Source organism: Parasteatoda tepidariorum, chromosome 1 (assembly GCF_043381705.1).
Source record: "Parasteatoda tepidariorum isolate YZ-2023 chromosome 1, CAS_Ptep_4.0, whole genome shotgun sequence".
In the NCBI taxonomy this organism is placed as follows: Eukaryota; Metazoa; Arthropoda; class Arachnida; order Araneae; family Theridiidae; genus Parasteatoda; species Parasteatoda tepidariorum.
In genome coordinates, this window is record NC_092204.1 from 35148078 (window position 1) to 35275293 (window position 127216).

The following is a 127216-nucleotide window of genomic DNA, read 5'->3' on the forward strand; positions in this document are numbered from 1 at the left end:
TTTTTTAAATTTTAATTTTATTTTACTTTGTATGTCTTTTTTCTCTTCATTTTCATGTATTGTCATCCAATTCTGAACTATGTGCCAAATTTGAAGTTTGCAGCTAGTCGGGAAGTTAGCTTAAAATCGATTACAAAATTCCACCCGGACAGACATACACGAAGGCAAGTTTATATAAACGTGGTAAAAAAAGTAAATATACAAGAAGGAAATTAAAGTTTTGAATGACTTCGAATAATATAATGCTGGCAACAGCATTATATTATTCGTAGTTGAAATTAAGCTTTCATGAATTAAATTTAGCTATTAAAAGTAAATAATTACGAATATTTATAATGTTTTTTTTATGGTAGACGAGCAAATTTGTATATATGTTACAGTTTCCTTAGAATTTATCGTGTTTAAGTATGTTTTCACTATCTCAGTTGATTTTAAATTTGGTCATGTTTACTTGGTCTTGGTCGAACGAAAATTGTTACAAGCTATGTTAGTTTAATGTTATCACTATTTTAAACTATTCTTAAGATACAGAATTGTTTCTGACATTATTTTGCTCGTAGAGATATTCGGTTCATTTTATTAATTACCGTATAGTTTACAGAAAATATGTCTATTTGTGCCTATAAATATGTAGTTACGAAACAATTTGCAACAGTAAGAAAAATAAAATAGTTTTTCAAATGATATATTCAAGAGAACAAGAAGAATTATTTTCATACAAAATTTCCCCCACGTAAAATACCCTTTCTTATTTTTTACAACATGAGTATTTAGATTTCGTTTTTCGTTTAAGTGGAAGCAATTTAAAAATTAAGCACCAAATAATGACTACGTGGATCGATCATTAATTTCTGGTGTGAATTTAAAAAAAATAATTTTACATTTTCTGAGTGATGTTGAAATTAAATAAATGTCATCCTTTAGGTAGTACAAGCAAAAGGTGGTCGCTTTGAAACCAATTAAACTTATTTAGTAGCAAAAGTTTACTCTTATTGTTATTCATTATATTCATTTATTTTTAACAAACTTAAGTTAAAAATTGTTTAATCCTTTTTTTTGACGTTGCCTGTAGATTGATTCTGTTCAACAGTTAAATTATTCATGTCACAGCGCTAGTTTTCTTTTCCTCATTAAATTAGAGTTTTTTACTATGCAATTCTAAAATACTTTCGTTCAATATAAATGATGTAGACTCTACAGTTTTAAAAATATTGAAATCTAAACTGAACTGTAAAGCACATTATAAAATCTTTATTATATAGTTTTATTAAAAGATTAGTAAAACAATAAGTATCAAAAGAGTTTTTTCTTATTACATTCGGCAGTTTAAATTGCATAATTTTTTCAAAGCGTAATGAATAAAATGATGCATTTTTATGCCATTTCAGAAATAGTTTTATTTGTTTTTCATAAATTGATAGTTCAGCCTCTTTTACGTCCTTTTTAACGAACAAAGACACACGGAGGATAAGATGATTGTGGTAAATTTACCACACTGTAAAATAATGACATTCATCATAAATTAGCCCATAACTCTGATTTTAAAAACTGAAATATACGGCATTTAAACCATTCAATTGGTAGTTTTTCGTTCATATGATAATGGTCTATTGGTAATTCTGGTTTTAAAAAAAATCGTTTTCATTGACACACATTTAGTAAAAAATACAAAACTGAAAAGTAAATTTTACCGAATAAATGGTTTTTATGACATGCTCTAAGGTATCATGTTAAAATTACTAACTTTTAGTACATCTACCAAGTTTTAACACACATTATGAAGTCATGTTTTATTGTTAATTTTGCTAATATCATTACCAAACAGTTCGGTAAAATTTACTGAGCTTTTTGGTGCTCCCATTGAGCTAGTAAAAAAGTTTTCCTTAGAGACTTTTTTCTCAGTGCAGAAACAGGAAAAACAACTACATAGTTAAGAAGGAGAGTGTAATAAGGTATCAATTAAAAATATTATCTGGCACAAATATTAAACTAGTTTTAATAGAAAAATTCTGTTTTTAGAAAAATGCTGGGAAATTAAAAAATACATAGTGAAAAAACATAGTCTTATTAAATATCTTTTCTTTTGAGTAGTTTGATTTAAATAATTTTAATATACTTATTCACGTGTTCATTATGTTCACGTGTTAAATAGATATATTTATTTATCATATAATAATTTGTCATTCTGCATCAATTGATGTATTGTAAACAGAGAAACATTTCAAGTTCATGAAATTAGTTTAAAAAGATTGATATTAGTTGTTGGTTTGTCGTCGGACTTCTGAGCCCAAGTCTGCGGGTTCGATCCCCGGTCCAGACACCGGATTTTCGGGATGCAGAAAATCCTCAGGGGCCATGTCGTATGATTATGCGACATGTAAAAGATCCCTGGAGTGCCTTATTGTCTCCTGGCATTTCCGGCAAAATTAAAATTCCTTGTGCACTTTATCATCCAAATAGAGTTTCGGTGCTGCCATCTAGTGTGGCAGAAACTAGACTTCCAAATTAACATGGACAACGGTATCTCACCCATTGTGGTTGTCCTGAAAGAGTGGATACCACTTCTGGAGAACTCACTAGGTCTGCTCATCGGGAAGACTGATTGTGCAGCTCATAGGAAATAAAAAAAATAAAAAAAGTCTAAAAAGATTATTTAGAACTTTAATTTTTTAATTAAGCATTCGATATTTTATTTAACTCAAGAGAAGTTTTTAAAAGTAAAATTCAACATGCACATACTTCGGAATTTTTTTATTTGAAGGAAAACAAAGTGGCTGCATTCTAACCGGCGACGTTGCCAATTAAGAAGTGGTAGATAAAAGAAACTGACTAATTCTTGACTCCTTAACTATTATGTCTTGCTTACACTAACCTAAAGTAACACTTTGATATAAATAAATTATAAGAGATGCTATTGTATTAAGGATTGATTTGAATAATTAGCGTATAATGAGATATGAGCTGCACATAAATTTAAAATTATCTATATTATGGTTGGAGTTTAAAACTTGTATGCATTGCTTTATGTTTTTAAACATTTCGAGAACAAGAAACGTATTTCTTTTATGTTTTATCTTTTCCATTTTGAATGCTTTAAAAACATGATTGTGGGATAAGTGAAAACCAAAATTGAAAAATCAGATTTACATTTATCATATTATTTATTTCAACATCCCTAGTTATCAAAATTATTCGCATAAAGTAAATAGACTGCTTCTTTTGCATGATGATCTGAATGAATTTTTTATGAAAAATTTTTTTTAGTTGACAATTTGCTTGTACATATCTGAAACTGCCATGTTTTTCAGGAATAATTTTGACTGAAATCATACTATCATAAAATTTTTAAAACTCACATATTTTTCAGGTCTTTTCACTAAGTTTTCCTCTAAGAGATTCTTCTTTTAAAATAAAAATTAATAAAGGCCAACAACAAAAACAAACCATTCTAAAAATTGTGAAAATCATTGATATATACTACAAATCCCATTTTATAGCTGTCAATATACAGGTATTCACGTTCTGATTAACTATATTCTTTGAATATTAAATTTTATTATTAAAATCAAATATACCGCGAAAAAAATGAAAATTTGTATTTTTTCTGCTGGCTAAACAAATAAAAGTTATTTTGAGCAATTAATAATATTAGATAGTATACCCAATTCATTAAAAAGTACTTTAAATTAAAATTCTTTATTTTTTTCACTCTCTTGATTGAGTATTGAACCGTATTTCCTTATATTCAGTTTATTAATGAGTTGCTTCAAGCAATTTTCTATAACGAAAAGTTCTGGTGAAGTTTTAATTAAGAATATGAGCGAAGGAATTCATTATTTTAATTACTTATTTTACAATATTTTTCAGGATTAAGGAAGCAATATCTGGAGATGTTGTACCTTCTAATATATTTAAATTTAATGTTATATTATTTTTACATGTCTTTATATATATATATATATATATATATATATATATATATATATATATATATATATATATATATATATATATATATATATATATATATATATATATATATATATATATATATATATATATATATATATATATATATATATATATATATATATATATATATATATATATATATATATATATATATATATATATATATATATATATATATATATATATATATATATATATATATATATATATATATATATATATATATATATATATATATATATATATATATATATATATATATATATATATATATATATATATATATATATATATATATATATATATATATATATATATATATATATATATATATATATATATATATATATATATATATATATATATATATATATATATATATATATATATATATATATATATATATATATATATATATATATATATATATATATATATATATATATATATATATATATATATATATATATATATATATATATATATATATATATATATATATATATATATATATATATATATATATATATATATATATATATATATATATATATATATATATATATATATATATATATATATATATATATATATATATATATATATATATATATATATATATATATATATATATATATATATATATATATATATATATATATATATATATATATATATATATATATATATATATATATATATATATATATATATATATATATATATATATATATATATATATATATATATATATATATATATATATATATATATATATATATATATATATATATATATATATATATATATATATATATATATATATATATATATATATATATATATATATATATATATATATATATATATATATATATATATATATATATATATATATATATATATATATATATATATATATATATATATANTGACGCCCGGTGGCTGAGCGGTAGCGCTTCGCGCTGTCGTGCCACAGGTCCTTGGTTCGATCCTTGGGCCGGGCAAGGCCGACTCAGCCTTTCATCCCTTCAGTGGGTCGATAAAATGAGTACCAAGCATGCTTGGGAACTAACACTGGGGGTTCCGCGTTCGGCTGACCACCTGACCGGAACATATGCTCTTGCACCCCAGAGCCCAAGGTCAAGAAAACTGAGATGGGCACAGTCGGCCTTGGCCCTCTTAATGGGCTGTCGCGCCACTGAGTTAGTTAGTTAGTTATCTTACTGTAATTATAAATTTATTAAAACTGAATAACAAAGATGGTGGCTGCTAATTTTCACCAAATAGTGCAAAAGAACATTCTAGGCGTTTCGCTACATCTGAAACTCTCCTTTGTTTTGGTGTATTGGGACACTTAATGAAGCATCATTTTAATGTAAAATAGGTGCCACTATTTTTGTGTACAGAATCACTAAATTGTTTTACAGAGTACAATTTAAAGCGCAGTGTAAAATTTGAACTATTGACAAATTAGAAAACTTAACTTCAGTCTAGAACAGAATGGCATGGCATGGAATTCAGAAGAAACATTGGAATTGTTCGGAGCTGTCAAGCCAGTGAAGAAAAGAAAATGCACTTTAGAGATATTTTTTGTAAATTTTGAAAAAAAAAAGAAATGGGAAAAATATTTAAATACTCCCAATTAAGAAAAAGCTATGATTTTTTTCGTTTTTTATCATTTTTTGTTACATACTTTAAATGAATGATTCTATTGTGGATAGTGCTTATGACATATTTTTCAAATGAAGAAACCTCATTATTGGAAATATTATTGCTAGCATTTCAAGTATGGTATTCGTCTCTAACATAATTTCATAGAACCCATCTGCATCGCTTTGGAATTACTGCTATTTGAGATAAGGAAGCCGAGTTCTAACTTTGAATTTCAAGCAACTGAACTATGCATGTAATCAAAGCGTTAAATTAAGACTAATAGTCTCTCATAACTGAGCAAATGAAACTTTGAGATAGAAACATGCAAGTAATGTTTAGACAAAGGTGTAAATATTGAAATGTTTGTAACTGTGCTAATGAACTACTTTTTTTTGATACAAGTAACAATCGCTGAAAATTTGCAGCTAATTATCATCATTATACTATCATTTTTATTTATATATTTTAATAACGAAAGTACTTTACTCATAATTTAAGAATAATGTTACCATATTGTAATAATTTTTATATTCTATTATCTTTTACATAGTAGTTAGCAATGATTTGCTTTAATGTAGTTATAAAATTTTTGTTTGGTTTAATGTAGAGATGTTTGTGGCAAATTTTATGATATGCTGTAGTTTCCTCCCCTCCCCTATTTTTTGCAATCTCAAAGTTTTGATAAATAGTACATTAGAACAATGTACTTAAAAATATGTAAAAAATTTTTTTAGGGAGATCAAGGAGATTAAAAAAAAATTATTGGAAATAGAATGTGTATTTAGAAATGAATTTAAAAACCATGATAGAGATTAAGAGATTAAGATAAGAGAACAAAAGATAATAAGAGATAATTATGATAAGAAATCATAAGAGATTAAGGTCATGAACCATGATAACTTTAAGAACAATAAACGTCGAGAGTCATAGATTGCATAAATTAGGGAAATCGAATTCAAAGTGTAGTAAAGGCATTACTTGTATACTAAAATTTAGAATATTATGCAAAAATTTTAGTATCATTTAGTTTTATTTGTGCACTCAATATTTGTGTATAAAAAATAAATCCTAAATTCCCATTAAAATCTAATGATTTACGCTAAGCTGTTACCTTAGGGATGTGAAAGTCCTATACATATAGTGAACAAAAGCACAAGGCACTCAACTCATATTTCAACTCTCAAAATCTAGTGAGAAATTCACAGGATGGGCAAAATATGTTTAGATTCAGATTTTGACCACATTTAAAGATTACGACAAGTTTTATTAAAAACCTGAATATACTAAAAAAATGGAATTCTCAATTAGCATTGACCAACTGGCTTATTTAAATAAGACCCCAGAAAAAAATGGAAATTGTAATTTTATGCATGAATTCACTCTTGAACCATTTTATTTTTTTAAAGTTATCAATAGTTTACTCTTTTAAATTAAAATGTTATTCATTTTCAATTTTTAGCATATTTTAATTATAACATCGGTAATACTTCAATAAAAAATAAACAAAATAAATAAATGAAATAAAATAAAATAACAACAATAATAAAAACTCACTGTACGAGCTAAAAGTTCCCAGCATGGAGGAAAAAAGGTTTGAAAGAAATGACACGATTTATCTATCAAAGTGTTTCCACTACCCCAATGTTTTGGACAATTTTTCAGCTATTGAAATAACTCTCTAACTAAAATTAGATATTAGGAACACAAGGTTATGTTAGGCTTTTTAGTAGGTTTAGTAGGATATTGAAGTTAAGTTGCATATTGTCTAACGAACCATGGAGTGCGGCTTATCTTGTGGAATGCGGCTTATCTGGCTTAACAGTTTATCTGGTGGTGCCATCTACCGTGAGAAATGGTAGATACTAGATGGTTTTGGTCCAGCCATCCATGCATGAATGCGATCTTATTTCAATAGTCCAGGGTCATCGATTGGGGAGTAAAGGAACGAAAGAAATATTCTGGTGTCAACGCTGGGATGAGAAATGCCGTTCAGTGATTGACAGATAAGTCCTCTATGCTATAGTACGCACCCACCTAGCCTTCATATGCTGGGTCATGTTGGAGAGGATGAAATTCTGGTTGCTTTATCTTACTTGGTGAAAACAGTCAATAAATGATTTTTCTCACACTTAGTAGTTTTTGAACCATCTTTTTACGATTGTTTTACTGTTTCGGTTGAACGCGGAGAAATAACAATGAAATAAATTATTATTTAGCCTCCTTCTTTTAAAAATTTTTAATATTGTTGAGAAGTAATAAAAAAATTTTTTCTCGAAAAGAAAAAGAAAAAAAAAGTATTTGTATGTGTGAGTTTTTACAAACCTTCACAGAATTTCCGATGACTTATGATACAAAATAACAAACGCTAACTTGTATAATATCAAATAATATGCTATCAAATATATAGTATTAAAACCAAATATACGATATCAATACAAATTAAACGATATCAAAATACTGTTTAAATTTCTCTTGGAGAGTATCATTTCGAATTCCTTTATAAGTCAGATTACTATGCTATTTTAAAAAAACAAAGATAAAAATAAAATATTGCTATTTATTTTATGTACATCCTTGAACTTTAAAGGAAATTAAATTTTAGCTAATTAATCTTACTTAAGAGATGGCATTTTATTTCTGATTTTGATTCTCTAAAAACTATGGCTATAATTTATAAAGAAATTTTGTTTATCGAATTAAGCATGTATAGCAATGCGTTATTTAAGATGTTATGTGTGTGTGCGTCATTTAAAATATGTTGAAATCATTTAAAATATAAATTTTTTAAATTATTTTTTATCTAGCCACACTAGGGATAGAGAGTTAATGAGGCCTCTTAATGAGGTGACTATGATTTTTATAAGGTGATGTTCAAATTCCTCTTCGACTCGCCATGACCACAGTGCTAACATAAAATATCTTTAGTGGTAGACGGACCATAGGTTACAATCCCCTTGCTGTCGGTTTTTGTGGTTTACCTTTCTATGTAACACAAATGCGGGTTAGTCGCATTAAAATGACCTTTTCAAAGGCTAGTTTGTTGCTAATACTTGATCTCGAAGTCTCATTGTCTTCTGGTTTCTTTAAAATTACATGGCCTCTGGGTTGAACATTAGCAGTAGTAAACTCAAAATTGAGTCGGCTGTTGAACCCGATTAAATACCAAAAATATACGTGGAAAGATAATATGTCCATTGTCTTGATCTCACGTGGGCAACATTTTATTTTATATCTAACGTGAGTATTTTTATTTCATATTTAATACTTTATAACCGTCGTTGAAAAACCTACCCAATTTTTGTGTTTACGACTACTAATGTTCAACTCCGTAGCCTTATTATTTTGAAACCAATCCAGAGGACAGGGAATTCCTGGATCAAGTATTGGGAAAAAATTTGCCTTCGTAGAGGACATTTTGATGGAACTAACCCACATTTACGTTGCATGGAGAGAAAAACCACGAAACCACCCATGGTTAGCCTGACTGCCAGGGGACTCTAACTTATCCGTCTATCACTAAGGATATTTTAAGTCAGAACTGTTGTTCGTGCTAGCCGGGTGCGGAATTCGTATTGACCAGCCATAGCTGAGATTCGAACCCGGTTCAATTCATTGGTAGGTAAACGCTCTATCCCATGAGCCACCATGGCTCAAGCAACTCATATGGCTCAAATGAGAGAGGATTTAATTTTTGTATCTAGCATCTTCGCATTGTGAAATTTTTATTTAAATATTTAGTGCCGCATACGATTATCAATGTTAATAAAATTATTTTTCATCACTTTGGGGATCGGAAACAAAAATAAAAAGCAAAGTAATATAATTTTCAGTATTATGCAAGCAAAAACTAGCTAAAGAAAGCCATTAAAATACCCCCCCCCCAAAAAAAAAAGCACTTAAAATAATAAGTCTTAATTAACTTCTGTGCAAATCCATAAACCTTTCCTCAATATCCTCACAAGTACCCGTATTTTATTTCAAATTAAATTTCAACTGATATAGGTAGCAACATTCTTGGTTTGATAGGAAACGAAATCTGGTCGATCGTTGAAATTTTCTTTCACATGTTATCGACTGTTGAGTCGAATTTCTTATTCTGTAGTTTTTTCTTCTTTTTTTGTCGCTTCTTATTTTCAAGTTCTCTTTCCCCGAGCAGGAAAAAAAAAAACGTATTACTTTGGAAAGAGGGGGATTTACGATTGCCTGAGACTCAAAACGTTGAGTTTTAAGGGCTCTTTTTCGGGTAGTAAAAGAGCCATATTGATAGGACTCGAAGAACGTCCGTCGATATTATTATCAGCATCAGCTATGGAGGAAAAAAAATTCTCCTTTAGTGATATTTGAACAAGAAAAAAAGTAGAAGATATTAAAAGAAAGCTTGGTTCGAAGACTTTTTAGCATCTACTTATTTAGAAATGCTTTTCTTCATTGTTTGTTTTTAATAATTTGGATAACAGTGCTGGAAGAAGCAATCTAATTATATGTAAGAGTAACATTGAGTATACTTTTTTTTTGTAAAAAATTAATTAAGTTTCGTTAATTGATGCCTCTTTTGGGAAAAAAAATGTTTTATAAATATGATTTAGAGGTATCTTAATTTTTATGAGATTATTTTGGTTCCTAAGCTATGTTGAAATAAATTTCAAAATATTTGTTAGTCTTTGCTATGATATAAATTTTTGTTTTATTCATGAAGGCCATAACATATTTACAGTTTTAAATATTTAAAGCTACATTAAACCATTTGTGAAGTATTTTGGTATAACGCTGTGATATTTTTAAAATTTTCTCTTAATTTGCTGTTTTGGAATGGTAATTTTTTTTCGAGGGACCAAAACTGTTTTCAACTCAGGGCTTTTTTTCAGTTTTTAAAGGAGAATAGAAGTTGATCAACATTTGTCGATAATATTACTTTATTCAACTATAGAGGGAAAAAATAAGTCAGGGCTATTCAAATTCAAGAAGTATTAGTAGTACTTAATTTATGTCACCCTAGAACTGTACATTAGGCAGTTAGCAACGATCTGGGAAACATCCCAGACAATGATACGATAACATGCCATCATAATTTTCATCCTTTATTCAGGGGATTGCTAGTCTTTTTCACTGGTGCATTTTTAAAAAAAATATATTTCATAAGTTTGCTTTTGGTATTTTTAAACTTTTATGAGTTTATTTTATTTATATTATACGTAGTGTTTAAAAAGGTTTTAGAAAATGTAACAATAATTTTATTGAGGCGTGATTTCTTTAAAATAAGTGCTATACCATAATATTAATTTGGTTATTTAATTATGAGTGAATCCCCCTTTTTTAAGTATTTTTCTACCCTTTCTGATGTATATATTTTTTAATTTATTGAATTTGTTAATAATTAGAAATTTTGTGACGTAAAATTTTTTTTTTTTGATTGCATATTATTTTAATTCTTTAAAGTTCTTTTACATAAGAGATTATTTTTTTAAAAAGAAAAATACATTAGTTTAAGACGTATTTATGCTTTGAAAGAAGTTTTATGTATAGTAACATTTGCCCTAGTTCCATCAAAGGTCAAGTTTTAGATTTTTTCTACATTAGGTAACGAAATTGTTTTTTTGGGTGTTTTTTATGTGACAGCTTTGTATCATTGATTTCTGTTGAAGATGGTACAGCAATTATACAAGAGGACATAACAGAAAGAATGAGAGATTTGTCTTCATGAAATGAAAGTATATTTTATCAAAAAAAATTGGTGTTTTTCAGAATGGCAGTGAAATTTTTCAGATTGATAACTAAGGCCTGGTTTCTTAGGGCAGGTCGGCATTACAAAAACTCAGCTTAAAATGAGCGCTAACCCATGATTGGTCAATTTGTGAGTTAAACAGCATGCGTCATCGAGCGCTCAGATTGAACGTCAGACTGACGTCCGAATCAACTGCAGTTGGATTACAACGTAACGTTAACGACAGAAGCAATGGCAGACATCATCCAACAGAGCATTGAAATCAGCCAAGATTTTTATTTTAACATTAAACGTAGCTTCTTCCTCTTCATTTAGCTCAGCTAATGTGTTTTTTCTTGGACAAAGTCATTATTTGTTCTCTAAAGCACTGGTCGACAATAACATAATCAATACAAATTCAAAATAAATATTTGTTTACGTTATTAACGCATGCGCAATGCAAGATAATGTCTGCGTTGGACAGACTGCTCACGCTGAGCTAACAAAACAGTATTTTGTTGGCGGCAGAAGAACGCCAACTTAACGCTGACGCCCAGATAACGCACTTGTCCTAAGAAACCAGGCTTTGAACTAACAAACCAGTATTTTGTTGGCGTCAGAATAACGCCAACTTAACGCTGACGCCCAGATAAGGCGCTTGTCCTAAAGGCCTGGTTTCTTAGGACAGGACGCCGTCAGCTGGAAATCAGCGCTAACCTTTGATTGGTCCATTCGTGAGCTTGATAGTATACGTCATCGAACGCTCATCTTGAACTACAATTGCCGTCCAACTCAACTGCAGTTGGATTACAACGTGACGTTAACCACAGAAGCAATGGCGGACAACATCCAACAGCACATTGAAATCAGCCAAGATTTTGATTTTGACATTAAACATAGCTTCTTCATTAAACATAGCACTCTTCATTTAGCTCAGCTATAATGTGTTTTTTCTTGGACAAAGTCATTATTTGTTCTCTAAAACACTGGTCGACAATAACAAAATCAATACAAATTCAAAATAAATATTTGTTTACGTTATTAACGCATGCGCAATGAGAGATAATGTCTGCGTTGGGCCGACTGCTCACGCTGAGCTAACAAAAAAGTATTTTTTTGGCGTCAGCTCTACGTCAACTTTCCGCTGACGCCCAGATAAGGCGCTAGTTCTAAGAAACCAGGCCTTGAGCTAACAAACCAGTATTTTGTTGGCGTCAGCGGGACGTTGACGTCACGCTGACGCCCAGATAAGGCGCTTGTCCTAACAAACCAGACCTTAAGTCAACAATTGGGAATTAATTGAATTAAGAGTAAATATATCAATTTTTCAAACTAAAGAAAAGTTATTGTTGCGTGCTTTTCCTATGATAGTGTTATCACTTATTCTCGTTAAAGATATGCTTAACAGAGATCACTACAAGAAAATGTATCAGAAAGAATACGAGATTTCTGCTTGCCATTATTCTAAATTTATATTTCTGAAATATCCTTCCAGAAATAAAGTGATTATTTTCGAATGTCTAGGAGACGCTTCAGATATAAATTCCTTTGAGAAATAAATACTACTTGCAAGCAAAGACACGCTAAAATTGATTTAAAAACGAAAAATAGCCTTATTTGATTATTGATTAAAATATGCTGTAGAGACGCGAAGAATCCCAGAATCTATACCAAAATGTGTGAAATGGAAATCAAAGAGAGGAATCGATGAGAGGAAAATACGAACAGAAATGTATTAATATTTTCACAAAAATTTTTCTCTCTAAAATATGCGTTTGATTCAATTGATGCGCATTTTTTGAAACGATGAAATTGCTACTTTCTGCGTTAGGAGGAGGTACAAAAAAATTTAAGTACACGACCTTACTACATAAAGCTAACGGGAAAAGAAATAGTATGCACTGTAAAAAAATGCGGATCAAATTACGGCATCAAGTACCGGCATTTTATTCGATTCGACTTTATTCGGTATTTATTCACTTTGATTTCATCGTAAAATCCATTTTTACCTTAAAATACTATACTGTAATTTTTACAGCAATATTTATTCAATTAGAGAGTAATGGGAATTTTATGGTAATCATCACTGTAAAAATTACAGTATATAAAATTTTCTGTTCCGTAACATGTTCCTGTAAAAATGGATTTTTCGGTATAAAGTATCGGCATGCTGAGTCCAGGTACTTTTGACTGTTATTTGATTCTGAATTTTTTATCGTGTATTTTTTGTTCAATAAAATTCATTTTGAAATAATTTTTAATTTGGCATTAATAAAAGCAGTTTGATTCATAAGTTTAGAAAAGGAACAGATTATTTCGCGAAATAATTCATTTCTTGATTCAATTAAACTAAATAATTCATTTCTTGATTCAATTAAACAAAACTATTTATTTCCTGAAATCATGCATTTAACAAGAAATAATTACAAAAATTCATCCTTTATAGAATGTGCAAAATAAGTATTATAATTTACATTAGAATTTTTTTTTTCATAGACAAAACATGACACAAATTTACAAGTCTTAAAACTATGTAATGTATAGCGCATAGCTTATTTCTCGCCTTAGAAATCAATAATAAATATTGATTACCCGCATCAAATTTTACACTAGCTATATTCGATTAAATTGTTCGGAATTGAGACTATAATCGCACATGAGAAATATATTAAATTAAGTTAGGTAAAGATTACTGCGAGAGTCAGAGATAAAAATTCGATAAAACTTTTCCGAAAATTTGCCTAACATGAAAAAACTCAATATTTCTAATGTTATATTAGAATTTAGACATATTTATACTTTGCTTTTGAAGAAATAATAAAATTTTATTCTTAACTTTATTGATGGTATTCGAAATTGTTTCTTTAAACTTTTTTCCTTCGACTAATTTATTTTAATGTTTCTAAAATTATTGATCGTCTTATTTAGATAAAAAGCAAACTTAATTTAACTCTCTAATGTGATTATTTAATAATACTTTTTGAAATAAAGAGTTTTAATGATAAAAATCTTTACAATTAATAAAGTTTTTAATCTTCTGAATATAAAGTATAATTGAAAGTTACGTAGAAAAAAGTCTAAGGAAAAAATTAGAAAAAAAAACTTTATTTACGAAAAAAGATCTTTTTTTTTAAAATCATAATCAACAAAAAAATTGTTTCATTTAGATTTCAAATATTCAGATTCATTATTACAGATTTCAGAGTAAGAAGGAGCTAACTATACATGTTCTTGCTATTTTGTTTAATAAACATGAAATGAGATTTTTTTAGGCATATATTTTTGTTTGGCACTCCGCATTGTATGCAATGGTTAAGAGTAAGAAAAGCTTGCAAAGCTGCTTTAAGTCAAATACGTGCTTTTGCAACTTTTCCTTCCATAATATATAAATTAAATAAATTAAAACAATAAAATAGAGATTAATGAGTGCTAAAAATAATAAAATTGTTTTTTAATTTTTCCTAAAGTAAGCTCTGAATCTCTGAATCATGAATCGCACATTACTATTTTTTTAATATTTCTCTTCTAGCTTACGTTTAATTAAGCAGCTTCAATAAGCCTTAACGAGCGTACCTTAGAGAAGCTATAAAAATAATTATACCGTTTTCTTTTCAAAGGAGATAAAAAAATCAGTATTTGTAAAGCAGCAATTTAGTTTCAAACTTACAAATATACTACAACTAATTACAATAACAAAGGAATTAGAAGAGTAAAGCGCAACCTTTCTGTACGCACATTTTAATTTAAAAATACACGTATTTAAATGACTGAAGAAATACTTAGGCATAGCTTTATATATATTTTTTTCGTTGATGCGCTATTTTCATTTCAACAATCATTAAACAAAAGGCTTTTGTGACTATGTCGTCATTAATTCATCATTAGCAGAGGATATTGCGGAAGAATGTTTTTCTCATTTTCAAATGTTTAAAGCTTATGTGCTTTCAAAAAGAATGTCTAGACAAACAGATTTTTCTGTAGAATATCTCAAGGATGACTTTCCTAGTTAAAAAAAGAAATAAAAAAATAAACTCTAAAATAAAGTAACAAAGGAATTAAACGAGATTTTATTTTACATTACAATATGGTTTAATTTCAAAATTCATATTCCTGTGTTATTCAATGTTTATTTTAATGTAATTTTTAATAAAAAATTATGTTAAGTAAAAAAAATCATTTAAATTTCATGTAGCTGAGTAATTAATATTGGGAGTAATTATTTAATTTCGGAGAAGAAATTAATTTTTCCTATTAAATTAAAGATTTAGTTTATTTTTTAAATCATTTTAATTATGGATAAAATTTGACCATTAAAAAAGGAGTTTTTATTTAGTTGTAATAGTTTAATTTAGATTTTCATTAAATTTGAACTAGATATAACAGTATTTTTGAACACAATACGTCTTTAGAATGTTTGCAAACGTATTAAAGAAGACAATTTAATCTATGAAGAATTTTAATCATAAATTCAAATTATGAAATTTAAATGAAAAAATTGATTTAATAAATTAAGATCAATAATTTTGACTAATTTATTTTGTTTTCGAAAAAGTTACTATAATGAGTAAAAAGTGTTTAAAATCAAATTAGATAGGCATTACATTAACTGAAGATTAGAATTATCCTTCTCTAGAAATAAGAATAGTGGTTTATATAAGATTTACATCAAAATATTTGTCCCTACTTTAAAAATTTGATTTTTGTGAGCAGATTTTTATGTAATATTATGCTTATTAATTTTAAAGCAAAATTTATTATTTTTGAAAAAAGAAATAAACGAGCATTGTAATATCGTTTTCTTTTTTTGAGTATGAATGAATTAAATTTCTGTTTGAATTTTGTAAAATAGAAACGTCTTAGGAATTTAAAAATCTGAAAAAAGGCATATAAATTTTTTTATAGTTATTTTCTATTTAGATTTAGTTTGCGTTACTGCTCTAATTGCTCAAAAATGAAAGCTAATGAACAACTAGCTTATCAAAAAGTTAATAAGAAAAAGTTTATGATCATCTTGTCCAAGACATTTTTCAGGGATGTAAATCCAGTGATTACAGTTGGAAATAATTTTGTTTTTGTTTTCTGTTGCATGAAAACTTTTTAACAGATCATAGATACTTTCGTGTCACTTATTTGAAATCTGTAATCAGTTTCATTTCTCTCTTCAAGCTACAGTTTTTAACTGAAATTTTTAGTGTAGTTTTGTCGAAATGTACAAGTTTAAAAACGTTATAATTAACAAGAAATCATGTAAAGTTTGCGACAAACCTCTAGGAGAGTTAAGGCAGATCATCAAGATTAAAATTGGATAGGAATCCATGCCTGAAATTTTTTTTGTTGACATATGCGTCTAGGACGCTTCTTCTATTATGAACTGTTCAGAAACACACGAAATAGCTATTCCTAATGAGAAAGCGACCACAGTGGTGTACGAGGAGATTTTCCGGCATGGGTTCCTATACAATTTTAATCCTGATAATGCGCCTCAACTGCCCCAGAAGTTTGTCGCTACATTCATGAGACCGTCTGTTGAATATAAATTTCTTAAACTTGTACATTTCCCCTAAAAATTGACAAAAAAGTCATTGAAAAAATCTGTAGTTTTAGAAGGAAAACTAGTTTCAGGTTTGAAAACCCTACTCCCGATCAGACAAGATTTGTATAAATACAACAAGTAGTTGTATAAATGCAGCAAGAAATTTGTTACCTAGTATGAAGGTGGTTAGTCCAATTTTATAGTGTAGGTAACATCATTGTAGAATTTGAACTTATTTTGGCCGCAGCAGGTACACTTGCTTTTCTTATGAGTGAGTAATATTTCATGTGAGAGAACTGAAAAAAAAATTATTTAAAGAAAAATGATTGTTTTATTTTGTAAATATTATTCGAAACATTATGGCCCTATAGTAATTAAAATGATTAAATAAAAATAAAAAAAGATGAAGAGATCCATCTTTCTTCTATCAAGAATTTAGTAAAGTTAATTAATTGTCTGGCTGAAGGGCGAATCCCCTCCCTACAATCCTAACATCGAGAATTCAAGATTAATAGTAAAGTGAATTGTTCCCAACGGATGATTAGGAGCACAAGAAGAGATCCATGGTTGGCGATTTATAGAAAGATAAAATGACCAAAATCAAAACCAACCCCCGTAAAAATCATTAAATTTGAAATAATTTGGTTATAGCTAATCATCAAAAAGATCATGAGAATTAATATAACCCTGCAACTGAAACATTTTTGTGGTAAGAAAAATGCAGAATAAAGAGTTATGAATAGATTTTGATGTTCGATTTAGTCGATATAGTGAAATAATTAGCTTTGCATTTGTATTGAATTAAAAAGTTATCTATTATATTGATTGTTGAGAAGAGAATAAAATTTTTATTGACGTTTTTCATAAAATGGAATAAAAATTGGTTTAATGAAATTAAAATTTGATTAAGAATGATTAAAAGAATTAAATTTACGTAATGAAAGAAATCTTAAAAGCTAGGAAATATGTAAAGCCTATTATGGCATCAAATCCAGTGTTATCAGTGCTTCAAAAAAATTTAAATACTTAAGGCGTAAAGCACAAAAAGTAAGGATTAAAAACATAATAAATGATTGAGAGATGATACAAAACTCAACTTCATTTTTTCCGAAAACTTACATTACTTATTATTGCTAAACTTTCGAGTGTTCAACGTAGTTTTAGACCTAAATATTTGAAATTTAAACTGACAACTTTTTGTAAGATTAGTTTTCATTCATATCTAAGAAACTATTTGGATACATATAAGTTTGTTCCGTAACAAACCGCGATAAATTCCTGATTCTACAATTATTATTTTTCTAGATTAAGTATCTGACAATGAAAAACTTAGTCTGTGGCCTGAGTATGGTTCAATATAGATTTTTCTTCTAAGAATTAATAACATAGACAAAAGTCAATTTTGTTTTACCTATTTTAAAAATTCAGAACATATCCTTTCATTGTATGGCGAAATTTGGAAAACTTTCAAGAATTAATCTCCGTAACTCGTAAGTCAAAAGAGAATTTTTTTTAAAAAAAAAAACTCTTTCTTGAAAAACTTTGACTCTATTTTTTTACCCTTGAAGCTTGTGTATAGAGATTTTGGCACCTAATATAAAAACCTCATCTTTGGAGAGATTGGGGTATATTTTTCATTTTGACAGGTTGGGTTATATTTGCTTTTTATATTTTCATCTCCTCCCTTCATCGGGGCGAAGGCTCCATCCTTTTTAGTAGTGTTAAGGAACTTTTTTTCTTGTATATTTGGGAATGTTCTGAGCTACAAGAGGCCATTTATTAAGAGCAGGTTAAAGAAGAAGGAATGCTTTAGTGTGATATTGGGCGTCAGACAAGTGAATGTCAACCCTATATTGGTGGAGATGCTTTGCTTGACGCAAATGCAAAGTAATGTAAAAAATATTTTCTTTTTTAGAACATTGTGTCACACGTATATTTATTGCAAAACGTTTTAAGTTACAAAGATTTTTTAAGGCTTTGTACAGCTTAGTTCACAACGAAATTACTTTGTAGCCAAAATTTGATATTGCCATCATTTTTAGTAGATTGACGAAATGCTTTCTTCTAGTATAAACGTGCATAAATTTTTTTCTTAGAAAAGGTCTATATAATGTTATTATGTTTATAGACATATGCAGCTTTACTGATAATGTTTAAAAAATTTTTTTTTTAAAATTTGTTATTGAATAAATTCTGACAGGGCCTTATTTTGGGCAGTTTCGGCTTAAATTACGCATTAAGAAAAAGGCATTGCTTGATATGTGCATTTGAAAAAAAAATAGCTCAAAATGTGCATTTAACCACATGTAAGATATAGCTTGAACCATGTGTTTGAAAAAGTGTACATAGCTCAAAATGCATAATCAAAAAAATAGGCAAAGCTTGAGCCACATGTTTGAAAAAAATGGACGTAGCTCAAAATACATAATGAAGAAAATATACCAAACTTGAACTTAGTGTTTGCAAAGATAAACATAACTTGAAATGCATATTGAAGAACATAAACGTAACCAGAACAATGCGTTTGAAAGAATAAACACAGCTCGATATATTTACTGAAGAAATCAGATATAGTTTGAAATGCGTGTTATTATTTTGAATGAACATAACTATTTTAAAAATTGGTTTTAACATCTTACTTTTTTTTAAAAAATTTACTTTTATGATTATTTTTTGAGTGTTTTAAGATATTTAACTGGAGAAAATAATTATTCGTCGGTTTAAAATACTAAATAATTTTCATGCTGATTTGGTACGCGTCCCTTATGTGTTGAAAGTATAGGTTTAGAGTTAAATTGTGTGTCAAAAGGGACTAGAGGACATAGAATAAAAGGTTAAACGTGCGCATTCAGTCCATTTCAATGAATTCACATGTTGAGTCCATTTTTGCATACATGCAATTCAAGTTGTTATCGTTTTTCGAAACACGAACTCAGAGCTATGTCCAAAATAAAAAGTTAAACAATGATAACAATTTGGAAATTTCTCAACGTAATTACCTATTTAGTACCAAACAAGTTATAATTACCACTAAGTAGCAGTTTTAGCAGTAAATCATTAACAGTAGTTAATAGCAGTAAGGTTTTTTCAAGAAGTTTCAGTAATGTTTTAAGTTTTTAATACTTTTATTATTTTCATGGCCAATAGCATATTTATCTGAATGTCTGCATATTATTGATACCCGATGAAGTCTCCCTCATTTATCGACAGATGAGATTTAACATTAAATAAATTTAATATTATATTCCTAATATTTATGTTCCCGTCATATCAGATCAAATAGAATTTAGAAATTTAACTTCAAGTAGAAACTATTTTTTACTTATTAAAATTCTACGAAACTAAAAAGTCAAAATGTTATTTTTCCTGAAAAATTGAAAACTTAAAACTTATGAACTTTAACCAATGTATATTTTGATTGCAATATAGGGGCTAACACTAAATACTGGTTTTTTAGCCATTGAAATCATTTGTCACGAAAAAAGGAAAATATTAAATTTTTTTAAAGCTTACTGGCAATTTTTGATTTGAAATATCAGATTCAGATTGATTTGAAATATCAGATTCTCCTTTCAGATTTGAAATATCCAAACTCGAACTAGGCAATATCAAGTATTTGTGTAAATGAAACAAAAAATTGTTCTCCGGTGCTATCATTATGGACTATACTCCCGATATTATCGTTTCCGTTTTTTACGCTTGTTGATAAGGATCGCAATATTCGAGACTAACCCAAAAATCGGTACAATTGAATAACATGGTAATTCACGATATATCGTAGTAATCCATTTTAAAATACAGTTAATATGATATTGAAAATATTGGTGCTTATGATATATTGAATAATCACCCTGTCCTAGTCTTGAATTAGTTATCTTTATTAAAATTTTTTTTAACAGAATATAATGAATAAGAAACTTAAAAATTCATATCCATTTTCTAAAAATCTTTCTAGAACTGCAGGAAGTCTTAATTATTGGTGCAGAACTAATAGAATAAGGAAATCCTCGATGAATGGGAAACTTAATTTAAAGCCACATTTCCTTACGTTGAGTCAAAACTAGATATTCTCTTTGGAACTCTTCCGGAAGGCCAGTCATTCCATCGCTGAATGAAATTCACAGTTTACTTCACTAGCGTCGAGACGAATTTTAAAGATGGTTATTGATCTCAGCTACTAGAAGCCATTTAAATGCAAGAATTGAATGCATTATTTCAATTGGTATGCTCTTTTGTTAGAAAAGAATGCCTTGAGTTTGCCAACTATTGGCAAATTTCTTCCTATAAACTGTTGTGGCTTCATTTTTAATTTTTGGAAGTGCTTTTTGGGAAATGAAAGCTTCAGTTGGTTTTTGAGTTTCAGTGAATTATAAAAAAAGTATTAGAAATATTTTTTAGAAAACTGATTTTGGATAATAAAAATAGTGAGAAAAAAGGAGAGAAAAAAATGTTGAATTGTAATTCAAATAAAAATAAAGTATTAATAAAAATAAAATACTATTAAAAATACGAATAAAAAGTACTGAGATAAATAATAATGCTAACAAAAATAATTTTATGATTATAATAATATTATCAAAAATACTTATATAAATAATAATATTAATATAAATAAAAATACTAATAAAAATACGAATAAAAATATTTGAATAAATAATAATAATAAAAATGCTAATTTCAAGAATATTCTGATACATTATCAAATTTCTTGCCATGACCTGTTATGACTTTTTTTCAATTTTCTGGAAGTGAATTTAAGAATAATTATTCTCGGCATGTACTACGGATCATGAATTATTAATACTAACATGATGAAGTTATTGTTGTTTTCGTGTGCAAATATAAATCATAATGCAAATAAGAATAAGAATAATGTAAAGAATTACCAAGCTAATTTTTATTTTTAATTACAATACTCACGCGGGAAAAAAAGTCTGATGTAATTACTGTCCTGTATGGTAATGACATTTCCGGATGAAAAAACGTAATTCTAGTAATTTTTCCGGTTATATAGTATGAATAAAAAAATACTAATATAAATAATAATACTAAGATGAATAATAACACCAATAATTTTTTTATAAATAATTGTATAAATAAACAATAATATTAAATAAAAAAAATTTAAACAAATAATAATATTAGTATAAATAAAAATGCTTATAAAAATACTAAAATAAATAATAATAATAAAAATGCTAAATTCAAAAATTTTCTTATATTTTATCACGTTTCTTCTATTGAACTGTTAGGGCTATATTTCTAATTTTTGGAAGTGTATTTAAGTGAAATTAAACGTCAATGAATTTGAGAAAGACTACTTTAAGTAATTGCTGTTGACATAATATAGGTTATACACACGGGTAAAAATTCTGATGTAATTACTGTACTGTGATAACATTTCTGGTTGAGAAAACATAAGTTTGGATGATGAAACTAAAATATACAGTATTTAAAACCATTCATATGGTAATTTTTCCGCTTATATAGTAATGGTTCACCGGAAATTCCAGTTTTCAAAGTATAGCTGTTATAACCACATATGTAGTAAAAAATATAAAACTCAAAAGTAAATTTTATTGAAGAAATGGTTTATATGCCATGCTCTAAGTTACCATAGCAAAATTATTCAAATGTGACCACGTTTTTTGAATTTCATCACATATTAAAAAACAATATTTTCTTATTAACTTTACCAAAATGATTACCAAAGCTTGGCAGGAAAATTACCGAGCTTTTTGGTGCTTACATAGAGATAGAAACCAATAAATTTTACTAAATTTTGGTCGTTTTTTCTCATGCACATTGTTATATATTTCGGTGAGAGTAGAACAACAATATTTTTTATATTTTATTTTATAACCATCGTTGAACAGTCGACCAAAATTTTTAGGTTTACGANGAAACCAATAAATTTTACTAAATTTTGGTCGTTTTTTCTCATGCACATTGTTATATATTTCGGTGAGAGTAGAACAACAATATTTTTTATATTTTATTTTATAACCGTCGTTGAACAGTCAACCAAAATTTTTAGGTTTACGACTACCAATGTTCAACTCCGTAACCTTGCAATTTTGAACCCAATCCAGAAGACAAGGGAACTCCTGGATCAAGTATTGGGAAAAATTTGCCTCCGTGGAGGACTTTTTTGATGGAACTAACCCGCATTTGCATTACATGGAGAGGAAGACCACAAGAACCTCACACGGTTAGCCTGACGGCAAGGGGACTCTAACTTATGATCCGTCGACAACTGAGGATATTTCACGTCAGCACTGTGGTCGGTGCAAGCCGGATTCGGAATTCGCATCGACCAGCCATCACCGGGATCGAACTTCGGTTCACCTCATTGAAATACAAACGCTCGAACCCCTGAGCCACCACGGCTCAGAACAACAATATTGTTTGAATTGAGTATGGTGCCTAATTAATCCAAATAATTGAACTTCTTATACTTGATTACATAATTACACATTACTTTATACCATACAAAAGTATTTTTAATTTCAATTAATTTAATTTCATAATAGTGCTAGTTAAATTTCAATGCATCCCTGTTTTTATATTACCTGATTAAAAAGTTCATTCACTTCAAATATATATAAAGAAATAACAGTCGACATGTTCCAAGGTGCCCATTTACAGGACCATAACTTCCTGTTTTTATATTATTTTTTGTAACAAAATTATGTGAAATACGGTTCTCAAGTTTATTACTCATAAAGTTGTTGCTAGTAAAATTGCTTCCATTCACTTCTGTTTTAAAAATTGTTCGTAAAAAAGGCTAAAGACATATTTTTAGAATATTGTTCAAAAAACCGAAACTTCAGAGCGAAGCTTTTATCTTTTCATCATATTATGCGTAATTAAGAAGAGTGATTCTTAAAAATATTCAAAAGAAATTTCTGATTTAAAATTAATATAATAAATTTAATTCTGCAATTAATATAATATTACGTAATTAAATTATACATAAAAATTACAAAACTCATACTTTTTAATATTAATGCAATGGGTATCTAAAAACCTACTTTATTATACATTTTTTATGTTAAAGCAAATGATAACTAAAATGACAGCTAAATTATTATATATTTTCATATCAATGTAATTGGTAATCACAATAAAGCCTAAGCCATTGAAAGGACTTTATCCCACATTTTTAATGTCAATTGAAACCAACATTAAATTTAATTCTACATTATATAATTATTATAATAAATTTAATTCAGCAATTAATATAATATTACGTAATTAAATTATACATAAAAATTACAAAACTCATGCGTTTTAATATTAATGCAATGGGTATCTAAAAACCTACTTTATTATACATTTTTATGCTAAAGCAAATGATAACTAAAATGACAGCCAAATTATTATATATTTTTATATCAATGCAATTGGTAATCATAATAACGCCTAAGCTATTGAAAGGACTTTATCACACATTTTTAATGTCAATTGAAACGAACATCAACTCGAGTATATAATTCGATTAATTTCCTTGGGGGATTTGAATTATTTACACCAAGTCCCTAAAAATAAATACTACGCCACCACACTAAGACGTTGTTTGCTTTGTTCTAGTATTCTTGTGATTCAATTATCAAGGGAATAAACAATGCTGGCAACTAACACATTTCCTACGTTTTTTGAGATTCGTAACACGTTTATTTGTTCAAGAGCCAGCATAAAATGGGAAATCAATTTCCTTCATTTTTACCACAGCGATTATAGAAAGCTCAAATTGTCGTTTTTATAGTTCTCTAAGTTTATGAGTCTCGGTGACGCGAAAAATGCTGTACGCCACTCTGGCTTTATATTTCCGAATGAAGGAAGTTATTGCGTGTACAAAAAAGACCGATAGAACAATTTTTTTTCTTATTTGATAAGAATGTTATATGATCGTGTTGTGGTTTCGAAACTCCTGTTTATAAGTCTTTTGTTTCATAACCATAGTTTGTAGTTTTGTTTTGTGTTCGTAAAATAGGAGTTGTAAGAATTTAAATGTAAAACATTGATGGAATTTTAGTTTATGCATTCAATAGGTTTACATCAGTGATTTTTGGGAATAACTTTAATTTGCTTACTGTTAGTTTTTATTTTTTCTCACTTCTGAAGCAATAAAATTTTCATTTAATTTTTTAAAAAAAATTAGAATAAATAAATGAACTTTAAATTCTTTAATAAGTCATAATTTTTATCAATAACTAGCACTGGTTATCATAATTACTTTTGATATCAGATATAACAATTAATAAAGTTACTTTTTTTCTAGTACTTACTACTGATAGTTAAGATTATTTGTATGGTAAAAAATACCTGTTCAGTTTAAAATCCTTTTTTCGCGAAGAATATTGTGGAACAAGAAACCTGATGTACCTAAATTTTTCAGTAATAATTACTGGAATCACTCCAATTGAATAAATATTACTGCAAAAACTACACTGCTATATTTTACCGTAAAATATGATTTTGCACCCACTTTATAACGTAATTTAATCCCTAACTGTTTTCAGTGTATTTAGAAGTTATTTTTTCATTTCAGATATATTAAAATTTTCGGCCATATTATTATATTTCATTGTATTATGAATTTGATCTTGATTATTTGAAAGAAACTAAGAAAAATTTCGTAACAAGAAATGTACGTAAAAGCTAGAGTATTCAACTTATGGTTATGTTTATGAAATGTTCACATTTGTGTAATTATGTGTATGATTATAAAATATTATGTAAATGAAATGGTCATGTTCTGTTTTTATGGAAGCTTGTAAAGCTTTGTTTAAAATGTGTTTCTGCAGAAACAATAAAATCAGTTTGAGTGGTACATTGATAGTAATGGAAATATTGAATTATTTTGAAAATTAATAATTGATGGTCAAAAAATAGTTTCATAGCAAAAACTGGTTAAGGTTAACGAAAAATATTCTCAATAAATTTATGTTTGATCTGGTCACTTTTTTGTGTAAAATATGTCAAAACATCAAATAATCAAAAACATATAATATTTTCTCTCATAAGAGATATTTGCTATGGTAGTCCCGCATGTAATTTAGAGAAATTAGCGTACCAATTATTACATATTGTTTATTTAGGTGCATAAGTCAACTTTTCAAACCCATTGAATTTGTCAAAAATCTGGTGGTCGACTAATACACCGGTAATAAAGGTGGACATTCTTTGATCCTGAAATAACACTGCATTATGAACACAGAGATATGTGTAACTGTTAATTAATTTACCCGTTTAAAAAATAATTGAATGATGAATTTTCTTTATTAAGTTTAATTGTCAATTAACTTTTTCCTTTCTCTAAATTTCTTTAACATGCATTAAGTAGCAACGAAGTAGTTTATATTGCACTGTAAGAAAATCCCGTAAAATTTACCGTTTTAAACCGGCGACTGGGTTGGTTGTGCAAAACCGTAAAGTTTACGAAAAAAATTTGTCGCTTCTACGGCTTTTTACTATACAGGGAACAAGTTTTTTCCATAAAAATTACGAAAAAAATTCCGAAACCAGGTCAGTTTTTTACAGTAGCAAAACAAGTAACAAAAAATAAGTCTGTGGTAACAACTGACTTTCACTTTGAGAGTTACAAAAAGAATCTGTACTCTCATCAGTGAATGATTCACATGTGAATGATTCTCTAGTGAATAATTCATATAGGAAGAATTTGCATCGATCAATCACCGTTGGAATTGGTCACTTTATTTGGAGGTGCACGATCTGCCCGAATGTTTTATTATAAAGAAATAGTGATAGTGAGAATTTCACTTCAATATTGTTGAATCTCAATTTTATTTGTACAATGTTAAAAACCATAAAGTGATTGATAATAAATAAAAGCAAGTATAGGAAATTATCTTAAAATGATTAGAGAAGAAGTTTTTATATTACCGGAACGCAAAACTGAATGGCAAAAACTAGAATTTCAACTGACGGTTTTAAGCAGTTAGTGATTAGGGAAAAGATTGAAAAAATAATTTCGGTTTAAAGCCAAACTGTTTTAAATGGTGTTAAAGCCAAAACTGCTTTAAGCCGTTAAATATATGAAGACATTTTGAAAAAGCAATGGGTATTTTTTGCAGTGTGTTTGGCTTAAACCTTTTAAATAGATGAATACTTGTAACATCCATTTTAGTGGATCATTGTCATGGATGGATAGAAAGAAATAGATAAAATAAGACATTTAATTCTTTAGATCACATCAGTTGATAAATTTGTGAAGGAAATTGCTGTAAATAACTTACACGTGCCAGATTTTTTGTCAGTGCTGAAAACAAGTAGGGGAGGGTGGCCTGAAGCGGGTAGGTTAACAATAAACTCTCAAAAGTTGTAGTTTTTGGACTTTTATCGCAGCGTTTTTGATTTTATTTCTTAAGAGAGATCTTGAACTTTAAAATAAGAAATGATTATTGTGTTATTTTAAATTTTATGATTATTTATTATCAAAAATAAAAAAACTCTGAAAAAACCCGCTTTGCCCTACAAGGGGCCTAAAGCGGGTAAGTCGTTCGGGCAAAGCGGGTAAACACCATAGATTTTACAAATACAAACGCATACTAATTTTCTTAAACATTAATACTGAGACCTTAATCACACGTATAATAAACGTTAAAAATAACATTTAAATAACAATTTTAGACTTATTTTATCAGTCTCAAATTATGGTTTGTTATTCTTGGCATAGTTCGCAAAAATAAGACCCTCTTCCTGAATAAGTTGTGCAGGCTTCATGAGCCCAGTTTTTGCAATCTCCACATTAAATCCAATCTTCTAGCGTAACTAAGCAGCATTGTTACTAAGACGTTTCTTCTTCTCTTCCTTTTCTATTTGCATATTTTTAAATGGTGAACTTGTTAAGACTTCAGTTCTTTGAGTTTTTTGTTTACAACTAGTTTTGTTAGGAGTAGGTTTTGGTAGCGGTCTAATATCCAAAGGCTTCACATGAGGTGTCAATGGCTCTTCTACTGGTTGAAATGAATTGTCACTAGTTGTCGTAGAACATGAAGGATCATCTTCAAGTTTCTCCGTTTGTGCATCGTAGCGAAATCCTTGAAGCTTGAGAATAATTGTGATCCACGTTTTCAAATACAGATGTAGAAGTAGAGCAATCAGAATTATTAGAAAGACACAAAGAATTGGAAAGATGTATCTACCCGTTTTGCCCCACCCGCCATGCCTAAAAGCAAATTTTTTACTAAAAAAATTATAACCTTTAATAAAAAATAAATATAAAACAACAACATCGTAGTTTATAGGTGAATAGCGTTAGAATAATATAATAATATTGACAAGAAAAAAAATATGCCGGCTTTCGACTAGCCACAAGTTACATACCTTGAGATTTTTTAATAAACTTATTATTTTTTTTTATTCTGTGCTTGGTTACGCAATGTCGCTTTACTTCTGCTCTGCTGGGACTGATTGAAACTCGTGATTATTCGGGTAATCACAGCATACTCAGATATCGGCGCTTGCGCGCCATGCGGCGGTATACGAATGCTTACCCGCTTTAGGCTACCCTCCCCTACGAGGTTTTCTGTTTCTCTCCAAGTACTTTCTTCCGTAGTTTAGTTTGGGATCTTAACACTTTTTAACAGCTTATTAATTAGCTTTTTGTCACCGGTGCTTACCTTCTGATTGCCTATTAATAAGCTAATGGACGAATGCTAAATTTTATTTATTTATAATGAAATTAAAATAAATTGTTTTGTCAAATCTACAATGTTAGGATCCGTAACAAAAAGGGGACAATTTCATATGAGAAAACGAAAAGCGATTGTCTAAACCGAAACAGGGCCAGTGCCTGATTGGTCAAACGCGCACATGCTGTTGAAGTGATGCCAGTCAGTAAAACAAATTATTAAGATCATTTAAGGTATTATACCATAAGGAATTTTTAAAAAAAGCATCCATTCCATAATATAAGTTCAATCCAAACCTTAAACCATATTGCCAAACCTTTTCTGTTCATGTTCAAACATACAGTTAGTGTTTCTATACTCTCTATAATGAAACTCTTGACACAATTTTTCACACTATGAACACTACTTATATGGTCACTTACATTAAATATTTAGCAGTTTTCAGTTATAAAAAGTTCAAGGGAAATGATTGCATATCTATATTTGTTTTGACACGCTTTTCTCTTTCATTATTGTTAACGTAACTATTTAGTTAAAGAAGTAATGAGACTGAAAAACATCAAAAGTAAAAGAGGTAATAATAAAAATTAATTACCACCATTAATCTTAAATCAATTACTATCTAATTTATTGATTTTCCTCTATACACTTAGTCGATTGTTTTTATTTTTAATTTAGTTTGAACTTTTCTTTTAAAATAGTGGAATGCTACTCATTAAGTAGAAGAATGTTATTTACCTAAGTTCTTAAAGATTGTTGAGTTATGCTTTCGATTGTCCATGATTTTCAGTTTTATTTAATAAATAAAAAAAATTCTGCTTGTTAAAAGTTTAAAATAGCAGTAACTTCATTTATAGCTGTCAAATGTGGTAATAATTAAAAATATCACCCATATATGAAAAAATAAATAAAAAGTTTTACAAGAATTTTATTTTATCGTTGCGTTAATGTACGATAATCAAGTAGCCATATTACATCATTTTATTTTGTTTTCCTAGCTCTAAGCAAGTGTTGATATTGACGGGATGTCTTTAAATGTAAATCATTTATGGAATTTGTATATCTCATTACTGCTAAAAGTACTCAAGTAAATAGTATTAGCAGAAAAATTATGTTAAATTGCCTGTAATTGCCTTCTTAGAAGCAATTTTTCAGCATCTATAACCAAAGTATTTTAATCTAATTGATTAACTCACAACTTTCGCTTAATTGGTTATATATAACATACACACAATTAACATACTTACAAAATGCAATTTTAGTAGAAAATATTACAAATGTTAAGAATAAACATCATTATCAGTTTTAATTAACATTTTGCATACAAGTAACATACACCGTAAGCATAATAATTTCTCAATAATTCATTCTTATAATATGTTAATTGTAGCTGTGATGGTAATGTGGTTAAATAACTAATTTATCATGGTAAATGACCGAGTTCTTTCTCTGGAGGTGGTTTGAAGTATACCCAGCGATCGATACCAGCTTATCCTGGTAGAGGAGGACTTTTGAGCAAGTTGCTGATCACTATCATCTAGCCTCGGTCAGGGTGTTGGTCTCATCATTGGGAATCTTTAATTTTATAATTCTCTTTGCCATTAATGAACTGTTTTGGGGGTACTTTATTTTCTATATTATTTATAGACTGAATGAAAGAGATTTTTTTAATTATTTTGTAAAAAAAAAAAGAATACAATCTTCAATTGAAATTCGCTTGTAGTAAAATACATGCTAATCAATTACTATATTCGTAATGCACTAAGCATTTTTATTATACGACAATAATTTTGCTCATCATAAAAGTGATTAAAATAGCAAAATATATAAGCTTTTAATACAAGATTTATTTCCAACATTATTTTCCTTAAAGTACCAATTACCAATTATGCGATGGCGAAATGTCGCAGCAAATCAAAATGCATTGCATAGATAAAATTTCAGAAGTTTTAAAACTTAACCTATTTCCTTGAAAAGTTGGCAAACTATTTTTCTCTTAAAGCTGCAAAAGAGGGCGTTCTGATAAACCGACACTTTGGCAAAACTTCTATTTTGCAGATAAGGGGATTAAGGATGCTTCGGAGGGTAATAATTAATAAAGCAAACAGCTTGAAGTTGTTATTTACGAGTAACATAATCATATTAGCTACGATCATTAAATTTAGCCAATCAGGATGGCGTTGGAATCACGACATTTGTTGGAGAAACAATTATGGAATTTATTTGGTGTTTTGATAGGAAAATATTTAATAATAGTTAATTGTGTATTATGGGAAGTCTTTCTTCTATTTTTTTTAATACAATATTGATTTTATTCTATAATTAGCTAGGATTTCGACATACTTATCTCGATAAATTAAATTTTGGCCTTTCCAATTTTTTAAATATTTTAACAGATGCTCATAATAATTTAAGTTATAATAAAACAATTAAAACATTTATTTTACTTCATTTTATTTTAATCTAACAAGGCAGTATTAAACGAATAAGCCCAAGAAACTTAAGTGGTAAGATGTTATTTGATTAAAAACTTCATTCGCGCCACTTTTTTTCTTATCACTTGCATCTGGAAAGTCTGGAGAATGGGTGCCTGTTTTTGAGCGATTGAAGCATGTCAACTGTTATTTCTATTTTGCATGTTTTGAAGTTAATGAAGTTTTAAATCAAGTAATTAGGTTGAATTAATTAAAAGAGAGTAAAAACAATCAAACTTATGCAAGTTTACTTAATTATTTTACTTATTTGTACTTGCATATCTTTTTCTTGAACATATAATTCTGAGATGTTCAGACCAAAATATTAAATTATAATGCTAGTTCAATCATATTTTAAACAGTACCAGTTATAATTAATTTCTAGTCAATAAATTTTTAAGATTAGTAAGTAATGAAACATTATGTAATATCTAAATCCAAAAATGTCGCATCAATTAAGAGAAAAAAATAATGAATATTTTTTAATAACTTGTATTTGTGCAATTTTTTTTAATAAAATTATAAAAATTGGTATGAGTTTTGGTATTAGAACATAAATAAGAAAGCGTACATATTTTCACTAAATTTTTCTGTTAGTATTTACGTATCTTGCCTCAGAGAGCGATTAAGCTGCACAAAAGAGCCCATATACTTTCAAAGTAAATTTCTCAAGAAGATTAATGATTATACCAAAGAATAAAATTTTATTCTAAGTGAAAAATAATAAAGCTTTTTGATAATATAACTTTTAGAAAATTTTTCTACACATGCAGAAACACAAAATTTTTTTTATTTAATAAAATATTGTATTATTATAAATTTTACAATTTTTTTTTATTATGAAACATAAAAACCTTACATTTCAAATTTTGGTTTATTTTAAAAGTTCTTTTTTTATCTAAGAAAGTATTTTCCTACCCTCTCAATACAATAATGTTGTCGTTCTGACTTTTTCTTGTTTAAATGTATTTCAGTGCATTGTAATGATAAAAATCTATTAAATAAGAATAGAAAACAAGAAGAGAATGTTTATTTATACCAATCTGTCAAATTATAGGTTTATAAACTTTCTTGTAAATTGCAAAATGACTCGGCCATTCAAGGTTTTGAAAATTTAATGATTCACCAAATAGTAGTTTTTAAATTAATTATTTTACTTATTCACAATCTTTTATTAAATGAATGCTACTTTAATAATGACAGGCTACTACAAATTAAAAGCTAATTGATATTAAATAAAGATTATTAACGCACAGAAGAGCCGATATCGCTCCTAACTACGTTTTTAATTATGTTAGATTAACATATGCTTCTAAACTTATCAACAATAATAAGTTTTTTCTAATTTTCTAATTATTTATAAAACTAACTTGTGTTTCTAAGCCAATCAACAATTATGCTACATTTTCTTTCAAAATTAGGAACTCGTAAAAGGCATATTGATTATTTTCTTATGTAATGCACTAAGAAAATGAAGTATGGTAAAAACAAGCAAACAATTTATTGTGTTTTTGGTTCGTTGGGAACTTTCAAAAACTCCGTCATTTTAAGCTAAGCTCTTTGGCAATGATTTAACAATAAAATATGGTTTAATAATATGTGATTAAATTTGGTAAAATTCGCTACTTTTATCACGAAACCTTAAAGCATGGGAAAAAAATCCCCATTCATTTCGGTAAATTTGATTTTCAGTTTTGTAATTTTTACTAAATGTGTGGTAATACGAATTACAATTTATAAAACCATAATTTCCGGAAAACCGTTACAATATGAATGGAAACATTACAAAATGAATGGTTTAAATACAGTATACTTTGGCTTAATTAACCAGAATTAAGTTTGCTTTCCTTACCAGAAATGCAATCACCACACAATACGGTAATTTAACCAGAATTTTTTTCTGCACAACTCTTTTCTATACAAATTGGATTTTTAACCATTAAATATACAAAAAAAAATTAAATAAAGAAAAGAGAGCCATAATGTGCTTTGCTGTAATCATTGCACGGATATTGCAAATTGGAGATAATTTGAGGAACTTTCTTGTTATTTTTTCCTCAGAGCTGAATATGCTCGCTTTATATTTCGTATCAATCTGAAATGCGAATGATCAAAGCCACCGTATATGATAAATCGTCGTAAATGACCTAAGTATGTTCTCGTATCATCCGAAAGCCAATAAAATTGAGGATTGATATTAAAAATGAAATCATTCTAAAAAATAAAAGTTGTACCAGTGCGTTGGAAGCATTTATGTCTATTAATACACCTGGATTTCCCATAAAACGGTGCGGAGATAGAATCTTATTGCTGCTGTATATGGAACTTAAAAATTGAAAAGATTAAAATACAACTAAAATATGACGAAATTAATCGTTTTGTTTATCATTGGTCAATTATTCGGTGAGTAGATTTCAGAACTTATAAATTATTCATGTTTTCATATTAGAATTTATAAATGATTTGTTTACAAATCTACGTGTAGAATTCAAATAAAACAGTTTGTTTAAAAAAATTATTGCAAAAATATAAAATGTTATAACCAGGCAAAGTTCCATTTTTTGCATTATAAATGTATTAGTGTTATTAGAAATTTTTGTGTCCTTGACTTATTTTTATTGAATAACATTAATAAAATTATCAGATTGATTTAAAAATGATGCAATTTTGCCTAAAATTCTGCGCCTTTAAATTCTTTTAGCATCAAGTGTTAGAATTAATAAACAGTAATATTGTATTTTTTAAATAAATATTTTCTTTTGCAGTTTTCATAAAAGCTAGACGTAAGATATGTTTTTTCAAGACATTATTTATTAAGATGTATTTTTGTAAATGTTTGTTCTTATTTATGCGTCAAACTAACATTTTTGCACTGCTTTTATAAAAGCTATATTTAATATTCATTTTTCTTTAAGATTTTTTCCTTTGGAAAGTTAATTTGTATTTAATAAAAATCAATTAAAATTAAATTATTATATATATTTAAAAAAATATTTAATTATAACCTGTTTTAAATATATTGATTGACATTTTTTAAATAAGGATATTTTATAAAATTAAAAATAATGTTCACACTTTTCGAATTTGAGCAGATTTCTTTTGTTTGTATAATTTATTAACTTCTTGATTATATGCCTTTACTTTCTCGCACTTGTAATAACTTTTCTTTTTTCATGCTTAAATTACAAAAATTATAATAATATTTTAATTTTAAGATCAAGAAAAGCTGAATTTAAAGGCTTTTTACCCGTAAAATACGATAAACAATACATGTACATGAAATTAAGATCAAATATGAAAAATGATTTCAATTATTTTTTTAGTCTAATAATGGTAGAAAAAAGTCTTCAGGATAACGTTTTCAATTATTTCCTTGATTACTTGCTTATATATTTCCTTATATAATTACCGCCAAACTTCTATTCACTGATTGTCCGAGGAATTCATCATGCTTGAAAATTTTATAAGTTAAATCGAAGTTATACGTTATACCGGGGATGATAATAATAATAAATTTCGTAATTTATTTGTGGAGGGGTTTTAATTTGTAGCAGACAGAAATATCCATGACCGAATTGTGCAATTTTTATGCAGCAGCAAAAAATCAATGAATTTAGCTGCTGCATAAAAATAACGAAATAATTAATTTCACTTGTGTATCTGAAAAATTTGATTGAAATTTCGATTGTATTCTTAGAAATTTGGTGCCAAAATTGTTTTATAGAATATATAGAGCATCAAAAAAGTTAGCTGTGCAGTTTTTCGCCGTATGTTATCTCAGATTTCTGTTATTAATATTTACAGAGGTATATATTTTCTTAAGTACATTTGTGCAGTGTGAAAATATTATGATTTTAAACTGCAAAGTGGGTGACGGACTGGTCATTCTTAAATAAACTAAAAATATTTTCCCCTTTTCTATTTTTATAAGCTTATCTGAGATTTTAAAAATGTTAATAATTTTTTTTTTGTTTAAAAAAATAGTATATTTTGGTTAGCCAGGCGAAAAGATATTTATTTTTTATTTTTAATTTTATTTAATCTTTATGCATTTAAAGAAATAAAAATATAAATGTTGGCGAAGGTCAAAATTTTTTGACGATTTTTTGGAAATTACAAATAAAAATAACATAAAAACAAAATAAAATAAATATTATAATGATAAAAAAAAATTATAAGGATAAAATAACTGGGTGATGGCTCTCCAATCTTGCTAATACGGGGTTTTTGTTTGATGAGATATTTATCTTCCTTTTAATTGGGAAAAAAGAAAAAAAAATCGTTAATTTAGAAATTGTGGTCAATAGAAATTTGTTAAATAGGAGTCTCAATGCATATTTTCTAATTTTTTGAATAACGGGTTGTTTAATAAATAAATATTTATGACAATCAGATATATTTTTGCTATTAATAATTTGTAAACATTCGACTTATTTTATCTCTGATTCGTACAGCTGCACCTGAAGGTAAGCATTAATTATTAATCGAGATTATTATTACCTTTAAAAATAATTGTCTCTCCGGATAAGTCTCTCATAATTGGTACATATTATTCGAAAAACCAAAAAAATTATATTTTTTAATCATATATTTTGTGTTTTTTGTTTACGTTATTTAAAAATCTTTAAGATTAATGCAAACCCATGTTTTTACTTTTGAAGAGTTTATGATAACTTTTCAAAATTTGAAATAGCATTTTAATTTTTTTTAAATTTCGAAAATAAAATAAAAAGTTCATTAAAACATTAGCTAAAAATTGTAGAATAATGATCTATTAAGGATTGCATTTTCAAATTCATTCGCCAGTTATGCATGCCAGTTACGTTCGTCAGTTATGTAGTTATGTCAGTTTCCTTTTGTAGATATTATAATATATACAAAAGGAAAATAGATATACAAAATAAAATAAAATATATTTTAAATTTAAGCTAGAAAATAATATATACAAAAGAAAATTCATCGTGTTCAGTCTCAGGTGAAAATACATTTCAAAACCTATCGATTAAAATTAATACACTAAGTGTAATTTTAAATCATTGCTTATAATAAGATATAAATTGGTAATATGATAAAAAGAAATAGTAATGTAAACCTTGAATAATAAGATAAAACTAGATAATAATATAGAAAATATATAATAAAATGAAAATAATAAGATATAAATAGGAAAACTGTAAATACATTAATGACCTACAGATAAGATGGATTTTTTGTTTTTGTTTTCAGAGTTATAATTTTATTAGCTATTTAATTAACTTTAACAATCTAAGATTTTTCAATACCTAAATTTTATGATTTACCTATAAATTGATTTAATTACTAAGGCATGCATCAGAGATTTTTTATGTTAAGTATAAATTTCATTAGGAACTGTAATATTACTTTAAAATAGGAAATGGATTTTGCTTTCTAAATAATAGAGTTTCTAACAAATTAATACAATCTAAAAAGACATAGATAGAATTTTTGATTTGTGACTTGAAAAAGGTTTACATACAAATAACATATTATACTAATAAAAACTTGCCTTTTTGTAAAAAAAATAACGATGGAGTCAGTTTTTTTGAACAAAAATAGGAAATGAAACTTTTATTTTATGTTAATAACACAGAGAATAGTATTACGCTCTTAAAATTTCTTTATCTAATGATATTTATGGCATTAATCAAACTAAAATTTTAAAAAGATACAAAATTCATTCGTCTGTGTTGATATTTTTGTTAGTAATAGGAAGTCACTAGCTGTTAATAATATTTTTTGTTTCATTTCAGCATTAGTTCCTGGTATGTTAACATTTCTCTAAAAGGCATTAGAAATATATAAATAAATGGATCTATGTTTTTCCCTTCATTTCAAATTATCATATTAATTCAAAAATTTCATGTATTTTGGAATTATTATTATAATAATAGCTTAGGATTAACTGCTATATATACTCTTGGTAATATGTAAGTAATCCCAATTGCTACCGTGATGATTTTCTACATTGTTTTTTCTTTATCCGTCTTTTATATTGTGTTTGATTTCTTTAGTAACCTCTTAGCTTTTTAACTGCTTTTACGTGTTTAATTCACAAGCGTTAGTGAAAATTGACAGGTAAATTTTCTATCATATTGCATTTTTTACACATTATTCTTTTTACTGTAAATTTATGTATTCAATTACTGAATATAAGGAAAAAAAAGTAAAAAAATAAAGTTTCGGGGTCCAAACTAGGTTTATACATTAAATATTACGTAATTTCTAAAAATGCTATTTATTGCAAAGGTTATTCACACAGTTATAGATTGAAGTTTCATTTATTTTAACAACGCATTGCTTTGCAGATGGACTGAACGGTAAGTTTCATTCATTCTGAACAAAAATAATGTTCTCCAGAAAACAATTTCATTACGTAGAATTTTAAACTTTAAATAATTTGCAATTTAGTTCAAAAAAGATAAATTTCAAATGTTTTTAAGTTGATCAGGGGTTGTTTTCAAATTTCTTCGTCTTTAAAACTCTTTAGAATAAGCTTATACTCCCTAAAGCTGACCGATATAATAGAGAAAAAGTGGAAAAATAATAAAATAAAGAATTACAATCATGTTTTGAAGTGGGAAATTTCAAAAAAAGAAACATTATCAAACTAGGCATAATAATTTTAAGAAATATTAATATCTATAAAGTTACTTTTCTGATTAAAAGAACTCTATTTCAAGCTAACGTTTTTCATTTTGAGTTAAGTACATATATACTGAATGATAACGAAAATTAAAAGTAGAGAAACATAAATTGTTATAAATTACACATGGTTCATGGATTTAATATTATGTAGTTGCTAAAACTTCCTTTCATTATATATGAGATTTGTGAACAGTCAGTGGTGATGTTTTTTCTCATTTCAATATTTATTGTTCAACAGATGTAGTAAAGGGTAAGTTTTTTTCATTCTGAATGAAAGTTGTTTTAAAAAAAATATTTTGTTTCACATAATTTTAGAAACAAGAGTAGAACAAGTAGAGTTAGTAATTGTTAGAACATAGAACAAGAATACACGGAGCATAAATTTAAAATACGTTTCCTACGGACCATTATTAGAAAACATTTTAAATTATTTCACTCTTTTAGAGCTAAATTATATAAGTACACGCACCGTAATAATATTAGGAAGAAAATTATTCAAGAATGAAGTAAAAAAATGGTATTATAGTTTCTTTTATATTTTTTTAAAAAGAATAAAGAGAATGAAATAAAATTAATTAGGAAACTTTTTTGTAAGTGGTAAACTAAGCATGGTAATAGTAAAAAATACTAATACCTCTTCTCTAAATATATTTTTCTTCTCAAAACACATTATTTATTGTTTATCTTTTTCTTGTTTTAAGTTATGCATGTATTAACTAAGAGCATGTATTAATTTTATTACTCTATTCATAACATCAATGGTCTTTTACATAGTTATACAGTGATGTTTTTATTTCTATATTTATTATTTGGCAGGTGGACTAAGTGGTAATTATTGCTTATTCTCCTCACTCCAGTATGGCGACATCGCGACAATTATCGTAAAATGTTTTCCGCATGGCAACAATATTGTCTCCTCAAAATATGTTTGGAAGTTATAAAAATGTATTAAAGAAGTTTTTTTCGAGAAATCCATGCATTTAAAAAATTGCTGTTCAAATTTTATTCTGTGCGTAGGTTAAGTTTTAGTTTTAAGATGTTTCAAATGGAATAACGGTTATTTTTAAACTCTTATTATTTCGCTTATCGATATTTGTGAGAATAACAATTATAATGCATATACAAATTTTTATGTGGGCCCATGAACTCTGGTATTTTTTCATGTACTGAAGGTGTAATTGTCATCTATAAGACATAATTTTTGCACTTTTGAAGTTAACTTAATTTTTAGTAAATGTAGCATAATTGTAATGTTTTGTTAGTTCTTACTTTTTCTGTTTTCTTCCCTTACTTATTTGGTCTCAGTACTTTAATCTATGTATTAAATCTATTTACCAATATTATTTTAGCTTTTTTTAAAATAAATTTTAATAAATTCTAATGTCCAATCATTATGGGATAAGGAACCTGATTAGTTTTAGGGTGCAATAAGATAGTAATTCATGACCATTGAAGTGTACCATAACATGAATCATGCAATCATGCAATAGAAAAGTTCGATCTCTCTTGTTCGATATTGTAAAGTTCAATATTTCTCAAATTTGTCAAAGATATTAATTTTTTGGACCACCAATGAATACCAAGGTGGTCGCATAGGATCACTATATTTCTATTGCTGGAGTGAACCAATTCTGAATAAAAAGGAATTTTTTTAGTGAAATACTAGACTTCATTTAATTTCAAATTCATTTAAAACTTAGAAAGTATGTGATAACATTACACAGAAATGATGCATATATACTATAATAAATGTACATGATAATAATATATAATGAAAGTAATACACTGAAAATAAATTTCTAATACTTAAGTGATTCACTCCTTGATTCAAAATCAGAATTTTATTTACTCAGAAAAATTCATTTCCTCTAACGCTAAAGTATATATAAATACATATGTAATAATAATACACGAAAAAAATAGTTGTACAAGTAGGAATGAAATTAGCAAATTACAAAATTTGCAGGAATTAAACTAAACAGTAGTTTAAAACATTAATAATACATCTTCTTTAAAGATATTCCTCTTTTTAAATCATATTATCAACTAGCCATAATGCTTCGTTTTGAATTATTTTTTTTACTTTCTGAAAGCTAGTAAAAATAAAAATAGAGAATGATAAATTTTTAACATTCAAACTGGACGGACTTAACGGAATTAGCTCACAAAAAATATTATCATTATATCAATTATTTCTTCTACAGTTATAAAGAGATGTTATATTTATTTTAATATCGATCACTTTTCAGCTGGAAATGGTATGTTTTGCTCATTTTGTTCAAAAAATAACGTTTTATAATAGAAGTATTCTGTTTAATTATATATAAAAAACAAAATCATTTATAGTTAGACATAGATGACGAATTTCAAATACTTTTTCTGTGAATTAAACTTTGAGGCAAAATTAGCCTTTAAAATTCTTTCATCTTTTAAAGCTGAGTTACATAAGTAAATATGTGATGAAAATTTTAAAAAGAAAATAGTTCAAAAATGAAGTAATCAATTGAAATACTGTGCTGAAGTGAAAGATCTGTAGCTGTTAAACTAAACAAAAACTAAATATTACCTTCTCTCAAAACTAATAATGAATATATATATATAAATCATTCATTCCTGAATAATGTGCTGTTACTTTTATTACTATTCANCAATGTATTGCGAAGTTTCTATTCATTATATGCGTAATTTTTATTCCGTCTTGTTGTGTTTTCTTTTTATTCAAATACTGACGATTTTTCAGCTGGACTAAATGGTCTAATATTTTTTAACAAAACTGGACTAATATTTTTTAACAAAAATATTCTATATCACTTTAAATAAAACACGAAATAAATTGCAATTTCGCAACATGCAAAGAATATCGATTTCAAATAGTCTTAAAAGCAGATCAGTGTTAATTACAAAACTTGCCCTTAAGAAATTTCAGAAAAGTTTTACCTGCTTTGACGATGATTTATATAAATAAATATGCCATAACAATGTTTGGAAGAAAGTGGTTTCAGGAAAGAAGTAATGTATTACAACTATGATATGAATGAAATATGTAAATGCAAGCATAGTAATTCTAAAAGAAGTATTACTATCTCAAAAAAATAACAATGAATTCAATGTTCTCATCATTCAAAATCATTGATTCCTGAATAATATGCTGTTACGTTTGTTACTGTTCGACCTAGGTATAACGAATTTTAGAATACAAATCAGATTCATACGTTAAATATAATGTAATTTGTAAAACTTTCAGTCATTATTTGCATAATTTTTATATAATTTTGTTATGTTGCTTTTTATTTTAATGCTTACTATTTTCCAGCTGAACCAAAGGGTAAGTTTTGTTAATACTCGGTAAATGTTTATTTTTTTCACAAAAATATTCGATATCATTTAAAATAAAACACAAAATAATTTGGGATTTAGTAACTCGAAATATTGTCGATTTCAAATATTTTTAAAAGCAGATCAGTGTTAAACACAGAATTAGCTCATAAAAGCATTTAGAAAAACTTTGACTATGAGTTGTATTAAAAAATTATCATAACAGTGTTTAGAAAGAAATTAGTTTAAAATTGAAATAGAAAATTAAAATCAAGTTTTGAAGTGCAAAATCATTACTGACTAAACTAAACATAGCAGTTCTAGAAAATATTACTATCTTTCGAAAATAATATGAATATAATAAATAAATCATTATTTCTTGACAAATGTGCCATTATGTTTACCACAATTCTACCAGCGTATGGTTAAATTAGATATCATGTAACTTGGAATGTTACTATTTATATATTTAGAATTTTTATACCGTTTTGTAGTGCGGTTTTTTTATTACAACATTTATTGTTTTGCAGATGGATTTTCATTTAAAAAATTAGACACAAAACATTTTTTCTCTCAATAAACATACTTTTTTTTCGACGGACTTGAATTTTTTTACTGTCAAAATAAGGGAGGTAACCACACTCTGTGAAATATGGTCCCAATAATTAAATCAGGAGAGACGTTTAAAGTTTTGATTCCGTAATTTAAATTTTTTGAGTATTTTGCCACATTTTGGAAACTTCTTAAGCAAAGAGAGGATTTTTTGCTCACAATTATAAAATTTGTTTGTTTAACCATAACTCCAAAAGAAATATTTCTTAAAAATTTCTTCTTCTTTCAATTTTTATATTTAGTAATAATGAAACATATTTTATATTACATTATTTAAGGAATGTCATTTTATTTGACAAAGTTTGAACGAAATGGTTCTGGAATGGAGCGGATAAATGGTTCTTGAGAAATCCGATTTTTAAAAACTCGAATATTTAAAATTCAAGATATGACTAACTACGCAAAAAGTAAAATTACTTTTAAAGGGCAGGAGGATACTTTCAAATTTTCAAATGCTTTTCTAACCAAACGCTTGGGATCAGATTTCCCAAATTGCAGCTATTCTTCATATGTTGAGGCTGAGAAATCCAAAGCAGTCGAGCGAAATGCATGTTTAAGTAGAGAAAATACGTTTCTGTGTCTGATTTCGTAACTTAAAATATCGCCGTCCCTAAATAATTAATGACTTTTAGGTCATCTCTTTAAACCATTAAGATTGAATTTTAGTACCTTAGAACCTCATCCATGGATTGAAAATCTTTCATGGTGCTCCGTGTTTTCTGCACTGTGTGTTAGGAAAAATATAAATAGTATAAGTGATTAGCAATTCATTTATCTTCAGGATTGAAGCCATGGAAGCTGCTGAATAAGCTAAATTATTTATTTCCCTACTCACTTGTTTAACGTTAAAAAAAATTAATAGCGTAAATGTTTGGCAATTCAGTAATCTTCATTATTGAAACCAGAGAACCTTCTGAATCAGCTAAAGCATTTATTTCCTTACCTAATCGTCAAACGTTCGAAAAAATATAAATAGTATAAATGTTTGGCAATTCTGTCATCGCCAGGATTGAAACTAGTGAACCTGCTGAATCAGCTGAAGCATTTATTTCCTTACCTAACAGTGAAACGCTCAAAAAAATATATTATATATATTTTATTACACCAGCTTTAAAAATAATTTTTATGAATCCAATCAATTTTGGTGATTCTAATTTATATATAAACGCAATACGCAATATTGTATGCATTCTTAAAGATGTTAAGTTTACAATTCATAGTTTTCTTAAGTCAAAATAATGGAGTAGTTATAGTTTCATTTCTTCACTTTCTTATGAATCATAGTTTTTATTTTCCTATTTAGGTGATAAGCTTGTCCCTCGTGAGTATAAAACATCAAACTCTGATGCATTGCACATTGTTTAAATTGATACAATTTTTCATGAAACACTTTGTTGAGTATCACACACTAGATAATTTTCTAATTGTGTAATACGCTTATTAAAAATGTCTTTGAGCTAGTTTGAACACCAAATACATTAACATAACGTATTCTATAGGAAACGTTTTTAAATATTAAGTAAGCTGACTAATTTAAATTACGAAATGAAAATTAAATTAAATTTGCTTATTAATAACTTACATATTAATGCTAAACCAAAATTTAATCAATAAAAGTTAGATAAAATTTAATACTGAGAAGATTTTTTAAGATAAATTTTCTAGATAAAAGATTCTTCGTAGATAAAATTTTTTAATGTTGTATGGAGATTATGTGTTGTATTAGTAGTTTTGATTTTGACTTTAGATAAAATAATTCTTTTCTGTTTCGTTTCAGCTCAATTACCTGGTATATAATTACTTATTGTAATTTTTTTAAGACATTTTAATGAGATACAAATAAGTTTCAGTCATTTTTGATTTATTATTTTTGATTGAAATTGTTTAACTTATTGGAAATTATTTTTTAAATAAAATAATAACTCTGTAAATACCAAAAATACTTTTCATATTTTAGCTTAATTTATAATATTCTTTTTTTATGTTCTTATAAATAAGAGGAATTTTTTATAATATTCCTTTAAATAAAAAAAATGGAAATAGCTATTCACAGCTATCATTAAATTTTCGAAAAAGAGTAATGAAATATTTCAAATATTAAACGAGAAATTATAAAAAATTAAAGTGCTTTACCATTGCTGTAAGACCGTCCTATTTTAAATATTTTAAGAATTTAAGCTATCATCATTTTTTTGACAACCTATCATATCTTTTTGAGCTCAAAAAATCTATATTACATAAAAGTTTCAATATTTAAGTGACTGTTTTTCTTATACAGATTTAAAAAAGAATAAATTTGATGCTTGTAAGTAGAATAACATTGTGTTTGTTTTAATGTGTGAAAAAACATATGTATTAAAAATATGTTGATTAAATATATATTAAATGAGTTTCTTGTGCATATTGTTACTTTTTTTCCATAAAATACATTTAGCTTAATAAAACTTGTTTGATTCATGTTTAATTATAAAAAATAGATATATTGATTTAGTTGCTCAGAATGATATATTTTAATAGTGGTAGTATATTTTATTTATACTTTTTGAAATAACTTATTTCATTTTTATATGAGCTTATTATATATGCATGCATAAAGTGACAAGTGAAAAACAAAAGCATTTTTTTAAAATTTATTTTTATTATTCAAAATAAATTTATAAATTGTGTGATATATAATTTATAAAAATTATATTTAATATTTCTAATGCTATTTTTATTATTGCTTCGTAATTGAAATTAATATATTACTTATGTATTGTTATACAGTTGGAGCAATTGGTAAGTCTTTTTTACGAATAAGATAATTGGATTCAGATCAAGTTTAGCTTCATTCCCAATTTCCAGGCAAAATAAAATAAAAATACTTTAAAGTCAATTCAATAAAAATGGATTGGAATATGTGTTGTGTTAATTTTGTTAGTACTTAAAATGAATTTTACTGAATTTAACAATAAACTGAAATTGAAAATTTAGCATTTCAAGAAGTGTAAAAAAATAATATTTATTGCAAAAAAAAGTTGGCATTAATGATATATCATTTTGGTGTGCATTCCAAAATATTATAAATTTATGTTTTGGGACAAATTTTTTCCCCCGATGAAATAAAATGGATGCATTTTTTTTTAAAAAACTGAAGTATTTTTGAAGTATATTTTATGATTTTTAAGCACAGTTTTCAACCGTCAAGTGGTTCTCATTCTAACTGTAATCGATCACTTACGACCACGATTGTTTGAAAGATTTAGCTCAGAGTTTTCTGATATTTATTTATGTAGTATGCCCTAAAAAATTTGAATTTGTTTCAAATAGTAGAGGAGGGTGATATTATAACTCGATAAAAAAAGAATTTTTTGAAATGAAAAAAAAAAACATAAATTGGTAACACATTAATATTTATTTGAAATTTCTTTCCTTTTCATCCTTGTGAATAGGGAAAAGTAATAGACCTTTTATTAAAGCAAACAAAAAGGCGAATGAAGCACAAATGAATGTACATAAATGTGCATTTATCTTTACTCCTGTTGTTTTTTGTTTTAGTCTCCATTGTCCAAAATATTACCTTTTCCTTTGTTGGATAGGCATTTTTTGATTGTAACCATTTTAAATAAATGACGGCTAATAGTGAAATGCATTTACAAAAAAACCCCAAAATAAATAATTTTTTTATTTGAGTGTAAAGAATAAAGTTATAGCTATATCTTTTCCGTGTTCAGCTTATTTCCTAAATACAGACCTTGAGCACCTTAATGAAATATTTTAAGAATCAAACAGAAGGCACGTACAGAGTATAAGAAGTCTCATTTGGAAGTAAATGAAAAAAGTTCGTCTTCAGGCATAATAAATGTTTTCAGGCTTCTGAAATTTTATGTTTATGATTCGCAATAGAAATGAAATATTTATATCTGTTTACAGAATTTCTTTAACTGCTAAACTAATATAGTTTCATTTTTAGATAATGGACTTGACCCTTGTGAGTAAAAAGCAACAAACTATAAAAAATAAATTATGCAAAACATGTGTTATACATTTTGAATACTTTATATTTCATATGTGATTTCTTTATTTTAATATTTTTGCTTTACAGTTGGACCAATAGGTAAGTTATTCTAATTCGCGGTAGAGTTAATAGGTTTCATTTTATTTAAAATGAAAATTAATTTATAATTCGATACTAGTGCATCTGAAGCATGTGTTACTACGATATATAACTAGTATGTGAGCAAGGATATTTGCTAGGTGATTGGAAAAAGGGAGAGTTTGAAATTTAAAATGTCAGCAAATATGTAATATATATTAATTAATATATAATAATTAATATATATTATATTAATTACAATATTAGGAGGGTTAAAATTTGCAATATACTGCGCAAATTATGTTACAGAATTACGAAATCAATATTTTTTTTATTTACTTGAAATCGAAAATACTTTTTTTCTATCAGGAGTCTCTTATTAAGGTGTCCTTTTGGACTTCTGAACTCTTAATTTAGCCCTGAGGGCAGGAAAATCTAGTTTTGTAAAAACTGTTACCCTGAACAGGAAACAACAATGAATTAAAGAAATATAAAAAATCGCTATGGTAATTTAATCACTGAAGTAAATCGATGATAAAATGATCGATTAGGACCATATTTAAAAATTGTTATAGGGCGTAAGACGCAAAATCACGAGTTTAGGGACTTAATTTGATGTAGAATTATCTGAAAACATATGTTGAAACTTTTATTATACACTTACTTTTAAAAGACACATAAAACTAAAATATGTGATTCAAAATCTTCAATAAAATAAGAAATTTATGCAATGAAAATTAGCATTTAAACTGAAAACCATATTGTTAAAATCAGCGCCCAAAATGTACTCAGAAAAAGTAGTGTAAGTTATCTTGTGGCCAAAGTATACCACTTTTGTGTAGCCCGTGACAGACCGCACAGTTCGTATCAAAACTTTATGAATCAATCTCGTTGGCCTGATTTGTTGGCCTCGTAGCCTGGTTGACCTGATTCTGACAGAACAAATATTACCATTTGTATTTCAATTTCATACGCAGTTTCAAAACATACAAACTTGCTTACGTATTTAAAAGATGTAAGGTTAATAAATAGGGTAGGTTATATAAATTTTTAGGTTAATAAATTCTATATAGGTTAAGATTATATTAGGTTAATAAATTCTCTGAATAAATAGGGTAGTTATACTTTTTATTTTAATTTGTATTGTGTGCATCATAACTTTTGTTTTCTTATTTAGAATATAAGACCATTAATCCTTGTGAGTATGAAATATAAAATATTGCTTTTTTAATGCAAATTTTTTATTTTTGTATAGTGTTATGTACGGTTTCAAAATCTTGCCAAATTTTACTTTTCATAATTATAGTTTTATAAAATTCTTTTCTAAAGTCTTAAGAAATATTTCAAAAAAGGAAGCTTTTTTTTAACTTCTATGAATTAATAATTTTTATAATTATTTTTCAAAAATTCTTTAATTTTTATAGTTTTAAATACTCTGTTATGTTAGTGATAAACGAAAATTTTGTATGGCATTGTTATTTCGTAAATGCAAAGCATGCTTAAATAAATCATTGTAAAAATCACAATTTCTGTAACTTGGATGCATGATTATATTAAATATGATTTCAATAATTGAGTAAAATTAAAGTATATACATTTATCTACTTTTATTAATCAAAACGCGAAAATTTTTTGAAAATATGCGTAAACTTAATACAACTATTTAAAATTGTTCTCAAATAAAGGAAGTATTTTTTGTAAAAATTTGGAGTTAGAGAAAGAATGAAAGGTTTAAAAACATTTAATTATCAGCTGCATGCTTAAAGCTTTTTTTTTTTATCAAGAGTCAAGAGATATTAAGAAGATATCGGTGTTTCAAAAAAAAACTTGTTTTGTGAAACTTTTCTTTTAATATTTCTTATGGTTGCTTTTCCAGGTTTTCCTAAAATATCACCTATTTGTTTTTATGTATTGGAGTATGTATGTGTGTGTCGAAGCCGTATTTTTCTTAAATATGATTTTTAAAAATTATATTAATTAACCCAAATGAATTAATTTTTTTAAAATACAGATTTAAGACATAGCAGATTTGATGCTTGTAAGTAGAAAAACTTTTATTTTAAGCTGTGAATAAAAATAAATGTTTGAATCATGTTGAATCAAAAATTAAATTGAAGGCTTTCAAGTTCACTAAATTCTGTTTACTTCATTTTTATAGAGATATTTAACGTAAAATAAAACTTTTATCTATGACCAGTTAAGGGAAATTATTCTTATTTATACTTTTGATATAAAAAATCTGATTCTAATTAATTCTCTAAACTACGCTATTTTTAAACTTATTTTCACATTTAAGCTCTTCATTTACTTCGTATTCATTCGTATCTAATTAATGATAGTAATCATACTATTTTATTGAGGGAGATACAATTTATTTATTTTATATTTCAAAGTTAGATAAATTTAAGAACATAATTTAGCTTGAAACTGAATTCACATTAAAAAATTATGGATCTTGCAGATAAAAGAAGTCAAAAATTCAATGTTAAAAGTGAAGTTTTCTATTTTTTGATTTTTGCACGGATTTTTGCAAAGGAAAACTTCAAACAAAAGATATTTATAATGCACCTTTATGCTAGATCAATCAATTAACTTTAAAAAAAATCTTTAAATATATTGAACAAATTATAAAAAAGCAAATGTTTTATTCAAACGTTGGAATTATCGCATTAGCGAATAACTAACTAATTAACGAATCATCTAATTAACGAATAACTAACAGCAACAGCGGTAACTTCCGGACATGTTTCTTATTTTAGTGTGTATTTTTTGTACGCGTAAACAGTAGGATATATAATATCGATTGTCATTGGAGTTTAGTGTAAGCGTAACGCTTTGAGGATTAAGTGCAAAAATGTTGAAACCACTTTAATATTATATAAAATCTCATACAAAGGGGAAAAGTCTTATCATTAATTTAATCAAATAAAATACTTTTTTTGTAAGAATAAAATGATTTTCTATGTAATATTTCTCTTCTATCACGTATTCTAATTCTAGAATCTTTCAAAACTTCTAAAACGCTCTAAAGTAAAGGAATGTTGTTTTGAGTGTTTTTAACAATATTTTAATCGACTTAGATAATATAGATGACAGAGACAGATACACAATAAAATAAATTTCTCTGTAAATAAAAATAATTTTATTTTTATAAATTCTTTCGGAATCAGTATAAATTAATTTGAATAATAAGCATTTCTTTTCAAAGTTTGTTTAAAACTTTGTTTAAAACTTTGTTAATATCTGAATGATAATATTTTTGCCTCAAATGCAAAGAATAAGCTTTTTTTATTGTAAAATTTATTGCTTTTTCTCTTTGAAATGTGCTTCTATATCCATATCTATTCACAAATATATCTCTCAAAACACAGTTAAATAAATATCTCAAAGATAATTAGTGTGTTAAATTTACTCCTTGAATTTTTCAATACAGTATTAAATGTAACCCATTACATATAATATTTAATTATATCATAATTAAATTTTTTAATATGTTCACGCCAGTACTCGTAAAAAAAAGAGAAATAGTTTTCAGAAAAATACAAAAAAAAGTATTTACCTTTTAAACTAAATTTTATAAAAACATATATTTTGTAATATTTGAAACATTTATTCTACGCAATTAAATTTTATGTAGTTCATTTTATGTTTTCTTTAAAATTAAAATATTTCTTGTTTCACAGTTGGAGCAATGGGTAAGTATTTTAATTCCTTACAAATTAGCACAATAAGTATTTGATTATTTAGAAAATATATATAGTTATAATTAACTTGAAACACAAAATCTTTAGATGAAAATTCTGAACTAAAGGTGTTAAGTTCATATTTCCTAATTCTGTTGATTTAAATGAAGAAGTTATAGTTTTTCATTTTATTATTTAGATGATGGATTTGACCCCTGTAAGTATTAAATAACAAATTATTGGCGAATTAAATAATTCAAAAATGATATTTTTTCATGTTTTATATCTTTACATTTTGTTTGTTTGCTTTATTTTAATATTCATTGTTTCACAGATGGACCCATAGGTAAGTGATGCTTATTTTGATCAAAAAAAGTTTTCAACTGAAATATATTCTTTAATTTATTTCAAAAAACAAAACCATTTATGATTCAATAACATGCATAAAATATGAATTTAAAATATGTAATCATAGAATCAAAATTATTGTGTAGACATAGATTTTCTTTTGGATGAGTAATAGTGGAAAATATGTAATAACTATTTTATTTATAAGCTGAATAACTATAACTATTAATAATCAGACTAACTATTTTATTAATAATTTAATAACTATTATAATAACGATTATTAATAAATATTATAATAACCATTGTTGATAGCTATTGCACTTAATTATAATAACTATTTTATCAATAATCAGAAAATTCCAAGATATAAAATGGAAAAATCTGTAAATAGTAAGACGCACATAATAATTCTAAAACAGATATTATAAATTTGCTAAAGATTATTACATTGTTGGTTTATAAGCTTAATTTGTATGAACGTAATATTTTTATTTCAATTAGAAAGTTAACTTAATAATGCGAAAGTATGTTTTAAAAGAATTAAAAACCATAACTTGTGCAGAAATCTACAGTAGAAGAAATACATTACAATGAAATAAGATTGAATAAGTTAATCAAATTAATCAAATAAAAAGTAGAAAAAATAAACTTTCAAGAAGAATTAATGACTTTCAGAAAGACAAATCATATATATTTTACTATGCCCCATCATTCATGGTTAACTATTCCACTTTAAAATGTAAGGCATCTACCAATTTAAGAACTATTATTTTAGAGTTTAAATTTTTATAAAACTTAGGTATCTACATTCACTCTTTTTCTACTTGCTGAATATTTTCTTAAATGAGTAAAAAATAAGCTAGGGGGATTTAAGTTGCCCCTCAATACTCGGCTTATGATCATTGATGAAATTGTAACAAATGTCTAAAATAAATGTATATAAACTGATCAAAACATTTAGTATTAAAAATAGTGTAAGTAGTATTTTCTTTACAATTTTGTTTCAGAGAGTTTATATTTTAAGCAAAATTAAAAAAGAAATACGATATATTAATCCTTAAAACTTATGTGATTACAATAGTTTAATCTATGAATAACGTTGTTAGTATTGAAATATGTATTATTTGTTTGAAATAAATTAATTTATCTCCTAAAATGCATTTTTACAGATAACAATATTGCGTACAAACAAAAGTAAACACGTATTTCAAATATTATAGAATGCCATGAAAACCCTTCAAATCTAAAATAGAATATAGATTAGGTCAATTAAAAGAAAAAAATCCTTTAATGTAATAAAATATGCTCCGAAATTTTACAAAAACAAGAAACTCTGACATGAAAATTCAAAATCAGACTCAATATATTCCTACTATAAGCAATAGCCCTAACTGATTAAGCAATAATCGTTCTAAGTAATCTCTATGCCTTTAACCCTAAATGACAGAATAATTCATATCTGAGTTTTCTGTCATATTTTTCTCTAGTTTTTAAAAGAACTTTTCCGCATTATTGAAGTTGCGTTCTGTGTTTTTTCCGCACACATGTCAAAAAATACATGCTGGTATATCTATTCTTAATGTTGTGTTAAGTATATGCATTAAGGTAATGTTATGTTCTTAATGTTATGTTATTCTTATTGATATGTTTGGTACATAAATCATTGTTTTTCTGAGCTAACTTTTGTTTTTAACAGTTTTTTTCACACTTAAATTTATTTTCCTACTTAGATAATAAACTCATTGACCCTTGTGAGTATAAAGTGTCACATGTTGTCTGTTTTGTTACATAAGATTATAATTGTTCCATTAAATTTCCTTCGGAAAAAGGAAGTTTTTTTTATCTAATGTTTCTTTATTTAACATCTTATTTAATTCCTAAGTGATATTCTAAATTATTAAATTATGTTGGGTTTTATATAAAAAAAGTAATGCTAACATACTTTAAGTTTTAAATATTACTTTAACACTCCTTTAATAGACAACAGAAAATTATTTTTTCGTAAAGAAACAAACATATTTTAATTGTAACATTATATTTAAATGCTGTTTCATTATGTCTAGCTCAGAAACAACCAGTTTATATTGATACAAAGTTTCATTGAATACTGTTGAACAAATGGAGAAACAAGTGATAAGAAAGAGTTCATTTCACTTGTCCTAAATCTGATATAATTGATATTTAGCTACGTAATATGTAACTGAAATTAAAGTAGTAAGTGCTTAAAATTAAAAACTGATCCATACGATTTAGACGCAGGTGATAAATATTCCTGTAATATTAGATCTCAATAGTACACGTAAGCTTACGAAATATATTTACATAGAATATGTTTGTAAATATATTCTTATGACTATAAACTACTTAATGTTTCATACTATAAAAGGCTTCAGTTATTTTATTACACATTCATAAAATTTTTTCGGTAACATTTTGATTAATTAAGAGATAATGTAATGATTTTTCATTTAGTTTTTATTTTTATGAGTCAAAAAATAAAATAGAATATGAGAAAATTAGACTATAAGGTTTGTTAGCATTTAATTTTCAGGGACTTTAGTTATAAAATCCGAAAGTCATTAAAATGATTTTCTTGATTACTGATCATTGCATCCAGTTTAAATTTTAAAAAAATCAGTTTTTTTTTTATTTTTTAATATACTTTTAAAAACGTGAACAAAATTTAAAAAATAAACATTTCTGATGAAAATGTTTAATTTAAAAAAACATTAATCTGTAATTTTTGAATTTATTCTCAGATTAAGGAAGTCTTGTGTAAAGTGTAAAATGTGGAAAGTTTAGGGAAATAAAAATTCTGTAAAAGTATTATATAGTCAGCCGTATGCATAAAACTAAATTTTCTTTTGAAAAGACCAGTATATAAAAAGGATGGTAAGTATTTGAAAACATGTTTTGTGAATAGCTTTGTGCGACATAATATATATAAATATATATACATATATAGAGTGAGGCTATTTACGAAACATATTTTTCATAGACTAATTTAATAGAAGACTAATTTACTTTCCAGAAAATAATTGTACAATGTTTTTATATTTCCTAAGACTGATTTCCTATAACGTATTAAAATGTCATTTAGTATCATCTTCCACTACTTTTTTTAATATAGCTATATTCCAGTTTCTTTTCCACCAAATATTCTTTTCTAGCTGAATTTCCCCCCAAAAATTTTACAGGAATATTCCAATATGACGTAGTATTTATTGTAATGTAAACACATCTGGGTAAATTTTGTTATTTGTGCATGTACTTGTATAGAAACCAGTGTTTTACTTAAATCACTAGCTAAAATACTATATGAATATTAGCTAAAAGTCATTATTTATCTAGATTTTAGAAACACCAGATTCGATGCATGTAAGTAAAAAGAAACATTATTAGTAGTTGTTATAAGCTGCTATCAAAAATATATTTTTGAATCGTATTGAATCTTTTTAAAAACCGATATGTATTATCACAATACCATTTGTTTAATTCGTTTCTATATGTTACTGGCAAAGTATGAAACGACGCCATTATATAGAATGTCTAGGCATTCTATATAATGCTGGACGTTTTTAGGGAAAGTATGAAATATGAGAAGTATTACACACTTTCCCTAGGCATTGTATATAATGCCTAGGCATTCAATAGAATGACAAATGCTATTTAGGCAAAGTATGAAATAAACGTTCTGATGAGGTTATTATGCAAATGATGTAATGTTACTGTGAATGACCGAAATCGGTGGTTGTTGACTTTCACTGGTGAATGTTAACAATCACAAAGTCGCTTTGGTGAATGTCAGAAATATTTATTACATCCGTTTTGATATAAATTTATTCGTGGGTATAATTACATTTATTCGATACTTTAACACTTAATGACGATAGATTAGAAGAAACATTAGTGTTTGGAGTATCGAGCAAATATATACCGGGCAAAGGCACTTGACCTTAAAAAAACATCAGTGTAGGATATACCGGACAAATGTATACCGGGCAGTGGCACTGAACCTTAAAAAACATCAGTGAAGGATATACCAGGCAAATATATACCTGGCAATGGCACTTGACCTTAAAAAACATCAGTGTCGGGTATACCGGGCAAATGTATACTGGGCAATGGCACTTTACCTTAAAAAATATCAGTGTTGGTATATCGGGCAAATGTATACCGGGCAGTGGCACTGAACCTTAAAAAACATCAGTGTAGGATATACCGGGCAGTAGCACTAAACCTTAAAAAAACATCATTGTAGGATATACCGGGCAAATGTATACCGGGCGGTGGCACTTAACTAGACCTAGTATGACTAGACCTTTGGTAAATGTCCGAAATCTATACTAGGTCTAGTTTGCCATTGCCCGGTATACATTTGCCCGGTAAACCCTACACTGATGTTTTTTAAGGTCAAGTGCCGTTGCCCGGTAAACATTTGCCTAGTTTTAGGCAAGGCATTCTATATAATTCCGGATTTCATACTTTGCCGGTAACATGTACATTATTTAGTTTATATGTTTTAAACTATTATCATTATTGTGAAGTTATTTGTAAATATTTTTATTTTATGTAGGAAAAATTAGAATTTCATTAAATACATTTTTTAAATTATTTCCTCGTGTTAAATTTTTTTTATACATTATTGGATTCTTATTCTTAATGAGTTTATTTTACAATCAAAACATTGTTTTGAAATACGACTCTATTTTAAGCGTAAAACTTTATTCTTCAGAGTGAAGAGAAGCGTTTTGTTCAAAATTTCTTTTCTCATTTTAATGTAATTAATTGAAATTGTAGATGAAATACCAGTTCTCTAAATATCAAGCAATTAGAATATTTTTTATTTTGTTCAGATTTCAAAATTTTCAGATTGTTGAATCACATATCCCACCAAACACATGCAAACCAAAACTCAACCAAAAACATAAACAAATCATAATTTTATTTCTTCACATCTGACAAAAAATGATGTACTAATAAAAAATAAATAACTTGTAAATAATGATAATAATATGAATATAGATCAATTGAATTTCTTATAATAAGCTTTATAAATAAACTTTATGTTAATCTTTTAATTTTATTCAAAATTCGAATTAGTTCATTTTCGAAGCTCAAACAAGGTTTTACGAATAATGCTCTCAAGAGTAAAATAAAGGAAAAAATATTATAAAAAAAATTTTATGTTACATATTTTCTTTATAATTGTTGTTCGAAGAGTGGCCAAAGAGTAAGATAGCGTTAGAAATACTGAAACGATACCAGCGGCATCACTTAAGATTATACGGCAGCAAAGTGGAGCATAACGATTACTGATACCAGTTGTCAAAAAATATTTATATTGAAAGTAAAGTTGTGTTAAGAAGAATATGCTCAAAATAGAATAGTACTAAGCTATGCTGATATAAATTGCATGGGAGTGATTACATTGCTTCTTTCATCAGAAAAAATAATGTACGGTGCTTAAAAAAAAGAAAACGAATCATTCTGAATAACTGAAGATCAAATGATCGGATCTGCACGTTCTAGGTCTCAATTTTAATGGCTGGAGGGGCTTACCTCAAATATGCTGACTAATAAGTCCAGACGATATTTTAAGTTACGAAAATCAGACACAAAATTATACATTCTTGGAATGACCTTACCTTTCTTCAATGGATTTGGTTCTTTGACCCCCAAAATATAGGGGTTGCTGTAATCTGGGAAATATGGTCCCATAGTGTTGTCAGGAGAGCGATCACCATTTTGGACCCCTTAATGATAATTTTACATTTTGCGTATTTGCGTATTCAACTATACAATTTGTTTGTTTAAGGATAATTCCTTGCAAAAAATGAATTCCAGTAGATATTTATTATTATTTTATTTATAATAGTCGAAAAAAATTTGAATTGTAAGTTATACAAATTTTACATCATTTTAAAGTATGCAATTTTATGCGGCAAAATACAAAATTTGAGCGAAGTCAGTTGAATAGTTTCTGAGAAATTCAATTTTAAATGTCTGACTTTTTTGAAGTTCAATTTCTCAGGAAGTATTTAACCGATTTTGCTAAATTTTGTATTTGTCAGGTAAAATTATATTTCTTAAAATTATACAAAAAAAATGTATTTTTTACAATTCAGAATTTTTTTGATCATTCCTAAATACAATAATAAAAAATAATCAATATTTACTAAAAGTTATTTTCTTTTCTAGAATTATCTTTGGATAAACGGATTTTATAATTGCGCTGAAAACTTTTTTATACGCTTGAAAAGTTCTCGAGATATAGCGAAATACGCAAAAAGTAAAATTAACATTAAGGGGTCAAACTTTTGAGAACTCTCCTGACGGAACTACTGGGGCCATATTTCCCAGATCCCAGCCAGCTACCCCCTTTATTTTTGGGATTAGAATTCATCGAAAACAGGCATATTTATGTATTGAAAGTAGGTTCTTTTTGCCTGATATCTTAAATTAAAATATCGGCTGTACTTTTTAATTATCATATTTGTAGACATCCCCTCGAGTCATTAAGAAAAAGTCCTAGAACGTAAAGATCCAATCATTAGATCAAAAGTTAATCAGTTTTTTTAGCACTGTACAAAGTGCTGTCACAAGATTTGAACATTCAATTACCACTAATCCCTAAATTTGCAGCAACAGTAATTTTACTTTTTTTTTGAAAACTATTGAGGTAGTTTAGCTTAGATCTCAATAGATCCGATATTCATGATAATTGTGGGCAGAAAAAGAATGAACAGCATAATAACTTTTAATGTAATAATCGGATTTTCACTTACTTATCTTTAAATTGCTTCTGATTTTAATTTTAATTGTGAAAACCAATTTGTTCAGGTGATATTTTAATTAAAAGATCCGTCGCAAATTCGTATTTTTTATGAATTAGCATGAATCCTTCGTAATAAAATTAGATTCTTTAAACTTTGAATATGAAAGGTGACGGATTCGGGAAAATATGGTCCTAATTGTTAAGCCAAGCGAGGGGTCAAAACTGAACACCCTTCAACGTTAATTGCATTTTTCGTTATTTTAATTTTTTTATATTAGTTATTTGGTGTTTAATTGTCTAAAATTAAAAAAATATTGCATTATAAGTCATAAAAGGTTTTACCAAGTTTTAAGCAACATAATCCAAATAGTACTTGAGAAACTAGTAAATAAGAAAAATAAATGGTTTAAGGAAAAGAAGCAACATATCAATTCAATTGGATACCATTATAAATCAGAAAATTCTATAATTCTTCACATCTATGAATATTATTCTTCATTTATGTTATATTTTGCAAAATATACCTCTTTTTTTAAACTCAAATATTTATTGTTTCACAGTTGGACCAGTTGGTAAGATTTTAAATTCTTTACAAAAGAGCAATTTAAAGATCTAGTTTCTTTCGTACAGATATGTAAATCCCGTTAACTTGAAGCACTAGTTAACTTTGAAATGACATATTACTATAAAAAATCCCGTTAACTTTAAAATTAAATATTTTAGAACAGAGAGGTCAAATAGATTTTTAGAATTTCATTTTTAGACTCATAATCAGCCTTTCTATTTCTTTAAAGAAGTTTAAAATTTAAAAAAAAATTCAACTTCGACAACTAAATTGTATTAAAAAACGTGCTTCTAGTACAAATAGTGGATTTAATTAGGAAGAAATAGATCATAGAATCGAATTTTTGCAATTGTTTAGTCAATGATGACCAATTTAAAAGGAATTTCGCACTCTTTAACCATTTTTTATATATAGTATAAAATAATTATTTTGATAATTTTTAATAAATTTGAGATAACATCATAAGCAACATTATTATGCACTGTTGGAATAAACAATATTGTAATATTTTTAATAACATGCACATGCATATATTTTTTAATTCAATTTAGCTACCTTAAAATTGGTTATAAAGTATCGTAAAAAAGTATTATTAAGTATAATTTTTATCTTGCACCTATAAATGAAGATATTCAGAAAATTATAAAATAATTAATAGGAATAAAAAAATATATTACGTCAGCTATAGATTTTGGTATAAAGTTGGTATTTTATACCAAACATTTTAAACTTGTCACTATCAAAAATTTTTTTTTTCTCGAAGAAGAAGTGTACTTCTGTTTTTAAAAGAACAATGAACTATTTTTACAATATATATAGTTGTGTTGCAATATTTCTATGCACTTCTTAAATTTATAAGTTTTTTCGATATTAATAAAGTAGTTTCTCGGTGAAACTCTTATATTAGTCTTTAGCTCAAAATGGACGTTTGTCAAAAAGGACATATCTTGTGATGAGCTTTTCAAAAAGATATTATGATATAATATATCATAATTTGCGTTTTGTCACAAAGTATATCATAATAGCTAAAAATTTGAGTTTAATTAGGATTGCATGTGTGTTTAAAAAACTAGACAAAAATTGATTTACGTTTTTTTAGAATGGATTTTATTTAATATGGCATCTTAAAAAATGGGACATCTAAAAATGTGGGTTTAAGGAAAATACAGATTACAGATCAAGCGTTTATTCAGTTATTTAAGTTACTGTTATGGCCATAGTATTTTTAAAAAAAATATTTAGTGAATCAAAATAAGTTTTCAATATGGAAACGTCTTTAGGCATACCCTTAAGGTTAGTTTTAAAGGCAAGAATGTTAGATTTATTTTTTGATCATCTACCATGAGCAAGTTTTCTTAAATTAAGTTTCTTAAGTTTTGTAATTTTTAAGCAATCTTTACCATACGCAATCTTTATCTTACGCAATCTTTACTTTACCTATCCTTTTTTCTTCCTACTTAGCAATTTAATAGAGGGCGTTGTTTTCTTTTATTCCAAATGTTTCTTTTACATTGAGTTAATTTCATGAAATTGCTGTTTGACCAGTTTACTGTGAGTTTTTGTATTTTCATTTTTGTATTATATTCTCAAGATTTTGTATGAAATTTCTCATCTAAATTGATTTCATGTATTTCTTGTATTTTTCCTGGACTTTGGCAAAACCTGAGGGATACTGAGGGAGTAAAGTTTGACATTTGTCTGGCTCTATCAATAGAAAAGATTTTGTTCTATGGCTTCTGGAGCTGGTACCCCCTGAAGACGTTGGCTTCGGTGGCCATATTTTTTCCCCATTGTTTTCTTTTTTCTTTATTGCTTCAATTAAAGGCAAGAATTTTAGATTTATTTTTTGATCGTCGACCGTGAGCAAGTTTTTCTTAAATTTCATGTTTTGTAATGATTTGATACACATCTTTTTAAAGAGTAATGCCTGCCATAAAAATTTGAATGCATCATTTAACACCATAAATAAACCTTTTATATTTTATCCAGTTTCTATAACTCGTATTTTAGCTGTGATTAAAAAACATTACCAACGATTTATAGTTTTTACCTTAAACTATCTTGTCAACTAAATAATTCTTTTCTCTTCATTCAGATGAAGCAATTGATCCATGTGAGTATAAAACTATTGTCAACTGAATACTGTAAAGACTATTGTATTAAGTATTCTCTACGGCTATTTGAAATCATTTCCATATTACTTTAATGTAAGCATATGTTAAGATTAAGAAATATTTTAAAATATGAATAATTTTTATAGCTAATTTGAAATTTAAAATTTGTTTTTCAAAATAGTCCGTTGAGAACATTTGAACTGAATTTTAATTTTTCAAATACAATATTTTTATATATATTTATAATTAAGATGTGCATTTTCTTTACAATCAACTTAGAAATATGGAAATTATATCATTTATATTAAAAATATCGAAAGCAAATTAGTTAAACAAGGAAGTTTATTAGTTAAACAAGAAGTATCCGGTCTGACTCGTAATGGAGCTATTGTTAACAGAGTCATATGATTTTTGGATAGTAGAAACTTTCAAATGATAATTGTCAAAATTTCATGACATTCTGATTATTAGTGTAGAGATTTCAAGAGGTTTTAGTGACCACAGTTTCGTAATTTTTGAAACATTGGTTGAAAAGAATTTCGTGTATTGATTAAGTATCAATGTTTTTTGATGAGGAAACGATCTATTGAAGTGAAACAGTGGTTTGATAAGCATTATGGAAACTCTGCACCAAGGAAGTCAACTATGATTGACTGGTATGCTGAATTTAAAAGTGTTCGTGATGAAACTGAAGATACTAAACGCTCTGGTCATCTGAAATCAACAGTTGTTCCAGAAAACATCAAGAAAGTTCATAAAATAGCGAGTTGCTTTTGAAATTGACTCCGTGTTCACTCACATCGGACCAAAAAAGGAACGTGTTGAAATTTCAGAACACGTTTTGGAACTGTTAATGTGGGATAAAAAAATTTTCTCGTGTCGTTATGTGATAATAGACAAAACATGGATCCACAACTACACTCCTGAATTAAAAAGATTTTCAGCTGAGTGGACAGCAGTCGGTAAAGTTGAAAAGATCGACTGAAAAATCGAAAGTCAGCCAGCCAGAAAGATTACGGTTTCCATTTTTTTGGACGCGCACTTTATTTTGTTATTGACAATTTTGAAAAAGATAAAACTATTGATAGCGAATATTGCATGAATTAAGGGATCGACTGAGTGAGCAAATCAAGAAAACAAGAGCCTCACATGTAAATAGAAAAAAAGTTCTATTTTACCAAGAAAATGCCTTTTGTCACAAGTCGATGCGAGCGATCTTTAAATTGAAAACATTACGCTTTGAATTACTTCCCCACCTACCATTCTCTTCGGATCTAGCTCCTTGAGAGTACTGACTCGTTGAAAACCTCAAAAGGAAGCTCCAGTAAAATAAAGAAGTTATTGCTGAACTGAGACAAATTTTGAAAGCAAAGACAATTCATTCGTAAGAAAAAGCACAAAAAAGTTACAGGAGCGTTGGAATGAGTGTATCGATCTTAAAGGGTAAAGTTTTGACAAATAAAATCAAATTTCTAAATACTATTTTAGCTAAACCGGAGACTTGTTGACTGATGTGTGAAATAATGATTTTCAAATCCGCAATAACATTTCAAATCTTTTAATTTTTATTTATATATTGTGATATTATCTATTCAATTTCATTTGTATTCAATTTCATCATTGTTCAATTCACAATTTCATCGAAATATCAATTATATACTTTGAAATTCGCTTTTAAAAATAGTTTTGCTTTTTTATATGTTTTAATAAAATAATTTTCATTCAAGTGTACAACGTCAATCCAAGTATGTTTCTTACTTTATTATTTAAGCATCTCATTCTGATTCATGAACATCAAAACTGAACTTCTTACTAGAATTAACTTGAACTTGATTTTGAGAAAACAAAAAAAAACATAAATAAAATTAAAAAAATTAATAATAATTTTTTTTAAGAATTAAATTTTAGTTTTTAGGTACACATTTAGTGTTATATATCAATTAGGCTGCGATAGTTAATAGCGGTTATATATTGAGCTGTAACTTCTGAAAGACTTCGGTTCTATCTGCGAAAACGCTTCCAGCTTGATGTGTGGGTTTTATTTCTTAATAAAAACTCTCTTGAATTGTTTCCATTTTAATCCATTTGATAGATGTCAGCACACATTATTGATTCATTACATTTTGGTGATTACATTTTGATAATTACATTTTGGCTCGTTCTATAATAATCTATAATTTTAATTTCGCAGTTAAAATTTTTCTATTATCTCTTTCTGCTAGCAACATCGTGTATTTAAATAATTTGACAGTTTTGTCCACTTCAAAACAAAATAAGTTTTGGAATCGAATGAAATTTTTACCTGTATACTTTGCTCATTTTTGGATCATAAATAATATTGATTTTCATGTATTAAGTCTAAATTTAAATATTTTACTCTTAGTGTAATTTTTCAAATGGGGTTTTGACACACAAAAAACTTTTCTCGTTTTGTTTAACAGTTATTCACAAAAAAGTTTCTACATGAATGCATGCAGGTTGCCAACTGATGAAGTCATGCGTTGCATTTATGTTTCTTTTTCTCCATTTCAATTTTCTATTAAATGTCAAACTTAATATAATTCATAATTATAATTTATATTCAATTATAATTCATGTTAAATTATTATTAACATTCAATCATAATTCATATTTAATCATAATTTCTTAAATTCATTAATACATATCACTCATACATTCAATTATGATTCATATTCAATCATAATTCATAAATTCATTTATACATATCACTCATACATTCAGTTATAATTCATATTTCATAAGCTCATATGACGAAAAATTTTGAACTTGGTTATCTTAGCACTTTTCCAAATTTGAGTTCGGTTCAAATTTTGATTTTGGTTCAAAATTTGATTTTGGCAATCGCGAACTTTTTATCGCAAAGTTCATTTTTACCGGAACCTGTTACGGAACAAAAAAATCTGATATACTATAATTTTTACACTAATAATTTCCACAAAATTGATGAATCAATCTAATTAAATTATTATTGTGAAATTTATTATTTACTTCCCAAAGTAACGTTAATTTATATCATAATTGGATCCGGAAATGCTTACAGTGCATACATAATTAAATATTTATTTTATTAATGTTTGGGTTTCATAATCTTTTGACACCCATCTCTCCTATTTTCTTGATTTTTATCGAAAGCAAAATAATAATTTTTATAATAATCAAAACAATAATATTGAGTAAATTTTCAAGAACTAAATGATTCGAAAACGCATGAAGTAGCATTATTATCCAAAAATATTCAAAAAAATATATATCCAATTGGCAACTTTGATTTTTAATTAGGTCTGTTTAAGATGCATTTTCATGTAATCATTTCCTTTTAAAGAATAGTAGCTGTTTAAACAAAACTTTTACAACAACTACATTTAGTTATTTTGAGTCCATTAGAAAATAAAAACAATGATTTTGAAATAATATGTAGCTGTTTAAAGAATCGTAGCTGTTTAAACAAAACTTTTACAATAACTACATTTAGTTATTTTGAGTCCATTAGAAAATAAAAACAATGATTTTGAAATATTATGGCGTTTAATGTAACTTAGACACGTGTTGTACCAGACTTTAATGTCCATAAATATCACAACTTAGCTTTTAAATACACATGAAAACATAATTTATAAATTGTTCAACTTAGATGCAATGCACAGCTGCATGCAAGACTGGAGTTTTCTGTTATATGTCACATCTCACCTAATTATATTTTGCTCCATTCCTTTGAATAAAGATTTGAATGGATTCCGGCAATTTGAAGGTTTAGTAGAAGGACAAAGCAGTAGAATTGATCGAGTTCAATTTTTTTTAATGAAATGGCCATATTTTTACTTTAAAAAAATAAGAAAAATGTAAATTATTCCATTAAGTACTTTTAACTTTATCCCTTTAGTACTTTTGGTTCTAAAGAAGTAAAGGTCAAAGAGGTATCTTTAACCTTTATTTCTATGCGCTACTATGAACTCTATGTGCTAGAGCAGAATCCTACTGAAAGATCTAATTTTTTGTTTACCAAAGAAGTACCAACAAAAAATATCTTCCAAATAAATTTGTGATATGTTACAATAAAAGTATTCGTCCAAGCTATTTTTTATTAAAGAGATAAATAAGTTAAATAATACAATGTAGTCTGAATTGAAATAATCGTTACTTTCCTCAATTAATTTCTTCTCTAACTGATACATGCTTTCATTTTTACTCTTGAAATGTTTAATTTCTTGTTGTTAAATATTTCAATTATTTTTACGGCTTTTTTGATGATGAAGAAAAAATGCTAGCATTTTAATTTAATAAAAATTGTACCAGAAATATAAATGCCTTGAACTATGAAATTTAAAGTTTTGATTAAAGGCTCAGAACATTTTAAATTCTATCGATGATTTTGATTTTTTAAAAAAAATAGGTTTATAGTTTAATTTATGGGGAAATGTAAATTAATTTAAATTTAGAATTATTAAAACTACATTTCGAAAATTTAATAATGAATAAAAAGCGTCATTATTCTCCTTTTAGATGCTAAAGACAGTAAGTAATTCCAGAAAACTTAACTAATGTTAGTTGATTTTATGTGAAAAAACTATATACATTAAATATTATAAACATCATATATTAAAAAATATTATACATTAAAAAATAATGTATATACATATTTTATAGTTATTTTATGTCACAACGATATGAATAAGAAATTCGCTTTTCAAATTATTCATAATTTAGTATGTTTTATTTCTTAATACTAATATTATATTTTTTTTCTTGCCACAGACGTAATACTTCCGAAAATCTTTACAGACCTGATAGTGTGTAAGTATCTATGTGTTTATCAAAAGTTCTATTTCTTTAATATAATTTAACAGCATAAATGAAATCTTTTGAATTTTATCATATTAAGTACCTTCCTTTAAGTTTTACTTAAAATAAAGAAAAAAAATGACTGATATTTACAAAATAATTGACTACAATTTTTCTTACATAATACTACTAAACGAAATTAACATTAAATTCTTAATCAAACTAATTAATAAAAGTATTAGATAATATTAATTTTATTCTTAGTCAATGATTTCTTATAAATTTTTAATATATGAGAATAGTTTTATAAATTTAACAATGTATGAGACACAAAATACAACATAAGAAGATAGACAATATGAAATTAAAGATGTAACGCATGCAATTGTTTTTCGAAAACCAAAATGATTTTTATTTATTAGAACTGATTTAAAGGTTTTTGAGAAGTTTATGTCATCCTGTTCATAGGAAATCTATTATTAAAATACAGAACTTAAAAACATATTAGAAATATCCGTTTTCCATATCTCTAAATAATATTTTTACACTTTCTTAGAATGCATATTTGTAACTGTTTTTTTTTCTGTTTCAGCTCGTTCTGGCGGAGGTAACTTTTAGAATTTATTTACAATAATTCAATGCATAAAATTTGAGTAGAGCCTTGATTATCCGAAATATTTGAGACCGGACTTTCATTGGATAATTTAAATATTCGAAGTATAAATGTAAAAGCTTCTTCAAATTTAATTTTTTAAATAAGCTATCAAAGGAGTTTTAAAAAAAATGTGCTCGATAGCATTCAATTTTAATAACAAAAGCAGTGCAAATTCCTCCAACGGACCAAAAATTCATCTGTTACTCTCATCTAATGATAAATCCTATGTAATACGGTAAAAAGTGCATTTTATGATTTCGATAGCTTCATCCAAAGGAAGAATATTATTGATATTATTAAAGTATTATTATTAGGAATCTTATTGATAATGAAAATTGAAAACCGAATGTATGAGTACTGTACTATAAGTTTGAAATTAATTAACTTGACACGCATATTTACAAGAAAATAATTGTAAGTAAATCAAGAATTTGTTTAATTCATTATGTGTTCTCATTCTTTGAATTTTTTTTAAATTTTAGAGTACTTTGATTCAAGTAAGATATCATTCTTAATTATAAAGTAATGTGTGAGTAAGCTGAAATTTGATTATAAGTAAAAAAAAATTGTGTATTATTTTAAAAAGAATACCGTAAAAACACACACACTGTCTTGATGCTTATAATTCAAGAATGCAGAATAAAAGCTAATATCACAAATAAATTTAAATGAAGAAAGGTAAAGGTAGGAGAGATAGTGTAAGTTGTAATTTCATGCAGATGCATTAAAAACTTTACATTAATACCATTTAATCGTAGGGGTTATTAATATCAATTAATTTTATCAATGAGCACAGTTACATCTATCGCTTAAGGACTTATAGTGCAAAATAACTTTTTTGGTTTTGTTAGAGGTATTATTTTCAATTAAAGCCTAATAAAAATTTTAATGAAAAATATAATTAACATTAATTATGGATATTATAGCAAGAATAAACATTCAAATTTTTTTCATACTATTTTATTCATTTTTGTACTCATTTTCTTTACTTTCTAAATTTCTAAATTCTAAATCACCTTACTAAATTTTAGTACGGTAAAGTTAGGTAATTAAATCTGTGTAATAAATTTTTAACCTGGGTAATACATTTTTGAAATTAGTATGCGAGAATATGTTAAAGTAAATCAAAAAATGCAGCAGATTTATAGTAGTAAGCTGTGAGAAATTCAAAACTATTATGTTTTCTTCTTTGCTTGATAAAGGTTTAGTGTAACGGATTTGTACGCTTATTTTCTAATTAAAAATAGTGTTAAATACATTAAAAAAATCTAATGAAAATTAAAAAATTACCATTAAAAATATGGTCATTAATGTATTAATAAGTTCACCTCTTACTAAATTAGATAATTCCAGAGAAAATACTAAACAAAAGTTGGGTATTTGATTTTTGGAAGCATTCGGGAGCATTCTTTAATATGGGTGAATTTTTTTTAAATAATGAAAAAATAGTTCATAATCATGCCCATCAGACCAATATACATTATTTATATCACAATTATTTTAAAAGCAATTTAGGTATTAAATTTTTGAAAGATTTCTTTCAAGGATCGTTAGATTCGCATGATAAGTATATTCTATTAGAATATTTACTAGATATATTCAGTATTTTAAGAAAAAAAAATATATCTCATTAATTTTGTTTGAATTGCACCTTACTTGAAAATGAATGCTGCATCAAGGAATGGAAAAGTTTTCTTAAAGATTAAAATGGAATAAATCACACTTTTTTTTACTGTTTTATAGCTTAAGCTTTAGTAACTTTGAACGACATTTTATTAACTAAAACTATGCACTGTACAAGAAAAGAGTTAAAACACATGATTTTGATTTCCTTTTTTTAATTATAGGTTCTTCTTTTGGTTAGTAATATTACAACGTTTTTTATTTGCTTCATAATCAACTTTTTTCTTGTAATTTTATATTGTTTCGATTAAGTTTTGTGTAAATCAAAAAAAAAAAAAAGGAAATTTTCTTTTAATTAAAATGACACATTTAGTAAAATATATTATCTTAAAGAACAGGCTTCTTCTTTCAGTCATCTAATCCATATAAAAAAAACTCAGTTTCGTGCTTAAAAAAGAAAAAAATTATTTTAGGATGAAATCAGAGAAAAAAAATTTAAAAAAAAAAGCTTATTATACCTTCTCATTATCTTCAGAGAACAATAGTAAATGTTGACTTGAGTGTTCATGATATTTGATGATATTTGAGTGTTATATTGAGTGTCAAATGATATTTGAGTGTTATATTTGAAACTATAACTTATAAATAATGTGACAAGCTAATAATAAATATGTGGATTTTTCTATGAGAAATAATTGTACTTGGATTCTGATAGTTTCAGAGGTAGCTATGATACATTAATCCCGAATCGTTGATAAATTTCGATGGATGTTGTCTAGTGAGAGGCCGTGAGAGCTGTATTAAGATCCCCGAACTTGGAGCTCTGGTCCTGAGAGCTGTATTTAAATAATGGTTATGTACGTGGTCTCTCCTGCATTGCAATTAACAGTCCAGTGTGTACGGGCCCTGTTGTGTGTGATCAAGACTGAGTGGCAATGCCATAAGAAGAACAATGTCGCAGTCACAACTAACAAGTAAATTGGTCACTGTGTCCCATCCATCAAAGTCGGCATGTTCATATCGAAGTGGGCGTTTCTGTTGAGGTTGGCTTGTTTAGATCCTGTTCGGGTCACCAATGTAGGGCTAGGCTACCGACATTTCAACCGTCATCTATCAAGATGCACCTCAACATAGAATCGAGTTAACATATCTTATATACTAGTGAATTGGAATTGAAAAATTGTAGTGGTAGCTACTCTACAATCTAAAATTAAAAAAAAAATTGTTAAAATCAACTTATCTCATTTATATTTTTAGTTAAAATGTTTGAATTATTTTAGAAGATTAATAACAAAATATTTACATATTCCCGTATAGATATTTATAATGGTAAGTGTGCACACATATTAAAATTTTTTAAAATTGTATTTGCAAGAAAATGGTTAGTCAAAATAAAGTTTACGGAGTCATTGTGATTTCTATACTTTACTGAGAATTTCTATATTCGTACTTTTTCGTTATTTTTGAATATTTCGTGCATTCATTTAATTAATGTTCTTTACTCGCTTTAATATAATGTATCATATTTATTTATAGAAAATGCATTTTAATATTCATAGTATATTTTTTAAATCAGTCAACAGAATACATTTTCCACATTTTTCCGAATAATAGAATGTCTTTTACTTCATGGTTACTACATACAATTTGTTTTGAGAGGGTATGAAGAATATTGCAAGATCAGAGATATTCTGGATAGTGAATGAAAGTACAAAATATTACTGAACTGATATTTTCTACGTCATATTGATACGCTATATACGCTTCTACGCTATATAGCTTCTGTATAGCTACGTATCTAAAATTTAAATTTTTCTTTTAAGAATACAGTTATGAGATTGGATTTAATTTAACTCTTTTATTTATTTTTTTGCCCTAAATGCAAAACTGAATAAATGGTTTTTTAACTGTAAAAATAATTTGTTGAAATTTCATTCTCTCTAAAACAGATTTAGTCTACGGACCAGGTAAGAAATCATTATTTTATGTTCCTCTCAGTTTATTGTTGAATTTACATAAAATTAATCCACTGTTAATTCCCAATTAGTTCACAATAAAAAAATAATTAATATTATCGAATTGTTTTCGTTATTACTTAATAAAAATATGCATAGATACTGTGAAAATTTATAGATAATTATTATCTGTATATTTTAATATTGACAAATAGTTATAATAATGCAAAGTAAATAAAATTATTGAATAAAATATTTTATTATTCATTTTGTTAATGATATAATTTGAGTTCTTCTGGATTAATTCTGTCTCTGACACTATTATTTCCTTGTTGTTTAAAGCACTGAAAGTAGTACTTCTGAAATAAATTCTTTTTTTTAAAATTATTTTAATTATTTATTTGTCTAACCCAAGAGACCAGGCTGCCTAGTCAAATATTTAGACAGACTAGGAAACTTAAAAAAATTTGGAATTAAACTATGGTTCTATGTTTAATTTTTTATCAGACATGAGGTCCTTGTAATCCAAAACGAAGCCTTATCATGACCAAGCACTAAGTTTTTTTTTCATGCCTTTTTTTATTAATTGCAATGTTAGGAATGTCACAAAAGTTTGAACCTTCTTATATGCTGTTCAGTAGCAGAGTCCTTTTGAACAATTTTCATTATAAGATGAAAGCGTCACTTTCGAAGCGCTAAATAATTTAGGTGTATCACGAAAAAAAAGCTATCAATAAGATTACCGATAAAAATTTGATAATGATGAAAAAATTTGTTATTAAAACCTGTTATTTAATATTTTTTTTGTAAAATGGAAACATTTTAGATCTTTCGAAATGAGTCAAATTTTGAATTTTTAGACGCAAAACATTAATACAAATTTTGGTTTTCAAGTTGAAAAATTCAATGTTTATAGAAGAATTCTAGCCTGAATATTAGCAATTAAAGGTAGAATTACTAATATCAGAGTCTGAAATTTCATGATCAGCATGGTTTAAGTCACCCCAGTTTCACAAAAGTAACCCAAAGCTATGTTTCTGTTTGTGGAAATCTGCGTTTTTAACTATTTTATAAAGTGCACAAGGATTTCTAAGCTTTCAATATAAATAATTGAAAAATAAACGTTTCTGCACCAGTCCGTTGTTTAGAAGATATTTTAGCTATCTACTCAATACTCTCTCTCATTTTGTTTTTGCTAAAGTTTCAAACTAAATTCTTGTTTCTATGTTACAGATTTTATCTACAATGGTATGATACTTTTATTAAATTTAAGAAAAAGGACTTCTCTTTTTTCAGAAAAAATAAATTGATACATATGTGTTTAGCATGAATATTTTTATTTTTAAATTTGAAACGCTTGTATTTTAGCCCCATTCTTTCGAGGTAAGTATTGATAACGTCACATGGTATTTACGTAGAACGATTACATTGATTTTGAACAAATGGCTTTAATACTATTTAGTTGAATGTTATATAACCTCTTTTATACGCTTTAAAACGTAATTTTGCAAATATGCATACATTTTAAATTTAAGCATTTTTTATTACAATAAAATTGTAATATTTTAAAATGCACTCCATGAATTAAACCTATGCAACGTAGTAATAAACTACGTTATATAGCTTTGCTATGAATAAAGAAATATAAGAATGGTGAAAAATAAGGTGAAAAATAAGAACTAATATAAGGTGAAAAATAAGAACTAAAAAACATCGATAAAATTAATATAAATAACATTTGATAAAACATTTGATAAAACTAATATAAATAAAAATATAAGTATTTGCGAATTCTCATTGTTAAACATTTACACTAAAATTACGTAGATTGAGATACGTACTTACATTTAAAATTCTTGTTCTTACCATAGTTAAAAATTTTAATTAATAATGGAAAATAATAAAATCAAAATTATGCTTCATAAACAAAATAAAAGTATAAGTACAATAAATAAACTATAACAATCACTAAGAGTGAAACAAATGAAAAATTTCCTTACCAAGTATTCTTATTTCCAAAAATAATATGAAATTCTTCTTAAAAAGTTAATGACGGGAAACATAACTCAAAGCAGACTAAACTTACGATGACTTAGAAGGAAGCAGATTTTGTTTAACATCAACTGGGTTGTAGAATATAATTAAGGTAAAATTGTTTTTATATTATCTCACCTACATCAAGTTTAGGTTTTCAGTTGTTATATTCCACAAAGTTTTATCATTATAATACGTAACTGAATGCATTTCAGTTAAAAATTTACCTAAATTCTTTAAATTTTTGATAATTTATGAAAAAATTAAAAATTCTCTTTAAAATCTCATTTGATATCTTTTCTTCAATCGTGATTTAAATTCCTATTATTATTTTCTTCATCGAAACAGCTCTTAAACGCTGGAACATTTATTGTAATTTTTTTAAATAAGTGCGTTAACTTTAAGCCAGGTATACATTTAAACAATCCAACACTTTAAAAAATTTAAACCTACTAACCTCTTTTGATAAAACGTTACTTTTTAAGTTAATTCCCTGAATAATTTATATTTTATAGGTAGAAGAAACCCATTTGGTCCAAGTAAGTTTTGCAAAATTAACTCTCAGAATAAAAAATTAATCGCCCTTAGAGAGATCTGTGAAATTCAAGTCAATATGTCAAGTAATGAATTAGAAAAATGGATTAGAAAAAGAACACTAAAAAAACTATGTTTATTTTTACATTCTAAATGATGACGCATTGCCATTTACTTTACGTCATCAAAAGGAGTTAACTACGGATACTTCAATTTTCCAGATAAAAATAGCAACATGTATTGAACTGATAGAATATCAGACCGGTTAAGAACTCTCATAAGTTCGTATTTAAATTACCTACCTTGAGCCCTACTGATAATCTGTGGGGCATATTTAAACAGCTGTTAAACGCTGAAATCAGCTTTCTCGCAATTTAGTAGATTTGCATGATTAAATCCACAGAGAAGGAATTACATTGGATGCGACCTACCTGCGAAACTTAGGATAACCTTTTTAACGAATCCAGACCAGCAAAATTTTCGAGCTTTGAAACGCATTTGCGTGGAATTAAATTTCCCTTTTTATGTAACTTATAGGGGTTACTAATTTTTTTATTCAGCGATGTTTTCATACGTATATTTTTTTTGTAAGATTAGTTCATGATAAAAATATTTAATTTTCGTTCACAGTGTTTCCCTTTGCTGCAGGTAAAGCATTATGGAATTTATTTTGCTGCATATCATCTCAAAGCTAATTATTTTATTTTAAACGTAAAAAAATATTGCATTTTTTAAGGAATTTACATTTGTTAAAAATAACTTGATTACCCTAATTATATACTGCTAATATGAAATTAGATGAAACTGACACAGATAAATTATATTGGTACTACGCATGCTGTTCATTTTATAATACATACAAATAAAATTCAGGGTTGAAAATAAACTCTTGCGAATTATATCAGGAGAGTTTAATAAAAAATTAAAGACGAAATTTGAATCCATAATAAAAATAGAGTACTTATCATTCTTAAATTTCGAAGGATTTGGCATGAAACTTTGTTTTTAATAAAGCGGTTTGAAGTAAAAGATATGAAATACCTTCCCTTCATTATAAGAAATAATCAAATAAAAGCAAAATAAGATAAAGAAACACACCTTCAGTTCAATTCAAATTAGAATAATGAAGCTTCTTTTAATTGGAATGGAATAACATACTTCAAAATTATGTTTTAAGTTAATCTAATTTCTTTGATGAAATTTGTAGATCCAATTATTTATTTATAAAATTTAATGCATTTTCTAAACCAAATTTTTGATTAAAAATCTTCAATACGATATCCTTCATGAACACGTAATTTTATCCAATACTTTTGAGAGTAATTCACCATTTACTCTTAATTTGTTGTCGAATACTTATATTAAGATATATTACTAATAGTACTTGTTACATGAAAACAGTTTCAATTTGCAATTTAATTACAATATGATGGTTTATTTTAGCTTGCGAACAACGTGTGTGAAATATAAGAAATTTATATCTACAATTCAGAAATTTCATTAGTTTTTAGACTGATTTTTAATGTGGATAGACACATTCTAGAATTGATAATTTTATTATCAGTAATTTAATGATATTTTACACATTACATATATTTCAGATTTGAAATGCCATTATATTTTTATTGTATTACAATTAGATTGAAATTCAATTGTATCTAAAAAATATCCTTTTAGTGATTTCTCGCTTAAATGATCTACAACTATTAAGCATGTAATAATATCTATTCTACTATTCTTAAAATTGAAGAGTGTCTGTTTTTGTATTATTTCTATTTTTCTATTTAAATTAAAAATACAATTGTTTTTGAATTGGAAAGAAAATTATTCTCAATTAAAAATTGCATTTGAATCAACCTAATCAGTTTATGTTTCAATCCTAAATTTTATAGGTTGATTTCTGAATTCCATCATTATATTGCATCACTGTATCAATGAATTTCGAATATTATTATCAATGTGAATTTATTAATGTGTTTCGAACTCGAGTATTTGGAATTAAGAATTGTTTAAAAATGCAAAATAAATCAACCAACCAATGGCATCCGAGAAGGAAAGCTGAATCGAGATTTAAAGCTGATTCGAGAAGAAAGCTGTTTTTAAATAAGGCATTTATTCTCATTTGCTTATACTTCATAGGGTCTAAAATTTCTTTATTCTTTATAAATATTATTGTATTAGCTCCATTCTGTGTTATTATAAAATTTAAAAATATTTTTAGGTAAATATTCATTTTTTTCAAAAATGAAGATTTAAACTAATTTTAATGAAAGTATTGGTTAGAACACATAAAAAGAATTCCCTTTTTTCAGATGAGAGTTTTGAATTGCTTCATCCTGGTAATTAAAAATTAAGATTATTTATTGTACTAGTTAGTATGTATTTTTGATATATACTGAAATGATAGTTCCATTACTTTAAACATTTATCTTTAAATTTTATGCTCCCTATAAATGGATCTCGTGTGATCCAAGAGTAGTTCATTTACTTTATTTCGACTTTATTTATATCTGATTTTATCTAGTAACTGCTCTTATTTCATTGATTTATTATTTTCAACTGCTTACATTTAAAACTTTGCTTCGTAAACATTCACAGTGGGTTGAATCATAAAAATTATTGAACTAATATAAACATTTATAAATAATATGAAACAAATTAGTTTGATAAACAACCTTTTTTGACAGGATACAAAATTACAGAGTTCACTTTGGTAACGGAATTTAATTTAATTTATGTTTAGTTAAAATATGGCAATGAATGAAAGACAGTCATGCTGGAAATTGTAATATTTTCACTAAACTCTAATTACAATTTTTAATAACCCTTAGTGTCTTGCAGGACATTTAAAAACACCCAAAACCAAAGTGGACTTGTGATTTAAGAAATTTTTAAACAACCCCTAAGATCTAACGTATGTTGATTAATGATAAAACGGAAACAGAAAAAATAAGTTGAAATAGATACTCTACACATTGACTCTAATACAATTAATTATGCACACCGAAGAGCCATTACATTATGACCACCCTCCATCTATAACAATGGGCTCGCCAAAGTTGTCATGGTTTCTCACCACCCAGAAACAATGTTTTCATGGGGCGCACAAGGACCCATAATCCTCATAGAATAATCCCTGACGTCTGTAAGCTACTTGAACATAGTTGCAGACCAGGTTCACCCATTCATAGCAGCAGTTTTTCCCGCGGGAGATGGCGTTTACCAAGAGGATAATGCACCATGTCATAAGGGTCAAATCGTCGAGGAACATTCCAGAGACTTTCAAGTGATGTCTTGGCCCCCAAATTCACCTGACCTTAATCCAATAGAGCATTTGTGGTCCTACTTGGAAAACCAAATTCGTGCTGCCACGCTACCCCCTCGCAATGTGAGGGAATTGCAGGACCAGTTGGTGAGCGTTTGGTTCCAGATACCTCAGACTACCTATCAGCACCTTGTGGAATCAATGTCACGGCGGGTGCTAGCAGTTTTGAGGGCTAAAGATGGTCCTACATGTTATTAGCAGGGTGGTCATAATGTATTGACTCTTCGGTGTAAGTTTCAATAAATTAGGAATTATAAAATCCTCTCTATATTAATTGTGTTTTTATTCATATTTAGTTATTAATGTAAAATTATTTAATAATAGTTAAAGTTTTTTGCTCGTGGATAAGGAAAATATGATTCACAATCATTATTAAATTCTGACATATGGGTTTGAAGCAGATAGAAAAATGTTTAAAACAGTTATTTTGGAAAACATAGAAATTTAGGTTTAGCATTTAGGCATTTAGGTTTACATTTTACAGATGTGAAAGATTAGTATACAAACTAATATAGAGCTTAAAAAAGCAAAAACAAAAATAATTTTCAACATTTTTATTTAAAATGTCTTCATTTTGTTTGTAAAAAAATTCTTTTGAATGAGATTATGGTAAAATATGCAATTCAAGAAATAACGAAACATAAATTGAATATTTTTTCGAGAAGACATAAATTGAATACATTATCAGGAATAGTTGCTTTTTTTCATTTAACTCTATTTGAAATAGAAAAAAACAAAATTTCTATAATTATAATTTATTTTGAATGGGGATAAAAATTCAATTTAATTGGAAAATGCACATTATTTTTTGCTGAAAAACTGCTTCCTAATTCTGTTTTAAATGATAAATTTTAAATAGCTTACTTATAAAAGTAGTAGTGATGATATAAAAAATATGATTCAACTCAAAGGAATTCCATTAACTCAAATATTATGATTATATTTTCAAAAAGTATTTTTATTCTAAGGCTCTTTTGATTACATTGCATTTTATTTCAAAATATTTTAATTTAAGTTTCGCCAATGTTTGTGAAGAATAAAAAGAGTTATAAGTTTTTATTTTTTCCTCTTTCAGTTGTGAATTTTGCTGAAAGTAAGTTTTTTTAAGTTATATGCTATGAAAAGCTTTAAAATTTAAAAAAGAAGGCATTGCAAGTAAATTTATATATTATCTCACTAAAAATAAATGTTCCAAAAAGAAGCCTTTTCTTTAAATGAATGAACAAATTTCTAGCTTCCACAATACTTTTATTCTAAAATAAATTATTGTTTTTTTTACTTAATTTGTTTTTTTAATTAATAATTTTGGTTAATTATTAACCTCCTAAACGTAGTACTTATTCTTTAAAATAGCAAGCAGATGAAATTTATATATAAAAACATTAGAATTGCATATTTACATGCAAACTACAAGTTTTTATATTGATGTCTAATACATAAAAAACATTTGAAAAGAGATAGTTTTTTTAGCGATTAAAACTTAAATATCTTAAAAATTTAATTGTTAAAGAAAAATTGTTAAGTAAATTTCAAGTTTACTTTACAATTTGTATTAGCTGTGACAAACAGGATTGACTGAAAGTTTTGTAATCACACGACCACTTCATAAAGTAAAAAAGGTAAGGTAATGATAAGTTTTTGGAATAAAGTGCACATTTTAAAATTAGTATCTATCAAAAAAAAGGATTCCATTTGCTCTTATTGCTGAATATTTAATCTTTATTCCTTGTTATTTTCCAAAATTTGAGACTAAAGATTTAAAATGTTCTATGGAATTTATGTTTCTTCATGTATTCAACATGATAATATAGCACTATCCTTATAGCATATTATAGTTTATGCATGTAATACAATGTAATGTAGTGCCTAAAGTTTTATTTTCTAGGGAATGTCATTTATAGTTTGCTGGTCAATACTCAAAATAATTTTTTTCCCTTCATTTTAAAAGAGTAAATAATATTTTTTTAACCATTTGTACCTTTATTTTAGTTGTAAATGTTTTTACCTATAAATTTAGCTTTCACATTACTATTTTATTTTTGGATGGGTCGTTTATGCGTGATTTGCAAAAATCTTTTAAATTACTATTTTGTAAGTAATAAACGCTTATTTATTCCTAATAGGTCTTGAAGATATTGGTAATTAGTAATTTTTTACATAGGTCTATCATTTGAAAATGCTGGTGAATATGAAATGCCGGTTAAATATTTTATGCATACATAAATGAAATCGAAGTTATTAAACAATGTGTAAAAACGTCTTTTTCATTTTCTTAAACTAGAATGTACATAAAAATTAAAAGTATTAAGTTTTAATTGATCAGAATAGTAAATGTTAAACGTAATGTAAATGCTAAAATGCTAAATTAATAACATTTTTAACTTCAGCCAAAATTTTCGTTATTTCCTGCACATAATAGGTTTACAAAAAATAGGTTAAATATGAAATAAATATTATTTACTAGATATTTTAATTTAGAGTTTCCTGTATTATTTGAAACAAAGAAAGTTAGATTTAAATTATTTGCTTACTTCATTGAAAAGTTCAACCCTAATAAAAAAAGAGAAGATTTGGAGTTATTTTTCAGAAAAAAATTTGTATTAGAAAAATAAATCTTACAAGTAATAAAACTCGATTGCGGTTTTAAATAATTTCAGAAAAAATATAAATATCAATTATACCTTCAGCATTATTTTTGTCGTAATTTCATTAAATAATTTAGTCTTGTATATCATTAATCTGGTAAAAAAATTGCTCAAAGCAATTGCCAACCCAAGTAAGGGAGGATCTTATTACTCTTTATATTTTTTTTAACTTACTAGAAATTTCTTACAAAGTTTTCTCGTTTTTATAAATAATTTCTCTTTCTTCAGATTCCTATTTCGGAGATGGTAAGTAACAGCGCTTAAAGTTTCGTATAAAAAATGCAAGAAAAATATTCTATTAAAATTTTTAAAATTATTTTGGCAAATCAATTTCGCATTATGACCATTGTCTTCAAAAACGCTTATTATACAAGTTATACTCATCTAGTAGTATAACTTTATTTTTTAAATTACTTTATCTCATTTATTTAACAATATAGCATTAAAAAATTTCATTCATGCTATTTAAAAATTATTATCAAAAATAATAATTTAATTGGAGTAATTCATAGTTTTTAAAACTTATAATTTTTGAATTCATGTTGTCTAATGAGGAATAAGATTAGGTTTTATAAAATCATACCTACCATTACGTTTGACTAATTTTGACTCCTAATGATAATGAAACAAAAGCAATAGTGTAAATGATGGATCGCTTTAAATATTTCTTATGAAATTATATTACTCTATATGTTTATTTATCATGTTTATTTTCATTACATTAAACAATTTTATAAATAATACTGATAAAGACAATTGATTTGTTTTTTTTTTTTACATTGTAAAGTAATTTATAAATTACCACAATGTTCATAAAAGAAACTTACGTATGCAGAGTTTTATTAGAAAAATAACATAACTATGTAATTATTCTAGAAAACTGAAATTTTTTTTAAGAAATCACATACATCAAAACACAGAAATATTAGCATTATTTGCTCTAGATTATTTTAAAAAAGGGATTTTTACTACAAATTTCAACAAACTTTTATGCATAATTATTAAGGATTATAAAAGTTAATGTTATTAAAGTTAATGTTATTAAATGAGTTTTTCTTAATTTACCTTTTAGAATCTAGAGACTTGTGTAAGTGTGGAGAGACTTTTTTAAAATTTCCATTAACTACGAGATTTAAAAAAATATTTATATGAGTATTATTAATATTAACATTGCATTATATGATTTTCCTTTACTTGTTGTTAGTTGATTATTTTGGTAAGAAAAACCTTCTTTTTCTTTCTTTTTTAACACTTTAATCAATATCCTATTTGTTTAATTCTCATTTCACTTTAAAAATTATAATTTATTATAATAAAACGCAGTAATGAAAAAAAAATCTTTTTAGCAATATAGTATTCATGATTTATAAAACATTTTTTTAACAGTTAATTTCCTTAACTGTAATAATAAGTTATATTTAGTCTTCAGTTCTTTTACTTTAAGTTAATATTTTTTCACTTTTTATGATAATTGTTTTCTAATGCAAGCTTCCCAGTTCTGCTTCTGTAATAGTTCTTTTGAAAAATTGTATCTTACAAAACAAAACCTCTGAAAAATAGTAGATACACTATTTTTACTGAATTGTTTATATAAGTATTTATTATTGTAGGTGGTAATTTTGACAAAGGAGGGGGTAAGCATCACTCTTTCTATTAAACTAGTTTGATTGTTCAACTAAAATTTTAGTCCATAATACTTTCACAACTAATTATTCTTAATACTATTAAAAATAAAAGTTACAGTAAAATAATTATTTGATTAAAGTACTAAAATTGTAATACATTATAAAAACGAAGGAACAAATTTTTCTTTATAACTTATATTGATTTCCCCAAAACCTATGTCATAATATGTTACTTATTGGTTTTAGATGCAGGCCAATTTGGTAAGTTAAATGTGGTTTTCACTAATTTTTATATTTGTTTCCTAAATGAATGAGTTAGTTAACGTAAAACATATACTATACTGTTTGGAATTTCCATAATTATATATTACTCAATCTAGTTTTTCATTGAATGAATGTATTTTTTATTAGGGAATGGAAATTTACGTGAGTACATATTTATACTTATAAATTACAGGAACTTCTAAGACTAAATAAATTGATCGATTTATTCATTTCTACACGAGAAATAAAAATGGTAAATTTACCAATCCGTATGGTAATAACTTTTCTGGTACAAAAAACTATAATTCTTGAGTTAAAACTGAAATATACGGTATTTAAAATATTTATTTGGTAATTTTTCTGTTCCTTGTCGAAGAGTTTACAGAAATTCTGATTTTCAAAAGCATGGCTCTTATTAACATACATTTAATAAAAAAATTCAAAACTGAGAAGTTAATATAAATGAAAATACATAGTTGTATGCCATGCTCGAAGAGTTTCTGTTAAAATTACTACATTTTATCACAGATTTAAAAAAAAATTATTGTTAAATTTACTAAAATCCTTACCAAAGTGCTTCAGAAAAAGTACTCAGTCTTTTAATCCTCTCATTGAGTCAGCAGTATGGTAAATTTTACAATATTTTTGTACTTTTGACAGTAATTTTTTCTCAGTGTATATTTTAATGTTTTGAATATCCCTTTACAAAATTATTACAAAAATTGATATAAAAGGAAAATTAAAATAACACCATTAAAAACAATTTTATATTTATTTAAATATCTTGAATACATACCATATATTGAACACTACCACAGTATCTTTTTAAAATATTTTAAGCTAAGTCTTAGATCTATACCCATATAAAGGAATAACAGCATGTGACTAATGAATTTCATAAATATCAGCAATTTGCACTTATTTTAATTTTCCATTGTGAAATATAACATATTTCTAGTGCATCGCTTAGTGTTTTGATTAAGAATTCAGTCGAAATCATTTAATTATTATTTTTGGTCAAATACAGAATTCAGATTGAGATAAAGTTTATAGCTTTGTATACATAACAGTATTATATGACAATGTATCCCCAAATCAACTTTCTTGATCAAATACTCTGATGCAAACATACAAGTGGAACTTAAAAGAAATTATAAAATAACCTTAAGGTCACGGAATCTATCTATTTTATATATTTAAAGCAGCAAAACCACATGAAAATAAAGAAAATAATTTTGATAATTTTGACAATGAGAAATGTATTTATGTATGTTAATTATTATTTTTTATAGTTTTTACAGTTCAAAATTATTTAATTTTCTTTCTTAAAAATTCAAATTCAAATTGCATTATGACTTGCCATCACTTTCTGCTGTCAATTATTTTAAAAATGATCTTTTAAGTCTTCATGCATTTTTGTTTTTATCTAACACTTTTTTTTAATTTTGTTTCAAATTGATTATCATATAGTAATTTTTTCAAACAGTTTTACTAATTTGGTACAAAAGATTCTATAAAACAGAATAGTCATTTTATAGATAATTTGAATGAGTTTATTAACGATATATATGCCCTCCTTAAATATTTACAACTAACACAAAATGTATACATTAAAACACATTGCAATTGATTAAATTTAATTTAAGCAATTAAATAATAACTCTTCAATAAAGAATTTAAGTACGAATATTATAATTGTTCTTTTTTTCCAATTATATCACAAATGATAATTCAAATATAATATTTTTTTAGTATCATTCTTTTCTCAAATATATGATGGTAAGTAACATATTTTGCAGTTCTGATGTTTTCGATTTTGGCTACAATGTGAGAGAACGTGTACTTGTAACTTTTGTAATTTAATTGTAACTTTTTTAAATAATTTAAATATAGTGTTATCGATTTATTTAGAAAATTTTTAATGTTTACTTGATCCACCATGGCTCAGAAATCATAGGCACTTAAAAAACATAGTTTATTCTTAATTTTACTAAAATCGTTACCAAAGAGCTTCAGAGAAAGCAGTCAGCTTTTTAGTCTTCCCATTGAGCTTATCATTGTCAGAAAGTAGGGTTCAGCCTCTAATGGCTATATGAAGCCCACATAGCTCGAGACCGATAAGTATCAACTTGTTTGTGAAAGAATGGCGCCATTGAGATCTCATTACCACAACCATATACGTAAATCTGGAGCCTTAACCTTCATGATTCCCCTAGCTCACAACGAACTGTTGCAGGCTTTTGCTTTTTGTAGCGCTTTTGTAGCTCTTATTTAGTAACTGATAGGACGAGAATATAAGAAAAGTATGAGTTGCACCTAAAATGTGCTATCATTTTATAAGAAATGAGAGAAAGTTTTTAAATATCTCAATGTAATTTTTAAACCATTATGCTTTTACTCAAATGCCAAAAAATTGCTAACATGGATATTTTAAATCAAGTTTTTGAACATTTTGAATCGTTAAGTAAGAAAGATAGCTTCTTTAGAGTGGTCAGAAAGAAAAAAAATTGCTTTTAGGTTTTAAGGAAAGTAGGCAGGGCATATACCAAAATGCCAAAATTGACTTTTTTTCGGTGTAATTTATTTCAGCATCTAAAGAAGATAGTTCTTCAGTTTTGTTTTCGCGGAATATTTACCTATGCATGTTCACACTGAGATAACTATTAATAAATATCTTTGGCAGAAATTGTTTTAAAAAATTATTAATTTAGAACTTTAAATTTTTTAACAAGTTGTATCATTTTTAAGCAAAAATATCTAATAACTCAAAAAGTATTCCTGTTAACGCTAAAAAATTATCACCGCATACAACTGATTTTATCTCATATGTCCCCTAAAAATTTCACAGCGATATCATAAGTAGTTTCTCGGAAAAAGTTCACTAAAAAGGACTTTAGCTTTATGTATAGCTTTATGTACATCTATATCTACATACATATATTCGTATCATTAAGGGGAGTTAGTAGGGAATTGTATGATATATGCCCTACTAACTCCCCTTAATGATATCAAACTTTTGGTTTTGGTTATCGCAAAACTAAAAAAAAATTGAATAATGAAAATTTTTTTTTTTATCATTCTGTTATTCTGTAGAAAAAAATTGGTGGAGAAATAAATAAAATTTGGAGTCGCTATATTTTTTTCATTTATAAATAATAAAAGGTACACAAATTAGTCAATTAGCAAAATTTATTAGTCAATAAATTTGCAAAATTATTTCGACAATTAATTATCAAAATAAATTTGTGAAAAGTAGCAAAATATCTTCAAGGAGAACAATTTTGGGACTTAAACAGCAACATTACATGTACAGAGTTCGTGAAGAGATGTTTGAATGCCATTTTGCTCCAAACTTTTTCATAATTTTGGTAATATAACATAATTGATGTTATCTCTGTTTATATCACAGGTCCATTTTTCCATTCAGGTAAAATATACACTTTTTTAACTCTCATTTCTACTTAATTACTTGGAGTTAATCTCACATAATTCGTTACATTCTCACACAGTCCTTATATATGATTCATAAAACTTTTTCTATTTTGCCCTTAAAATATTTTTTGAATACGATTGATTCCCTTTAATTAAATATGGTTATTTAGAAATTTAAGCAATTTGTACTAACCATGGCTCCCATGGACTTACAAGACGTTTTTGCCCACGTGGAGGTGGGTTTTGTTAAGATTCGCATCTCATTCGCTAGAGTTTCAGATTTACTATCTCTGTAATGTTTTATAATTAATTCAAAGAATTTTATATTCTTTTGAAAATTAATCAACAGAAATTTTTTTTCTAATTTTTGATTCAAAATTACATAAATATTTACCTATTTTGTTGGTAAAAAATAGAAAAAATAAGTGAAACTATTTAGTAGTATGTAAGCCTTTAAATATTTTTTTAAACTTCCAGTTGATTTTAAATCCCTCATTTCAAAATAGTTGAAGTAAAATTCTCTGCTACTTACACCACGAGTGGCTTACATACTTATTACCCCGTTTTTTTTCTTACTTCATTTTTCTCCATACTTCATTTACAAATTAATAGACTTAGAGTTGCATTTACAATCAAAACATTTCGTAAATTTAAAGTCAATATGATAAAGGTAATTGGAATTTTGCATGATTCAGATATTAGCACAGTTTTCTTACAGTCGAGTAAAAAAATGGATTTTTTGTATGAAGCATTTTTGAGAATTCGAGATGTGTGCTACGCATTGAGTGGACAAAAGTAGATCTAAGTTAAAATCGAATGTTCAAGGAGATTCTTTTTTGTTCAGATCTTCATGCAATTAAATCGTGTCTATTTTATGATTTCAGAGATATTTTTCAGAAAGTAAACTGCTTAACGTATAAAAAATACCACGAAATTCATTTTGCTGCTCGAGTTTTGAATTGACTAACAATTACATATGAGTTTTAAATTCACAACTAAATTGCACTACACTATCGCTAAAATTTAGAGCATTTAGTTTTGTTTTTAATATTTGAAAGAACTATTCAGATGCTTTAATTGATTTTTTCACAAATCGTTTTTTTTTAAATATTTATTGACATTAGGTATTAGTAAGCTATTTTTGGTTTTTAGGAAAAGAAAAATGTTCTTTTAAAAGTAAAAATAGTTTCTAAGAGCAAAGAAAATTAAAATTACAACACGAGTTTGGAAAAAAATATTTCAGTATTTATTATTCGCAAAGACAATTAGTCTTATTACACCTATTTAAGCATTTGACTTTGCTACTGAAACAAGTGAGGCGATTTTGTGTAGCTTTTCCCGTTCAATAGAAAGAAAAGAGAATTTCAAAGTCACAAGAATTTTCACACTGAAAAAACAGAGAAAAAGAAGAAAAATCTTGTTCTTTTATAGGGGAACTTAATTTGAGTATGAATTATTGCATCGTAAAGATATCGATTTTCAAATTTCATTAAGTGCACTTAACAGTCAATACATAGCGTCAGTAGTCAACAATTACAAAATAACGAAGGTAGGATAAACAAGTTGTCCGATCAATAACAGCAACCTGTTCTTATTAATGTGTATTCCATTAGAATAAAAATCGAAGCACTCACTATAATTTAAATTATTATAATTTTTAACTTTTTAGTATGATTTTGAATAATATAAAATGAAATATCTTTTCCATTTCTTTCCTTCAATGGAAGTATCATTAATTGTACATTGTTTCTAGGTCAAATTTCAATGTTTGATTAATTTTTTTTCAGATGATATGATGATTCTATAGTCTCTTTTGAATGATATTGTTATCTAATTGCTGTGTTTTAAACAAAAGAAGACAAACGCAGGAACGAAATTCTGTGACATAAGACATTTCTAAATATTTTTAAACTCTCTATGTAAAAAATAATATTAACTATGTCTAAGAACCAGGTATTGTTTTGGAAGACGTATAAATAAAATAATTGTGAATTAACTATGTTGTAAATTGTTTGATTCAAAGTGTGTGAGTATTTTGAAATCTTGTATTGTGTGAATAAAATTTATTTTTTGATTAAAGAAACCTATCAGGGCTTGCAATTTCTCACTATGGAAGAGATTAATACTGCGGCATGTTCACATTCAATAATTTTTAAATATACCATACTCTTCTTAAAATTTCAACTTTTTCAAATTCCGACATAAAATTTTACATTTTTACGGAACGTTATGTTATAATTCCGGGTACCTTAATAGCTTCGTTTTAAGATTCTCATTCTGAAGTAAAAAGGAAAAAAAAGTATGCTATACTGAAAACAATCAGATGCTTCATCTTTGGTACGTTTTCTTGGTATGTCAGAGAGCATTAGTGCAATAATTAATGATTATATTACCACAGTTAGTCCAGTCTACAATGTTAATATATTCCCCAACCTTAAAATTCAAGACAAATATAAATAATGTGCACATGTTATTTAGTTTTTTTTCGCTGCTGATTTTCTGCTACTGGTCGTTGGACTTTCTTGAAGGCTAATGTTCTGCAGGCTTGGGGTCAGAATTTATCATACACAGTAGCGTGTTTTCAGTACTGGAAAATTATGCTTTACACTGAATGAACAAGTGAATCAAAAATCTTAAATATTCAGATAAGTACCTCGATGAACTTATTAAGTGCCATAAATTATTAGCTTCTTGTATACAACTTGGTCAGCTCATTATTGCATTATTGACGAAGGATTTTAGTTTCCCAGACAGTTCGTCATCTTGAGTAGTTTAAATGTTTAATCATACTTTGCAATTGGTAGTGATAAGCCAACAAGAAGGACTTATTTTACAGCCAAACAAGGTATGAACTCTGTTCTTCGGTTACAGCTTGATAAATATTTAATTGCATTTGATCAGTACTCAAATGCTTTCTGTCAGTTATGAATAAAATGATTGATAGTGGTATTTTCCAAAATTTAAAAACTTCCATATCTTCAAACGCGATCAATTTCTATATGTAATTGGAAGGCTTTAGTATCTCTTATAGTGCCATTCAGATGGCGAAAAGTAGGACTGATTAGCAGTTTGCTTCAATGATTTTGACATATGAACTAGTGTAATAGATTATTGACATATTCTTCTTGATTTCTAACCACGCCTCTGTGAAATCCAGTGCTATATGTAGTTTCATTGCACCTAATTGCTATAAAATCCTTCTTCGTAACTTCTTTTTGTTAGTTAATCGATTAGTAACACTGAATGCAATCGAAACTATATTTACAATGACTGGTATTACTAGACCAATGTTGTTTCATTACAGTTTTCCGACTTCACTTTTTCTCACATTTCTCCAGCGTTAGTTTTGCATCTTCTCGGCCCCCAAGATAAAAGGCTTTTATATGAGTTATGTTTTTGGCGTTTGTTTAAACAGTTTACACAGCAATGTAGTTTCTCTATTGATTTTATAATGGTCAATAAATTTTGTTGTATCGTCTACTATTTTATATCACAGCGAATGAGAGCATCAGCTGCTATCAAAGCAGCAGATCACCAGTAGATTGAATGTTCTTTTGAAAGAAATTTTTTGAAGGAAATATACTACTAGAGAGCTAAATAATTTTTGTTTCGCTGTTTTAGCATATGAAATATGATATCATTTTCGTAACTTTTCCTTGAACTTATAGTTTCTTACAATGTTTGAGTTTTCATTTTAAAATTATGGTAAAATTATTTGCAACAGTTCGTCCATTCAACTCACTGTAAAGTTTACAATAAAGAACATGTTTTACCCGTACGGTTTTGAAACCACTTACAGCTAGTATGGTTAAAAAACCATGAATACAAAACTATACAGTTTCTGAACCATTTACAACTAGTTTGGTTTCAAAACCGTAAAAAAAATATTTAACAAAACATTTGAGATAGTTTATCAGCTGTATGGAGCTGCCATCTGTGAGCGAATGAGAGTAACGTATTCTAATATCCCAGGGTCAAAATTAGGGAGTGCAGGACACTAGAAACTCTTCATAGAAAATATTGTGGTCAACGCTGTGCCTTGAATCCCTTGTTCTTTTGGTCATGAGAATAACAGATTAGCCCTCTCGGCTATAATATGCACCCATCCGCACGGAGCTAAGTGGCTTCGTGGCTTTATTAGGTGGGCTTAATAGGTGTGATAAAATTCTTGTTATATAACTGTATTAAATGAAAAAAAACCAAGAAACTGTTTTTCTCACTGTTAACAGTTTGAATATCATCTTGTTTATGGTTATTTGACTGTTTTGTTTGATTATGGTAAAATAACTTTTAAATAAATTGTTATTTAACCATTTTTTCCGAGAAATTTCTTACAGTGCATCGTGCATATCCATCTGTCACATTTTGATTTCCTCAATTGTTCCTTGAAGCTCTAGGACATTAATAATGAGATGTTCTTCTTTTTTATTTTGTAATCTATATTGCTTTCTCATAATGTTTTGAGTTTAAAGTAAAGCCACGTTACTAATTACCATTTTTTTTGTGTAGTATGGTGATCTGATATAAACCTTTGGAATATTCTTAATGTTACCTTATGCCTTATGCTACCTTATACTAATATAAAATTTTTATGCCGAAAATTGGGAATTTTCGCTTGAAAAAATTTCTAATCATGCTTAAAAAAATTTCAAAGCGTGATTGGGATAGTTAAAAATTTAATGTATAAAAGATTATATTTTATTTCTTATTCAGGAATCAATAGAGATACTTTTGAGGAGGGAAGCATCTCAAGTTTGAAAATTTGTCGAAAACGTCAAAACTGTTACTCCCTAATAGCTATATGTTTAATTAATGTTCGCTTACGTTGTCCTTATATTAAATGGTCTTCTATTTTCGCTGTATTGTGTAAGATTTTTCATGAAAATACAGATTAGAATGATAAGTAAGAGTCAAAAGTGCTGTTTATTGACTATAATATTTCTTAAAAAGTTATTAGATATCAAATCAGCATTAGTTTTTGGTTCTCTTATTTGCATTAAAAATGAAAAATTAATTATATTTCAAATTAAAAAATATGTCAGCAATTTTCGTATAATGGTGCTGACAATTGTTTTACAAGCTTAGGAGAACACTAAACTTTGCAAAAGGCATCGTGTATATTTTATAAATGCATTGTACTATACGTAATTGTACATTTTTTACTAATTTTCGATATCAAATTTAAAAGTTGAGTTAAATATTCCGTAGAACAGACATATCATGCAATTTCAAATATTCATAAGTTATTATCTTTATATACATATTTCGTCTGTTCGTGTGTATGTCACTGAACTCCTCCTAAACGGCTGGACTGATTTAAATGAAATTTTCTGTGTACCTTCAGAAGGATTCGAGAATGGTTTAGATTCACAATAGAACATTCTGCCACAAACCGTTCCAGCGGTATCAACGAAAATCGAAATGGAATTTTCTGATTGGTTAAAAGTTAGCATTGTTTTAAATTTTGCTGTACACGAATCAGTTTTCAAATATCTTGAAGATAACAACAGTGATATTTCTATCTTATAGCTCTATTCTTTTAGAAAAATAAATTACATGTACTTTAATATTTAATCATAATTCGGTTCTTTATTTCAGGTGAGCACAAGCACGTAAAATCAACGAGAATAAGTTTCGTAATTATTGGTCGTATCACGGATTTAGTATTGTGAAAACTGTTTAATAAAAATCAAGGCAAAAGCAAATTTTATTCATCTTGCACGCTTTTAATAATTATTTATATTTAGTATGCAATTTTAGCTCAATTTAGTATGCAATTTTTCATTGCTGACAGTTGTCATTTGAAAACTATTAGATTGTTTATTATTACAAAGTTTGCGAATTCACATTCATTTTAATTATTTCATTTAAAAAATAGGAGTAGACTATATTTGAGGGTGCCCCTTGATTCTCACCAAGTTGTGATAGCGGTTGATCTCCAAGCTGGCCGATGTTGAATCCCAATCGTGATTCTGATTCGTTTAAATTTCAGCGTTATTTTTAAATGTTCAACGGTATATGTAATTTCAGAAGTCCGTTAGTTCTATGTTGGATACCGGCTGGTTAGGTTACTTTTGCTTNAAAACATTAAAAAATCTGTTTTGTTATCAGCTAGATATACAACATCAGTTACTTTAATAGTTTTTAAAATTAAATTTCCGTTTAAGATCTGGGGTAAAAATTTGAATTCCATTCGTTTTTTTATAATTTAACGTTATTATCAAACATTTGTATTCTCATTAACTGTAAATATATTAGAATAAGTTAATTCAAATTGATCAAACTGTTTTATTTAGTAAAAATGTTTTTGAATGTATTAACAATAGTATAACTGCCGTATTTTGAACTTATCTAAAACCGTCATTTGGGACTAATGTCACTAATTTCACCCCTTTGAGAAATTGATGTTATTCCAAAATAAAAGATTTTTTAATTCGTGAGCATTTTTAAAAATACAATACATTAGAGTTTTAGAGTTGTTTTAACAGCATATTGCAATCCCATTATATTTTTATATTTTTCAATCATTGTTGAACATTATAGATTATGTTTTTTCATTTTGATATATGGTTTACTATGGTTAATATGTTTTTACTTAAATTAAAATGATGTCTTCGTATTATATCTTTCTATAATTGCGCATTTTAAAGCTTTATGTATGCATTTAAATATGACAAGGGTGAAATTTTTGTGCCACTTGTATTTTAACTAAAATATGAATAAAATTGCTTGAATTCAGGAAGATATAATAAACTTAAATATTTAAATTGAAAAAAGTTTTGCTTTTTTTTGTAATATATATGATAACAACATATCTTATAAGAAAATGAGAATTGTAATTTTGAAAAAGTTTTGTTCAGTAAGAAATGCACAATATCTTAATTAATATATACTTAAGATAATCTTCATTATTCTTTATGATTTCACAAGACGAGTATCTAGTCATATAAAATAACGCTTTTTGAGAATTTGCTATTTTTATAATTGTTGTGGGATCGTTACAGTTATTCTTAACTTTTAAACCATATCTGACAAGCAACTTCTTTAATGATTATGAAAATAACGTGTACTGCCAGTAAAAAAAATACGAATGAGATTGAGAATAAAGACATTGATCATGAAGATAACGTATACTGACAAATTCAAAAGGAGAAAAAAAAGAAGAATGAAATTGAGAATTAAGATACCGATTATAAATATTACGTATGCTGTTAATATGAAAAAAGAATGAGATTGAGTAATACAAGACAGAGAATAAAACTTATTTCATAAAAAAAATGAGAAAAAAAATTTGTAAATAAAATTTAACATCAACATTACAAAGATTATTATTTAAAAAATACACGAAATTCAATATTTATTTATTTATTTCAAAATTTTTTATTTTTGTTGAAAAGTTCTCAAAATTGCTTCAAAATTTGATTCGGGTAAAACTTGCTCAAAGTGAGATTTATTTTTTCCCTTTATCGAAAAGCTTTAAAAATTCCTTTCAGCTACTAAACATTTTAATATGTTTAATGTGGCTTAATTCGAACGTCAAGAGACATGGGACAGTGTTTAGGAGAAGTGTAAAACTGCATTAAGAAAAAAGTATGGTCAAAACTACTAGAATATGGTTTACTTTTCCATGTTTCTATCTTTATCTAAATACACTAAAAAGAGCTGTAATTTTTCCCAAAGCGGTTCGGTATTGATTTTGTTAAAATTAACTATAAAATATGGATAATTAATGTCTAATGAAAGTTTAGTAAATGTGGTGAAATATGGTAACAATGGCATTTTAAAATACGGCACAAAAGCTGTTTATTCAATTATATTCAATTTTCAGTTTAATATTTTTTACTAACTGTGTGATAATAAGGATTTTCATTATTTAAAAAAAATCTGAATTTCTAGAAAACAGTAGTTTATAAATATTAAATTTACTAGATGGATGATTTAAATACCGTATATATTTATTTTATTAACTGGAATTTCGTTTTTTCTAAATCAGAAATTTCCTGACCGCGTAGTACCATAATTTTACAAAAATTTGATTCTCTGCGTGTGTTTGGAGCTATTATTATTCAGGATGTAATGGATTAATCCAAAAATACTTTTTTGAATATTTTTTGTAAAAATATTAATAAAATTTTATTAATATTTTTACAAAAAATATTCAAAAAAGTATTTTTTTCTCATATAGTCTCAATTAACGTATATTAAAATTATATTCCATGCAGTACGGTAATTTTACGAAAATTTAATTCTTCGTGTGTGCTATGCGCTAATATAATACAAATTTTAAGGGTTTTCATAAATATTTTTATAAAAAATATTCACGAAAATAAATATTTTTTTCTCATAAAGTATCAATTAACGTATATTAAATTTATTAAAAAATAGTGATAAAAGTGCTAAAGGAAAAAAATTAATCCAAATTTGCCTTTCACTTCATTTAAGAGAAAAACAAATATAATAGTTTACTTGTCAGTAAAAACAATTATTAGATTTAGGATGCTTCACTTTTTATTTATTTCAATAACAAGTTTCCTGTAACAAATCTTAATATTAATAAAAAAAACGCCTTTTTCTTATACTTACGTGCGATATTTATTTTTTTCTAGTTTATTATTTTATTAATCCAAATTGTCTCTATTAAATTACGGAATGTGTTTGCTATATTTTTTATGAGAATATTAACAGAATAGCAAAACATTTGTAACAATTGAAAACGAAATAAATTTTGCAAAGTTTTAGTCTGAAATTAATTCGTCTCAAAAGAACAGTGAGCTTGTTCTTTCTTTTTTAATCATTTTTAATTACTTTGTCACATACTAACTCAAAATTCCCATGTCGTACAATTTCTTTTAATTTAATTTCGAAAATTTTAATATAATTATTTATTAAGAGGTAGGGAAAAATTATTTAAAGTATTGTTTTTATTTAATGCGCGAAGATTAAACAGTTAGAAAAAAATAGAAATCTATATATTGATCTTATAGTGTGTTAAAAAGATTCATAGCCCTGATTTTACCAATTATTTATAAGTAAAAGGTATTTTACTTTAGTTTAGATTTGCAAAGTGAAAAATTAATTAAAAAGTTCTTAATCTTTTACATCTAATTAATAAATATATTGAGGATTTTGTAAAAACTACGGCATTTTTTTTAGAAAAAAAGCAGACTGTGTTTTAAGATTTACAGTAAATAGAAATAAGATAAAGTAAATAAATTACACAAGGGTAATTAAATTTAACTTCAGAATAAAACTGGAAGAGGGACGTATAATTTAATAAATAATTGAAAATAAATCCTAATCTGAAAACTATATTGACTTAAATAACTAATCTACTAATGATTGGATTTGAAAGCGTAATCTCATATATGCTAATAGATTAGCTCTAACTATTTATTAAATTACAAACAAAACAATAACGTATACCTTCTCTGAATAAATAAACAGTTTTCAATATTTTACCATCAAATTATGGGAGTGCCCGAGATCCAATAATGTTTACCCAATGTTTGTACCCGTAACTTAAATTTCATTTTTTGAGTTTTTAGTTACTACTCTAAAATTTAAAAGCAAATAGGAAAATTAGAGTTAAAAAAAATATTAAAATCTTTGTCAGGGTCACGTGATGTAATAACACGCATTTTCTGATGTTGCGAGCTAAAAGCTTGATATTATAGATATGATTTTTTTTTTTGTTTTGGTTTTTGGACGATGGATGAAAAAAGAATAATAAAATGGTGAATTAGTTTTTGTAGAATTTTGCGTTATTTCTTTTGTAAAAGGTTACGACTGACAATCTTAAAAGTGAATATTTTCATTACTTAAAACTACGTAACGTTAATTTCTTAAAACGATAATATACAGCAATATACAAAATACATACAGCAAAATTGGTTGAATAGTTTCTGAGTTATAAAATTTCAATAATGAGGTATTTTTGTTGTTCTATTTTTCTAAATTCTTAACCAAGTTTGGTATTTCTTTTTTCAAAATTACAGTTTCAAGTGACGCAAAACCGTACAATTCAAAATTTCATTCCTTCCAAAATTTACCAATAAGAAATTATTAAATTTTTTTACATCTTTCGATAAATTAAAATTGTTATTTAGTACAAAAGAATTTAAAGATTTGCGGCGACTGAACTTAGCTTAATCGTAACCGTGACAGTTACGATCAGTAACTGTCTCTGTCATTCACCAGAAGAATCCTAACCGCCATTGCAAAATGACGCTCTGCTCTGTTTTCATATTTTCCCTTTTTATACTTAATACTTAAATGTTAAATAAATACTAATAAAATGTAAACTCAATCAATTCATCTCCTGGACACAACCAACCACCGCAGATTTGTAGATATTTGAGTATTAGAACAAAAGTTGTTCAGGTTGATTTTTTTTTTTTGGTGTTCATTATACAATAATGGTTATACTTTAATAATTAGATTTTTTTTCTGCCTTCAACACTTCAGAAGAAATAATACGTTTAGAGTGGTTTCTTCGTGCATTTGTTTAGACAATATATGTAATTTCAATACAAAAGTAGAGAGTTTATAACAGAATTGTATGATAGTGTTTATACAATTTAAGATTTAGTTAAAATTTTTAGCTATGTCGATATTGTTTCGAATAATGTTGGTTTAGGTTTATCACAATTATTGTTTGGAAAATAAAGGTATCGATGGGAAATAATGATATTGTATTATCCTTTGCACGAAATTTCTTAATAATTATAAAATAAGAACAGTATAAGTACAATTATATTGAATCGACACTGCATAAAGTCATGCTTAATATTTCGAGTCTTACAAAATTCTAGAATAAAATCTAACAGAAAAATGTTATTAAAGCATTTTAAGTACACAGTAAAAAAATTCCGGATTAAATTACTGTAAAATGGTACTTTTTATCGTAAAATAAATCTTTACAGGAACATGTGAAAGAAAACAAATTCTGACATACTGAAGTTTTTACAGTAATAACTACCATAAAATCATTGAATTACTCTAATTAAATAAGCATTAGAGATAAATTACTACAAAATAATATTTCACGATAAAATTGGATTGTACGGTAAAAAGGATTTGATGGATGATGTACCCCAAGTGACGGTACATAATTCCGCAATTTGGTCCGAAATTTTTTACAATGTAGATATAAATTCTTTTTTTTCTGCTCATCGTTAAATAATTAGGAATAGGATATTAAATGTTCATAGTTAAGAAATTGATATAATCACTAGTATTGCACGAGGAAAAATAATTCTGTCTTAATTGTCATTCTTGCAACGTAAATGCATTTCTTTTAAAAAAAAACAACAACATAATGCTGGTAATTTAACCAAATTTTACGATATTTAAACCATTCGTTTGGTAGTTTTTCCATTTGGAAATGCTTTATCGGGAAATCTGCTTTTGAAAGTTATAGTTATTACTAACACACATTTATACAAAGTAGAGGTTTTTCCTACATGTTCTAAATCTACTGCTTGATTGGCTACACCCGAACATATCCTCGACTGCCTTGGTCTTTCCAGTGGAAATCTCTGCGAAGATCCGTCCTACGTGCTTGATATGCTCAGAGTTGCTGTTGCTATTTTTGTTCATTTACGTCGCAATAGAGCTGCACAATGGGCTATTGGCGGCGATCTGGGAAATATCCCTCAGGATGATCCGAAGACATGCCATCACAATTTTGATCCTCTGCAGAGGGGATGGCACCTCCACTTCGGTAGCCCGACGACCCGCACACGAAGTCGAGCCCTTTACGGTAAAGCAGTTTAACGAGGACCAATACCGCACACCCTCGGTCCCTACACAGGCTGATCCAAGTTGTCAGCCACCCGCACACTTACCGTAGTCTATGCTTGGCTTCGGTGATCTGCTGTGAACCGTGTCTTAACGATCAGATCACTGCGGGACACTCAGAGTTGCTGGTGGCATGAACTAGATTTAGTTTTACTAACAATTGAGGACTAGCAACATCACATAAAATACTGTTTATAAGCTTTCAAGTTGAATATCAAGAGTCTAGTGGAAGAACATATGGCAGAAATTAGATGCATCCACTATTGGGAGGAAGTAGCTGGCTCGAATCCCATTTTTTTCTTTTTTTAAATTTTTGCTATTTCTTTTTCCACATTGTGCTGACAGTACTTCGAGTTATCAAGTACTTATAAACTGAACTTTGTAATGAGTGCACATGCCTGCATATGTATGTCTAACAATAAATAAATAAATAAAAGTAGGTAGATCAATTTTGAGGAGATATTCGAACTTGGTACATACACACTTTCATTTTAAAATATTGAAATATTATTAATACGAAACAATTAAGTTACTGATTTTTCTCCTTGTTCAGGCATTTGTATATTTACAAACACGCCTTTTTATTGATTTAAGGGAAGCAATGTAATTGTACGGTCATAAAGCACCGTACTCAGTACATCACCGGAATAAAGCATCTGTGGCTGCTGTCAGTAAGCGGGGAGGGCTAACCACTTTTATCAGTTTGTGAAGACTGAGGGTGCACGGTATCGGTCCTCATCAAACTGTTCTACTGTAAATTGGTCGACTTCATGTGCAGGCTATTCAGCTACCACAGTAGAGTTCCTATAATCTCTGCAGAGGATCAAAATTGTGATAGCATGCCATGGAATCATCCTCAGGGCGTAGACCATCTTCAGTAGCCTATAATGCAGCTCTAGTGAAACATAAATACTGATTGATAAAGTTAGACTATAGTTAATATAGAAATAAAAATAATTAAGTGACCAAAAACGAAGTTTACAAGCTTTTACTAAATAAAATAGAAATTACCCTGATGAAAATTTTATCTGCGGAAACTTTTTGAAAGGTTTTAACCCTGAAATGTTTACCTAAAAATGTATATCACATATACCTCATAAACAACTGTAAATATATTGCTTAACATATATGTTTATATATTTTCAATTTTGGAGCTTGAGACGAAATAAAAACAAATAGAAAATATACATCATTCACATTTTGCCTTTGCCATTATTCTTATGCCATAAAAAAGGAGTAAATTAAAGATGCTATCACTAAAGCAAATGCAGCGGTCGTACAAGAAGTGACACAATTACAGCCTCTGAACTTAGGTACGTATTTAATGATATCTCGAAAATAATTTCCCTGTTTTAGTGTTTAAGCGGAAGCTGCATTGGATAGCTGCGTTTCCTGTGTTTTCCGTTTGGAGCAATGTCATTATATCAGCTTATTCTAGCATGTAGCATCTTGGGAGGTATTATTTTTTAAAAACTATGAAACAGTAACTGCTTATATCATGGATTGTAATCATTGCCATCATCTAATAAAAGTGATAATTAAAAAAAAAATTCTAAAAATAATAATAAAATCTAACTTAATTTTTATATTTTATAGTTGGTGTATTTCCAATACGTAAGTTGAAAACAACTGTTATAAAATCGTTACATATGACATTTAAAAAAATAAAATAAAAATAAAGATAGTATTTAAGGATTCTTTTTTATTTTATACAAGGTGTTTCGTAATCCTTATTCAGATAATTAAATTTCTAGAATTCATATGAAAATTTAATAAGGTTTTTAAAAATTAATTAGTTATAGCAGTTTTGATCTGATGTATTTAATAAAATGAAAGTGCAGAAAGGGTCATTTTCAATTTTAAACTAAACGCGAGTTCTTTTTAAAAATACCAATTTGTTCAACAGTTATTTTAATATTAAGAGTTGTTTTCGTGAATTTTTTTTAACTTTTTTTTTTGCTTTTAATAACGATTATTTATCGATTGCGGTCGAAACATATGTCTGTCGAATTAATTATGTTCTAAGCTCCTACTTGAGTTGTTGCCAAAAGTAACAAAAAATAGATACATAAAATTAAAAGCACAAGTGACAACATATCTATCGAATTTTTTCAAGAATATAAATATCGCAATTGAGTTAAATATCGTTTGCATCTTGAACTGTTATGAAGTATAATATTATTGTTATAAATTGTAACGAGTAAAATTACTTCTCATATATTACTTTTTCCTGCGTCATACTTCAAATAAAAGTAATCGCTTATCTTTTACAATTAGCATAATAACAAGATGTTCTTACATAAAATTATATCAATTGTATGTTTTATATACAAAATTATCTTTTTTTAAAGTGTCGAATTAGGGAAAAATTCCTGAGGTTTTTGAGCGGAGCCTCTTAATATTATTGCTGTTGTTACGACTATAGCATACATCATCACGCCTGCTTGGTGAATCCAAGCATATTTAAGACAGAGAGAGCATTTCATGTTTTTGAATGCGTCATACACTCGGCTAGAATGCGTCATACACTCGGCCATACACGCGTCACAGCCCGTTTATTGTACTGTCACCCTTGATACTTTGATTATGCTGTGATCAATAAATTAACTTTGGTAACAGTTACCCATGTTCAACAAAGAAAATCATTTAAGGAATTACTTGAAACATTTAACATTGACAATCAATTTTATTAATACTCAAATTTTCACACAAAAACGCAATCAAAACATTTCCAAATGCTATCAAGAAGATATCAACTACTTCCAAATTATACGTTACTTCAAGTTTAATATTTATCAGCACAAAATTATCTTTTCAATAAAATGCAATTAAAAATCTAAGGCTCAACATTCTATTATTCCAAATCTCGGAAAAACAATTCAGAATCAAAGGCACACTTATCATAAAATCTACTAAAATCAATTAAAAATATAGATCATAATACTCTTTGAGTCCTGTAAACACGAAAAAACTTATCTCAAAATATATATCTTAAAATACAGTAGAAACAATGAAAAGTTAGGGTAAATTATTCTTTTAAAACTGTACTAAAATCGAACTTATAAATTATAATATTTATTATATAAAATATATATAATAAATTTATAAATTCACACCAAAATACGGACCAAATCCCTGTAACGCCCACCGGTATTGCCGCTAGACGCGTGGATCAGGTCAACATTCCATTCTCTGATAGACAGCACTTCAAGCTTCTTTGGGCTTCCTTCTAGTAAGGCAGTTCGCACTTGCGGGACAACTGACTTTCAGCATTGAGACGCTTGGGATAGGAAAACAGATACGAACATAGCGGCTTCCGTCTTAGATCCCCTTTCTCAGCGACTCCAGCTTTAATTCATCAACCTCTCAGCGGTACCGTCCATTCTCCCTCAGTCTTCGTCTTCGTCCTTGATTTGGCTGAGGCCTTTCACCTCTTCATCTTCAACTTGTTGGTCTTTAGATGTTTCTGTCTTGATGTGGAATCTAGAAAGGAAAAGATTAAGCAAAAGAACTATTAAGATCATATTGGGGTGGTGCTAAGATCTGATTGGTCCAGTAGTTGGGATCTGGGCGGGTCTAGAATTTCCTGGGTACAAGTAATTTTGTAGCGCCAGTTTTGATAGTGGTGTACTATTGAACTAGGAAATTTTGAAGATAAATTTAGGCCCTAAAAAAAAGGCCTTTTTTAATTCAATTAAATTAAAGAGAAAATTAGATTTCAGGGTTTAAATTGTGCAATTTTAAGATTATTTGAAAGAATTACGTCACTCGTGAGGAAGTGCGCTATCGGTCTAATTTTACTATCCTCAATATACATTTCAGTTTGAAAAATTTTATTGTAGTTTGCAACATCGCAATTTATTGCTTTATTGAAGAAGTTAATATTAATATCTAAGATAGTTTCGGTTAAGGTTTTTAATTTAAAGTCTCTATGAATAGCATTGTTTCTGATGTAATATGGGACTCCGCTGAGTCTACGCAACATTTTATTTTGGAATACATTGAGCTTTTTTGCCTGTGCTTTATTTAAATTGCACCAGGCTGGTGATGCATATGTTAATATGGGTCTAATATATGTAATATAAATGAATTTTTTTATTCTTAAGAGATAATTTAGAATGTGGGTTTAAAAGACATTTGAGTTTATTATAAATGCTATATGATTTTGCTATGATATGGTTTATGTGGTCATTCCAGTTGAGATTTTTGTTGATAGTTTGTCCTAAATAAGTCGCTTTATCGACTATTGGTATATCATTATCAAAGAATGTAAGATTTTGTTGTATTACTGTGTTTTCGCCCTCAGTTACTATTCACAACCTTTTTATTCTTTTGTCAGCAAGGCGAAAGAACCTCAGACTAACCTGTTTTCCTCCCACGAGCAGTCACGCAACCAGTGGACGTCAGAACAAAAAAAAAGTTCCATGAGAAAAACAGTCCCAAATTAAATAATACATTATAAAACTGATAAGACAATACTAATTAAATATAAATAAACTTAAATCCACATAATTTAACCCAAAAATCCCAATTTAAAAGGATAATTACAATTTCTAATAAATATCAATATAGTGATGACATTTAAACTTTATAATAGTGCTGCCATCTGGAGGCAAATCAAGTTACACCATAAAAACTCACAAGAATTCGAAAATAAGCAGAGCTAACCAGTGCAGCCATCTATTGATGAAATAAGCGAACTATTTCCGCTGAAAAAGTAACCCATCTTCAAAAATATTAAAAAAAAATTACAATAAATTTCTATTTATTACAATGCCATCGCCTCACCAAAAAAATTAAAAGATACTTTTAATTTTTTGAAATACTAAAGCACAATTTGTTAAGATGACCTGGAACGCCATCAAGAAACAAAGAACGCTAAATTACTGGTATCAAAGGGGAAAAAAATTCTTTCTTTAAGCTGTTCAAAACAAATTCCCACTTAAAGTTCAAAATCTCTAAAAGCATCACACAGCTTTAAACCTACTTTTAGATTTTTATCCCTAAAATCAAATCTGTTCCTCACAAAGAGCAGCTTGCGAGGAAACAGAAAAGAGGAGTCAAATTTGAGCCCAAGAAGTTCAAACTACTATTAATTTTAAGAACATTACTGATTAACTCTATTTTTAACAAGATATTCCCAAGCTGACCACAGGAGGTCAGGATATCTTACACTTGTTCTCCTTTAAAACAGGATTAAAACACTACACTATCTCATTGAAATTAAAATTATAGTCCTTTGCTTGTTTTTCCCTGCTATTTTCTCTAGCTGTTGCAGATTTTTCCAAGTTATCCCATGCCGTTGCATAAGTATTATGTAATTTGTCTAGCAAATCCTTAGCATAATTTTCCTGATCAGCATGCGAAAAAAGGGAAAAATTGCCTTGTATAAACTCACTCGTTCGGTCACCCTGTTGCGAAGGTTTATATTTGGGACACATATTAGATTATAATCCAAATATCATAAATATACGTGTATGAAATTTTTTATCTCTGCCTCAAAATTGGAAATGCATAAATGCATTTATGCATTCCCAATATAATACAAAATAAAACACATAAAACGTGAATTGCTATCATCTGGAAATGTAAAAGGTCACGGCGCCAATTTGTGCCATTTCTATCCAATTTGCCTAACCTTGTCACGGCACCAATTCTGTACTGTTACCCATATAAAACTTTGATTAGGCTGTAATCAATAAATTAACTTTTTCCAAAGTTAATTTATTGATCACAGCCTAATCAAAGTCATATAGGGGTAACAGTACTTTATAGGGTTGACCCTTATATATTATCCTCCCTGTATAGATATAAATTTTGATCTGAACTAGAGAACTTTCAATCTTCAATTCAGTACTTCCAGAGCTATAATTTGTTCTTGGGAGGACTTTATGACCAGACGGATTTGACGTGCACTAGTCACCATTTACTACACGGAGAATTTTAGGCCAGTGGGAACGGAACTCATGACTTTTTGGATATGGGCCCAATGCCCTACTAATCAGGCTATCCCTGGCCTCTTAATTAATTTTTTTTATAAATTTTATCATTTGATTCTGTATTTTATTGTTATCTAGAACCTACTAACATTGTATAACAGTTAATTTTACATGATTTTAGCCATGCCTCAATTTTATGGTAAGAGATATCTTTTTTTATTGATTTCCATTCCAATCCGATGGTGAGGCACAATATATACTGACACTAAAACCATTTTCATAAGTTTTTGAGTCAATGTTTGATTATTATGGTTATCATATTTTTATTCATGGATTGTATGATATTTATTTTAAGACAATTTTGAAAAGATTTCTATAACGTGAATTCTGCTTTTTTAAAACTTTTTTTATTCTATTTTTTTAATTTTTTTAATTCTGTTTTTATTTTTTCATGTAAAAACCTAAATTTCAAACAATATAATTGACGAGGAAAATAAAAAAAATCAAAATTAAAAATTGTGTTAAAAACAACTTTTTTGCGTTTCAGTTGCTAAGAAACTATATTAGTTAAATAAAAACTTATAATGTGCATTATGGAAATCATAGCAAAATTCAAATTTGCTTTGAAATGATAAAAAAATAATTTCAAAATTTGTGGCAACAGAATTTAAAAGACTTTAGCAAATTCAACATTGCTTTTTCAATAAATATTTACAAAACAAACATTTTTTATTTTCAGAACAAAGTTAAATATTGAATTTAAAAAAGAAATGTCTGAGCAAAATTTTCAAAAATTAGCACCAGTACAACAAAATTTATTAAATAATTTAATAAATTTTTGATAATAGAAGACGTTATTTAAACTTTTTTAATGCTAATAATTCAATAACTCAATTGGTAGCCTTAAGAGTTGGTAGCCTCAATTGGTTCCATAATGCACATTATTTATCTTGGAGACCATACATGTCTTGATATAAATCGAAATCAATTATAATATTTCATAAAAACAAAAAAAGAGATATTAACTGGTGCACAACATCTTAAGTTTAATGTATGCATAAGATGTACATAATGTAAATATTGGCATCAGAAACTTTATTTAATATGAAAAGTATTGAGTAGAGACACAATTGGATCTGAAATGAGTCGTAAAATGCTTTCATAAAAAAAGTGTGATTATAAGAAGAAACATGATGTAAAACTAAATATTGAGACATTTATATTAATTTTATTTTTATGTGATCCAAATAATAATAATAATTTATGGTAAGTTCATTCTAGTTCAGTTATTTCTTCAGATGTTGTCAGCTGTTATTGCTGTTAAAATCAGGATGATGTTAGGTAATGTTAAACGAAAAAACGAAAGGCAGTTCATCCATTATAAATTATGTAATAATTCTTCAAATGAGATAGCAGTTTAATTCCTTTTAAGAAAAATGATAAAGGATTTTACATAAGTATTATTGAGTTACGGTGGTCCAAGAGATATGGAGTTCGCTAACCAATGTGGTTACCCAGGTTCCAATTCCGGCGGTGGATGGTTGATGTAAATCCTACTTCCGGCTTACACTGCTACAGTGCTAACTTAAAACAACCTCAGTGTTAGGCGGAATATGGGTTGGTATTCCTTTGCAACAGTAATGTTATAGTCATTTTTCTCTGCAATAAAGGCAAATGTGGGTTGGTTCTATCACATACTCTTCCACGAAGGTTAGTTTTTCCAATGCTTGATTTAGGATGCTTTATTCGTCTTCCGGGTTTGGTTCAAAATTAGTAGGCTCCAAAGTTGTAAAGTGACAGTCATTCATTTAGAATCGGGTCGCAGCTCTACAACAGCGGCTGTGAAATAAAAAAAATAAAATAAGTAATTTTTAAAAAAAATGAATTAAAGTAAGGCACTTGAAAAGGTTTTATATCAAATAAATTATCTCCATTCTGTCCCAAATCATTGTGCAAAAATTTATATATTCTAAGAAACTCAACACAATACAAAAATATGGTCTTTTAGTACCTTCATATAATAAAAATTAAGAAATCGCATGTTTTTGCAAAATAAACAAATGTCATTAAATTAAAAGAATTTAAAGTAGAACCTAGCTCTGAGAAATTATTTAAAATTATTATTTTGAACATATTTCGATTAAGTTATTCATATGGATCCAGAGTAATTTTTATTAAGCAGTAGCTTGACCCACTCATTGAAGTAACAACCAACCAACCTCTTAGTACATGAACTGCTAAATAAAACAAAAATTTAATTAGAATTATTCCGGCATTTATTTAATTTATCTATATTCGAGTTAGCAAAATCATTTAGGTATTCAATTTTTTTTGAAAAATTGTGTTTCAATCTAATTTAAAAAATTAGATTGAAAAAGAAAATTTTCAATCTACAGAACTATTTTAATTTAAAAATTTACTTCCTAATGATTTTAAAGCATGTCCTTCGAGTTTACGTACAAGTGTTTGTTTTTTAGGAAATTTCAACCCAGCTGCTCCAGCACCTCAAGGTAAAATTTGCTAGAAATGTTTGATAAATAGCATTATATCTCTAATTTTAGCATCTTAATTCTTATGAGGAAATCCATTAGTTTAAAAAATAAAATGATTTATAAGCACCCATATATTTTTTTAAACGTCATATTATTGATAATATAATAATAAATTTATTTAATGCAATATTTATTCAATCTTAATATTTTCGATATCATTAACATTTTTATAATTATTATTGCTTTATTACTACTAATGTTGATAATATATAATATTCAAAATTTGATTTTAGTTTTTCGTTACCATCGTAAGTATTATTCGCATATGCATGTCTATTCGATATTATTCTTCGTAATATAAATCTTTATAATTCTTCAGTAAAAAATAAATAAAAAAAATATTAAATAAACAAGGAAAAAAATGAAAGTTTTTGACTTAAAAACTGCAAAAAATATTCTGTTGGAAGAGTACTTATAATTATTGTGATTGAATGTGCTTGAAAAATAATAAATTATATATTAATAAGTTTAGTTTCCTTATGAATTTTTATCTTATCGTAGTATTGTATTCTACTACTTGTCTGCATTAGTTTGAAGTAAAACAGTAGAAATAAAATAGTATTTCAAGCTGAAACAATGAAAATCTTTTTTGTAATACTACACTCTATAACAAAAAAATCAACGCACTAAGAAGGAGTTGTCCGATTGAAACGAAAATTGGTGGATAGGAAGACAATGTACAGAATAGTAAATGATTAAAATTTCAGAAAAATTGAATAATTTATTGCAGAGTTACAGTAACAAGTTCAATAAGGTGTTGACCCGCCTCTAGCCTGGATACAAGCTGCCACACGGCGTGGCATAGACCGATAAAGCTCCCGGATGGTCTCTTGCGGTATTTCCTGCCAAATTCAATCCAATTGTCGAACGAGTTCATCAACATTCCGTGCCAGATGCAATCGCCTTCCCATTATATCCCAGATATGCTCGATGGGAGAGAGATTTGGTGATCTGGCAGGCCAAGGAAGAGTTCACAAGCTTGCAGACAGTTCATAGCAACACGTGCCGTATGCGGTCTGGCATTGTCCTGCTGAAAAACCAGCCCAGGGCGCTGCAAAAGAAACGGTAGCAAAACAGGTCTTAGGATGTCGTAGACGTACCGCAGTGCAGTAAGTGTACCTCTAATGACGACCAAAGGGGTCCGGCTGTCAAAGGAAATGACACTCCAGACCATAATGCCTTGTTGAGGGCCGGTGTGGCGTGCAATAGTGAAGGCAGGATCCCCCCCCCTTTGCCCTGTGCTTCTCGAAACACGTTTTCGATTATCGCCAGGACACAGTTGGAAGCGGGTTTCGTAGCTAAGGACTACACGTCCCCAGTTGGCATCATTCCAGCCATATCTGTTCAAAACATTCAAGCATATGAAATTTCAAAGCAATCCGATGATTGCTTCTTGGTGCGTCGATTGTTTTGTTATAGAGTGTATTTGCAAGCAGAAAATCAAGTATTAATTTTGAAATGAAATAATCGATAATCTGATGTATTATGAAAAATTGGTTTATGGAAGTTCAGAAGCAAGCTATCATTTCCCGATGAAAAATTTTCTTAAAATTTACATGAAGTTTTTTTCATAACAATAGCAAAACATTTTAGAATCATCATAAAATCATGTACACTTATTCAATATATCTATTATTCATTATTATTTATTTATACCTAAAATTTTATAAATATATATTATGAAAAGTTTAAACTTCTGGTAACCTATAAACTTCAGATATTCTATGTGTGCTCTATTTATTTAGACTTTTCAATTGCTTTTCAGATACATATTACCCAGATGGACATGGCGGTAAGTGTTTTTTACGTAATCGTACTGTAGATGGTAGTCAATAGTGTTTAATTTTACATTCAAAGAAATTAATGTCAGACGAAGTAAGTTATCCCGTAGTAGTCTTATCGTAAAGACATTGTTCCCAGTAAAACACCGAAGTCAAGCATCACTGGCTGTGATCAGTAAGCGGGTAGAGAAGACTTGGATCAGCCTATGTAGAGACCGAGAGTGCGCGGTATCGGTCCTCATTAAACTGTTCTACTTTAAAGTACTAGGTCAGTAAGAGCGTAGGTGATTGGGCTACTAAAGTGAAGGAGCCCTCTGCTGAGGATAGAGATTGTGGTCGGATGTCTTAAAATCATTTTTAGGGAAGTATCCCAGAATGTCGCGCATATCCCATTGAGCAGTTCTAGTGCGACGCAATAAAATTCCTACCTACCTAATTTTAAGTGATTTTTTAACGATATGAGAAAGTGTGCATAGGATTAATATAAGTTTGACTCTTTCATTCAGACAAAGTAATAATTTTTTGTCTGAATACCTGAGCCATTTTACTTGATTACAGAGATCGCGATAAGATTCCCCTTATTGCAATCTACATAATTCTTATGATTATTTTACTACCTTATGATTATTCTTATAAACCTGGCTGTAAAGTATAGTTTGCAAAAAATTAAATTGACTAATGTTTTTTTTTTTTTAAATTGAACAGTACAGAGTTTTTTATTTAGCGTCCCACATGATATACACGTGTGAACTTGAGCTTGACGTCACAAGAGGATCAGATCGTTAGGTTTGATAACGCTCTCATGACGTCACTTACAGGTATTCAATTATACCTGATGCAATTATTTTATTCAGATTGTTAAGAAATCCTAGTCTAAGAGTTGTAATGTAAACAAACTTGGTTAGGCACAGCCACGTGGTTAGGCGTAACTATGTGATTAGTTTCAAGTACCCAAATTTAACTAAACAATTGAAATATGGAAATCTTCTAGTGAAAGAATACATCATATTTAATTCTAAATTGACAAAACTATCTTTGAAAGAAACGCTCTTAAAAACAGCAGAATTTTCAAAGGAAAGAATAAATGAAGCAATAAGAAAACGAAGGAAATAAAAATAAAAATATGACCACCGAAGCCAACATCTTAAGGGTGTACCGGCCTCTGAAGTCGTAAAACAAAACCTTTTCTATTGAGAGAGAGGACAAATGCCAAAATTTGCTCTCTCAGTACCTCGAAGGCTTTGTAGAAGTTCAGGAAAAAATACATGAAATGCATAAAACCAAATCAGAAAGGAAATTCAAGCAAAATCTCGAGAAAATAAAAACTGTCATTAAAGCGGTTAAACAGCGATTTCACAAACAAACTAAATGCAAAGGAAGCACTTAAAACAAAAGAAAACAACGCCCTCTATTAAAATTCGCAGAATGAGAAAAAGAATAGTAAAAGAAAAGATTACGTAACAAATTAATATAATGCTTAACGGGGGCTGCACAGTTAAGACTTGAATTTCGCCTTGTTAAAATAAATAATAAACTAGTATTCTTCAATCATTTTCTTAATCAAAAAATTAACATTGCAATAATTAAAAGAAAAATCGTTATTACTCAAATTATTCAAAAATTTATTCACAGCCTCCTAAAAACTTTCAACGTCATTGCAAATATTTTTAATCCTAACCAATTGTGAATAACTAAATTTTTGAAAATTTTATTACACAGATTAGTATTATAGTTGCAGAAAAAAAAACTTTAGATTTACAAGTTTTTCGTTTATCAAAAACACCAATTTTAATTATTTTATCAACAATATCAATTTTAAAATCTAAATATTTAACATTTAAGCAATTCTCATTAGTTTTCTTCAAAGCCAAATCTTTAGGATACATAATATAAATGAAATTATAATTATAACAATTAAACAAAATCATATCATCAATATATCTAAAAGCGCTAAATTCATTATACTCAGGATATTTAGCTTTAAAAATGTGTAAAAAAATATTAGCGATAGCATCAGAAAAGGAATTACCTTGTGGAATTCCAATAATTTGTTTATAAAAATCTAAACGATTAAAACACATATTCTCAAAAAGGTTAAACCTACATAAGTCTAAATAATAAGATTTATCAATTTTCTCATTAAATAAATATTTATCAAAATGCCGCTACGAATTTCGATAACCTTCTATGCATTTAAAATAGTTTATTTCAGCAAAATCTTTGTTAATTATAAGATGTTTTGAAATTTGGATCTACTTATTTGAAGAAAAATCTTATTTTTTGAAATGTTGTTTTCATATGATATTTCAAAAGCTTTATATATTTTCCTCTTCGATGTATTTGATGAAAATCACAGGGAAAAAAATGGATTAGTGAACATTCAAAACATTTAACAAATGAGGAACTTTTGTTGGAAGTGTAATAGTGGATGTTGTTTTTATTTAAATTCAAAAAAAAATTAATTTATGCCTTATAAATGAATGCATATTAGCAGCTTTAAACTATGTCCAATAGCTATGAAAGAAAATACAAAAAATAAAATTATAATCGAAATGCATTAAGTATATTCGAACATTTTTTAAAATAATATAACTTTGTGAGTGAAATAACAGTGTTTTAGATAAAAGAAAAAATGCTAACGAAATACACTTGATAGTTTCCGCCTTTTATTTAAAAATTTTATGATATAAGAAATATTATTTGAAGTCTTATTAGCTTAATTACTTAGAAAATAAGAGAAACTAATTTTTCTACTTTTGACTATAATAATTTATATAAACTGCTTATTCGTAGGGTACTACGAACGGCAACCGCAGGGTAAATATTATGTTTTATATTATGTTATGTTTATATTATGTTATGTTTGTATTATGTTTTATATTATGTTTTATATTATTATAGTAAATATTATGTTATGTGTATTTTAATGTAAGAATTTTAATTCTGGTGGATTTTTGTACTAAAGTTTAAAATATCGGTATTATATATATACTAATTGCTTAAATAATCGCAAGAACTTATTTTCTTAACCATCAATACAAAACAAAGAAATTGTTCAATCTATAGAACCATTTTAATTTAAAAATTTTCTTTCTAATGATTTTAAAGCATGTTCTTCGAGTTGACGTACAAGTGTTTGTTTTTTAGGATATTTCAACCCACCTGCAGCTGCCGGACCTCAAGGTAAAATTAGCTAGAATTGTTTGATAAATAGCATTATATCTCTAATTTTAGCATCTCGATCCTTATAAAGAAATCTATTAGTTTAAAAAAATAAAATGATTTATAAGTACCCATATATTTTTTTAAATGTCATATTATTGATAATATAATAATACATTTATTTAAAGCCATAATTTTTCAATACTAATATTTATAATTTCGATATCATTAACGTTTTTATTATTATTATTACTTTATAACTACTAATATTATTAATATATAATATTCAAAATTTGAATTTAGTTTTTCGTTACCATCGTAAGTATATGTATTTTTTTCAAACTTTTAAAGACTGTGCCCTATATTCCAAATGTTTTGTGACACCCCTACTGTATTCCTAGTTGAGTAATATTACTAATGTAGTTTTAAAATATGGTAGAAATTTACAATTTCTAAGGAATAATTTATCATTTCAAAAAATACAATTTTAAGGAGTGGCTGGGAATTCTTTTTCAAGGCGACTTAAAATTATAGATAGCAGTTGAGAGAGAAATTTTATTTTTCGCATATGTATGTTTATTCGGTATTATTCTTTGTAATATAAATCTTTCTAGTTCTGCTGTAAAAAATAAATATAAAAAAATATTAAATAAACAAAGAAGAAAATTACAGTTTTTGACTTTAAAACTTCTCAAAATATTTTTTTGGAAGAGTACTTATAATAATTGTGATTGAATGTGCTTGAAAAATAATAAATCATATATTAATAAGTTTAGTTTCTGCATGAATTTTTATCTACTAATCATTATGTAGTATTGTATTCTATTATTTGTCTGCATTAGTTTGAAGTAAAACAGTAGACATAAAATATTATTTCATGCTTAAACAATGAAAATTTTTTATGTAAGACTATTTGCAAGCAGAAATTCAAACATTAATTTTGAAAGGAAATAATCGATAATCAGATATATTATGAAAAATTGGTTTATGGAAGTTCAGAAGCCAGCTACCATTTCACGATGAAGAATTTTATTAAAGTCAAATATCAAAACATTTTAGAATCATTATAAAATCATTAACACTTATTCAATATATCTATTATTCATTATTATTTAAATATACCTATAATTTTATGAATATATATTTTGAAAAGTTTAAACTACTGGTAACCTATAAACTTCAGATATTCTATGTGTGCTCCATTTTTTAGACTTTTCAATTGTTTTTCAGAAACATATTACCCAGATGGACATGGCGGTAAGTGTTTTATACGTAATCGCACTGTAGATGGTAGTCAAAAGTGTTTAATTTTACATTCAAAGAAATGAATGTCAGTCGAAGTAAGTTATCCCGTAGTAGTCTTATCGGAAAGGCATTGTTCGAAGTAAAACACCGAAGTCAGCATCGCTGGCTGTGGTCAGTAAGCGGTTAGAGAAGACTTTGATCAGGCCTATGTAGAGACCGAGAGATTGCGCGGTATCGGTCCTTGTTAAACTGTTCTACTTAAAAGTACTAGGTCCCTCAGTGCGTATGTCATCGAGCTACTAAAGAGAAGGAGCCCTCCTCTGAGGATAGAGATTGTGATGGGATTTCTTATAATAATTGTTAGGGAAGTATCCCAGACGGTCGCGAATAGCCCATTCAGCAGTTCTAGTGCGACGCAATAAAATTCCTACCTACCTAATTTTAAGTGATTTTTTAACGATATGAGAAAGTGTGCATTGAATTTAATTTAAGTTTGACGCTTTCATTCAGACAAGGTATTAATTTTTTGTCTGATTACCTGAGCCATTTTATTTGATTACAGAGATCGCGATAAGATTCCTGCTAACGCGATCTACATATTCCTCATGATAAGTTTACTACCTTATGATTATTTTTATAAACCTGGCTGTGAAGTATAGTTTGCAAAAAATTAAATTGACTGATGTTTTTTTTAAATTAAACAGTGCAGAGTTAAGAATTTTGCATCCCACATGATAGTCACGTGTGAACTTGAAATCCACGTCACAAGAGGATCTGCTCATTAGGTTTAATATCGCTCGCTTGACGTCACTTACGGAAATTCAATTATATCTGATGCAATAACTGTTTTCAGATTGTTAAGAAATCCTGGCCTAAGAGTTGTAACGTAAACATGCGTGGTTATTGTTAGGCATAGCCACGTGGTTAGGCATAACTATGTGATTAGTTTCAAGTACCCAAATTTAACTAAACAATTGAAATATAGAAATCTTCTAATAAAATAAAACAAAATATTTAATTCTAAATTGACAAAAGTATCTTTGAAAGAAACGCGCTTAAAAGCAGAAGAATTTTCGAATGAAAGACTAAATGAAGCAATAAAGAAAACGAAGGAAATAAAAATATGATCACCGAAGCAAACGTCTTCAGGGGATAACGGCCTCTGAAACCATAAAACAAAACCTCTTCTATTGAGAGAGAAGACAAATTCCAAAATTAGCTCTCTCAGTACCCCGAAGGTTTTGTAGAAGTCCAGGAAAAAATATATGAAATACATAAAACCAAATCAGAAAAGAAATTCAAACAAAATCTAGTGAAAATAAAAACTCTCATTAAAGTGGTCAAGCAGCGATTTCACAAACAAACTAAATGCAAAGAAAACACCTAAAACGAAAGAAAACAACGCCCTCTATTAAAATGCACAGAATGAGAAACAGAATAGTAAAAGAAAAGATTACGTAACAAATTAATATAATGCTTAACTGGGGCTGCACAGTTAAGACTTGAATTTCGCCTTGTTAAAATAAATAATAAACTAGTATTCTTCAATCGTTTTCTTAATCAGAAAATTAACGTTACAATAATTAAAAGAAAAATCATTATTACTCAAATTATTCAAAAAATTATGCACAGCCTCCTGAAAACTTTCGGCGTCTTTGCAAATATTTTTAATCCTTACCAATTGCGAAAATACTTAATTTGGGAAAATTTTATTACACTGATTAGTATCAAAATTTAAAAACAAAACTTTAAATTTACAAGCTTTTCGTTTAACGGAAACTCCAATTTTAATTATTTTATGTACAAAATCAATTATAAAATCCAAATATTCCACATTTATGCAATTCTCATTAGTTTTCTTCAAAATCTTTAGGATAGATAAAATTATAATTATCACGATTAAACAAAATCAAATCATTAATATATCTAACAACATTAAATTCATTACACATTGAAATAGTTTATTTCAGCGAAATAGTTTAAAATAGTTTATTTCAGCGAAATTGTTGCTAATTATTAGATATTTTGAAATTTGGATCTACATAATTAAAGAAAAATCTTATTATTTTTCGAAATGTTGTTTTTCATGTGATATTTCAAATGCTTCATATGTTTTTCTCTTTAAAGTATTTCATGAAAATCACAGGTGAAACAAATATATTAATGAACATTCAAAACATTTGACTAATGAGAAACTTTGGTTAGAAGTGTAATAGTGGATGCTGCTTTTATTTAAATTCCAAAAAAAAATTATTCTTTGTGAATGAATGCATGTTAGCAGCTTTAAACTATGTGCAAGAGATTTAAAATAAAATACAAAAAACAAAAATAAAAATCGTAACACATTAAGTATATTCTAACATGTTTTAAATAAAATAACTTTGTGAGTGAAATAACAGTGTTTTAGATAAAAGAAAAAATGCTAACGAAATACACTTGATAATTTGCGTCCTTTATTTTAAAATTTTATGATATAAGAAAGATTATTTGAAGACATATTAGAGTAATTACTTCGAATATAAGAGGAACTAATTTTCTTACTTTTGACTGTTACAATTTATATAAATTAATTCTTTTTAGGGTACTACGAAGCGCAACCACAGAGTAAATATTAAGTTTTTAAATTTTTTAATGTATAAATTTTAATTCTGGTGGAAATTTGTACTAAAGTTTAAAATATCGGTTATATATATATATATATATATATTTTTTTATATATTACACGTGATGAAAAGAAAGAAGATACTCAAGTTATGCCTACGATTTAATTATTTCAAACAAGTTATGAAGTTCAATAAAATAACATATATCCCCTTAATATCTATATTCAAATTTATATTGATATCTCTACNTTATTTTACTTGTTCCATATACCCACAGCTTATGCGAAGTGAATCAACTTTTTTTCTTTCGTTATTTATATTTATACAATAAAAAAAATGATTTTAAAATTTATATAAATATGCTAATTACATGGAATTGAAATGTCTCTAAAACACTTATTTAAATATCTTATATTATTTTTAATCAAATGAATTGAATTAAAAGAATTTGTAGTAAGAGTACGTATAATTACTATGATTGAATGTGCTTGAAAAATAATACATCATACATTAATAAAATTAGTTTCTGCTTGAATTTTTATCTTATTGTAGCATTGTATTCTATCATTTGTCTCGATTAGATTAATGTACAAACAGTAGAAATAAAATATTATTTTATGCTGAAACAATGAAAATTTTCTATGTAATATTATTTGCAAGCAGAAATTTTAAAAGTAATTTTTGAAATGAAATAATCGATAATCAGATATATTATGAGAAATTGGTTTACGGAAGTTGGAAAAACAAGCTATCATTTCGCGATGAAGAATTTTCTTAAACTTTACATGAATTTTTTTATTAATAATAGCAAAACATTTTAGAATCATCATAAAATCATTAACACTTATTTAATATATCTATTATTCATTATTATTCATTTATACTTATATTTTTATGAATATATATTTTAAAAAGTTTAAACTTCTGGTAACCTATAAACTTCAGATATTCTATGTGTGCTCTATTTTTTTAGACTTTTCAATTGACATGTGTCAACTGACATGTCAGACGCAGTAAGTCATCCCGCAGTAGTCGTATCGTCTCACAGTAAAAAAAAAAATTGTTCCCAGTAAAACGCCGAAGTCAAGCATCCCTCTCTGTGGTCAGTTAGCGGGTAGAGTACACTTTGATCAACCTAAGTAGAGAATGAGGGTGCGCGGTATCGGTGCTCTTTTAACTGTTTTACTTTAAAGTACTATGTCACTGAGAGCGTAGGTCATTGGGCTACTAAAGTAATAACTTCGTGAGGGAAATAGCATAGTTTTTAATAAAAGATAAAATGCTAAAGAAATACACTTGATAGTTTGCGTCCTTTATTTTAAAATTTTAAGATATAAGAAATATTATTTGAAGTCTTTTTAGAGTATTTATTTAGAATATAAATGGAAAAAATTCTCCTATTCTTGACTATTACAATTTATATAAATTAATTCCTTTTAGGGTACTACGAAGCGCAACCACAGAGTAAATATTAAGTCTTTAAATTTTTAAATGTATGAATTTTAATTCTAATGGACATTTTTATTAAAGTTTAAAATGTCGGTATACATAATATATATACATGAATTTCAAAATGTAGAGAGGATTATTTACTTACAGCTTATGCGCAGTGAATAAAATTTTTTATCCTTTCCATTTGTATTTATACGATAGAAGAAATTATTCTAAATTTAATATGAATATAATAATTACATGGAATTAAAATATCTCTAAGACATTTATTTATATATCTTATAAATTTTTTATCAACAGAATTGAATTAAAAAAATTTGTAGTAATGTTTTTTTATCGAAAAAATGAATAGTCGAATTCTTCAAAAAAATTGAATACCAACCTAATTTTAAATAATTTTTTAACGATATGAGAAAGTGTGCATTGGATTTAATTTAAGACTGACGCTTTCATTCAGACAAATTATTACATTTTTGTGTGATTGCCTAAGACATTTTATTTGATTACAGAGATTGCGATAAGATTCCCCTTTACATATTCACCTTATGATTATTTTTTTTATAAACTAAACTGTAATGTTTAGTTCACAAAAAATTAAAATGTCTAATTTTTTTTTCTTAAATGAAATAGTACAGAGTTTAAGAATTTTGCATCGCACATGATATACACGTGTAAAGTTGAACTAGATGTCACAAGAGGATCAGCCATTTAGGTTTGATAACACTCGCATGACGTCACTTACTGGTATTCATTTAAATCTGATGCAATAATTTTTTCCAGATTGTTAAAAAAACCTAGTCTAAGAGTTGTAATGTAAGCAAACGAGGTTGGGCACAACTATGGTTAGGCACAGCCACGTGGTTAGACACAATTATGTCATAAGTACCCAAATTTAACTAAACATTTGAAATGAAGAAAGCTTCTATTCATTTAAATTAGTTTATTTCAGCGAAATATTTTCTAATTATTAGATATCGTTAAATTTGGATCTACTTATTGAAAGAAAACTCTTATTATTTTTTGAAATGTTGTTTTCATATGATATTTCAATTGCTTAAAATATTTTCCTCTTTGAAGTATTTCATAAAAATCACGGGTAAAAAAATATAGAATAATGACCTTTCAAAAAATTTGATAAATGAAGAACTTTAATTGGAAGTTTAATAGTGGATTTTGTTTTAATTTAAATTTCAAAACTTTTATGATGCTTTATAAATGAACGCATGTTAGCAGCTTTTACCAATATCCAAGAGACTTGAAATAAGATACAAAAAACAAAAATTAAAATAGTAATACATTAAGTGTGTTCTAAATTTTTAAAAAAAAAAAATAACTTCGTGAGGGAATTAACAGTGTTGTTAATAAAAGATAAAATGCTAAAGAAATGCACTTGATAGTTTGCGTCTTTTATTTTAAAATATAAGAAATATTATTTGAATTCTTATTATAGTTTTTTTTTTGAAAATAAAAGGAACTAATTCTCCTACTTTCGACTATTACAATTCATATAAATTAATTCTTTATAGGGTACTACGAAGCGCAACCACAGAGTAAATATTAAGTTTTTTAATTTTTTAATTCATGAACTATACATATATAATGTATGAATATATATATATATANTTCTTTACTTAACACTACAAATATATTATAAGTATTTCAAACGTTTAATAAGGAAAATTGACTACATAGCAAGAGATAAAATTCTTATTAAAATTCGATTAAAAACTTCTGAAATTTGAGGAGCAAGTCAACTTATTTTCTTAACCATCAATACAAATCGAAGAAATTTTTCAATCTGTAGAACTATTTTAATTTAAAAATTTTCTTTCCAATGATTTTAAAGCATGTTCTTCGAGTTCTCGTACAAGGTTTTGTTTTTTAGGATATTTCAACCCACCTGCAGCTGCCGCACCTCAAGGTAAAATTATCTAGAATTGTTTGATAAATAGCACTATATCTCTAATATTAGCATCTCAATATTTATAAAGAAGAAGTTCAAGATTCAAGTAGAGCGTACTGCAAATGACTTCAATTTTCCAAAATATAACCAACCTTTCAACTGCCTACTTTCGGACAAATAATTTAATTTATAGCTTCCATACGACATTATAGTTCTTTACTTAACACTACAAATATATTATAAGTATTTCAAACGTTTAATAAGGAAAATTGACTACATAGCAAGAGATAAAATTCTTATTAAAATTCGATTAAAAACTTCTGAAATTTGAGGAGCAAGTCAACTTATTTTCTTAACCATCAATACAAATCGAAGAAATTTTTCAATCTGTAGAACTATTTTAATTTAAAAATTTTCTTTCCAATGATTTTAAAGCATGTTCTTCGAGTTCTCGTACAAGGTTTTGTTTTTTAGGATATTTCAACCCACCTGCAGCTGCCGCACCTCAAGGTAAAATTATCTAGAATTGTTTGATAAATAGCACTATATCTCTAATATTAGCATCTCAATATTTATAAAGAAGAAGTTCAAGATTCAAGTAGAGCGTACTGCAAATGACTTCAATTTTCCAAAATATAACCAACCTTTCAACTGCCTACTTTCGGACAAATAATTTAATTTATAGCTTCCATACGACATTATAGTTCTTTACTTAACACTACAAATATATTATAAGTATTTCAAACGTTTAATAAGGAAAATTGACTACATAGCAAGAGATAAAATTCTTATTAAAATTCGATTAAAAACTTCTGAAATTTGAGGAGCAAGTCAACTTATTTTCTTAACCATCAATACAAATCGAAGAAATTTTTCAATCTGTAGAACTATTTTAATTTAAAAATTTTCTTTCCAATGATTTTAAAGCATGTTCTTCGAGTTCTCGTACAAGGTTTTGTTTTTTAGGATATTTCAACCCACCTGCAGCTGCCGCACCTCAAGGTAAAATTATCTAGAATTGTTTGATAAATAGCACTATATCTCTAATATTAGCATCTCAATATTTATAAAGAAGAAGTTCAAGATTCAAGTAGAGCGTACTGCAAATGACTTCAATTTTCCAAAATATAACCAACCTTTCAACTGCCTACTTTCGGACAAATAATTTAATTTATAGCTTCCATACGACATTATAGTTCTTTACTTAACACTACAAATATATTATAAGTATTTCAAACGTTTAATAAGGAAAATTGACTACATAGCAAGAGATAAAATTCTTATTAAAATTCGATTAAAAACTTCTGAAATTTGAGGAGCAAGTCAACTTATTTTCTTAACCATCAATACAAATCGAAGAAATTTTTCAATCTGTAGAACTATTTTAATTTAAAAATTTTCTTTCCAATGATTTTAAAGCATGTTCTTCGAGTTCTCGTACAAGGTTTTGTTTTTTAGGATATTTCAACCCACCTGCAGCTGCCGCACCTCAAGGTAAAATTATCTAGAATTGTTTGATAAATAGCACTATATCTCTAATATTAGCATCTCAATATTTATAAAGAAGAAGTTCAAGATTCAAGTAGAGCGTACTGCAAATGACTTCAATTTTCCAAAATATAACCAACCTTTCAACTGCCTACTTTCGGACAAATAATTTAATTTATAGCTTCCATACGACATTATAGTTCTTTACTTAACACTACAAATATATTATAAGTATTTCAAACGTTTAATAAGGAAAATTGACTACATAGCAAGAGATAAAATTCTTATTAAAATTCGATTAAAAACTTCTGAAATTTGAGGAGCAAGTCAACTTATTTTCTTAACCATCAATACAAATCGAAGAAATTTTTCAATCTGTAGAACTATTTTAATTTAAAAATTTTCTTTCCAATGATTTTAAAGCATGTTCTTCGAGTTCTCGTACAAGGTTTTGTTTTTTAGGATATTTCAACCCACCTGCAGCTGCCGCACCTCAAGGTAAAATTATCTAGAATTGTTTGATAAATAGCACTATATCTCTAATATTAGCATCTCAATATTTATAAAGAAGAAGTTCAAGATTCAAGTAGAGCGTACTGCAAATGACTTCAATTTTCCAAAATATAACCAACCTTTCAACTGCCTACTTTCGGACAAATAATTTAATTTATAGCTTCCATACGACATTATAGTTCTTTACTTAACACTACAAATATATTATAAGTATTTCAAACGTTTAATAAGGAAAATTGACTACATAGCAAGAGATAAAATTCTTATTAAAATTCGATTAAAAACTTCTGAAATTTGAGGAGCAAGTCAACTTATTTTCTTAACCATCAATACAAATCGAAGAAATTTTTCAATCTGTAGAACTATTTTAATTTAAAAATTTTCTTTCCAATGATTTTAAAGCATGTTCTTCGAGTTCTCGTACAAGGTTTTGTTTTTTAGGATATTTCAACCCACCTGCAGCTGCCGCACCTCAAGGTAAAATTATCTAGAATTGTTTGATAAATAGCACTATATCTCTAATATTAGCATCTCAATATTTATAAAGAAGAAGTTCAAGATTCAAGTAGAGCGTACTGCAAATGACTTCAATTTTCCAAAATATAACCAACCTTTCAACTGCCTACTTTCGGACAAATAATTTAATTTATAGCTTCCATACGACATTATAGTTCTTTACTTAACACTACAAATATATTATAAGTATTTCAAACGTTTAATAAGGAAAATTGACTACATAGCAAGAGATAAAATTCTTATTAAAATTCGATTAAAAACTTCTGAAATTTGAGGAGCAAGTCAACTTATTTTCTTAACCATCAATACAAATCGAAGAAATTTTTCAATCTGTAGAACTATTTTAATTTAAAAATTTTCTTTCCAATGATTTTAAAGCATGTTCTTCGAGTTCTCGTACAAGGTTTTGTTTTTTAGGATATTTCAACCCACCTGCAGCTGCCGCACCTCAAGGTAAAATTATCTAGAATTGTTTGATAAATAGCACTATATCTCTAATATTAGCATCTCAATATTTATAAAGAAGAAGTTCAAGATTCAAGTAGAGCGTACTGCAAATGACTTCAATTTTCCAAAATATAACCAACCTTTCAACTGCCTACTTTCGGACAAATAATTTAATTTATAGCTTCCATACGACATTATAGTTCTTTACTTAACACTACAAATATATTATAAGTATTTCAAACGTTTAATAAGGAAAATTGACTACATAGCAAGAGATAAAATTCTTATTAAAATTCGATTAAAAACTTCTGAAATTTGAGGAGCAAGTCAACTTATTTTCTTAACCATCAATACAAATCGAAGAAATTTTTCAATCTGTAGAACTATTTTAATTTAAAAATTTTCTTTCCAATGATTTTAAAGCATGTTCTTCGAGTTCTCGTACAAGGTTTTGTTTTTTAGGATATTTCAACCCACCTGCAGCTGCCGCACCTCAAGGTAAAATTATCTAGAATTGTTTGATAAATAGCACTATATCTCTAATATTAGCATCTCAATATTTATAAAGAAGAAGTTCAAGATTCAAGTAGAGCGTACTGCAAATGACTTCAATTTGCTAAAATATAACCAACCTTTCAACTGCCTACTTTCGGACAAATAATTTAATTTGTAGCTTCCATACGACATTATAGTTCTTTACTTAACACTATAAATATATTATAAGTATTTCAAACGTTTAATAAGGAAAATTGACTATATAGCAAGAGATAAAATTCTTATTAAAATTCGATTAAAAACTTCTGAAATTTAAGGAGCAAGTCAAAAAGATGGTTAAGATATTCTTTGCGCTATTTAGTCTGAAGTGAATAAAGCATAAATGAAGTACAAAACTATACAATCTGTAGTTACAGTTCTCTAAATAAGATCCTCCCTCAATATCTAAACATCAATAATTTTTTAATGCTTAGACACTGAAGAAGGACTGATGTTAGATCCGAAAGTAAAGTGTGTTCATTTCTAAATATTATTTGCGTTTTATTCACAATTGGCTTTGCTTCAGTTTATGAAACAAATTTACTTTATTTGTTTGACCCTTTTTTCTAAACTGTATTAATCATTGTATTTAATAATAGTCATGAATATTTTAAATAAATCTTAATTTTAATGAAACAGTTAGAATAAAAATACAGATGATGCACATTGCTAAAAATATTTTCCGTTACAAAATTGAAAAAAATATTACAATATTTTATTTATGATTTAATTGACTGCTTAAGCAACAGCCTTTCTCTTCTACCCTACATTTATAGGTTTGGAACTTTTTGAAATCTGTACCATCTTATTAAAAATTCGGAACGTGCCTATTGTCTTCACATACTCCCAGATATATTAGAATTAACTTGTCATTTAGAAAATCACTATTTTAAAACTTTTTCTGCTGGTGCTGTCAAAAATTATTCGTGTACATTATTCTCACAAAAGGTATTAATTCATTACTTTCATTTTGTCTTTCTGGGACTTTTCAAAATTCTATGTATTTAAACTGTATTCTTTCCTAAAAATTGCATTTTATGAATCATGGAACTACTTCTGATTGCACATTTCCTTTCCCTTTTCTTTAGCTCTACACACTTATTGAATTTGCCATATATCTATATATGTGTGAAAGAAAAAATGGTTATGGGGTTGATTTGTTCATAATTTGGAAGAGAATTCGAGATCTGTAAAGCATAATTTAGTTTTATTTATTAATGAAAATATTTAAAACTGAACTAAAATGAATTTTTTTTTTTGAGAAAATGAATTTGTTACACACGCTTGGTGCATTTGTTGCAAAACTCATATTTGACGCACAGTGTTCAAAATAAGAATCGGACAACCCTGAATAACTTTTGATCTAATGTTCGGATCTTCACATTCTATCACGTAATCTTAATGATTCGAAAGGCTGACTTTAAGAATGGTAATTAATACAAGTAGACGATATTTAAATTACCAATTCAAACGCAAAAACATACTTTTTTGGATTAAATAAAACTTTCTTTTTCAACAAATTTAGATTTCGCCATTTTTGCGTAAAATTTATATAAAATAGTTTTTGTTAAAGTAAATTGTTTATTTTGAAAACTTGGATTTGAACCATGGTTTCAATTACTGCTTCCACGTAATTACCAGTTTTAATCGCATTTTTTAAATATATTAGCATAAATTTAATTTCCTCATGGAAGGGAAATACTTACCATTCAAAATACTTTTATAATTTGTGTTTACTTTTCGAAAGTACTCATTGCAAAATGCATAGATATTATTCCACTCTTTGCTTTTACAATTACATAAATTAGTGTTAGCTTTAATGATACTTAATGTTGTGATTAAAATTTTGTTAAATAAATAAAAGGAAAATAGTTATAATTATGACTTTAGTCATTTAAAGTTGACGTTTAAAAAAACAAGTGCGAAATCGCACCTAATCCGATGCAAAAATTAAAAAACTTTTCGAATTTTTTTTAAATAAAATTATAAATTATTTTAAGATAAATTTCGCCTCTTTTATGCAGATTTACCATATATATCCTTAAAATTAATGATAATTTGCTAGTTATCTGCCTTTAACAGGTTATTATTTTTTGAAGAATTGCTTGATTTTTGCGATGAGTAAGCTTTCAATCAAAATATTTTTGAATATTTTTTCATGGATTTTCTAGAATGTACATAGAATTAGCACCATATCATATGCACTATTTGCAGCGATTAATAAAGTATTATTTGTCTTAGAAGGAATTTTTTAATCGAAGATTTATAGGGCTGAGCCTTCTTTCACCTTCCAAAAATTTATTGTAGTGTGGGTCCTAAAATTAAAAAATACTAATATAGCTGCGTTACGCATTAGAAAATGTATCTTATAATCGCTGGGGGACAGAAAAGTTTAAATATATTACTTCACATTTGTACACTTATTATTAGTTTAAAATGCATAATGCGGAATGGGTAAAGTCGAAACAGATTTTTTTCAACCTATTTGATTTTGATGTTACAGCAGCCTTAAATCATTTTAATATAATTAAAGGTAAGAATAGTTTGTATTTATTATTTTATTTTATGTAACAGAAATATTTGATAGTTTTTCAAATTTTTGTTTTTGTTTTAATATAAAATTCATGTAAAATTATAATTTATCCTATTTTAATTCAATTATTTTTTCAAAAATTAGTTCTTGAAATATTTTTTTTTATTTTATTTAAAAGCGTTTCTTACAAATAGAAAATGAATTAGTTATAAATATTTATAAGCAATCCTGTTTGGAAAAATACTTACTTTATTACAATTAATCATTAGAAAAAAATTTTATTTGAAAATTTTTTTATTGATGGATGTAATGTAATCATCTAAACGATTGTTATAAAATTTTTAGCAGAATAATAGTGGTTGTACTTAAAAATTGCATTAGAAATTCATAAGTATATATAAGAGTGTTTGCTTTAAAAAGAAAATTTTTCAATGTTATTGGTATGTTTTTATTCGGATTGTAGTTTAATGTTTGGTATAATAAGTTAATCTCTTATATTTTATCAATTTATAGGCTTATAATATCTCTTAGAAAATAATGTCACTCATTTTTTCAGGACCTTTTTTTGCTTCAAATGGTACGTGCTATGACAACTTATGTTCGATTTGCTCAACTATCATTATTTTATGTAAGAGTTTATAATGTAAATTATATTAGACAATGGGTGAGCCTCTGATAGATTGCGATAGTTATTAATAATCTGTATAAAAGTACGAAGAATAGAAGTTCAAGAATAATTTTTTCAATTTTAAAATTCACATGCATGCACTCTACATATTTTGAACCCCACATAATAAAATATTGAGAAAGAAATATGAAGCAAATTTTATTAAATTAAACTAAAAAGTTTCCATTTCTTCTTAATATCGAATTGATATGAGCATCTAACATATTTAGGGAAAAGTAAAGTTAAAATATGGAGAAATAAAATTTTTCTTACCATTAACCATAAGAAAAAACTTACAAAAAGCTTCACAGAATGAGTTTTATCTTAGAAGATTATTAAAAAGAGACTAATAAACATAATTTGATATACAGATCTAGCCAATCACTTTCATTACACAGTATACGGAGAGCAGTACAACGTTTTCTTGGAGATACAGGCAAGGCACGGATGGCTTTTTTTAATAGCATTCTTCATTGCCTAAGGAATATTATAACGAGAATATCCCTCCTCAATTTGTATTGCATGTATTAGGGCCTGTTTATTTTAACTTTATCTTAAATTTTTCTCAATTTATCTATTTTTCTGTACAGGTTTTTTTTCTAAAAATACTTCTGTTTTTATAAATTTTCGTTTAATATTTCTTATCCTTCTTCACACAAATATCTTTATTTATCTGAGAGAATATAGAACATTCTATTTCTATATTCTCTCATTTTTGCAGCTGTGGTTTTCCGCATACTGATTACTCATTTAAAAAACTTTTAACTGTTAACTAAGCACACTATCAAATAAAAATTGCACAGCTGTGTATAAAAAGTGTGCTCTAACAGTGGAGGAACTGGTTTAAACTAGTTGAATCAGGATGCATTCGCACTTGTATACATTCCTAGAGTTTCTTTTTAATGGTCAACTCATCAATTTTGTGTAACTGAGGGGACATTTAGCTTTGTCCTCTCTGTGACGTCCCCTCTTTTATATGAGAAAATTTAATTTTTTTTTCTAAAATGTAACATAGCATGATTGTACTAATGGACATTATTGTAAAAACCAAACATTAAGTTAAAAGGGTTTTTGTTTAATAAATAGAATAAATTTAAAAGAATAACTGTAACAGATGGGACAAATATATATTTGTGATAATTTTTGTCTTAAACAATGAGAAATTTTTTTATGCGGTAATCACTTCATGATTAGACCCAAGAACAATTTATTTTACAATATATATCAAACTATAGGTAAAATCGTAATATTTGTAATAACATATTATTCTTTTAATACACAGTTTTTTTGGTAGAATGAGTCATAATTCTACTAAAATAATCTCTCTGAAAATCTTCTCCATTTAAAATAAATTTTACCATAATCATGCATAACTCAAAAAAATAATTTTTAAATTCATAAATTACAACAAATTTCCTTTAAAATAATACCAAATACAAGGATATTGTTTAAACTTTAAAAATTCACAACTGGTTACAGTCGGCATGGAATTCAACTCATTTAACTATTTATATTCATTTGAAATTTTGTTTTTAAATGTTGTAAATATTTGTTATGAATTAATATTATTAATTTCAATGATGATTCTGTTCTCAGCTTTTCTTTAACATTCTTTTTATTGATTATCTTTTGAAATGTCATTTTTAAATTATTCAACACCAAGAAAAGTAGAAAATAGCTTTTATTAATCAAATACAGATAGATTCCTCTTTAATTAATCAATATAATGTTAAGAGTATTTTGTTTAATTGCGAGCATATTCAATATAATCTCTTCTTAATTTTTGGAAAAGACTACTACTGGCTAGTATATTTTTTGCATATGAGTTTTTATGAATTTTAATGTTATATAAAATTATTTTTAATTTATTTTTATTTTTTTACAATTTATCTATTTTTTTTGTTAAGATATTTTCTTCAAAATACTTCAGATACCATACATTTTCGATTCATATGCTTTATCTTTTTCTCACAATTATCTTTATTTATCTGAGGGAATATACAACATTCTATTTCTATATTCTCTCATTTTTGCAGCAGCGGTTTTCCCCATACTGATTATTCATTTAAAAAACTTTTAACTATAAACTAAACAAACTATCAAATAAAAATTGCACAGCTTTGAGTAAAAAGTGTGCTTTAATAGTGGAGGAACTGGTTTAAACTAGTTGAATCAGGATGCATTAACACTTGTATACATTCCTACAGTTTCTTTTTAATGGTCAACCTATCAATTTTGTGTAACTGAGGGGACATTTAGTTTTCTCCTCTCTATTTAATGAGGTTCTGTTATATGAGAAAATTTAAAATTTTTAATTTTTTTTTCTTCAAAAATATAGCAGAACATGATTGTACTAATGGAATTTGTTGTAAAAATAAGTTAAATTTTTTTGTGTAATACATAGAATAAACTTAAAAGAATTAGTGTAACAGATGGGGCAAATATATATTTGAGATAATTATTGTCTTAAGCAATAAGACCTTTTTTTAAGCGGTAATCACTTCATAATTAGACCTAAGAACAATTCATTTTACAATATAAATCAATCTATTTGTGAAATCGTAATATTTGTAATAACTTATTCTTCTTTAAAATAGACAGTTTTTTTGGTAGATTAAGTCATAATCATAAATCCATTCTCTTCATAAAAAATTTTACTATAATCATGCATAGCTCAGAAAAATAACTTTTAAATTCATAAATTACAACAAATTTCCTTTAAAACGATACCAAATACAAGGATATTGTTTAAACTTTAAAAAATCACTGCTATTTTCAGTCGGCCCGGAATTCAACTTCTTGACTTTATTTACCTATTTTCATTCACTTGAAATTTCATTTTTCAATGTTGTTATCATTTTTAACGAATTAAATATGATCCTAAATTTTTAATCAAAAATTTCAGAAAAGCCTACAACTCCCGGTAAGTATCAATTTTAACGATTATTTATCTACCAGCTTCCTCACTTCCTTTAACCATCTTTTACTGACATTCCTTTTAAATTTTGTTCTTCATCGTTTCAATTGATTTTTTTTAATCTTGAATATTCAATTTAAAATTTCAGAAAAGTCAACAACTCCAGGTTAGTATCAATTTTAATGATTTTTAAACACTCAGCTTCCTAACTTCCTTCAACCATCTTTTTTTGATTATTCTTTTTAAATTTTGTTTTTCATTGTTTCATTTAATTTTTATTAATTATCCTAAATTTTCAATTTAAAATTACAGAAAAATGAACAACTCCCATTTAGTATCATTTGCAATGATTATTTATCTACCTGCTTTTTTACTTCCTTTAACCATCTTTTGCTGACATTCCTTTTAAATTTCGCTTTTCAATGTTTCGATTGATTTTTTTATCATAAACAATCAATTTAAAATTTCAGAAAAGTCCACAACTCCTGGTTCGTATCAATTTTAATGATTTTTAATCACACCTTACTTACTTTAACCATCTTTTAATGATTATTCCTTATAAATTTTGTTTTTCTATGTTTCATTTGATTTTTGTTAACTGTCTTATATTTTCAATTTAAAATTTCAGAAAAGTCTACAACTCCTGGTTAGTATTAATTTTAATCATCATGATTCATCTTCCAGCTTCTTTACTTTTTGTAACCATCTTTTATATATATTCCTTTGAAATTTCATTTTTCAATGTTGTAATTATTTTTAACGAATTAAATATGAACCTAAATTTTTAATTTAAAATTTCCGAAAAGTCCACAACCCCTGATTAGTATCAATTTTAATGATGATTCATCACCCAGGTTCTATAGCCATCTTTTATTTATATTCTTTTACATTTTCCTTTTTCTATGTAGTAATTATTTTTAACGAATTAAATATGATCCTAAATTTTTAATCTAAAATTTCAGAAAAGTCTACAACTCCTTTTTAGTATCAATTTTAATGATTTTTAGTCTCTAAGACTCCTTACTTCAGCCTTCTTTTCCTGACATTCCTTTTGAATTTTCCTTTTCTCTGTTTCAATGGATTTTTTTATCTTAAATTTTCGATTTAAAATTTCAGATAAGTCAACAACTCCCGGTTAGTATGAATTTCAATGATGATTCTTCACCCAACTTCTTTACTTCGCTTAATTATGCTTTGTTGATTTTTTTGAAATTTTGTTTTTCAATGTTTTAATTGATTTTTAATTAATTATTTACGATCTGAAATTATTAATCTAAAATTGGAAAAAAAGTCCACAACTTCTGGTTAGTATTAATTTCAAAGAGGATTTTTTTTCAATCTTCTTTATTTCTATATACCATATTTTATTGACTTTTTTTAAATCTTGTTCTTCAATATTTCAAAAGATTTTTTATGAATTATTTACGATCTTAAATTTTCAATTTAAAATTTCAGAAAAGTCTACAACTCCTGGTAAGTATCAATTTGCATGATAATTCACTACCTAGCTTCTTTAATTCTTTTATTAATATTTTTTGAAATCTTGATTTTTAATATTTTAGTATATTTTTCTTAATTATTTACGATCTTAAATTTTCAATTTAAATTTTCAGAAAAGTCTACAACTTCTGGTTAGTATTAATTTTACTTTAATCATCTTTTATTTATATTCATTTTAAATTTTATTTTTCAATGTTTTCAAACTTCGTTTCAAATTTTATTTTTCAATGGTTGTAATTTCATCATAGTGGTAGTTCCAAACATCATGGTTGTAGTTTCAAACCATTAATTTTTTTTTATTTAAAAGAGAATCCTCTTTTAATCTGCTTAAATAAATAATTTAAATGTTTAAAATATTATATTTATTTGAGTAAAACCCTTATATATTGATCTACATCCCTTGATGAGCATTAATTTCAATGATGATTCGTCTCCTATATTATTTCTTTTTTTTTACCCTTTCAATTTTCGATATTCTTTTAAAATTTTCCGTTTAAATATTCAAACTCCAGAGAATAATTTCAAACCATAATATTTTTTTTTACAAAGAAAGCTCTTTTAATCTTTCTCAATAATCAATTTAATTATTTTGAGTAGTTTTTTCATCTATCGAGAACCTTAATATTTCTATTAAAGAAGGAGCTCTTTAATAAAACTTTAGATTCTTGTAAATGGTATTGTTTTTTTAAAAAATTATTCAAGTTTTTATATCTGTTCTCTTAAATGGGTTAATATTAGGCTTAAACGGGTTAATATCTACCCCGGGTAAATATCAGTTTAAATGAGGATTCTTTTCCAAGCTTCTTTGTTTCTTCGACTTTTTTTTTCATGATTACTTTCTGAAATTTTGTTTTTATATGTTTAGCCAAAGAAATAATAAAACAGATTCAAACCATAAAATTCAAATATACAGATATTCCTGTTTCACTTTTTTTCGATAATCAATTGAAATGTTCTGAGTATTTGATTTAGTTAGAGAGATGCATAACATCTTGATTTTTCTTTTTGAAAAAACTGATTAGTTTGTTTGTATTCACGACTTTAGTTTATTTTAAATATTTTTTAAACTGATTAAGGATTTCAAAGTTTCCATCTAAAATTTAGGAAAGTTCGCAAGTCCTTAATATTATTAATTTGAATGATGATTCTTTTCTCAGGTTTTTTTTAACCTTCTTTTTACTGATTATCTTCTGAAAGGGCATTTTTAAATTATTCAACACCAAAAAAATTAGAAAATAGCTTTTACTAATCAAATACTTCAATAAATAGATTCCTCTTTAATTAATCAATATAATGATAAGACTATTTTGTTTAATTGCGAGCATATTTAATATAATCTCTTCTTAATTTTTAGAAAAGACTAATACTGGTTAGTATATTTTTTGTAGAGGAGATTGTTTGAATTTTAATGCAATATAAAGTTCCGAAACAAAGTTGCAAAAAACTTGTTTGGTAATAAACTTTCCTTTTCTAGTTATTATTTGTCACAAAAGAGTTTTTTCATTAAATAGTTATAAAAATGACAGTGATAATAATAATAATACTAATAATCTTGCTATATATATATATATATATATATAAAAAAAGCGAGATCTGTCACCTGGGCTGGAGTGCAGTGG

The 127216-nt window shown here is 26.9% G+C and overlaps 2 protein-coding genes and 3 long non-coding RNA genes across 10 annotated transcripts; all 5 read left to right on the forward strand.

The window, feature by feature from the left end:
- The first annotated feature begins 18620 nt into the window (after positions 1–18620).
- Positions 18621–84118, forward strand: LOC107448023 (uncharacterized). Of its 6 annotated transcripts, XM_071178597.1 has the most exons (12): positions 57871–59153; positions 60882–62923; positions 63928–63966; positions 64547–64561; positions 73068–73094; positions 75156–75173; positions 78336–78359; positions 78597–78611; positions 78762–78776; positions 80367–80393; positions 82024–82041; positions 83834–84118. In XM_071178597.1, the coding sequence occupies exons 2-12, from the start codon at positions 62812–62814 to the stop codon at positions 83851–83853; spliced, it is 330 nt and encodes a 109-aa protein (XP_071034698.1). In that variant the 5' UTR covers positions 57871–59153; positions 60882–62811; the 3' UTR covers positions 83854–84118. The 6 variants fall into 6 exon arrangements, 3 of the variants coding, with proteins under 3 accessions (XP_071034707.1, XP_071034698.1, XP_071034702.1); XM_071178606.1 differs by lacking the exons at positions 57871–59153; positions 60882–62923; positions 75156–75173 and adding an exon at positions 18621–18749; XR_011636402.1 differs by lacking the exons at positions 57871–59153; positions 60882–62923; positions 63928–63966; ... (5 more) ...; positions 82024–82041; positions 83834–84118 and adding exons at positions 67651–68199; positions 69421–69435; positions 69556–69570; ... (3 more) ...; positions 77798–77812; positions 77930–77942.
- Positions 33065–35462, forward strand: LOC139425149 (uncharacterized). The gene is made up of 3 exons (XR_011636403.1): positions 33065–33399; positions 33762–33779; positions 35451–35462. It is a non-coding gene; the product is annotated as an uncharacterized lncRNA (long non-coding RNA).
- On the forward strand, positions 40318–42932 carry LOC139425151 (uncharacterized). Its single transcript, XR_011636405.1, has 3 exons — positions 40318–40414; positions 40976–40987; positions 42893–42932. It is a non-coding gene; the product is annotated as an uncharacterized lncRNA (long non-coding RNA).
- Positions 44961–49537, forward strand: LOC139425150 (uncharacterized). Its single transcript, XR_011636404.1, has 3 exons — positions 44961–45685; positions 46842–47702; positions 49348–49537. It is a non-coding gene; the product is annotated as an uncharacterized lncRNA (long non-coding RNA).
- An 11047-nt stretch (positions 84119–95165) lies between the features above and the next one.
- LOC122273570 (protein SSXT) lies at positions 95166–124602 on the forward strand. The gene is made up of 21 exons (XM_071185200.1): positions 95166–95301; positions 95442–95459; positions 99966–99983; positions 102262–102294; positions 102570–102584; positions 104102–104128; positions 106911–106934; positions 107265–107300; positions 107583–107597; positions 108510–108536; positions 111105–111128; positions 112568–112591; positions 114106–114129; positions 114465–114500; positions 114957–114992; positions 115449–115484; positions 117909–117944; positions 121070–121090; positions 124086–124103; positions 124246–124263; positions 124568–124602. The coding sequence occupies exons 1-21, from the start codon at positions 95259–95261 to the stop codon at positions 124600–124602; spliced, it is 564 nt and encodes a 187-aa protein (XP_071041301.1). The 5' UTR covers positions 95166–95258.
- Positions 124603–127216: the final 2614 nt, after the last annotated feature.

Bases quoted from the DNA above. Each gene is read 5' to 3' on its own strand.
- LOC107448023 (XM_071178597.1), top strand. From the start codon at position 62,812: ATGCACAGCTGCATGCAAGACTGGAGTTTTCTGTTATATGTCACATCT. The intron at 62,924-63,927 runs GTTTAGTAGAAG...TTCTTGCCACAG, and splicing joins TGGATTCCGGCAATTTGAAG to ACGTAATACTTCCGAAAATC.
- LOC122273570 (XM_071185200.1), top strand. From the start codon at position 95,259: ATGTCATTATATCAGCTTATTCTAGCATGTAGCATCTTGGGAG. The intron at 104,129-106,910 runs GTAAGTGTTTTT...GCTTATTCGTAG, and splicing joins TTACCCAGATGGACATGGCG to GGTACTACGAACGGCAACCG. The intron at 114,130-114,464 runs GTAAATATTAAG...TTTGTTTTTTAG, and splicing joins CTACGAAGCGCAACCACAGA to GATATTTCAACCCACCTGCA.